General features: G+C 43.7%; 2 protein-coding genes across 15 annotated transcripts; both read left to right on the top strand.

Moving 5' to 3' along the window:
* Window positions 1–9,414: 9,414 nt before the first annotated feature.
* LOC102929743 (40S ribosomal protein S3a) lies at window positions 9,415–9,950 on the top strand. Its single transcript, XM_027829088.3, has one exon. It carries the CDS (start codon window positions 9,444–9,446, stop codon window positions 9,927–9,929), a length of 486 nt encoding a protein of 161 aa, XP_027684889.3. The 5' UTR covers window positions 9,415–9,443; the 3' UTR covers window positions 9,930–9,950.
* A 20,612-nt stretch (window positions 9,951–30,562) lies between these two features.
* Window positions 30,563–143,351, top strand: RALGAPB (Ral GTPase activating protein non-catalytic subunit beta). 14 transcript variants are annotated; one of them, XM_043526608.1, is made up of 31 exons: window positions 30,568–30,869; window positions 44,292–44,507; window positions 45,545–45,747; window positions 56,414–56,577; window positions 57,833–58,019; window positions 64,147–64,278; window positions 72,331–72,509; window positions 76,871–77,019; window positions 77,155–77,374; window positions 90,062–90,097; window positions 92,049–92,250; window positions 94,861–95,028; window positions 101,634–101,748; window positions 102,541–102,691; window positions 103,619–103,683; window positions 103,885–104,017; window positions 106,651–106,772; window positions 109,488–109,670; window positions 114,179–114,330; window positions 115,702–115,889; window positions 117,860–117,966; window positions 119,486–119,638; window positions 120,337–120,546; window positions 121,625–121,783; window positions 127,099–127,264; window positions 129,079–129,201; window positions 131,308–131,444; window positions 136,326–136,434; window positions 136,666–136,744; window positions 137,450–137,598; window positions 138,399–143,351. In XM_043526608.1, exons 2-31 carry the CDS (start codon window positions 44,322–44,324, stop codon window positions 138,590–138,592), a joined length of 4,521 nt encoding a protein of 1,506 aa, XP_043382543.1. In that variant the 5' UTR covers window positions 30,568–30,869; window positions 44,292–44,321; the 3' UTR covers window positions 138,593–143,351. The 14 variants fall into 14 exon arrangements, with proteins under 14 accessions (XP_043382545.1, XP_037733215.1, XP_043382543.1 ...); XM_043526607.1 differs by having other exon boundaries at window positions 106,639–106,772; XM_037877283.2 differs by lacking the exon at window positions 90,062–90,097 and adding an exon at window positions 73,669–73,716 and having other exon boundaries at window positions 30,597–30,869; window positions 106,639–106,772.
* Window positions 143,352–144,179: the final 828 nt, after the last annotated feature.

The raw sequence follows: 144,179 nt of genomic DNA, 5'->3' as shown, positions 1-144,179 counted from the left end.
GGGAAGCATCATCAAATGGGATTGTTTCTAGTGGGGTTCTGCAGGGATCAGCCTGACAATATTCACCAGTTTCATCAACAATTTGGAAGGAAACACAATCACGGTTGAGAAAATTTGCAGATGATACAAAGATTGTTGGAAATGGTAAATAATGCTGAGGAAAGGGCAGTCATACAGAGCAACCTAGATTGCTTCATAAACTGGGACCATTCAAACAACATAGATTTTTAATCCTGCCAAATGCAAAGTTATAAATTCAGGAACAAGGCATGCAGGCCATACGTACAGAATGGGGGACTGTGTCCTGGAAAGCAGTGACTCTGAAAAGGATTTAAGGGTCATAGTAGACAAAAAAAGCCTGACCCATGAGCTCGCAGTGTGATGCTGTAGTAAAAAGGGCTAATGCTATCCTTGGATGGATAATCAGGGGAGTAGTGAGTAGAGTAGGGAGGTGCTTTTACCTCACCAATGCCATATACAGAGACCGATACTGGAATATTGCATACAGATCTGGTGTCCACATTTGATGAAAAATAGGAGAAGATGCAGGAAAGAGGCATAAACATTATTTGAGGGTTGGAGAAAATACTTCATAAGTAGAAAATCCCAAGTGCTAAAGAGCTCTTTTAATCTAGTGGAGAAAGACAGAAAAAGAACCAATGGCTGGAAGCTCAAACCAGAAAAATCCAGATTAGAAATAAAGCACAGATGTTTAACAGTGAGAACAACAGTTAGAACAAACTGCAGTGCCAAGGGAAATGATGGATTCTCCATCTCTTGATGTCTTCATACAGAGGCTGGAGGCCCTTCTCAAAGCTCTAGTTTAGTCAGACACAAGTTATTGGGCTTAATTCAGGGGTAACTGGGTGGAATATAATGGCCTGTGATATGCGGGAGGTCAAACGAGGTGATTTAATGGTTCCTTCTTGCTTTAATCTCTATGGAAATAATATGTAATCATAGATTTAGTCATGGGTATTTTTGGTAAAAGTCGTGGACAGGTCACGGGCAATAAATAAAAATTCACCGCCTGTGACCTGTCCATGACTTTTACCAAAAATACCCATGACTAAATCTCTACTTCTGGGGCCCCACTGATCCGGGGGGCCCTGCTCCAGTGCTGAGGGTTCACTGCCCCCTAGCTGCTGCTCCCGGGACCACTCTCTGGATGGCCCCCGAGCACCCCTGGGGTCTCTGCTCCAGCCACCCCAGGACTGCTGCTACTCGTGTGTCCCCAGGACATCCCCAGGACCGCTGCTTGGGCACTCCCCGGAGCCAGCCACACCGGCTGCTGCTCAGGTGGCCCAGGGCAGCTGGCTCTGGGGACTGCGCAAGCAGCGGCTGGTGTGATGGTCCCAGGGACCACTGAAGCAGCAGTCATAGGGGCGCCCCGGGAAGCGTCTGAGCAGCGGTCCTGGGGGCTGCCCCAGGGCCAGCCACACTGGACACTGCTCTGGTGCTCCCCAGTGGCACCCCCAGGACTCCTGCTTGGGCAGTCCATGGGGCCATCCGCACCGGCCGCTGTTCGGGCAGTCCCCAGAGCCAGCTGCCCAGAGTCTCTCGAGCAGAGGCGGGTGCAGCTGGCCCTGGGGACTGCCAGAGCAGTTGGCCCAGGTCGCTCCAGCAGCGACCGGTGTGGCTCGCTGTCAGGGCCATCCCTACCCATACACAAGGTACGCAGCTGCGTAGGGCACCAGGAAATTTGGCGCACCACATTACCTGGTGCCCTGCGCAGCTGCGTGCTGCTCCAGCCCCTGCTCCGCCTCTTACCCATGGCCCCTGCCCCTGCTCCGCCCCGTCCCCACTCCACCCCTTCCCCAAAGCCCCCGTCCCTGCTCCTGCTCCGCCCCCGCCCCACCCCCATTCCCCTGAGGACTGCAGCAGGGGTCAGGCCTGCACTCACAGGCAGTAACTAGAGTGACCCGGCCTCAGTGTGCTCCACTCCGCCGGTGAGTGCTGGGGGGGCGGTTTCCCTTTTGCCCCCCAGCTCCTCCCCCCACAGAGGCCTGGGGCCAGCACCCCCCCCCCACCCCCGCGGAATCCTGAAACCCCACACAGCCCCCCAATGGGGGGGCTGCCTAGGGCACCAAAATGGCTAGGGACGGCTCTGAAATCAGCTGCACCAGCCTTTTGCGGAAGTCATGGAGGTCATGCAAAGTCACAGAATCGTGACTTCCGTGACTGCCGTGAAAGATTTGCAGCCTTAATCATTGTTGTACCTCTGGCCTGCAGGATGGAGCAGAGTTGGAGTACAGGAGCTGAAGTAGAGAGATGAAGGATTCCTGACCTTGCCTAACTCAGAAGGTTTGGAGGGGACCATTATGAGGAAGGAGGGAAACAAGCCAAAGGCAGTTGCACCAAATCCTGCAAGATAAGCTATTACCAGCAGGAGAGTGGGGTGGGGGGAGGTATTTTTTCATGCTTTGTGTGTATAAAAAGATCTTCTACACTTTCCACAGTATGCATCCGATGAAGTGAGGTGTAGCTCATGAAAGCTTATGCTCAGATAAATTGGTTAGTCTCTAAGGTGCCACAAGTCCTCCTTTTCTTTTTGCGAATACAGACTAACACGGCTGTTACTCTGAAACCAAGTGAAGAGAGACATCCCTCAACAATGTGAGGAGCAGCAGCAACAGCACTGAGCCACAGTCTCAGATCAATGTAGTAGTTGGCAACAACAAGGAGAGAGGACCCACAACATCCATGTGTGGCAGACTGTTCCAAAGGAGCCCGGTGATGGGACACTAGATGGGCAGGGCTCTGAGTTATTACAGCAAATTCTTCCCAGGTGTGTGTCTGCTGGGTCTTGCCCAGGTGCTCAGGATCTAACTGATAGCTGTATTTGGGGTCAGGAAGGAATTTTCCCCTAGGTCAGATTGGCAGAGACCTGGGGCGGGAGGGGGGAGTGGGGTTCGCCTTCCTCTGCAGCCTGGGTCACTTGCAGGGTTAAACTAGTATAAATGGTGGATTTTCTGTAACTTGAAGTCTTTAAACCATGATTTGAGGACTTCAGTGACTCAGCCAGAAATTAGGGATCTATTACAGGAGTGGGTGGGTGAGGGTCTGAGGCCTGCAAGATGCAGGTCAGACTAGACGATTATGATGGTCCCTTCCAACCTTAAAGTCTATGAGCCCTACCAGCTTACAATAAGCAGACTGCCTATCATCCCCTGCTGCTTCTGCAGTGCTGCAGCTGGCAAACTCCACCATCTGTCCCACCAGAGCCCCGTTGAGAGACCAGTTACTGACTCATCCACGCTCGCTGAGGAATTTTGTTGTCGTGACTAGTGCAGAAACTAGGCCCTCCTTTGATGAGACTGTTAAAAGGAATCAAGTTATACCCCAGTTGGATGTTTTGGGGGATTGAGGGGAGAGACGAGGCTACACTCTGCACTTAGGTCCTATTTCTGATTGGGTAAGTGTCAAGTACACCTCTACCCTGATATAACGTGGTCTGATATAACGCGAATTCAGAGATAACACGGTAAAGCAGCGCTCTGGGGGGCGAGGCTCAGTGCATCTGGCTCCCATACGCTGCTCTGAGCGGAGTGTTAAGGGTGCCGGGCCAGGGCCGAGGGGTTGGATAATGGGGCCTTGGGGGGAAGGGGAACAGGGGTCGATTCAGATGTGCAGGGGCAGCACAGCGGGGCTGTGACGGGGCTTGGCCAGGCTGCAGCGACCCGGGAGGCAGCTCACGGCTGGAAGTTCATGCCCCAGCCCGGGCGCCTGCGGCCGGTGGGAGCAGGTCTGTGCTGCAGCCCCAGCCCCGGCTCCGCACCTCCCGCACCCTGGCCAGGGGGTGCTGCACGCTCCGCCCCGCTGGGCGGTTTTGCCGCCTCTGCCACCGCCGCTTCGCTCGGCTCCTGCCTCCCTCTCGCTCCCCCGCCGAAGACCCTCTGCCCCTACTAACACAAATGATTAATTTCGCAAGTTTACAAACAGTTTTATCCCAAAGGAATACAAATATCTTTTCTAGTAAAATTTCAAAGCACATTATTTCTTTATACACTCTAATCCCTCTACAACGTGGTTTCACCTATAACGCGGTAAGATTTTTTGGCTCCTTAGGACCGCGTTAGTTCGGGGTAGAGGTGTATATTGTAAGTGGTCCTTGGCCAATTTTGATCACTTCATTTCTTTCTCTATCTTTTATCTTTCCTCCTCTGCCTTACCCTGTCTTCTTTTCTCTCCCCTTCATGTCTCTGGGGCAGTGAGGGGGAACCTAGATCTATCATTCCTAGAGCTGGACCTAACAATGGCTCAAGAAATGACACTATTCGGGTGCTGATAAAGAGATATTTGATCTAAACACTCCTTATAGCTAATATTATAAACTGTGTTTCCAGGAACATCAAAGGGGTGAATCACCCAATAAAAAGTCACATTTTTTTGAATGCTGGGCTTTTTTAAGCCATGTTCTTAGATGCTGGAGCATTTCCCCCGCATGCTTGCATTGAGCTCTTTCAAATGTGAAAATATCTGCCAGGGATGCTAGCTTTGACAAACAGATCTTGTCTTCAAAGAATGTGATCAAACGGGAAGGCTGCTGTGGGAGAGGTTTTGATTTTGCTTTGTAACACTCTTCCCTTTGATGATTGTTGTGTCAGCTGGGGAAGAGGCATGCAGCAGATCCAGTGGAACCCGTTTGTTACAATATACCTCTTGCAGAGGAGACTCTCTTGCCTAGCTCAGGGCTGCCCAGAGTGGACTCCCTGTCTGAGAGCCCGAGGAAAGTCAGAGAGGTCAGATTCTATGAGAGTGAAGCGCCCCCAAAAGCATCTACAGACAGAACTAACCTTCCCTGAACTCTGCCCTCCTAGCACAATGGTTAGACAGAAGGTTATAGGAACAATAAGTAAAACATCCACAACCCGTACTCTGAAGGGTAACAAGGCCAAGCGTTGCACAGATTGGATCCCTGTAGTGATGCCCACAGAACTCACTGGTACCTTGGGAAGGACAGGTGTCAGACACCTTTTCAGGGTGCTGTAGAGGAGGAAGGGGACCACCTTGGCTTCAACCCAAGAACTGACATCCTCCAATTAACTTCTGCCTTCCAAGGATTCCATGTGGCTACCACTGATGCACATGAACCGTCAGACTGCCCAGAGCTCCAGTTAGCTGCACCAAGCGTGTGACTGACCTAGTGAAGCCTGCTCAGTCCCTGGGGTCGGTGCTGGCGGCAGATCAACACCTGCTCCTTAGACTGGAACTTACTTGACCCAATGGCAGAAGCTAGACCTGCCTGAGTGGCCAAACTGGAAATGGTGAGAAAGAGGGAGAACCGGCTTCACAGCAGGCATCTAAGAAAAGTAGACCCATGTCAGAGCATGGGAATGCCAAAGCTGCCCCAAACTCACTCCAGTCCCAGCATTTCCCATTTGAACATTGCACCAGGTGCTCCAATGCAAACCTGCGCCACATTGTTTGGCTAGCTAAGTGTATGAGACTGGCTGATCATGAACTGTGGCTTGTGGTCAGACCTGAGGGCCAACAATAACTCATTCTGGAAGACTAGTATCTGTAAGAGTTTGACTATCAGGTCACTGGAGACGTCAACCATTAGCAAAACTCCCACCCATTTCACAGAGACACCCACTATCAACCAATAAATACAATCACAGACTCTGCACTAAGATCTACATGCAGACGTGGCCAGACCCCAGTTTCCCGCTCATGCATGGCGGCCTTTGCTGGCTATTCACAGAACAACTGAATGGGGGGCAAGTAATTCCAAACTCAGTTAACTGTCTTCTACTGGAGAGCTATCACAGAAAGCTGCACATTAGCATTTCAGTTCTGCCAGGCCGCAGTGAAAACCCCACAGCACTGCCTTTTGTAAGGCATCTTGTGTCCTAGTGGGGCATGAGCTGTCATGCCTAAGGGCTAGAACAGGAGTCAGGAGCCAGGACTCAAGCTGAGGGTCAGAAGCAAGCAGGGACGCAGGACTGGAGCAGACTAGGAATAAGGCTGGAGCAAGACAGGAAACAAGGCAGACACAGGAGGAACTACTTGTTGAGCAGCCAATGACCTGCTGCTGGGGTTAAAAGCAAGCCTGCCCCCTCACCCTGAGCCAATCAGATGCGCTAGCCAATCAGGTGGTTCAGCTACGACCCAGCTGAGCTGATTAATCTGCCTGGAGGCTGGGCTGGCTAGTCCTCAGCTGAAGGAGCTCACTCCTAACATCTTGAACTACCATTTGAAGGCCTCACAATAAGCAGCCTTGCAATGTAGATTACGCATGTCTGCAATGCCAGAATGGCCCTAACACCAGCATCACAGGGTTGTGTGGCCACCTCCTGGCTACACATTCATACCCTGTGAAAGAAGGGCTCTGTGACAGCAGCTACGACTAGTTGTTTAGCTGTAACGGGTCCGTCTTTCCCCAGTGACACCCCATTGCTTGATGCAGGAAACACTCTCATGTCTGGGTGAGGTAATCTGGAGAGCATTCCCGCCATCATACAAGCAGAGCCCTCCTTTCACAAGCGGGGTCTGGTGCCCACTGCTGGAAGAGTGTCACTGTCATTGGGGAGTAGCCCTGTTCTAGGCCCAAATATCTTGACAAGGGATTTATGGACAATGAGGAGAATAATTTTCCTACCATAGAGTAACCATGACATTTGAGAACCATGAACTCTAATGCCAATGCATCCTCCACTCGTAGCGTGTGCTGCTTTGGGCAGATGGAATGGAAGGCGTATGGAATGGGACACTGGCCCTTTCAGGCCAATGATGCCAATTCACTTCCCCAGAGGCATCACAGGCTGAAAGCAGGAGGCCAGGATCTAAATACAGAAATACAGGAGCTGCAGCCCATTTTTGTTTTGGCCGCTACGAGGCGCGTGAACATGCTGGGGACCATTCCCATCCTATCCCTTGGGTTGGTCAGTTACTGAAGGGGCACCACAGTGTGGATAGGCCCTTTCGAAGTCTGCCAGAGAATGCCTGGCGGGCTGAAAGTGCCTGGCATTGAGCGTGAGAGATGGGCACAGGGGCTGGAAGAACAGCTACCTCTTCTGGCCAAAGAAGTTAAAGAGGCACTGCACTGCTGTGCCTGTTGCCCTACAGCTGTAGGCAAGGATGCACTGGGGTTTTCACGGCTCCCCCTGTGGAGCATGAGGCTCCCTTGCTCGGCCTGATCCAAACACTTGGGAACTGTTGCTAGGCATCAGAGTTTTCATTAGAATGTGTTGCCTTGTTAAAGAAATTAGCATCTCCAGGTTATTTTAGAACCACCTGCCAGCACAATCAGTGCTTGGGGTCTCTGGTGTTTAGGAATTGGGTGGTATCCCTTTAAATCATTTGGGAGCCCTCTATGGGGCCTCCTTGCCTTCTATTGCAGAGTGTACCCATTCCGATCCCTGCCAGAGCAGCAGTGTACACAGGGAGCTAGGCTGGTATATTTGCACATAAATAACAGGGCTACAGTAGAACCTCAGTTACGAACACCAGAGTGGCAGACGCATCTCACTTGGAGATGGAAGTATGCAATCAGGCAGCAGCAAATAAAAAAACAAGCAAACACAGTGCAGTACTGTGCGAAACCTAAACTACTAAAAATAAAGGGAAAGTTTAAAAAAAGATTTGACAGAGTAAGGAAACTGTTTCTGTGCTTGTTTCATTTAAATTAAGATGGTTAAAAGCAGCATTTTTCTTTGGCATAGTAAAGTTTCAAAGCTGTGTTAAGTCAATGTTCAGTTGTAAACTTTTGAAAGAGCCACCATAGCGTTTTGTTCAGAGTTACGAACATTTCAGACGCATTCTCCATTCCTGAGATGTTCATAACTCTGCGGTTCTACTGTATTTGGAATCCAGTTGTGCCAGTGTGGGTTCCCCATATTCTGAATGTTGTGTAGAAAGCAAAGACAACAGGATCCAGAGCCAGACTCTGCATGGCAGGCTTTTGAACATGGCTTGTGGCAATTAACTATCCCAGGAAAAGGCTTTACAAACCTGCCTCAGGGCTGAAACTCATGCAACCAGCATTTCACCAAACATCCTCACAAGATGCAGCAGTTCATCCTTGAACAGCCAGAGGTGGGAATGAGGAAGGGCTCAGGCACTGTGGGGTGAGCAGAGACGGCTACAAAAGTGACAAGCACCTTGGGAGACAGCCAGCTAGGAAGCCAAGGAGGGGACACGTGTTTCCAATGTGGTCAGCCAGCTTCTGTGAGTCAGGTTCCTTAGCCAGGCAGCATGTGGGACCTGTAAAAACATTTCTTATTCTTGTTGTGTGAATCAAGGGCAGTGGAACTGTACTTGGCATACCCCAACTGAGGGACTCGCTAGGCAGGGGACATGGGTTCCAAAGCCCAGTGAGTTGAGAGAGAGGGTGGTGTGGGCCCGGCTTAAGGGTCTTAGACACCATTTGACCTGTTCTCTCTCCACTGTGTAATAAAAGAACTAATTTAGACTCAATTGAGAGTCTTTTTACACACCACAGAGCTGAAATCACTGATACCTAGATCTGAGTGTTAGACCTGCTTTGGGACAATATCTCTGACGCAAGAGACTACTTAGTGTGCACCAGCAGTGAGGCTCCCCCACTAACAGCTGAAATCACTGAGAGCTGGGTTGAGTGGTGGGACCTGAAGACATCCTTGTGGATTAGCAATCGGCCATGGCAGGACGGCCAGTGGAAAGGCGTGGTAGTCGGCCGGCAAGGCAGCTGGTGGAGAGGCACAGTGATTGGCCAGCGGAGCGGCTGGCAGAGAGGATCGGAGTAGAGCCTGGGAAGCAGAGCGAGTAAGGTACCTTCTTTCCCTCCTCTGCCCAGGGTGGGAGCTGAAATCTGCAGATGCACCTCTGAACTCTGGGTCTGCACTGACCAAGGACAACTGTGAGTGGGGTGCAGCGAAGGGATGGGCATGTTAAAGGGACTTTTGGTTGCTGGACTTAAGAACCTGAGGGAAAAGAACACTGCCCAACTTACTTGGGGGTCAGTCTTTTGCTCATGGTTTATGTTTATGAACCCTGTTTGTGGTGTTTCACAAATTAATGCCATTACTTCCCTCCTTTTATTAAAAGTTTTTTGCTCCACTCAGACTCTGTGCTTGCAAGAGGGGAAGTATTGCCTCTTAGAGGCACCCAGGAGGTGGTGTGTAATTGTCCCAGGTCACTGGGTGGGGACTCAAGCTGGTTTTGTGTTGTATTGTTGAAAAGGAACTCCTAGACACTGAGCCCAGCCCTGGTTGCTGCCAACACTGACTGGCAGCAGGGTTACAAGTTGTATTGGCTGTTGTCACGGCATGATAGCTCTAGCTCTGACTAAGTGGGACAGAGGTACTCAATCATGCTACAGTGCAGACCAAACCACAAGCCTGACTACACTAGCTCTGAAGTCAAAAGGTCAACTCTTTTGGGCCTAAACTGGTGAACACAGCTGGAGATTTCAGGGCTGAGAGGCAGCAGGAACCTATCTGCTGACTAACTTCCATGGAATGGACCTCACCCATGACAAGATATGTTCCATGGTCAAAAAATGGCAGACAGTGATTGAAGCCCATCTTGATGTCAAAACTACCAATGGCTATCTATGCCTCTTTTGCGTGGGTTTTACCAAGAAGCGCAATAACCAGATTTGCAAGACCTCATATGCCCAGCACCAGCAGGTCCGCCAAATTCGCAAGAAGATGATGGAAATCATGACACGAGAGGTGCAAACTAATGATCTGAAAGAAGTTGTCAATAAGCTGATCCCAGACAGTATTGGCAAAGACATAGAAAAAGCTTGTCAATCCATCTACCCTCTTCATGATGTGTATGTCCTCAAAGTGACGATGCTTAAGAAGCCCAAGTTTGAATTGGGCAAGCTGATGGAACTGCACGGTGAAGGTGGTGGCACTGGAAAACCTTCTGGGGACGAGACAGGCGCTAAAGTAGAGCGAGCCGATGGATATGAGCCCCCTGTGCAAGAGTCTGTCTAGAATAAAAAATGGATGCAAAAATAAAAATGTTATTTGAACATGGAGCTGTGATGAACTGAAGGGTCTATCAGCATCACTTCTGAACTGTGGGCGATTTTATGAAATTGTAGCATGAAATTACTGTGTCCTGGAAAGCCCGTGTGTATGGCTCCCCATGAGTTACCAGGGTTGGGTCACAGCTCTGCCAGGCCAGAGACAATGGTGAGTGATCGTCCGTTCAAAGTCAAACACCTTGGGACAGTGGCTTTGCTTTAGCTCGGAGAAGACACTTCCTCCTCTTGTCTGAAGGGAGGGGGGTTTAGAGCTGTGGAAAATTACCAAAAGGCAGAACAAAAGAAGCAGGTGACCCAAGCAGGAATCTATAAAGGAGATTCCAGGGTGGAACTGTTACATGGCCTCAGGTAACACGGCCAGGTTCTTTGGCTGGCAATACCGGTATCTAATCACCTGGGGAGTAAGTTAACTAAAATCTTACCACTGCCCACCAGGCAGGTAACAGAAGACTAGACAGGGAAATTCTTCGAAAACAAACAGGAAATGTATTAAAAGGGTTACTATCAATGTCAGGGAGAAGGAGGGGGGAATAAAACAGATTAAAACCATAAAACAGCAATGTTGTTGCCCAAAATGGGCCTGAAGCCCGGTCCCCAATACAACCCTTGGCAATTTACACTTGTAACAAAACAAATTAAACCAAGGTACCCCAGAACTGTACTGCATCTTGAAGGATGGATCTCGAGTGGGATCAGCTGCGGGTATTAAGTGACAGTCTCTCCATTGCTTGGGTTCATAGGGACCTGGACCTGCATCTGTGCACCCAGTGGTTACCAGGGACAAGAGGAGCTCAGGATCTTCCCTGCGTTGGAACCAGGAACCAGGAGACCGCTAGTGTTGGCAATCACTGGAACCAGGAACAAGGTAAGTGGATTCAGGTGGAAGATACCCACATCGGTGGGATAGATCAGGTAAGATGGTGAAGGAAGTCCTCGATGCCCGTGCAAAAGTGACAGTCGCTGACTGCCTCTCAGACGGACAGCCCCGCTGACACCGTGTGCAGCCTTTTTATGCCTCTTGTGTCGCGAAAGTTCTAGCCCAGACCGGTTTGATCCAGTCTTCTCAGAGGCAGTTTCTGTGGAAAACCCTGTTTCTCGCCAAACGAAAAGGTGCGAAAGTGGGTTGTAAACAACCAAAACTGGACTCCCTTTTAAAAGATGGATTCCGTTGTCCAAAATGCCATATAACTAATTATTTTAATACTAATACAATACATTCAAATGTGAACAGTGAAACAAGCATAAGTAAGAATGAATAAACATATATAGGGAACTCTGCCCTAGAGAATAGGGTAGAGAGCCATTTTGTACCAGAGTAAGATGAGGGAGGCTGCTGCAGGGACAGGCTAGGCAAGAGGGCAGAGGATCTTGCCTGCCTGCCAGAGCACAGATGATCCCCCTTGGACTCCCAAGAGAAGGGCAAGCTAGTAAGGGACACTGCAGTTAGGATGTCTTGTGTGATCGGTGCTCTCCTGCATTGGATCTGCTAAGTAAAGAGCATAAAGATGTTAGACTGGGCAAAGTGTGTGTTGACTGCTTCAAACTGCTGTGTGACCCTGAGAGAGTTAAACTGTAACCAGAAGCTCCACACCTGTTGGGTGAAATCCTAGGAGAGGGGTGTGTGTAAGTACCAGGGAGTCTGAAGGGTCAGTGCTGTGTCCAGAGGGGCTATGTGGCTGGACAGCAGGTTCCAGCACTCAGAAGGGGGGTGCCAGGTAGAGTGTTGGGGACCCTGAGGTTGGGGCAGTGGCTAGACTCTGTTCAGGCTCCAGGAGTCTGAAACACTGCAGGGATCCAGAGCCTAGAGGCCTGGGTTCCCTCTGTAGCAGTCCCAGTGGATAGTGCTGTCTAGGATCTGTGAATGCACTGCAGTCTATTTGCTGCACAATCCCCAAGCGCTTCCTTGCATGTCAGTAGTATCTGGCAGTACTGATTGTTCTCCGCTAGGCTGAGGCTTTCTGCACTTCACACATCTGTGTGATGCCAAGTAAGACACTTTTCTCACCCCACCCCAACCTGAAATAGAGTAAGAACTCATTTCCTTCACAAAGCCCTTGTTTTTCCTCTGGAAATGTTCAGTTGCTCAGTATGTGGTTGGCCGGTGTTTAGCTTTCTCCTGTTCACTTTCTAAGTTTCTCTGCAGTAAGTGGCTAACAAACACGAGCCAGCCTCTCCACTCGTACACACTGGGACCTGGGAGCATTGCAGATGTGACTTATATGACTAAAATATGACCATGTATAATCATTGTTGCTACCACTGTTATACAATTGCAGCTAATCTTGTGTAAAGTATGTCATGTAAGGTATTGTAACAGTCCTCTCTGTGGACACCTGCAACGGGGGAGTCTCAAGCAACAGGGATGAGGATTTTGTGGATGAGGAAAATGAGGAGGAGGTTGAGGATACCGCACGGCAGGCAAGTGGAGAATCCCTTCTCCCCGGCAGCTAGGAACTGTTCATCACCCTGGAGCCAATTCCCTCCCAACCCTCCCAACGTGGGGTCCCAGACCATGAAGCCGGAGAAGACACCTCTGGTGAGTGTACCTTTGTAAATATAATACAGGGTTTAAAAGCAAGCGTGTTTTAATGATTAATTTGCCCTGAAGACTTGGGATGCATTCACGGCCAGTATAGCTACTAGAAAAGTCTGTTAACGTGTCTGGGGATGGAGCGGAAATCCTCCAGGGACATCTCCATGAAGCTCTCCTGGAGGTACTCTGAAAGTCTTGGCAGAAGGTTTCTTGGGAGGGCAGCTTTATTCCGTCCTCCATGGTAGGACACTTTACCACTCCAAGCCAGTAGCCTGGAATCATTGCAAAACAAAGCATTGCAGCGAATGGGCCAGGGCTTTGGTGGCATTCAAGCAACATCCATTCTTTATCTCTCTGTGTTTAGCCTCAGGAGAGTGATATCATTCATGGTCACCTGCTTGAAATACAGGAAATTTGTTTAAGAGGACATTCAGAGGTGCCTGTTCCTGCTGGGCTGTTTGCCTTTGGCTGAAAAAAAATCATCTCCGCGCGTGGAGGCCCGTTCATGCTGAGCTGTTCGCGTTTGGCTGACAGGGATCTTCCCTGATACTAGCCACACGGTGGGGGAAGCAATCATCCCAGAGAATTGGGTGGGAGGGGGGTTGGGTTGTGCTGCACATTCACCCTAAAACTGCAGCCCCTCCTTTTAAATGGCCAACCCAACAGGCTTTGCTTGGTATGGGAAAGGAGGGCGCTGCTGTTTGAAACCATTCCCACATGTTATGAAGGTTGAAGAAGCCGAAACCTTTGCCTTACCATGGCTGCCTGCAAGCCGAGCGTGTGTGATGTCTCACACATAGGTGCTGACCTTTGGTTTTGTGGGTGGGTGCCCTCCCGAGGCCCCACCCCTGCTCCATCCCCTCCCGAGGCTCCACCACTCCACCCCCTCCCGAGGCCCCACCCCCTGCCCACTGCTCACTCCTCTCCGCCCCCTCCTCCGAGCATCTCTGCCAGTTTTGGAGGGAGGCTATTCACATGAGAAAAAAAAGGTGGGTGAGGTAATATCTTTTTTTGGACCAGCTTCTGTTGGTGAGAGAGAGAAGATTTTGAGCTTTCACAGAACTCTTCTTCAGGAAGAAGAACTCTGTGAAAGCTCCAAAGCTTGTCTGTCTCTCACCAACAAAAGTTGCTCCAATAAAAGATATTACCTCACCCACCTTGTCTTGCTAATTTCCTGGGAACAACAGGGCTACAACAACGCAGCATACAAAGATGCAGGAGTCACATGAACAGCACAGAGTGACCGTCACACCAGGGCACTATTTTCAGGATTCATCTTAGCATAATGTCATCATTACACCAAGGAAGTAGCACTACCAGCACAATGAGATGAATATAACCACGTGTGCATGCCAAACATTCACAGGACAAGCACACTGGGATCTACACAGCAGGATAGTAGTGTCCGTTTAGCTCTCAGTTTAGTGGGGCTACACTCAGGGACTGAGTCCAAGGGTTCAGCTAAACACAAGGGCACCTGCAAAGAGCTGTACTAACAGCATGTTCTACACTGGCCCAACAGGAGGAGTTGCAGTTCAGGGCACTAATTCCCAATCCCAGTGCAAGGCAATATGGGATCCAGGCACTTTAGTACCAGAATTTGTACTCCCAGGAGAGTGGGATGGAATTATAGACATTACAGGGGGAAAAGCCCTCTGTGATCATCCTGGCTCAGTCCATCTCCCTGCCAATGCAGGGCTGATCCTTACTGCATATTTTGTCCAGTCTCCTTTTAAAAGTCTCAAGCCTTGGGGTTTCTAGCTGTGACGCTCTATAGCAGGGGCTCTCAAACTGGGGGTCGGGACCTCTCAGGGGGTCGCGAGGTTATTACATGGAGGGTCGCGAGCTGTCAACCTCCACCTCAAACCCCGCGTTGCCTCCAGCATTTATAATGGTGTTTAATATATAAAAAGTGTTTTTAATTTATAAGGGGGGGGTTGCAGTCAGAGGCTTGCTATGTGGAAGGGGTCACCAGTAAAAAAGTTTGAGAGCCACTGCTCTGTACCTTGGGGGAGTGGCGTGCTGTGCTCTGTAAGCCCCATATTCATCATTTGTATATATTATTTATATTTCATATAAAGCATGCCATGTAAGGTATCATGGGAAAGGTTATGATTTGCTGAAACCCACTGTTCTGTTGAAATATATACATCATTAAAGGGTATGAAATTATGAGATTGTGCAGTATGGTGTTAATGAAATATGCTGCAAATTTGGGAGTAGCCCAGAAGGCAACTCCCCAGAAACAATAAGGCACTTGACCAAATGGCCGGGTGGATGTTACACAACCATCACCAGCCATTGTGCAGCAAGTGAATGACAATTAGCAATGCAATGACCATCACCAGAGAATTAATCAACCCTGGGACTCAGCAATGCCCCCCTCCCCCCAACATGATGCTTGGACTTGACAGAGCACATGGACTAAACAGGAGATAGTTCCAGCCCAGGTTGTACCCCAGGGGTCACACACTAGCCCTTCCCTTGGGAAACTATTCCATCCACACCCCAAAGCAGAGATTGCACTGCTAGGAAGGTTTCCCCTGATAGCTTGAGTTTCCCCCTCCTCCCCCCATCCCTTCTCTCTTCCCCACTGTCTCTTCCCTTCCATCCCTCCACCCCTGTAAGAGGCATTCACCCAGATGCCAGGGATGGGAACCAAGCACACTGCATGGACATGGCCACTGTCCCCAAGAGGCAGGCGTCTCTGCCTGGGCAGGGAGGGCAAGTAGGGAGGCACTACACCCCGCAGCAGTCCAGGAGAGGTCCCCCCCACCATGCCCGTCCCGGTCCAGCTGCCCGGTACTCTCAGTCTCTCTGCTGCTGGGGTCCGGGGGATGTTTTTGGAGATGCCTCTGACTGAGCCCCCTGCCAGATGCAGAGAGCTGGGCAGCAGCCCGTGACCCCCCTCCGCCCGCCCCGGATGCAGACAGCCGCCCTGCCAGCAGCCAGGTGCCGCCTCTCAGCACAGCCACCAGGGAAGGGGTTTCAGTCCCCCCCAACCACCCTCACCCCAAGACCCCCTTTGAAATACACTTTGCTGCTGCTGCTGCTGCTACTGCCTTTAGTTGGCTGAGAGGTTGAAGCGAGGCTGGGAGCTGCTTAGCTGCAGAGCCACAGAAAGCAGCCTGCTGCCCACAAGAAGCAGGTAGGAGAAGGAGGTGGGGCGGCACCAGTGGTCAGGGGGTCACTCAGCCCCTGCCCCAGGAGCAGAGTCCCCGTTGCTGATTGGCTGGTGGCCAAAAAACAGCTGAACAGCCCTGCTGGGAAGAGCTGTTTTGGCCACACTGATCAGCGCAGCAGCTCAGAGCCGGAAACAGCTGATCGGCGGTGGCTCCCGGCTCTGCAAAAAACTGCTGATCAGCCCCCCCCACCCCCGACAGCCCCGCTGAACAGCTGATGGGGCCCGTGGGCCCCCACAGGCCATGTAAACAGTTGACTGGTGCCAGTGGGTGCTGAGCACCCACTAGTTTTTCCCCATGGGTGCTCCAGCCCCGGAGCACCTATGGTCTCACACCAAACCGGCAGGCATTCAATATAAGAGGCAAAATGCGACCTTGTATCAAAAGCACATGTGCTATGTAATGTGAATCACTTGATTCAGTGTGAAATAGTCTTCCCTTTGTTCTCTAAAATATATCTTTTTAAATACTACTCTCCCTTTTTTCCCTCCCGCAGCTGCAAATGTTTCTACGCTCCCGCTATCATCTCCGTCCCAGAGGCTAGCGCAGATTAGAAGGCAAAAAAAATGCACTCACGATGACATGTTCTCACAGCTCATGCAGTCCTCCCGCACTGAAAGAGCTCAGCAGAATGCGTGGAGGCAAACAATGGCAGAGTCCAGGAAAGCGTTAAACGAATGCAATGAGAGGAGGCAGGATGCAATGCTGAGGCTAATGGGGGAGCAAACTGACATGCTCAGGCATCTGGTGGAGCTGCAGGAATGGCAGCAGGAGCACAGACTGCTGCTGCAGCCCCAGTATAACTGCCTGCCCTCCTCCCCAAGTTCCATATCCTCCTCACCCAGATGCCCAAGAATGCTGGGAGGGAGGCTACGGGCACCCAGCCACTCCACCCCAGAGGATTGCCCAAGCAACAGAAGGCTGGCATTCAATAAGTTTTGAACTGTAGTGTGGCCTTGTCCTTCCCGCCTCCCCTCATCCACCACCCCACCCAGTGCTTCCCTCCTCACCCACCCCTCCTGGGCTACCTTGTGAGTTTTCCCCCTATTTGTGTGATGAATTAATAAAGAATGCATAATTTTGAAACAATAATGACTTTATTGCCTCTGAAAGTGGTGATCAAAGGGGGGAGGTCGGTTGGCTTATAGGGAAGTAGAGTCAACCAAGGGCGTGGGTTTTCATCAAGGAGAAATAAACAGAACTGTCACATCGTAGCCTGGCCAGTCATGAAACTGGTTTTCAAAGCTTCTCTGATGCGCAGGGTGCCCAGCTGTGCTCTTCTAATTGCCCTCATGTCTGGCTGGACGTAATCAGCCGCCAGGTGATTTGCTTCAACCTCCCACCCCTCCATAAACGTCTCCCCCTTACTCTCACAGATATTGTGGAGCACACAGCAAGCAGCAATAACAATGGGAATATTGGTTTTGCTGAGGTCTAACCTAGTCAGTAAACTGCGCCAGCGAGCTTTTAAACATCCAAATGCACATTCTACCACCATTCTGCACTTGCTCAGCCTACAGTTGAACTGCTCCTTACTACTGTCCAGGGTGCCTGTGTATGGCTTAATGAGCCATGGCATTAAGGGGTAGGCTGGGTCCCGAAGGATAACTATAGGCATTTCAACATCCCTGTAGCAAGGCGGTGTGGTGCCCCACCAACCCGCAGAGGGAAGAACCTCCCCAGACACCAAAGTGGGCGGAGCCAGTGGATCCTGCACCCGCCCCCCCCCAGAGGTCAAGGCACAGGACCAGAAGTATAAAAGCCCAACCCCAGAGCTCACTTGGGCTGCAGCTGCCGGAGAGGCCAGACGCCTGTGGCCTGGCTCTGGCTTGGGAGACCCGGGCAATCTGCAGCTGATCCAAGGACTGGCCGGACCAGCCAATGCCTAATGCTGACTGGGGCATGGAGGAGCTGCCAAGCCTACCCGTCGCCAGCTACTCAGAGGAGCTGCCAAGTCTACCCCTTGCCAGCTACCTGGAGGAACCCAAGGTGCTGGAACCCTCCGAGGACACCACCCTGACCCAGGTACCCTACGAGGGGGAGTCTGGAAGTAGCCCAGGGGCAGCCGGCCCTAGGTTGGCCGCAACACCTCCGGAGCCAATGTCAGTGTGTTGCAGCCAGGATCCCCACTGATACAGCAGTGGGTCTTCTGCCACTGCTACGGCCCCGGGCTGGGATGCAGTGGAGTGGGTGGCCTGCGTCCCCCCTGCCACCCACCTCGCGGGAGGGAGTTTCCCCCTGTCCCTGGTTGCTCAAAGCCAGGAGCCTGGGGGTTGCTGTTGAACTATTTGCTCAGTCCCTGCCAGAGGGCCTGAGCTTCTGACTATTTGTTTGCTGCCCACCCTGACCCAGGGCCTGGGCTTATATTTTACTGCTTGCAGGGCCCTACCTGAAGGTCTGGGCCATAGACTGAGTATTTCCCAACCCAGCAGAGAGGGTGTAGCTTTGCATACATTTGTTTTATCCAACAGCACATTCCAAACATCCCAATTAAACAAATACAATTTAAAACCAAAACAATTAGGGGGTGTAACATTACAGATAGTATGTCAGTAGTTGTAGGAGACCATCCAGAAAATATGTCATGCCAATGGTAAGCTGTTATTTGTCTTTCTGCAGTGGCAATTCTTAACATGTCCCCTTTTGCATGTATAATATGAATAATTCGGTTTTCCACGATGATTTTTTTGTTTGTTCTAGGAACTGTGTTACCTTTTTACCTTTTAACAGGTGATTGGTAACTTCCTGCTGAATCAGTGCTCACAGTAAGCTGAGACTTTTTTTGGTTCTGACAAATAGTAAATGTGATTATTGGTAAACACAGTACTTACATTACATTTACATTTGTTTACTGGTGGGTTGCTAACACTTTTATCCTCCCAAAACACTTCTTCCCAAGAATTAACACATAGCCCATTATACAGTACTTTGGTCTTATTATTTAATACACTATCCTAGTGAAATGTTTTTACTACAGGGCTCTGGAGCAACAGGCAAGGACAAGCACATCCACTTTTTGAGGAGTCCACTCGGTACAACCTCTGATTGTTCAATAGCTTTCCTCCCTCCCTAGCCCACTGGCTCGAGGTCCAGGGTAGCCAGGAGGATCCCATGTGCAATATGGGGTGTGGGCTAACTTTTCATATCTTTGCTTCCAGAGCCTGTTGGTGTGTGATTTTAACAACAATTTCCCCAATTAAAAGGTCTAGCCTTACTATGCTAGAAATATACTGCATCCATTTGTTCTGATAAGTATCAAACAGTGATCTTTTCCTTTGCTTTAGCAAGTGTATCCAAACCTTAGTGTTTCCTGATATTACCCAAAACATTTTTGTGTTCCAAGGTGGACAAAGCAAGTATCTGCATTTCAGTACATCCCATAGCTATAGCAGTATGGTTTTTCACTTCCATTTGTTTCTGTATTAGGTTGTTCTTTAAGACAAAACATAGAACACAAAACACAATTTCTATTGTGACAGTAGATTCATGGTATTCTGGGTTGCTCTTCAGCTGGTATCAGCTTTTTCTGATTTTCTGAAAGACAAAAAGAACATGTTTCTACCTCTTTTGGGGTGGCAGATTATTGCTTAAAATATCCCTTTCTTTTACAAATATTCTTGCTGATTGTAGGGCAAAACAGAAGAATTACACCCATACTTTCCTGTGTTTTTTTTCTATAGGCAGGCAAGGTTTCAATGGCTTCTACCTTTTAAGGGTTATGGGGAAATTATCCCACTGTTTAGTCATTAAATCCATGAGATGGGGTACCTCAGTTTCCCTTCTTATACAGCAGACCAAGTTTATAATGTTTTTCCTGCTGTGTTAAGCTTTAAGTTTATTTACAGGTAATAGTTGAGAAGCATCATTACCATATGACCTTAAAAGATTTTTTTTTAAAAAAATCATACACACTATACATTGTTACAGGGGTACTTATTAACATTAAATCTATTAAAGGTATCTTGTTATACCATGCCTTTTATTTAGCCAATTTGTTTGCTGACCATGTATGTCCTTTATCTGCAGCTCCTCTGTGCTGCTTTCTTTATCAGTTAGGTAATTTGCATTAACACAGACTTTTTCTGGCTTGCTTTTGGATCAAAAGCCATCAGCAGCTCAGAGACTGTGTCCCTTTTAAGACAGAATCAACTTTCACCAGAGTTCTGATTACTTTTAACTTTTAACTCCTGCTTTCAAAACACACAGCAATCTGAAAAAGAAAACCCAACCTATTGTGGCTCCCTTTGGAGCCCTAATAGCATTTTAATTAAGTAGTATGGTATGTTTGCATTTCTTTTACCCCTTCTACTGTATACACTTCACATGTTCTGGGGCAAATTCACATTCCTTCCATAGTTTAACTTCTATAACTTTATCCATATCAATTTTTACATAAGGTGTAACTATTTCTTTTGTGCTTACAGAGTTTTCAAGTACCTTTATTAAAGTGACAGTTTGATTACTCAGAGCCATCTTAAGGCTCAGTGTTTCTAACATTGCTTCTTTTTGTTTTGTGCACCTCACCCCTGCTGTTGCTTTAGAGGGGCACTGTCTTTTTTTAATTTCTTATTCTTTTACTACAGCTCTCATCTGCTATTTTGTTAAAAAAACAAACAAAAAAAGAATCCAGAATCTCTCCCTATTCTCCTGTTTTTGACTGCCCTGCTTAAAAACATTTTAAATTTTGTAAAGCATTGAGTTACCTCTTAAAGGTTAAATGCCAAATCCCAAAGCCAAACAACACTAATCACCTGTGTCTGGCAAAAAGGTCTGTCAGTTCTGCAACTTTGAATTAAAGAGTCAAAATGGATTTTTAGTGGCATTATTAAAAAGAAACCAAAACCAATCGGGCTTTGGAACATTACATATTTACACATACAGATAGATACATACACGTTTTCTTTTTCTTAACATCCCTTCTACACTACTCCATTTTTACATAGCTGTACACAGATTACATTCCCTTTATACATTTGAGAGCAGCCAAACTCCAATAGAAACCCCTTATGTTCTCTTAGGAAATTTGACTAAATTGTCCATAGTCAAGTGATTTCAATCAGATTGTCTCTTTGCCTGGATTATTTACAGTCATTCCTTTGGAAAAGGGCCCATTTTTCCTTCAGAATGGCTGCAAAGAAACCAAGAATTCTTTTTCTCTAACACTTTTCCTTTTTAACATTTTCACAAAGTTTAACTGCTTAATTCCCTCCAGCATCTACAGAGTTAACTTCTTACTCTTTTCTTCTTAAATTACTTGCTTAATTTTCAAAATGACACCTTAATCAACTCAGATTTTACCATTCCAAATACTATTTCAGGGATCTGAATTTCCCATGTCTACACTTACTCCTTTCCTTACTCCTGCCACTATGCCTATTTTCCATTTTCTTTATCTGTTGCCTGCCTGCTTGTCTGGGCCTGATCCTGTTTTTTTGTTTTGTTTTGTTTTTCTTGTTGAACTGTCCCTTTCCATGGGCACAGGCTTTGTTCCACTAGCAATTTAGCAAGGAGGGTGGGCTTCTCAACTAGCCCCCACCACTCCTGGTCCCTTTCCTTAAACTTTTCTTTCAAAATTGTGAAATTGTTATACCAATAAAATAAAAACCAGCAGGATCTTATTAAAGGGAAAAAGGCAAAATACCACATTTATTGTGAATACAGAAAGAATCATAGTAAGCAGTTAGTTATAGCTATAACATTCCATTCAATCTCATATTTATTCACACATTCACACACACACACACACACACACAGGTTCTGCAATGTTGTTATCATAGTTACCAGCCTTAGAGTTGCTCATGCCAAGCCACTGGCCAGGTGGCCTGGACATGAGGAGGGAGCAGGGCCTTGTCAGATGCTCATCTGATGCTCCTGGAAGTTGCTTTGCAGAATCAGACCCCAAAGTTCTCACTTTTTAGAGTCTATTTTTATAGGAATTTCTTCCTATGCCAGTCTATGGGAATTGCTTCATCATGCTGTTGCTGAATCAACAGATAGCACATTCCTGACAGCTCCGTGCTGCTAGATGTTATCTTGTTCTTTGGTTCTCCCATTCTTGAGGCTGTTGGGTGGATTCCAGTCTGCCCTCCGGGGGTCCTCTGGTTATTTCCACTTGACGCCTTCTTCAGCCGATGGACACTGCATTCTTAGGCTGGCACCTCCCTGATCACTCATTTATTATCCACACCAAGCATCCATCCACATACATCCTCTATCTCTATTTTAATCACAATTATTAATACAACAAAAGGGCGGGGAGTCTCTGGGTGCTGTTTCTGTTGTTAGAGTATTGCTTTGAGTCTCTCTCTGTGAATTGCTTTGAGAACAGACTCTGTCTTAGAATGCACTAACACAATTAGCAGCTTGCAAGTTTCACACACAGAGGGAGAGAAACAGTACCAAAAACCAAGAGACCTCTTAATTAGTAATACCCTGGAATTTAAACTATGGGGAATCAAACTCATTTGTGATTTTAATACGGAACTTCTTTAATATGATCCAACAAAATCACCACAATATCACTCACAAAAAATACTACACTGCCCAAACTCCTGTATCCTTCAGAGTTTGATTTAACAGAGGAAGATTTGTGTAAAATTAAGATCTTATGTTTGCCCGTGCAGTGCTGGGGCTTACAAGTTCCTTTCTTCACCCTGTTGCCCATGCCAGTGCCAGGACTTATGATTTTAACCCACTCTGGGCCAGAGGGAGAAACACTAAGTCTCCCTCTGTATTGCTCGGCCTTCTACCACCAAGGGTTCATACACCAAATATAAAAACCCCTCCCAGGGGCAGAGTGAGAAACCGTAAGTTCTCCTCTTATGCTCAGTCATGCTACGGCGGAGGGTGTATGCACCTGTAGGTTTTTTTCGGTTTGGAGCGAGGATCTCTAAGTCCTCCTCCTACTGCCCGACCATACTACGACCGGGGGTATACCCAACTCCAATTATTTCCCTCCAGCAGTCTGGGCTGGAGAGTGGGATGCTAAACCTCTCTCCTATCTTTCAGCCCTGCTATGACCGAAGGTGTGTATACCTCTTAATCATATAAATTCTCAATTCATAAAATACCAACAATGAATACAATATTAACCACACCTAGTTCCCTTTTTACTGCCCGGTATCTCTATGACCAGGGTGTGTACACCTGAATGATCAATCACGTAGCAGTATTGTCAATAATTACAGTGCATATACTCTTCCCCCTTTTGCAGTTCTCCCCCAAAAATGTTATACTTATAAGAAGCACCCGGGATCTTTATAGGGAAGAACACACACACACACACACACACACACACACACACACACAGAGTCCTGCCAGTTGATGTTTATAGTTACCCGTCCAGAGTCTGGATCAATCTAGTGGCCAGCCGGATTGGTCGCAGCGGGGAGCAGGGCTCTGTCGGTCACGATCCGATGCTCCTGGAGTGTGCAAGACGAACCCAAAGTCCCATGGCCAAGAACCCTGTTCTTATAGTCTTTTTTTTCTCTGTTGAATTCTATGGATTTTGCTGTGTCAGTTTGTGACTGGTTACTTCTTAATTGGTGTATCTTTTGATGTAAACATTCCAATACACCTCTGAGAGTCATCCTGTCCTGGTTCCGATTTAATCAATTGTCCTGTCTTTAGGGGTGCCAGACTTCACCTCAGGGTCATCAATCTGCCCTTCCTTCATTATGGATGCGCGTTGATGATTCTCTGGTGTCCTTAAGTCTCTTCACTCCTTCTTCCTTGACCATCTGGCTATAACAATGGCCTTCACATCTTATCTTTTTTCCTGATGCAAACATTCTTCATTCACCCAAACAGTCTTTTATAGAAACCTTTGCGAATACAAACAGTGTCAGTTTATTTTGAATCTTCTTAAAATAGACACAATACAAGATCTTGTCTCTTACTTACTAAACCTTAAAACAAAGAAATGTATATTTAACTAGAGTGCCTAATTTGTAATACATATAGGAAACCATAGTAGACATTATAACTTATCCTAAAACAAAAGGGGTGACCATAATCAATCATAAGGATTGTGTACAGTACATCAGTACAGACACTGGCAGTCTGTCAGCAGCATTTCTACCAATGTCCCAGAGGGTCATTCCTTTCTGCTATTCAAATGGAGTGGCTGGTAAAATGGAATCAAGACATACATTAGTACCTCTATTCTTATAGTACAATTATAAAATCCTGTTCCTACATATGGGTGGATCACTCCATAATTGCTCTTTTCTGTACACCCTGTTCCCTGAAGCTCTGGTACAGGGCACTATCGGAGACAGGATTCTGAGCTAGATGAACCATAGTCTGACCCAATATGGCTGTTCTTATGTTATGTCAAGGAGCAGAACGCTTAACAGCCAGTCTTTAGTTGCCAGTGGAATCAAGTCCCTTGAAAGGCCAGAAGACTGTTAGCTGTGAAGTTTCCTCTGTTCCTGTGGTTATATGTTTGGAAAGAAACTACCATGCACAACTCTTGGTTTGCCTACACCAGAAAAACAACTCCTTGCTGATAATGGTGCAGCTGAGTTGGCACTGAACACAGGTTAGGGGCAAGTGTTGATTGAAAAGCAAAAATTAAAACCAAAATGGTGCTGAACCTGATTGGTCTAATTTTGTTGAACGTGGTTTGTTTTTGGCAAAAATGGAGCAAATGAAACCACTGCCCCAGTCCTCCTGTCTGGAAGTGAACCTGGCTGAGAATTGGATGAAAATGTTTGGTGCTTCCTGCAAAGTGTGGTAGGATTGCAAGTACCATTGTGGATAAACCGGAGTTGGTGAAATCTCCCTCACTACCACAATCAGCAGGCCAAGAGGCATGGAGCATGACGATGACTGCAGACTGTTAGTGGCATTCAGAATTTTCAGTTGTGCACAAATGTCACTTGGAAAAAGCACATTTTCTTTTGAAGAAACTTCCAGGAAGGAACTACGTGAGATCATTGATCATTTTGCTACATAATAAACTAAATTGTATAAAACTGAACATCCACCAAGTAGACTAACTGAATTATTCCTGAAATACTTGATAACATGGTCAGATCCAAGAGTGCTCTTTTGAGTGGGTATTTGCAGGGCCAGCAAAAGCTGCTTCCCAAATGAATGTTTTAACAAATTGTGAAAGAGCAGATGTGTGTCTAATTAAACATGCATCCCATATCTTAAAGACAGAGTGCAAGAATAAACACATGGCAGAGACTAGATTTGTCTGCCAAACATGTGGAGGGAGTCATAACACAAGACAAAGGTGTCCAGCACACAGGGTGGATTTTCATTCATACAACAGAAGAAACCATTTTGCAAAAGTCCGTCATTTGTAGCATAAGTGTAAAGAAATACAAAAGCAAGATACTGTACATTAATGGACATACTGATGGAAGACAAAGCTCCAAAAACAGAGTTCTTGGCTGGCTCTCTTAAGTTTACAAAGCAAGAGTTTTACAATAAGTTGTTTTGACACTGGAAAGAACTAACCAAAGGTGATTTTCAAAATAGTTCCTAGAGCTGAATACAGTGGAATCACAAACAAAGTTATTAGTGACCACCACATTTAAAACAAAACAAGCTCATCTCATGAAGTGGGCACAAAATGAGCCTCTGTGGCAAAGCTACACTGGTACATCTGTGTGAGGACAGATGCCATCTCACAGTTTGAAATAGCAGAACAGAAAGTCTCATGTTTGTTTGTGTTGAACTGTTTGCAAGTGCAGGTTGTCAGATGGGCATATAGCTTATAACAGGGCACTGAACCTTTGGGCACATGTGTGGCCATGCATGCCTGTTAGGGAACCCAGCTATTTTTAATGCTGAAAATTCTGGGAGATACAATCCAGAGGAACAGTTTGGAGCTGTAATCCTGGGACACATAACTACGATCAAGCATGTGACCTGCAGGAAATAAATATTCCTGTCCCTCCTGTAGGAGCCAGCACACGGAGACGCATAGCAAGTGGTGGGAAAGGCTCTCTGTGGAGGGCCAAGAAGAAAGGCTGAGGAAAGCTAGGAAGTACTCAAACGGGAAGGTGCAGGGTACTGTGACTGGAGCCCTGAGATGGGTGAAAGGGTGTTTATATTCTGTTAGCCATAAATTAAACCCTTCTGTCACGCTGTAGTGTCTGGAGTGGCTCACGCCCATGAGTGCCTACCTCAGGGCACACTGTTAAAAGCAGGGCAGACACCCCAGACTGGTGTGTTCTATAATAAGATTTTACCAGGTCAGTACCCTATGTGAACTCCCAATAGTCTTGTAATGGAATCACAGACGGTCCCCTTAGACTGTCCAGTCTATCTTACCACCCAGGCAAGCTGGACTATGTAATAAATGGTCACTTACACCAAAAATCACAACATATTCCAGGTTACCCCTAGTCCCAAGAGACCAGTCACTGACCCAGGTCAATTTGCATCCAGATCTCACACCAAAGAAAATGTTGGTAGCCAATTCTATACTAAACTAACTAAAGGTTTATTAGCTAAGAAAACAGAATGAGAGTTATTGAGAGGTTAAAGCAGGTAAAATACATGTACGGGGAGTCACAGTCTATAATTCCAAATGCTAACAGAAATGTAGTAATCTGCAAGTTTCCCAAAAGTCTCTCAGGGTTACCCAGAACAACTCTGGGGATCTCTGCCTTCTCATTCAGTTATTCTGCCCTGATAGAATCCAGACAGTCCAGAGATCAAGGATCTTTTCCTGAATCCACACTTATAGCTTCTTCTCACACAAAACAAGCTGACAGAGGGTCACTACCCACATGGACTCTTTCTTTGATGATGGAGAGTGTGGAATACATTTAGCATCTTTGATCTCCACTTATCACACACACTGGCTACTTGCTTTGAAATTATCACTTTCCAGTTAAAGATCTTCATTTGCGTTCCACAAGGCTTCTTTCTTGTTTGATGGGTTATTTAGTTACAGTGGGGATATACAATGTAAATGCTTGCTACTACATTATAACTGGATACAGATAAATGAAAACAAGGCATGCAGCATCCCATTGTTTTTCATGATATTTAAACACCAAATACACTCAGACATTTAACAATCACTTTGATTTACACTAATACACAAGTGAATTGGCCTAGCTTCCAGTTATGCATTTGTAAGCTTTCAGTGAGGCCTGGTGCTTTGACATGAGCTGGCAAGTGGTCTGCCAGCGTCACACCTTGGAGAAGAGGTGTGTATGTGAAAGATTTACATTGTGTTTGGCCATTAATAGAGCTGGGCCTGGAAAGAGGGGAAACTGAGGCATACTACACTGGCTGCAGGGAGGCAGGATACCTTTCCTATAGAACAGGATGAAAAGTTTGTTCTCAAAGAATCTGAGGAGTTATTTAACATACTAGTGGTGTATTAAGGATATAATGCATGTACCACAGGAAGTCCTATTAGCTCCTGAGAAATAAAACTGAACTTGACTAGATGGTAAAACTAGATGTGAGTGGGCACATTAAGACTGAATAGATTAACAGTATGGACATTGTAATAAACCCAAACAAGTTAAGGATTTATATAGATCCAGAATACTTGAGGCCATCAAACACAAACACTACCCCAGGACACCAGCTTCAGGTTTGGAAACGAGCCAAAAATTCTGGCTTCATACTTGAAGTGCTAGACTTCCCCTTCACTTCCCCTTTCGGCCCCTGTGTTTAGGTGACTTCTCTAGATTACTGCTGCATGTGAGTGAAACCAAAACAGCATATCTCACATCTCTGAGGATTTGCTGATTCAGGACAGGAGTTAACTACAATATGTGACTGTGTAACATGCAAAAAACCCCTCAAACCACACCAAATCCAACACTGGAAATTGAACAAAAGCAAGTGTCAGGGCTACAATGAGATTTGGTTATGTAGGGAGTATCCATAATTTCACGTACAGTGCTTTTATAGACATTTCACAGTGAGTATTAATGACCAGTGTGTTATTACTTTTCAGATGATGTTTTACATGACACCTTTCAAATAAAGATCACGTTGACATGGTGTGAGGTGTATTGAGCTGGTCAGGTTAGCTGAGTTTTATTGTTCATGCTGGGGGGAGCCCTTTTGCATCCGGTATTGGGGAGCTCTGAGATCACAGTGCCTAACTTTTAAGCATCTAGAAAATCACAGGGATGACACTGCTATCCACAGAGCTGAGTTAGGTGCCCAGGCGCCCTATACAATGACTGGGGAGACAGATGCACTTCAGACTGCGATCCACAAAAGTCAACGCACTAGGTGGGGAGATGCCGACCAGAGGGGTGTGTGCTATCTCACATAGATAGGAGCCTAATGCTGAGCTACAGAGACATGTCACACTGTTTGGAGCGCCTCCTGAGCATGAGTGCCAACTTCAGGACAGACTGTCAAGAAGCAGAGCAGAGTACCCAAACTGGTTTTATGTTCTATAATTCGATTTCACCTGCCCAGTGACAAGTGTGAACTCCTAAAGCACTATAACAGTTTTACCACGGAGTCAAAGACAATGCCCTTGGGCATTCCAGTCTATCTTGCCACCCAGGTAAGCTGGATTTAGTGACAGATAGTTGCTATACACCAAAGTTCACCAAATATTCTGGTAACTCTCACATCAAAGACAATGCTTGTAGTCAATCCTCTAGTTAAGGCTCTACCAAATTCACAGTCCATTTTGGTCAATTTCATGGCCATAGGATTTTTAAAATCGTAAATATCATGATTTCGGCTATTTAAATCTGAAATTTCACAGTGTTGTAATTGTAGGGGCCTCTTACTTCTGCGCTGTTGCTGATGGCGGTGCTGCCTTCAGAGCTGGGCAGCTGGAGAGCGACAGCTGCTGGCTGGGAGCCCAGCTCTGAAGGCAGAGCCGCTGCCAGCAGCACCCTCAGTCAGCAGCTGCCACTCTCTGGCTGCCCAGTTCTGAAGGCAGCAGTGCAGAAGTGAGAGTGACATGGTATGGTATTGCCATCCGTATTTCTGTGCTGCTGTTGGTGGGGCACTGTCTTCAGAGCTGGGCACCCGGTCAACAGCTACTGCTCTCCGGTCACCCAGCTCTGAAGGCAGCGCAGAAGTAAAGGTGGCAATACTGTAGCCCCCTCCTAAAATAACCTTGTGACCCCCCCCGCGCAGCTGCTTTTTCAGTCAGGATCCCCAATTTGAGAAACGCTGGTCTCCTCTGTGAAATCTGGTCTTTTGTGTGCTTTTACTCTGTACTATACAGATTTCATGGGCGGAGACCAGATTTCACAGTCCGTGAGGCGTTTTTCATGGCTGTGAATTTGGTAGGGCCCTACCTACAGTAAACCACCTAAGAATTTATTAACTAAGAAAAGAAATGAGAGAGAGTTATCACAGGGTTAAAGCAGGCATACATACACAAATGAGTTACATATTCCTGGGGGAATTCTGTACCAAAAAATTAAAAATTCTCCACACAATATTTTCAAATTCTACAAAACTCTGCATATTTTATTTGTCAAAATAACACAATATAATCACACCAGTTTCAATTATTTTTGGACATTTATTTCAAAATATCTGTCAGCAAGTATGTCTGTAACAATACAGACAACAACAAAAATTCAGGAAATGTTTTTTGACAAATAGATTCCTCACTAGGTATATTAATACAGAACTCTGAGTAATAATTCACTTAAATTACAATACAGAAACCTATTTTCTGCATCCCTCAGAAGCAGTGTAAAGGCTTGGGGGAGCCAGGGGTAATAGAGGAGCTGAGGGAGAGGGAAGTAATTGCTGGGAAGGAGCCTGGGTGTGAACTTGGAGGGTTGTTGTGTATGGGTGGGAAAAGCATGAAACAAGTTTTTTGGGGGGGGCAGGGAGGGATTGTTAGGGAGCTTTTCCCATGCAGACCCTGGCTGATCCCTAGCCTCTCCTATTCAGTCAGGCACATCTGCCCCTGTCCCAATATGTCCCTGCACTCCCATGTGTCCTTGCACCCCCTGTTCACTCCTCCACCCCCATTCAGACACCCACTCCCCCCATCTCCATGTGGCCCTGCACCCCCTCCCCCTGTCCCCATGTGTCTCTATGTGGCATGGCACTCCCTCCTCCATCCCTATGTGGCCCTGCACCTCCCTCCCTGTGTGGTTTCCTGAAAGTTAACAAGAGCAGCTATTTCTAGGATCTGCTGGTTAACCCTTCCCTCCTCACCTATAACCCTCACCATGAATCTTGGGGCGTTCTGTCCCTGCTATCATCCTTGACTTTTAAGTCTTCAGAGGCATAATATGCTCTACCACAAAAGACACATACCCAGAAATGCAGGAGTTTGAGAAACCCAAGGAATATAGAGACCACTCTGCAAATGGAAAGTGCCCCAAACAAAGAGGCCTTACAGGGGTTCAAGGTTTCAGAGTAGCAGCCGTGTTAGTCTGTATCCGTAAAAAGAAAAGGAGGACTTGTGGCACCTTAGAGACTAACAAATTTATTTGAGCATAAGGTTTCGTGAGCTACAGCTCACTTCATCAGATGCATCCAATGAAGTGAGCTGTAGCTCACGAAAGCTTATGCTGAAATAAATTTGTTAGTGTCTAAGGTGCCACAAGTCCTCCTTTTCTTTTTAGGGTTTCAAGGGTTTGTTAAGCAAATTCCTCCAAATTTGTCACAAATTACAATTAAGTTACTCCCTCAGAATGCTGCTTGAGGAAACTTAATGCATTGGGCCGTCTAGGGAGCTGAGCAGAGCATAACAGTTTGAACCCCATTGCTGGCAGGTGTGTGGGGGGGTCAAGGAAGGTTTAGGACTTAGTGTAAAGGTAATCTGTGGGGCAACATTCCAGGCCCTGTCAAAGTGCGCACTGTCCGTTTAAGAATAAGATAAAGGTGGAGAAAGCGGGTTGACAGTATAAAATGCGCAAGCGCAAACGACTATGCCAGAGACTTATTTGACAGCGAGGAAAATGTCACGCGCACGCGCACTTCCCAATAAGTGGAGCGCAGATAAGGGGGAACTTATTTCGCGAAGCACTCAGTGTGGCGTGGTGCACGCGCCCTGTGTGCCGAGAAACCGGGGTCCCCCGGGTGAGTTTTCTGGCGCTGCCGGAAGTGTCCGGAGAGAGCCGAGCTGAGCGGAGCCTCCCGTGCTGTGTCGCCGGCCTCACCCACTGCGGGCACCATGGAGCCGGGCGCCTGAGGGCGGAGCGGTGCCCTGCCCCCGACATGCCAGCCGGGCCCATCGGCGCAGGTAACTGGCCCTCCCCAGCGGGCGGGCAGCGACGGGCCCCGGGCGCCCTTGCGGGCCGGGCCGCACCGCGGCAGCTGCCCTGGGGAGGCCCGGGCCGCGGGTGGGCCGGCTCCGCCCTCGGGCTGTGGGCGCCGCGGGGGCAGCAGGGCCTGGCCGCGTAGGGGGGCTGCGGCCGGCTGCCCAGGGCGGGCCCGGCAGGTTGGGCCCGGCCTCGCCGCGGCGCCTGCGGGGTGTCGCCTCTGCCGCCCGCGCTGAGAGGTGCCAGCCCGCGGGCCGAGCCCCGGCGATGCCCGCGCCGCCCGGGAGGCGCTAGCTCCGCGGCCCGAGCGCTCCGGGCCCGGGGACCCGCCCTGCCCCGAGCGGGGACCCGCCGCAGCGGGTGACGTTCCTTCGCTCCCGGGCCCGGCTCGTCGCCGGAGGCAGCGCCGGGCAGGGCCCGTCGTGGGCTGGCCGCTGCCCGCCGGGGCGGCGGGGCAGGTCCGCCGAGACTCCGGCAAAGCAGCAGGGGCTCAGGAGCGGGTCCCTGGGGACTGGCGGCGGGTGGCGAGTCTCCGCGGCCCCTGTAGTCAGCGCAGGCAGCTGCCTACATCTCGGCCATGCTGGCAACTGCCGGCACTAGAGGTTCTGGCTTAGGCTGAAGTGATACAAGGAGAGCAAGAGGGTGGTGAACAGAGAAGTGCCCTTGGACAGAGCATGAGGCAGTGAACTAGGAAGGGGTTTGAACAGCTTATTGGGAGTCGGGGTTTAGTCTTCAACTGGTTTATAATATAAAACTGTGTTAGGGGAGTACCTTGGGATTGCCAGACACCAACTAGCCATAAGTGGCTACAAAAGAGGATCCCCTCTTTGGGTAGGCCCTGGGCCAGCACCATTTGGGAAACCCAGGTGCCCCATGACCCAAACTGCTGGGAGAACAAAGCTGGGATTTCTGCAATGATGCTTGCTCTGAATCCTGCTGTGGGAAGGGAGCTCCATCTTTTATATTAGCTCCAGACGATTAAGTGTTATAAATTTGAAAGTTTGTCTTAACTTACTGTTGAAAGAGTGAGCGAGCTTTCTCTCTCTTCTCCTGTTCACAGCTCCTTGATTGCTGCAAGTCGGAGTACAGTGTGTGGGGATGGAGAAAGGAAGGTTTCTGTTACTTTCTCCTTTCATTAGATTCCCCCGTGAATAATTTCAGTGCCTGTCTCTGTTGCTGCTGCTCAGGAAAACTATTTGCAATAGGACATTTTCATGATTCTTGATTTTTCACAGTTGATATTCAGAACTATTGGTATCAGTGAACTCTGCTGTTGTATGGCAAAATTATGAGAACGGCAGAAGCATGGAAGGTGACTGTAGACTCAGAAAGGCAGTTCTTTTTGATAGTATTAAGATAATACTAAAACTAGAGACCGAAGAAATGATGCATCTGGTTTATAAAGAACTGGGATTGGCCATAGTGCTATCTACTCATGAATGGCCAAAGTGCTAGCTAGGTACAGAAATTCAGCCTACCTACTTATAGCAAAGTGTTCATTATTGTGGCTAACCTATAAGATTTTTTTTTTTTTCTCCTTGTGAGCTTCCTTTGAAGGTTCCAGTGGACCAAGCTGAAGTGGCTCAGCTGAACTCAGCCAATCCTGTTAGAGATGAAGTGTGATCTCTAGCTGACCCACTTCAGCATTGCTCCCTCGTACATCCAGGAGACTGGGCTGGAGGAGACAAGTCATAGTCCTCGAGTTTAAGGCCAGAAGGAACCACCATAACATCTAGGGTGACCAGATGTCCCGATATTGAGCAGTTTGTCCCGTGTCCTGACCGAAGTGTGGTCGGGACTCCATTTGTCCCGATATTTTGTTTCGGGCACGGTAGCCCTTTTTGCTTAGGCGGCAGTGACAGGCAGGGGGAGTGGCTTTTCAATTGTTGTACTCACCCGGCATGTCCGGGTCTTTGGCGGCGGGTACTTCTTTCTTCGTCAGCAAGATTTATTTCCCGCTGCCAAACGTGCTGGGTGAGTGTAACAATTGAAAAGGCGCTTCCCCTGCGATGGCCCCGATATCTTGGATTCCGCATCTGGTCACCCTAATACTATCTGGTTTGACATCCTGTATAGCACAGGTCACCAACACCACCCAGCACCAGCACACTAAACCCAACAACAGAAATCAGACTGAAATACCGTGGCCCTCCGGAGACTAGACTGTTATGTGCCACAGGCAGAGAATAGGAGGGACTGATGTGCATCAATGCCTTACGACCCTGTCAATAGTTGGGAAATGGTTAAGTAAGGTATACCCAAGTAATCTTGGCAAGTGACCCGCATGCACATGCTGCAGAAGATGATGAAACCTCCAAAGTCGATGTCAGTCTGGCCTGGGGCAAAATTCCTTCCTGACCCCACGTATGGCAATCCTGTAGATCCCGAGTATGTGAGTAAGAACTGGCCAGCCAAGCACCTGAGCGAGAATGCTTGGTGCCATCTCAGAGCCCTGACCCTCCCTGTCTAATGTCCCATCTCCAGCAATGGCCATCCCTGTTGGTTCAGAGGAAGGAGATTAAAACAAACCCAGAATATACTGGGGGGAGGAGGAATCCCTTCCTGATCCCTATAGGTAACTTTTAAGAATATAAGACATAAACCAAAAGTGAGCCTCAAGGCTCTTGAGGCTTGCCCCCTACCATCAGAAGCAACCATGTCATTCAATCACACTCTTAATTGACAGAAAGATGAAGGTGGTGGGGAGAAATGTGGTGGTGTGATTTTATAAATGGGAGAGCAAAACAAGACAAAGGGTAGAATTTTCAAAACTGATTAGGCACTTAAGAATCTAAGTCCCATTAACATTCAACAAGACTTAGACCTTGTCTACGCTTTATTACATCTATTGTCTATAACAATTAGCTACATTGTTCAGGTCTGTGAAAAATTTTACGCCCTGATCGCTATAGTTAGGCCAATCTAACCCTTGGTGTAGATGTGCTAGGTTGATGGAATTCTGCTGTCGACCTAGCTGTTGCCTCTTGAAGAGGTGAATTAACTACATCAAGAGACAACCCCCTTCCATCAATGTAGGATGCACATATACTATGGCACTACAGCAGCACAGCTGTAGTGCCTTAACTGTGCAGCTGTAGTTGCTGTAGTGTAGACATACCCTTCCGCTCCTAGATGCGGAAACACCGTCTCCTGTGACAGTAAATGCAGATTCTAAAGGGGCAGATTCCAGCACATTACAGGAGTAGTTAAAGTGGAATTGAAAGGGGGTGGGAAATAAAAAAACAAGAGAAGAGACTCCCTTCTTTTGGAATAAAATGCTTCCAGAGTGTATCTTGACCTCTCCAAAAGCTTGTAGCCGGGGCCCCCAAACTTCTGACATCAGGATTTAGTCTTGCACATCTGCCAGCTGACTTTCATTCTGTATCTACTCTAGCTTCAATGTTATCACCCACCCTGAAGCTTCCCATGAAGGCTTTGCCTCTCTGTCCCAGTGGAATTCAGGCAGTTCCATATATCACAATGTTTTGCCCTCCTCTAGGGATTTTAAATTACTTGAGGATGTCAGATGGTTTTACAAACCATGTTAAATCTCCCAGCCCTCGTGTGGTGTGGTGTAGTTATGCAGTATTATCCCATTTTATGGAGACTAGACACTGCATTTGAAATGTGTGATCTTTAAAGTTCATCTCCATATTTAGGAGCCTAAATTAAGTGGTTTGATTTGGAAGTGGGGTGCCTGTAAAGTCCTCTGATGTAATTGGATATTGTAGGTGCTCAGCACCTCTGTAAACCAGGTCACTTTTTAAGAAAACTGAGTACCTTATAGATTTAGGAGCCTAGCTTGAGTTCGCCAGAGTTGAAGACTTTGGCGACAGTTGGTTGCCCAAGGCCTGTCAAAGCAGGGAATAAAACCCCAATTTTTTTTTTTTTCCCCCCCTGACCCCTGTGTGTGTGGTGTTTTTTGTTTTGTTTTTGTTTTTTGTTTTAAAGAGGCTTCTCTCACAAGAACTGCAAGAGCAAGAAATCTGTGTTTTATGCTTGCTAAAAAGCAGTTGGGAATTCTAGTTTTCAACTGACAAAACGTTAATTTCTGGTTGCAGTGGTTCCTAAGATAACAGCTACTAAAATCATGCCAGAGTTTAAATGGATGTGGAGGAAACCAGATGAAAATCCGAATGACCTGCCCTATTGAAATATGTTAATAGATCCCCAGTTTTAATAAAATTCAACAAAAATATTTTAGCTTCAAAACCTCTCAATTGCTCCACTAAACAAAGTTATTATTTGTACTTCCTCTGTAGTTCCCTGTGAAATTTAAGAGGATGTTTTTTGCTCTGTGCTTCTTCTGAGGACATAAGCACTTCCTGTTTCCAAATTTAAGAGGCTGTGAAATAGTTTAATGAAGTTAGGTGGAGAAATACGTTTCAGATGTTTTTTCTTTAACTTTGGGTGTTGTTAGCAAGTTGAACTTGAAGATAGCTGTGATTACATCACTAGGAAACTTGAATATCCTCCCAAGTTTCAAAGGGACAGGGAGCTGAAGTAAAAATACTAACTGTTGTTTTTGGACCAGTTTTAGTGGCTTGATAAAGTTAAAATTCAAGAACACATCAAAATATAAAAACAATTTAGTGTGTGTATAAATGTATGTTTTAAATCTCGTCTCTGCTAACTTGCCATGGCTATAAACTGTTTACAAATGCTTAATTGATCAGTAAACTCTTCCAGGCAGTGGTCCTAGATTGATTACCAAAAAGATATTTCCTCTCCCTGACACTTTTTTTGAGCACTATAAAATTGTCCATGTAGGTATGGAATCTGAAAATTGTGTCTTAAATCTGACAAAAGATCTTTTTCAGCATCAGAAAAAGTTCTGTTAGGCTTTTTGGATACCAAAGCACAAACCGTTTTAGAAATAGGTTTCAGAGTAGCAGCCATGTTTGTCTGTATTTGCAAAAAGAAAAGGAGTACTTGTGGCACCGTAGAGACTAACCAATTTATTTGAGCATAAGCTTTCGTGAGCTGCAGCTCACTTCATCAGATGCATTGGGGAAGGGGTGGAGTGGGGGAAGGGGTGGAGCAGAACAGGGGCTTTGGGGCGGGGCGGGGTCAGCTTTCCTGGCAGGCTCAGCCAGCTGGGGGGATTGGGCTGGCCGCTGGAGCAGCACGCAGCTGCATAGGGCACCAGGAAATTTGGTGTGGTGCCCTGTGCAGCTGCATAGTTTGCATATGGGTAAGGACAGCCCTGCCTACTGATATAATTTCCCATGTAGACAAGGCCTTGGTCCTAGACTAGTTGGCACTGTCTGCTTTCCTGACCACCACCACCTCCTCCTGCTTCTACCTGTGGTTCATCCATTTTCCCCTTCAAAGAGCTGGGTCTTGTGATCGTCCTCTTCTCTCCAAGCTTTAGGTCTCTGGCTCCTGTGCTCCCACCACTTCAAAAAAAATAAAAATTGCTTTCTTACGGAAGTGTAGGGAGGGATATCTTTCCTGCAGAATCTATGTTCTTATGCATTTGATATTGACTTAATCAGCAGTGCATCTGGCTTCTGCCTCAAACCAGGCAGCAGTTGAGTCTGGAAAATAGCAAAATAAATATCGCACTTAGGCTTTCTACAGTGCTCTTTGGGAAGACAGCATGGGGGATTGCTAACCTGAGGCTTTGCTAACTTACAAAGCTGTTCAGTGGTGAGCCCGCTCTTTGAAAAGACTAATATCCCTGCAAGCCCTGCCCTGTTTGGTACTGGTCCAAGAGTCTTTTAGGGGAAAGGTTGAGTGCAAATGTTTTGAACAAATGGGCTTTTATTACTCTTGGCTTGCAAGCCACACTTTAACGTTCACATCTTTGTTTCCTGGAAGATGGGCTAGCGCAGTGATTCTCAACCTTCCCAGGCTACTATACCCCTTTTCAGGAGTCTGATGTCAGCCCTGGGTGGCAGGGGTTCGGCTTCAGCATGAATCTTAGCTTCGTGGGGCTGCTCCTTGCTACCCCCTAATACTGGCTGTGCACTTGATTCCCCCCCCCCCCCCCCCGCCCCGGGATCGCTACCCCCGTGTTGAGAAACACTGATTTTAGTATATAGAGCAGTATAAACAAGTCACTATCTATATGAAATTTTAGTTTTGTACTGTCTTCGCTAGTGCTTTTTATGTATCCTGTAGTAAAACTTGGCCACTAGCTAGATGAGTTGACATACCCCCTGGAAGACCTCTGTGTACCTCCAGCAAGAACCACTGGATTAGTGTCTGCCTGCAATTTTTAGGGATCTTAGGACTGTAAGAAGAGCTGTGAAGTCCTGCCTCCTGTAGATCAAACTTAAACAAAACCAGACCCAAACTGTAAACCTTAATTGAAGGGAAGAGAATCTGAGGCTTTTTTTAAATGCCACTTTTGATTATTTTGTGTTGGAACTATAACTTAAAGCTTACTGACAGGTTTCAGAGTAGCAGCCGTGTTAGTCTGTATTCGCAAAAAGAAAAGGAGTACTTGTGGCACCTTAGAGACTAACCAATTTATTTGAGCAAAAGCTTTCATGAGCTACAGCTCACTTCATTGGATGCATTCAGTGGAAAATACAGTGAGGAGATTTATATACACACAGAACATGAAAAAATGGGTGTTATCGTACACACTGTAAAGAGAGTGATCACTTAAGATGAGCTAATACCAGCAGGAGAGTGGGGGGGCGGGGGAGAAAACCTCTTGTAGTGATAATCAAGGTGGGCCATTTCCAGCAGTTAACAAGAACATCTGAGGAACAGTATGGGGTGGGGGAATAAACATGGGGAAATAGTTCTACTTTGTGTATTTCCCCATGTTTATTTCCCACCTGCACCCCCCCATTGTTCCCCAGACGTTCTTGTTAACTGCTGGAAATGGCCCACCTTGATTATCACTACAAAAGGTGTCGTCCCCCCTTCCCCCCCCCCCGCCCCCGCCCCGCTCTCCTGCTGGTATTAGCTCACTCTCCTTACAGTGTGTATGATAACACCCATTGTTTCATGTTCTCTGTGTATATAAATCTCCCCACTATATTTTCCACTGAATGCATCCGATGAAGTGAGCTGTAGCTCACGAAAGCTTTTGCTCAAATAAATTGGTTAGTTTCTAAGGTGCCACAAGTACTCCTTTTCTTTTTACTCAAGAAAGAGATCTTGGAGTCATTGTGGATAGTTCTCTGAAAACATCCACTCAATGTGCAGCGACAGTCAAAGTTAACAGTGTTAGGAACGATTAGGAAAGGGATGGATAGTAAGACAGAAAATATCAGCATGCATCTATATAAATCCACCTTGAATACTGCGTGCAGATCTCAACAATGATGTACTGGAAAGGTCCAGAGAAGGGCAACAAAAATGATTTGGGGTATGGAACAGCTTCTGTGTGAGTAGAGAGTAAAAAGACGGACTTTTCAGCTTGGAAAAGAGACTATTAAGGGGGGGATATGATAGAGGTCTATGAAATCTTGATTGGTGTGTAGAAGGTGAATAAGAAAATGTTTTTACTCCTTCACATAACACACAAACCAGGGGTCACGAAATGAAGTTAATAGGCATAGGGTTTTAAAAAAAAAAAAAAAACAACAACAAAAAACAGAAGGAAGTACTGCTTCGCACAGTGCACAGTCCACATGTGGAACTCTTTGCCAGGGGATGTTTTGAAGGCCAAAACTAGAAAGACCAATCCTCCAGGAACCTATCAGTGGCTATTAGTCAAAGATTGGCAGGAACGCAGTCCCGTGCTCTGAGTGTCCCTAGCCTCTGATTGCCTGAAGCTGGGAGTGGATGATGGTATAGATCACTTGATTACCTGTTTTATTCATTCCTTCTGAAGCACCTGGCATTGGCTGCTGTCTGAAGACCAGATATTGGGCTAAATGGACAATTGGTCTAATCCAGTATGGCTGTTATGTTCTTAATTTATTGGCATAATTGTACTATTCTAGTTATACTGGTATAGCTCACTGCATGGACTCTTATTCCAGAATAAGAGTGTCCACACAAGGAGTTAAGCTAGTACATTTCTTTGTGTAGGCAAGTCCTGAGAGAACAGGATAAAATCAAGACTACTAAATGTTGGATGTATGTATTTTTGACTAGAGTATTGGTTTTGATAGCTTATATTGCAGTAGCACTTATTGGCCCCATTCTGCTAGCCATAGTATGTGCGTACCTCCCTCCTTCTTTGGAAAAGACCATCTCTACCCCCAAAGAGTTTACAGTCTGAGTGACTGGCATATGTGAAATACTACTGTTTTGATCTACTTGTTAATGTACTTTTTTTATGTATGTGCATGTAGTGAAGTCTTGATATGAGACATGACATATATCAGAAAAGGTGGGGGAGTTGCACTGTATGTAAGAGAGCAGTATGACTGCTCAGAGCTCCGGTATGAAACTGCAGAAAAACCTGAGTCTCTGGATTAAGGTTAGAAGTGTGAGCAACAAGGGTGATGTCGTGGTGGGAGTCTGCTATAGACCACCGGACCAGGGGGATGAGGTGGACGAGGCTTTCTTCCAGCAACTAACGGAAGTTACTAAATCGCGGGCCCTGGTTCTCATGGGAGACTTCAGTCACCCTGATATCTGCTGGGAGAGCAATACAGCAGTGCACAGACAATCCAGGAAGTTTTAGGAAAGTGTAGGGGACAATTTCCTGGTGCAAGTGCTGGAGGAACCAACTAGGGGCAGAGCTCTTCTTGAGCTGGTGCTCACAAACTGGGAAGAATTAGTAGGGGAAGCAAAAGTGGATGGGAACCTGGGAGGCAGTGACCATGAGATGGTTGAGTTCAGGATCCTGACACAAGGAAGAAATGAGAGCAGCAGAATACGGACCTGGACTTCAGAAAAGCAGACTTTGACTCCCTCAGGGAACTGATGGGCAGGATCCCCTGGGAGAATAACATGAGGGGGAAAGGAGTCCAGGAGAGCTGGCTGTATTTTAAAGAATCTTTATTGAGGTTACAGGGACAAACCATCCCTATGTGTAGAAAGAATAGTAAATATGGCAGGTGACCAGCTTGGCTTAACGGTGAAATCCTTGATGATCTTAAACACAAAAAAGAAGCTTACAGGAAGTGGAAGACTGGACAAATGACCAGGGAAGAGTATTAAAAATATTGCTCGGGCATGCAGGAGTGAAATCAGGAAGGCCAAATCACACTTGAAGAGTTGCAGCTAGCAAGAAATGTTAAGAGTAACAAGAAGGGTTTCTTCAGGTATTGTTATACCAATAAAAACAAACCAGCGGGATCTTATTAAAGGGAAAAAGGCAAAATACCACATTTATTGTGAATACAGAAAGAATCATAGTAAGCAGTTATCAGAGTAACAGCCGTGTTAGTCTGTATTCGCAAAAAGAAAAGGAGTACTTGTGGCACCTTAGAGACTAACCAATTTATTTGAGCATGAGCTTTCGTGAGCTACAGCTCACTTCATCGGATGCATACTGTGGAAACTGCAGAAAACATTATATACACAGAGACCATGAAAAAATACCTCCTCCCACCCCACTCTCCTGCTGGTAATAGCTTATCTAAAGTGATCATCAAGTTGGGCCATTTCCAGCACAAATCCAGGTTTTCTCACCCTCCGCCCCCCCCCGCCCCCCCACAGACTCACTCTCCTTACAACGTGCATGAAAATCAAGGTGGGCCATTTCCAGCATAAATCCAAGTTTAACCAGTATGTCGGGGGGGGGGGGGGGGGGTAGGAAAAAACAAGGGGAAATAGGCTACCTTGCATAATGAGTTAGCCACTCCCAGTCTCTATTTAAGCCTAAATTAATAGTATCCAATTTGCAAATGAATTCCAATTCAGCAGTTTCTCGCTGGAGTCTGGATTTGAAGTTTTTTTTTTGTTGTAAGATAGCGACCTTCATGTCTGTGATTGCGTGACCAGAGAGACTGAAGTGTTCTCCAACTGGTTTATGAGTGTTATAATTCTTGACATCTGATTTGTGTCCATTTATTCTTTTACGTAGAGACTGTCCAGTTTGACCAATGTACATGGCAGAGGAGCATTGCTGGCACATGAGCAGTTAGTTATAGCTATAACATTCCATTCAGTCTCACATTTACTTACTCACTGTCACTCTCACTCACATTTATATATATATATGCCAAGCCACTGGCCAGGTGGCCTGGACATGAGGAGGGAGCAGGGCCTCATCTGATGCTCCTGGAAGTTGGTTTGCAGAATCAGACTCCGAAGTTCTCACTTACTAGAGTCCATTTTTATAGGAATTTCTTTCTATGCCAGTCTATGGGAATTGCTTCATCATGCTGTTGCTGAATCAATCAGCAGATAGCACATTCCTGACAGCTCCGTGCTGCTAGATGTTGTCTTGTTCTTTGGTTCTCCCATTCTTGAGGCTGTTGGGTAGATTCCAGTCTGCCCTCCGGGGGTCCTCTGATTATTTCCACTTGATGCCTTCTTCAGCCGATGGTCACTGGATTCTTAGGCTGGCACCTCCCCGATCATTCAGTTATTATCCACACCAAGCATGCATCCACATACATCCTCCATCTTGCTTTGTTAAAAATTGTGGTTAAAATAGAGATAAATACAACAAAAGGGCGGGGAGTCTCTGAGTGCTGTTTCTGTTGTTAGAGTATTGTTTTGAGTCTCTCTCTCTGTGTGAGTAGTTATTACAAAGAATTGCTTTGAGAACAGACTCTGTCTTAGAATGTAGTAACGCAATTAGCAGCTTTCAAGTTTAACACATAGAGGGAGAGAAACAGTACAAAAAACCAAGAGACCTCTTAATTAGTAATACCCTGAAATTTAAACTATGGGGAATCAAACTCATTTGTGATTTTAATACAGAACTTCTTTAATATGATCCAACAGTATGTTAGCAACAAGAAGAAAGTCCAGGAAAGTGTGGGCCCCTTACTGAATGAGGGAGGCAACCTAGTGACAGAGGATGTGGAAAAAGCTAATGTACTCAATGCTTTTTTTGCCTCTGTCTTCACGAATAAGGTCAGCTCCCAGACTACTGCACTGGGCAGCCCAGCATGGGGAGGAGCTGACCAGCCCTCTGTGGAGAAAGAAGTGGGTTGGGACTATTTAGAAAAGCTGGACGAGCACAAGTCCATGGGGCTGGATGCGCTGCATCTGAGGGTGCTAAAGGAGTTGGCAGATGTGATTGTAGAGCCATTGCCATGAGTTTTCAGAGATAATGGCCAATCGGGGGAGGTCCCGGAAGATTGGAAAAAGGCTAATGTAGTGCCCATATTTAAAAAAGGGAAGGAGGAGGATCTGGGGAACTACAGGCCAGTCAGCGTCACCTCAGTCCCTGGAAAAATATGGAGCAGGTCCTCAAGGAATCAATTCTGAAGAACTTAGAGAAGAGGAAAGTGATCTGGAACAGTCAGCATGGATTCACCAAGGACAAGTCATGCCTGACTCATCTAATTGCCTTCTATGACGAGATAACTGGCTCTGTGGATGAGGGGAAAGTAGTGGACGTGGTGTTCCTTGGCTTTAGCAAAGCTTTTGACACGGTCTCCCACAGTATTCTTGCCAGCAAGTTAAAGAAGTATGGGCTGGATGAATGGACTATAAGGTGGATAGAAAGTTGGCTAGATTGTCAGGCTCAACGGGTAGTGATCAATGGCTCCATGTCTAGTTGGCAGCCAGTATCAAGGGGAATGCCCCAAAGGTCGGTCCTCGGGCCGGTTTTGTTCAATATCTTCATAAATTATCTGGAGGATGGCATGGATAGCACTCTCAGCAAGTTTGCAGATGACACTAAACTGGGAGAGGTAGATAGGATACAGAGGAACCTAGACAAATTGGAGGATTGGGCCAAAAGAAATCTGAGGTTCAACAAGGACAAGTGCAGAGTCCTGCACTTAGGCAGAAGAATCCCATGCACTGTTACAGACTAGGGACCGACTGGCTAGGCAGCAGTTCTGCAGATAAGGACCTAGGGGTTACAGTGGACGAGAAGCTGGATATGAGTCAACAGTGTGCTGTTATTGCCAAGAAGGCCATCAATGGCATTTTGGGATGTATAAGTAGGGGCATTGCCAGCAGATGAAGGGACGTGATCATTTCCCTCTATTCGACATTGGTGAGGCCTCATCTGGAGTACTGTGTCCAGTTTTGGGCTGCACACTAGAAGAAGGATGTGGAAAAAGTTGGAAAGCATCCAGCGGAGGGCAACAAAAGTGATTAGTGGACTGGAACACATGAGTTATGAGGAGAGGCTGAGGGAACTGGGGATGTTTAGTCTGCGGAAGAGAAGAATGAGGGGGGGATTTGATAGCTGCTTTCGACTACCTGAAAGGGGGTTCCAAAGAGGATGGCTCTAGACTGTTCTCAGTGGTAGCAGATGACAGCACGAGGAGTAATGGTCTCAAGTTGCAGTGGGGGAGGTTTAGGTTGGATATTAGGAAAAACTTTTTCACTAGGAGGGTGGTGAAGCACTGGAATACATTACCTAGGGAGGTGGTGGAATCTCCTTCCTTACAAGCTTTTAAGGTCAGGCTTGACAAAGCCCTGGCTGGGATGATTTAGTTGGGGATTGATCCTGCTTTGAGCAGGGGGTTGGACTAGATGACCTCCTGAGGTCCCTTCCAACCCTGATAGTCTATGACATCACAACAAATCTTGTGGAGAGGTGGAAATTGACTGTTTTTCCTTTTGAGTGTCATTGGGTTTGTGGGCTAGTGAAATGAGAATTCAATGAGGTTTTAAAGTACCTTTTCTGGAGGTTCATTTTTGATTAATTTGCAACAAAAGAGGGGGCTTATTCAAGTGGCATGTTAGTTGGAGAGTGCACACTACAATTTACTCATTTTCTTAGCCAACTCTTTCCCAGTAGCCCCGGTTCCTTTACCTGTAAAGGGGAAGGATTTAACTTACCTTCCCACAAGATCATCTCTACAGATCCTTCTTAACATTTGTTTAGCCTGCCCTTTTCTTGAAATCTGTCATGTGTCCTTTCCTTGGCATCACAGGTGTTGCCAGGAGCTAATGTGTAGGAATGTACATTGGAGCTTGCACTTAAATTCACTGAGTACTTCTGGAATTGACCTCCAAGTGAAAAGAGGTGTTAGAGTAAGAGCAATGTCTGTTCCATAATTGCTGGGAAAGAGCAGGGGTCATTTCAAGTGACTGTGGATCATCGATACAATGCGGGAGAGGTCTTAAGATTGTCTTGATATCTGATTTTTACCTGTAATTAAATCAACGTTTTTGAACAAATTCCATATATTCAGCATACTGGTTCACTGGGCTACATTAGGGACCTCTTGGAGTTGAATGGCTGCGGTTTGATTTTTTTTTTTTTCTTTCCAATTCTCCATGAGCATGAAGCATTCATTTGCATTTTTAAATGTGTAATGGGGTATGTTCTGTGTCGTGTGGCCAGAGTTCTATTAATGTGTACCATAAGCATATTTAATAATTGCTTCTTTCTCTTCTCCCAGGTATTGCTTGGTGTGTAGCATAGAGGCACTATGTACTCAGAGTGGAGGTCCCTGCATCTTGTTGTTCAAAATGATCAGGGTCACACCAGTGTACTTCACAGCTATCCTGATAATGTGGGGAGAGAGGTGGCAAATGCAGTGGTGCGTCCTCTTGGGCAAGCCTTAAATACACCATCGGCAGCTGGGAGCGAGAGTTTACTAAAAACAGATAAAGAAGTAAGTGTTTCTCTACAGAGGTTCTGGTTCTGTTCACATGTTAACTCAGTGTTGCACATCTGTGTAGTTTTCTGCAGTGTAACTTTGAATTTTTTAAATAATCCAAGCTTTCTGAAGTACATTTAAATTCCTAAATGTAGCTGCCCCAGCCCCACCCCAAGCACTAGCTCTGCAGCTCCCATTGGCTGGGAACTGCGGCCAATGGGAGCTGCGGGGGTGGCGCCTGCAGGTGGAGGCAGTGCACAGAGCCACCTGCCACACCTCCACCAAGGAGCAGCCGGGACAGGTTGCTACTTGAGGGGAGCCACCTGAGGTGAGCACACCATCCCCCCTGGATCTGGCACCCTGCACTCCTGTGCCCCAACTCGCTGCCCCGAGCCTGCACCCCTTCCTGTACCCAAGCTCCCTCTTAGTTAACCAGCATTTTTCACTTATCCACACCCCCCATTTTCCCAACATGTTGGATAAAACAGCTTTTACTGTGTGTTGCTTTAGTTTCCATGTTAAGTCTGCTAGGTAGCATGATTTACAATCTGTAAGTTGGAGTTTGTTTAAAAAGTTTCTTTAAAGCTGTGGGCCATCCCCACAAACCCCTTGTGGTGCCCTGCCTTAATTCCTTTAATTGGGGAAGCATGGGTTTGCTTTTACAGCCCGAGGCAAGGAGATGCCAACATACACTAACCGAATACCATGTCCCCTTTTTAGTAAGGTTTCAGGACAGGAGTGACTGCAGGCCTGCCTGGCTTCTTCTCCTTGCCTTCCCCTGTTTTATATAGCTTGACCCCAGGGTGTGGCAGGGCCTCCTTGATTATCTCCAAGCTGCAGGCTCCAGCCTGTCCCTTAAGGGAAACTGTCCCTTTACGTATATGTTATAAACACACACAGCCTGAAATACTTCTTGAAGGGATGCATATGTTCAGATGATATTGCTAAAAAGGGGTGTTATTGGCACCATTGGGCTTGTTTTAGAAACATGTAGACATGATCTTATGTTTGGTACATACAGTATTTTAACAACCTCCCCTTTCTTTGTTTAGGTAAAATGGACCATGGAGGTGGTTTGTTATGGACTGACCCTCCCATTGGAGGGCGATACTGTGAAGTATTGTGTCGATGTATATACTGACTGGATTATGGCTCTTGTATTACCTAAAGACTCTATTCCTTTACCTGTTGTTAAGGAACCAAATCTTTATGTTCAGAGCATTCTCAAACATCTACAAAATCTCTTCGTACCGAGGTGAGAAGCAGATCTGTAGTGACCGGGGAGGGAAGAGATGGGGGTCTGGGCTTCTTAGCTATAGTCACGTAGTTATTTTGCCAGAAAGGCTAGCTTTTTTTTTTCTTGTCTTTTCTTTTTTCATTTGGCAGCCAAACTAGAGTAGGATTTGTAGTAAAATAAAACTGATTTATTACTTGTCTCTGCTGCAAAACACAACTGGGCCTGAAGTTAGGAGTGGGGTGGCCACTTTAATTTGTTACAGTTTTGAATTGCAAACTCTCTGCAGCTGCTTTTGCTGCGATGGTTAGACAACTTAATTTGCAAATCAGTCCTTGACTTACACGCTAACTATTCTAAACATTTCTTACAAGAACTATGTCCATGGATAGTTGCATGATTTGGGAAAAAAATGTTTTTGGATCACATCAGAGCACCCTGCTGGGCTTTTGGTGTATGGTTTCAAAAACCGAAAACCAAAAAGCACTTATCAGCTTGAATCAACAGAGGGGGATACTAAAGGCTCTGTGCCAAATAAGTGCAAAGCACGTGAGACTGAGCAGATTGACATGAGAAACTTGTGTATTACATGTTACGTAGGAACCTTGTAGGTCATACAAGGTGGGTGATTCTATCCTGGAATGCAATGACATGGAAAAGGACTTAGGATCATGGAAGATCACACTGGGCGCTCACGTTCCCTTGGCTCCTCTGTAGCGAAGAGGGCAAACATGATTCCTGGATAGGTGGTGGTTGTCCATGACCGAAGATGATGCTGTCAGTGGTAATACACTTTGTCCTTTCTACTTTGAATGCACATGTAGCTCAATATTGAGGAAGGGATTACAGTCGGTCTGCTGAAGCTGCTGCTGTTTACAACTCAGCCTCTGTACCTCAAGAGCCATATGGTGATTAGTCTCTGAGTAACCCCATTGCTCACTACTGCTTGTCAGGTGATCTGTCTGTTGATGCTCAGCTGTTGACATCAGTGATGCACTGCTTCAAGTTATACTTCAGTGTGTCTGTGAAGCATTTCTTCTGGCCATCTTGTGTGTGGTTACCTACTTCCAGTTTGCTGTACAGTAGCTGCTTTGGCATTCTGGTGTCGTCCATCCTGAACACATGACCAGCCCAGCGTAACTGTGATGCCATGAGCATGGCTTCAGTCCTTGTGGAGTGGCTGCATTCCAGAACTTTATTTTTAACTTTATTCTGCTGTTTGATGCAGAGTTTGGTATGCAGTTGTCAAAAATGGTATTTATCTAGAAACTTGAGGTGATGTATGAGTGCGAGCCCTGCTACAGATAGGACAGCACAACCGCTTTAATCTCTTATCTTTGTTTGAAGCTTAATACAGTATTGCTGCCAGTTTCTGCCTGATAGCCTGCCAATGATGAACTGGTTTTGTTACTGCGACTTGTCAGCTCCTTGTCTAGAGTAGCATCATTCACCAATATGCTGCCAGGATAACAGAAGTCTGTAACAGCATTCAGCTGTGTGTTGCTGATGGTGACTTCTGGTTTCTTGTAGGGTTTTCCTGGTGCAGGTTGATACATGACTTCTTTCTTTTAGATTCCGCCTCTGTTTTTGTAGACTCTATAAATTTGTCTGTTATCAATCGTATCTCTTGAGTTCGTTTTCTCTGGAGTGCAGTCATTCGCATACAGCAGCTCATCAACTACCTCAGATCTTGGTGGAGGGTTGCAGCATGTTTAGGTTGAATAATTTTCTAGAGGACAGGAAACCTATCCTGATACCAGCATTCAGGTCTCTTTTAGCATCACTGGGTATTACTGCATAGAAGACATTGAACAGGGTTGGATTAATTATGCAGCTCTAGTTAACATTAGTGATAGGAAATGGGTCATACTGAACCAATGTTCACAGACTTGTCTAAGCATTTCGTTATGCCATAGCCTCAGAATGTTGGTGAATTTTTCTGGATAACAAAACTTCTGTAATAGTTGCCAAAGTCCAGATCTGCTGTCAGTGTCAAATGCGTTAGCCAAGTCCAGTGAAGACTTGGTTCATTGGTAACGGTTCTGTTGCTGTTCTCTGCATTGCTCTTGCATCTGACTAGCTACAAATATGTCTGCTGTTCCTCGCATTGTCCTGAGACAGCATTGTGAGTCTGATAGCACACGATTAGTGATGTTGCATAGCAGACAATCAGAGTACTCTGGCCAGAATCTTTCCAGTGCTCGTAAGTAATGAGATACCGTGGTAGTTGCCACAGTTGGACTTTCACCTTTCCTCTTGTATGTGGTGACAATGGTGGCATCATTGAAGTCGTGCAGTACATCTTCTTCAGTACTCTCTATATATTGAGAGAATTTCCATGTAGTTGCCTCATTAAGGTCTCTCCTCAGTGCTTGACTATTTCTGCAGGAATACCATCTGATCCCTGCAGTTCTTCATGGCACTGGTTGCCGTGCTGACTCCATCAAGGGACCGGGCAGATGTTGGCATATCCACTGCTCTTCTTTGTGCCTCTTCTATAGTGTTGGCTGGTGTGTTCAGAAGATCACTGAAATGCTGTTGGCATCCCTGATAGTATTTCTCCTTTATTGGTGATCAGCAATAGGCTGTCTGCACTCTTTAAAGGCACTGTGTGTGTGTGTATAACCATTATACATCTTTCAAAGCTGCATAGAAGTCTTTGGTTTCATGACTAAGGCTAAGACTTTGTCGTAGTTATTTTTAGTAAAAGTCATGGACAGTTGCGGGAAATAAACAAATTCACAGGAGCCACGACCTGTCTGACTTTACTAAAAATGACCGGGGGGAAAGGACTGGGGGGTGAGCAGAGGAGGAATTAGGAGCTGTTGGATTTCTGAGTCATTCTCATCATGCCAGGCTTGGTGACGCCATTTTGCTGTACCCAAGATGGCAAAAGCTGCTTCATGTATGGTATGTGAAGAGTTGCCCATTTGCTGTTTTCATTAGCACTAGTAGTCAAGCCAGCAAGGTCAGGTAGAGCAGCTCTGATGTTTGTTGCAGAGCTGAGCTTATGTAGCTTCATCTTGTAATTGCTGTATGTTGAGCTGTCTGGTTTAAATCAGTGGTGGGCAACATGCATCTGGTCAGTGGCCCCAAGACAATGTTTACATTGACCTTCCTGCAGCTCCCATTGGCCGGGACTGGCGAACCACAGCCACTTTGGAGCTGCAGGCAGCCGTGCCTGCGGATGGTCAATGTAAACGCTGTCTTATGGCCTGCCAGTGAATTACCCTGATGGGCCGCATGCGGCCCACAGGTTGCCCGCCACTGGTTTAAATGATGATTTGCCATGTGCTTGCCATATTAACAAATAAAATTCTGGAGCATATCATGCAATGGTCTATCCATCAGTCTGTCCTGTGCAAGGCTGCAGTCATTCATACGTCCCATAGATCTTGCCAGCAGATGATAGTATAGTCAATAAGATGCCATTGTTTGATCCTGGGTGTGTCCATGAGGATTTCTTTTTGGTCTGGTAGGTGGAAAAAGGCTTTCATGATCACTAGCTGCTGCTTCACACATTCACTGAATAGCAGAGTTTCATTGCTATTCTTTCCCAGTCCCATGCTGTCCTATGGTATTCTGCCATTTTACTGCATTACTTCCGCCTTCACATTGAAGACCCCTTTTTGATGACCAGTTTATCTGATGCCATTGTAAACACTGAGGGTTTTTGTCTAAGTCACTGTAGAACTTTTCTTTCTTTGTCTGCATTTGTCATGATGGGAGTGTAAGCACTAATCATGGTAGCACACCACTTGTTTCAGTGGCAACCATAGAGTCATGAGCCAATCACTTACGCCTTTAGATTTATTTATTTTAAAAGCTTGGTACCAATGCAGTTGCTAATGGCAAAGCCAACATGCGACTGTCACGGCTCTGTGGATGGACAGTCTTGTTAGAAGAAAGTGTACCCTCCACTGATCTCTGCAAGTTGCTTTTTGTGACAATTAGTGAAATCAGACTTGCCAGTGATGACCAGCTCTCTTGCAACAAGGTCTGTGCCTTTGTCAGGTTTGATGCTGGTAGGGTTGTTGCCTAATCCATGAAGCCATTCCATGTAGAACATACCATAAGATCATTGTAATAAGTTTAGCTCATTTGCTGACTGTACGGGGGGGCATGACCTTCCAGATATAGTAAGGCCAGGTTCAATGGAAGCAGATAGTTTTGATATTCTCCTGCTTATTTATCCTTTTTTAACTAGGAGACAGAAGGTGTATTTGTATATGGTATTAGACAGTTATTGGAATATTTATATCCAGTTCTGGTGTCAACACTTAAAAAGGATGTTGCGGGGGGACGGACGGACATGAAGAGTTCAGAAAAGAATTATAAGAATGATTTGAGGTCTGTAAAACGTGTCTTATCGCAGAAAAAACTTAGGAAACACAATCTATTTAGTTTAGCTTATCTAAGACAAGGTTAAGAATTGACTTAATTATGATCTGCAACTACCTATGGGGGAAATAGAGATCTGCTTTTTCTGCTAAAATGAAATCTATCATAATGAGATCTGATGTTGAAACTAGAAAAATTCAGATTAGAAATAAAGTGCAGATTTTAAATGAGGGTAATAATCACTGGAACAATTTACTTAGGGATGTGGAGGACTCTCCATCCCTTTGCAGTCTTTAAATTAAAACTAAATAACATCCTAAAAGAGATGCTCTAGCTCTAAAAGAAATGTATGGGCTTGATGCAAGAAACACTGAATGAGATTTTTGGTCTGGGTTGTGAGGAAGGTTAGGATGGGTGATCATAGTCCTCCCTTAATATCTATGAATACACTTTCCAGAATTCATGATTAAATATTAATAATAGGTTTCATGTTATAAAGATGACATGGCTTTTATTTGCAGACAGCATAGGAAGCTTTTTGATAAGAGAGATCCTCTTATAAGTGGGTGCAAGAATTTTAGTACTGATTCTCTGCAGATACATGATGGCTCAGCTGCTCACGTGAAATCCATGGAAGCACAAACTATCCTAAAAAGCACAAACTAAAATTTTGTCCATCGAAAACTCTTGTTAATAAACTGCACCGTAAAATGCAATGTGTGGAATTCCAAAAACTTGCCACCTTATTCCATCACTTCTTACGCACTCACTGAATATGGATTTCAGTTTTAAAAATTAAGAAATATTCTGCAAATGAAACAAAATGAAGTCAGTTTTGCATAAAACTAAGATTTAAGAGAACTGTTGGAAAATCTTAGAGGTCTCAGGTGCACATTGAGAGTTAGACATATTACTTTGTTGGCACTGATATGTCAGAAGCTGAGCAGGTGTCAATTTACATCAGATTTATGTGGGCTAGAAAACTTACTTTGTCAAAGTAGACTTGGAATTTAGGACAACTGATGTAACACAGGGCATAAAAATGTTTTAGGAAGTGCTGTGCCTGATGAAACTGATAAAGGCTATCCTAACCTTTATGTCTACAGGGAGGGTAAATTTGAAGAGGTAACAACTTCTGGTTGTTGAGGCAAAGCTTCAAAAAGATCAGATGTATATCCTTGAAGTCGCTGTTGAATACATGGATACTAGATTTTTCCAGGCTACAGCAACCACCATTCGTGTGTTTTTTTTCAATAGTTTGAATCTACACTCTGATCTAGTGATTAAGAACAATTGGCCTATTATGACAACATACAAATCAATGATCTGTTTAAGCACTTCACAAGTATTAAATGGGGAAGAAGAAGAGCATCATCTGTCAATGGCTGACTCTAAAATTACATTTATCTATCACCAAGCTTAACACAACAGTTCACATACCTGTTTAATAAAGTTTTTGGCAACTAAGCCATTTGCCTTGCAAGATATATTAGTGTAGATGGATATACTGTTCTTGTATTGCATGCCTGCAGAGTGAGTTCAAAACACACGTCATGGCCACGCAGTAAGCACTTACCACAGCCTACTCTTACTGTAGCATAGGACTAGACCTAATCTGTACGATTAGCTCTAAAGTGCAAAGCAAAAGGACATTCAATAACTTGCTTCAAATTCTAATACCTGAATATTTAATAATCTTAGTTTTTGACTTGGTCTCAGACCACAGATAAGTGGCATTTTAGTTTATATTAAAGCAAGGTCAAAAGTAAGCATAAGATGATAGTCAGACTTTTTAAACAAGCAAAAAACTATGGCAGAGAAATCCCCAACCCCATCCTCCTATCTGCATTCTCAAGCACTGACTAGGGGAAATTCTCAAAGGCATTTAGTGAATTTTATTGCATTGTCTTTTTGTAATGGCTCTGCTCCCTGCAGCTGTAGGTGCTCTTTGATGGCACAATTTCTGTTAAGTCAGTGCCTGTTGTGGGTGAGATTTCACAAGCTGGTCTTGCAGGTTAGAGAAGCAGCAGTATCTAGATATGATTTAAGAAAAAGGAGAAACCTAGATATGATTGTTATCCTTAAAGATTAAATAAGATTGGTGGAGGGTACGAAGGAAATATTCAGCAGCCTCAGTTGTATGAGGCAGTCCTACTGGCCCCCATTACGGCAGTGAGGCCTTCACAATCTTTAATATGTTTACCCTCACAACACTGTCTGAGGTAGGGAGGTGCTGTTACCTGCATTTTATAGGTGGGGAACTAAGGCAAAGAGAGGCAAAGTGTCTTGCCAAGGGTTGTGCAGGTTGTTTGGTGGAACAGGAACTTGAACCAAAGTTTTCCAAGTACTAGGCTAATGCTCTAACCACTGGACCATCCTTCTAAGGGTGTTAGACTTACTACAGACTTAAATTCTAGTTAATCTTCTGATACTTACCCTTCTCAGAAGTAAGGGAAAAAGTGAGGGCTGCGAAAAATAACATTAAAATTAGGCTTCTGATTTATCAATTTAAAAAAAAAATGTATTATGGTAGCCACCTAGAAGTCCTAGCCTCCCTTTGAAGCTGTCATGAAAACTTTGAAAGCATGAACCAAGTACATCCTGGTCTACATGAGTCTATAAAAAGCCTAGTACAAGAGACTAAGAGGTGTAAAATTCTCTCTTCATGTCAGTACTGACTCAGCTGTCCAGCAATGACATAAATCACATTAACAGGAACACCCAGCCAATGTGCTTATCCCAATGGTCTCCTAGGCCTCTCCAGGTGCCAAAAGCCCCAACTGTTTCCTACCTGGCTGCCAAAACTTGCAGCTTCCCCTGACCGCTCAGAAAGTTGTGCATTATCAACCTAAAATTCTGTGGCACAATGAAAACCAGAAAATAGGGAGCCTGCATAAAATCAATTGAATTTATATCCAGATGAGCAAGGCTCTGCGGATTGTATTTTCATATTTAATTCAATAAAAACATCAGTTATAATATATGAGAAGCTTCCAGAGCAATTCCACAATTTCCGCAAAGGCTACAGCTCCAGGTGCCTTGCTACAAAATTAAGGTCCACATTGTCAGAGTTCAGAGGAATTTTACCTAACACATGTAGGATAGAAATAAAGTAGGCCAGAGAGACTGCTGGATGATGGTGAGAGATGATGCACCCATTCTGTCCCATATGACTCCTGCTATGCTCCCCATAGTTTCTTCCCCTATGTTTCAGGACCTGAACTCTGTCTCCTCCAGACTGTTTTTGGCAGCTCAGCAGTCCTCTTGCCTGTTTCCATTTGGTACCAGGTCTTACTTGCTTTCTCTCTCCTGTCCCTGCCCTGCCCCCAAATAGCTGACAGATTGCTACAAGGAGGCAAGGACTGGAGCTGGTGGCTGCTCCGAGGAAGAGAAGCAGCGCCCAGTCAGTGGGCAAGGGAGACCACCTCCAAGCTCCTGGGAGAGAAGCAAAAGTGGCTTCCTGTTGCCCCACTGCAGTAGGGCAGCACGTTAAGAATTGTTGGCAGCTTCTACCTTATTTTCAAGCCCCTTTTTTTTTTCTTCCCTCTCTCCCTCCCCCAAACAAAAAGGAGTTCAAATCAAAGGTGGAATACAGCTTTCCCAGGAGCTGGCTCAGAACTGTCTCATGAGAGCTAAAAATGATCACAGGGTCTGCTATAGTCAAAGTTAAATGCACAGCTGAGCTCATGGATTGGCTTTCCCCCAGTAAGCTGTGTGTATATACACTACTCATGAGGTGTTCCTTCTGCAGGCTGGGAAGGAAGGAAGAAACTTAAAACTCAGAATGGTATTTATTCTTTTAATTTTTTTTCCCCTAAGTGGGAGAGTCTCAGATACTATGGGGAATGCTGGTGGGGATAGAATTCAGGAGAATACTTCCTACCCCCTCTTTTTGTGGAATAAAAGCATTCCCTGTATTACAGTATTCAATCCACACCATAAATATATTTTCTTAGTGTTGGTCCTGGTGAAATAGTTTCCTTTCCCACCCCCAGGAAGTGATGTAGCTATTGGCTGCCAGGAGCGCAATGGTCCAGCGTTGTGATAAGAGGGTGCTGATATCTAAAATAGCTCAAGTGTACATCTTCCATCTAAGAGATGAATGCATGAGGAAAGGTGGCTATCCTGAGTCAACCTAATTAGTTACAAATGAGCAGACTTGAAATGGCAGGTAGAGAACAGACAGGTTAAAGGCTTGATGCCCCCAGAAGTAAGTGTTCATAAACATTTTTATAATAGTCCAACGTTTAGTCCCCTAAAACAGCAATATGTACAGAATCCATGCCTGCAATAGCTACAGTGCTAAAACAGTTAATCTGTGCTCACTTTTGAGACCTATAGCTTTGAAATAGTGTCAAGAGCAATGAATATGAATGAGAGAGGGAGAGAGCAGGGTAAATTGTAATCGCTCCTAGCTGACTGATCAACCAGAAAGAAGTCACCTACGTCCTTCCCTCTCATGTCAGCCTCTGACTTCTAGGCCTAATGAAATGAACCCTAACCCTAGCTACCCTCCTTGATTCAAGAAGAACAGGAGGACTTGTGTCACCTTAGACTAAAAAATGTATTTGAGCATAAGCTTTCGTGAGCTACAGCTCACTTTATCAGATGCCTGCCGTGGAAAACCCGCTTGATTCAGGAAGCATTGTACTACTAAAATGCAATAGCAGTGGCTGTCAGATAATGTCCCAGTGCCACACGGGCTTCCAGTTGCATTAGATGAACAAAATGCTCAGGCTCTGGCAGATCTTGTCCTAAAAGTAAGTATGGGGCATCTTTTGTAGATGGTACTCTGCTGAAATCCCTTAATCTGGCCCAAATTTCCCTTTTCTGTAAACCCTTAACCCCTTTAGTTTTCTGCTGCTGCAAACTATTTGCCTCCATCACAGAAATCTTGGTGAGCGTGGAGTGAGTGCTTTTGCCTTGTCCTTCCTAATCAAGTGGGATTCATGCATGACATTTGCATGCTATAAATTTATGATGTTAATGGCATCCTGTCATCAAGAACAGAGTGACAGAAGATATATAATGGCTGGTGCTATGGAAAAGCTTTTGTCATTGTTACTTGCCCTATCTCATCTTTGTATTTCACAAAATGGCTTTTTGAAGGTGTAGAGAAATCCAGACAGTCTCATCAAAACTCACTCTGTTGTGGTATGTGAGAGGGTTATCCCATCATGAAAATATTGACTAAGAGCTAATGTATTAAAACTCTGGCTTTCGCGAACAAGCTTTCTCTATATGCAGAGGACCTCCCTAATCTGCTTTTCCTATTCCAGTGACTTTTCTAGAACTTTTAGAAAGCTTAGGAGGTTTTAGGCTTATGGTAAGTTGGGGATAGGCAGTGTTGGAGGAGGTGGCAAAGAAGCCAAACTAGTTTGCCAGCACCATTCTCTCCTGCTTCCTAATATAACACTTCTCTTCTGAATTAGATATCTGGCCATAAGTGAGTCCTGACATCTCCATTATGTTCAGGTTTATCTTTGTCTTGTCTAGGAGATATTCTCTTGGATAAGTGGGCTCCTTTTTGGTGACATGTGAGGTACTGAGTCAGTCTAATCTCCATATCCTCCACAAAGAGGAAGTCCGGATCCCTTTTGCTCTCCCTATGCCATTAAAAAAATACTTAATGTGGTAATCAGCTCCTTCATCTTTGCTGATCTAACTGTGACTTCAAAATACCCTTTACGTCGTAAGCGCTTTAAAGCAGGATCACATCACTGTCCATGTTTATACGGCATATTGCACAATAGGATCCCCATCCTGACTGAACTTAGTGTAATCTACATATTAAATAAGGATGCTGTGCCTATAGATAGGAGTAGGTGAAAGTCGTCATTCCTGGGATGAATGGGTGAGGAAGATTGGGAACTGGTTTATTTGGTAAGCTTTGTAATTTACATGTGCCTGGAATAATTAGGAGCACTCTTAAAAATCAAAATAATACATACTACACTTTAATTCCGCCTTTCTGCCTATCCCATATGTGTCTTTATGTGTTTTTTACATGATCTCATGGCATTAAGTGATGAGCCAAACAATTGGAATATAATGCAAAGGAACTGTACTTTCTCTAACTGAAAATGTATACATGGTGTAGCATTTTGTATGAGTGCATGTTTGTTGTGTAGTGTCATGAAAGAGCTATTGTACTGTATACCTCACTGCACCGAGGCAGAGTTGGATTCCCATGAATCACCTTAACTCAAAGTTTGGTTCAATCATATTGCCATTTTAAGTTCTTTTGCATATAACAGTGAATTTTCGGTACTGTAGTCAATCTCAGAGCTATAGATTCATTTTTGTTGTTTTGTTAAGAGACTCAAATAGTGTTTTTCTCTTGTAGGCAGGACGTGGGGTCCAGTCAGAATAGACTATGCTTGCAGGTTTTGAAGGCTGTCCAGAAACTGGCTCGTGAGTCAACCATCATGGCTCGAGAAACTTGGGAGGTTTTATTATTGTTTCTCCTACAGATTAATGACACACTTTTGGCAGCTCCCACTGTGCAAGGTTTGTGTCTTAACTTTTTTTCATTTGCATCTCTTATGGATATAAGGGTTTTGGCCCCCAAATGTAGTTTGTTTTCATGTTGAAAAACTTATCAAAAGTTGCTGGTGGCCATGTAAGAACAACCACCCATCTCTAGGATTTAAACTCTGAACTAAAGGTGGATGGCCTGAAATTGAACCTGCTTAAACAATTTCTGTCCTGTATGAATTGTCAAAACATACTCTGCAAGACATCTGATGGTCCATCCCAGATTACTGCGTCTTCTGTCTTTGGGGTCCCATAATTCTGTCTGTCAGCTCTGTATTCTTTCTTTTCCCCTAGCTAGAGAGGCAGTGTGAAGACACGTCAGTACCTACCCACGTGTAAACTAATACGTACATGGTCAGATCACACACACACACACACACACACACACACACACACACACACACACACACACACAGAGATGTGTTACTGTGATGATAACGTGTCTAAGTAGGCGAATCCCTTGTTGCACAGGTATTCGCATTACCTATGTGGCTAGCTTTGCACTGTCATAGAATATCAGGGTTGGAAGGGACCTCAGGAGGTCATCTAGTCCAACCCCCTGCTCAAAGCAGGACCAATCCCCAATCAAATCATCCCAGCCAAGGCTTTGTCAAGCCTGATCTTAAAAACTTCCAAGGAAGGAGATTCTTCCACCTCCCTAGGTAACGCATTCCAGTGTTTCACCACCCTCTTAGTGAAAAAGTTTTTCCTAATATCCAACCTAACCCTCCCCCACTGCAACTTGAGACCATTACTCCTTGTCCTGTCCTCTTCTACCACTGAGAATAGTCTAGAACCATCCTCTCTGGAACCACCTCTCAGGTAGTTGAAAGCAGCTATCAAATCCCCCCTCATTCTTCTCTTCTGCAGACTAAACAATCCCAGTTCCCTCAGCCTCTCCTCATAAGTCATGTGTTCCAGTCCACTAATCATTTTTGTTGCCCTTTGCTGGATTCTCTCCAATTTATCCACGTCCTTCTTGTAGTGTGGGGCCCAAAACCAAATTATAACATTTGGACTTTTTTAAAACCTGGATGCACATGTAGATCAGAATAGGTTTAAGGGTATTTAAACATTGCTTATAAACTGAAATCTATACAAATTCAAAGTGGTATGAGCATGATAGCCATGAGATTCCTTTAGGATCAATAGGGTTTCCTAGGGGAGATGGCTGAAAGAGATCTAGCATCTTAAATGGCTTTAAATGCTTGTTTTGTTCCTGCATAAGGTGGCATTGCTGAGAATCTGGCTGAGAAACTGATTGGTGTGCTGTTTGAAGTGTGGTTGCTAGCTTGCACTCGGTGCTTTCCAACACCCCCTTATTGGAAAACTGCCAAAGAAATGGTGGCCAACTGGCGGCATCACCCTGCTGTAGTGGAGCAGTGGAGCAAGGTTATCTGTGCCCTTACTTCCAGGTAGGTGAAACCTCAAAAGAAACTGACATTGAGATGAACACACTTGCAGTGTGTGTTGTTCAGCCAGTTTTCTGTGATGATTGAGTCTTTCATCTGTCTGTATTTTCTGTTTGTTTGTGGAATGCGGTTTTAAAGAGACAAATATATTCCAATATTTGCAGAATAACTGGATGTCCATTATTTCGTAACTACAGGTACAGTAACCATATCTATCATATGGTTGATCACACTTTTGCAGACAGTAGCAAATTTGAATAACAAGCAGCTCATCCAAAATCTTTTGGTAAGCAAAGCAAATACCTGCTAAAACCAGGTAAACTTCAATATCTATGAAGTTTGGTTCTATGGATATTATTTTTCCTGTTCATATTTTTAGTAAATGTTAGCATTCCATAAATGAACAGTTCAGTGTATAGTCTCTTTGTGTCTGTGTATAATCTTAATATCTCTGTTATCCAAAACATTACAATGTTACCTAGTCTTGTTACATATAATGTTCCATTGTTCTGACTTTTTATCTTGTCTACAGTCGCTTTCAGTTCAACTCTAGGAAAACTTCTGCTGTCCAAGTGCTTCTTAAAATCTGAAAATATATGTCTAGCTTTTCCATGCTGTACAGCTTCTCATCACATGTATTTAGAAGAAGAAGATTAAGGTTGGAAGAGACCTCGGGAGGTCATCTAGTCCAACCCCCTCCTCAAAGCAGGACCAACACCAACTAAATCATCCCAGCTAGGGCTTTGTCAAGCCAGGCCTTAAAAACCTCTAAAGATGGAGATTCCACCACCTCCCTAGGTAACCCATTCCAGTGCTTCACCATCCTTCTAGTGAAATAGTTTTTCTTAATATCCAATCTAGACCTCCCCCACTGCAACTTGAGACCATTGCTTCTTGTTCTGTCATCTGCCACCACTGAGAATAGCCTAGCTCCATCCTCTTTGGAACCCCCATTTCAGGTGGTCGAAGGCTGCTATCAAATCCCCCCTCACTCTTCTCTTCTGCAGACTAAATAAGCCCAGTTCCCTCAGCCTCTGCTTGTAAATCATGTGCCCCATCCCCCTGATCATTTTCTTTGCCCTCCTCTGGACTCTCTCCGATCTGTCCACATCCTTTCTGTAGTGGAGGGCCCCAAACTGGATGCAGTACTCCAGATGTGGCCTCACCAGTGCCGAATAGAGGGGGAATAATCGCTTCCCTCGATCTGCTGGCAATGCTCCTACTAATGCAGCCCAATATGCCGTTAGCCTTCTTGGCAACAAGGGCACACTGTTGACTCATATCCAGCTTCTCGTCCACTGTAATCCCCGGGTCCTTTTCTGCAGAACTGCCTTTACCCAGTCGGTCCCCAGCCTTTAGCAGTGCATGGAATTCTTCCGTCCTAAGTGCAGGACTCTGTACTTGTCCTTGTTGAACCTCATCAGATTTCTTTTGGCCCAATCCTCCAATTTGTCTAGGTCACTCTAGACCCTATCCCTACCCTCCAGCGTATCTATCTCTTTCCTCCCAGCTTAGTATCATCTGTGAACTTGCTGAGGGTGCAGTCCATCCCATTATCCATGAAGATGTTGAACAAAACCGGCCCCAGGACCGACCTCTAGGGCACTCCGCTTGATACTGGCTGCCAACTAGACGTCGAGCTGTTGATCATTGCCTGCTGGGCCCAACGATCTAGCCAGCTTTCTATCCACCTTTTATAGTCCATCCATCCAATCCATACTTTAACTTGCTGACAAGAATACTGTAGGAGATCGTATCAAAAGCTTTGCTAAAGTCAAGGTATATCACGTCCACTGCTTTTCCCCATATCCACAGAGCCAGTTATCTCATCATAGAAGGCAATCAGGTTGGTCAGGCATGACTTTTTTCCTTGGTGAATCCATGCTGACTGTTCCTGATCACCTTCCTCTTCTCCAAGTGCTTCAATATGGATTCCTTGAGGACCTGCTGCTTGATTTTTCCAAGGACTGAGGTGAAGCTGACTATTCTGTAGTTCCCCAGATTCTCCTTCTTCCCTTTTTTAAAGATTGGCACTATATTTATTTGCCTTTTTCCAAGCATCCGGGACCTCCCCCGGTCACCAGGAGTTTTTCAAAGATAATGGCCAGTGCTCTGCAATCACATCAGCCAACTTCCTCAGCACCCTCAGATGCATTGGATCCGGCCCCATGGACTTGTGCATGTACATTTTTTCTAAATAGCCTTTAACCTGTTCTTTCACCACTAAGGGAGACTCACCTCCTCCCAATACATACATATATACACATATTTGTGTGGCATCTTTTATTTTGTACAACTAAATACACAATTCTTCTGGCTATTTGTAGCTGCTTAGATGTAGTAGTATATAACGTTTATGATGTGTTTTTATGATTCGTTGGTTTGGAAAGAACAGTTGTAATTCTCTGTTGTAAACAGTTGTAAAGCATGCATCAGTGTTCTGTTCCACTGTTGCTCCGTATGCTTTGTGCCCAGATCTTACTGCCCTCTGATGTCTAACAGTTTTAATGCCACTGATCTAGAGTAACCTGTGGGTTCTGTGACACTTGTGTAAAATGTAGTACTTCTGTTGTGGATTTGTTTGCTTGTTTAAATCTAATATATAAAGAGCTGAGGTTTTTTGATGCCAACCTTAAGCTCAGTGGTGCTTCTAGTCTGCATGAGTACCTTTAGCCCAAAGAAATTCTAATCCAACTTCCAAAGAGCAAAGTGTCTTTTTAATAAACAGCTTTCCTGAATTTGGCTGCTAGTAATATGCTCAGAGTAGGTTTCCTGAATCAAAACAATGGTGATTGGTTAGTCCCATAGGGGTGCATGTGTATGTGTAAATTTAATATTTTGGTATCTAAGAGTATTTCTTCACTTCAGAGTTAACTGGGAATCTTCTGAGATGTTGCCCTTTACTGCCTCTCCCACCAGACAACAAATTTTTCACCCGAATTTAGTGGTGCTCTAAACCCAGGCTAGCTGGCCCTGCTGGAGTATAGGCTAGGCTCAGGTTCTGCTTTCACTTGAGCTGGTAACCCACTCACTTTGCAGTGAGGACACAGGCTAAATTGCTCAAGTGCTGGTAGTCTTCCAGTGCCTTCCCACAATTCGCTTCATGTGCTCATAAGGAAAGACAAGTTCTCCCACAATTCACTGGGAAAGAATCCCAGAGCAGCTCAGCTTATTACAGCACCAAGAACCATAGGATGTCCCCCTTAGCACCCCTAGTGAGACACACGGGTAAATGTAGCACCAGTGAGGACACTAACTTGGGTAGGGCTTTGCGGTGTGGTTGCTTAGTTCTGGGCTAGGCGACCTTGGGTTCTGAATCTGATCACCTGAGTTAACTCTGCAGTGAAGATAGACCCTCATTGTGTTAGAGGAACTGGTTCAAGAGTTCAGCTTTAACATACTCGTACTTTGAAAGCAATTAAATTACTACCCGGCATGAATCTGTCTTCAGCATTTACCGGGGCAAACCACTAAAATATCTAGGTGTGAAAATACAATTTCAAGAAAAGCATAATCACCCAGTTGGACTTTGCTCTTGCTGTCCTACAGTTTGGCCTCTTTGACTTGATTTTCTTCCCTTCTTTCCTGCTCTTCCTAGTATAACAAATTTGCTGCTATGAAAAGTGTGGCCCATGACCTGAAGTGCCTAGAGTAGCCCAGACTGAAAATGGCAAGGTCAGGGCAGGCCGCAAAAAGAGAGCAGATTCTCCGAAAACTGATGGTTAACCCTATAGTTAGATTCACCAGCCAGTCACAACATTGTGCTCTTGATCCCCCATGCTGGTTATCCAGAAGCTTAAAAATAAATAAATCTCACAACCTCCTTATTGCATTCCAGTTTCTGGCTCCCAATCCATGACTAAGTCCAGTAAAGTAAGAAGTTACTTCAAACTCTGTTCACTTTACAAAATGTTCTTCTTATCCCCAAAGGACCAGACACAGTACCAGATCAATACTTGTTTGGATCTTACCCAAAATACAACTCTGCTAGCCAATCCTTTATTATCTAAAACTAAAGGTTTTATTATATAAGAAAAGAAACAAAAGAGAAGATAGTTGTTAAGAGTCAAAGCAATTAGATACATACATATGACTTCAGAGTTCATATATCACGTTCTTAACAGCATTGGATTGTTTGCTGGCTTGTAAAGTATCTGTGGAACACATCCAAAGCTTGGATAGGTCCATCAGTCCATTTTTCATAGCTTCAATTTGTAGAAAACTCACTCCAGAGCTGAGAAGCAGGATTGAAGACAAACTGGAGATGATGCAGCTGCTTTTTTATATCCTTTCCCATGCGGCTTGTATATCCTTTTTGTCCCAAACACAAGCTCACAGCACATGGGTACATAGGCACCAACTTCTTCTGGTGCTGGTGGGTGCTCGACCTGCTCCTGACCTGCCCCCATTCCAACCCCTGCCCCATTGGACTCCTTCCCCAAATCCCTGCCCTGGCCCTGCCTCTTCCCCACCTCCTCCCCTGAGCAAGCCACGTTCCTGCTCCTCCCCCTTCCCTCCCAGAGCTTGCTACACTGCGAAACAGCTGTTTTGCGGCGGCAAGCGCTGGGAGCTACGGGGAGAAGCGGGGATGCGGCGTGCTCAGGGGAGGAGGTGGAGGCAGAGGTGAGGTGAGGTCGGGGGGTGGAGAGGGGAGCTTGGCTGCTGGTGGGTGCAGAGCACCCACTAATTTTTTCCCATGGGTGCTCCAGCCCCAGAGCACCCACAGAGTCGGTACCTATGCATGGGTATGGAAAAGTACGTGGAGTCCCCTGTCCATAAGCATGTCCCTACATGTCCTGCTGACTAGGTGTAGCCCCTATCTTCTCTCAGTGGGTTCCTTGTACAGCTGATGGCCCTTGATGGGCCATCAAGCAGGTTGGATAGTGCTAATGCCAGTCTGTCTGGGAGTGTCGCCCAGAAACACAGGACGAGTTTGAGATACAGATATAACACATTTATAATTCATGATAAGATTAGCTAGATATAACAATATTATCATATTTAGCAGATTATAACTTTTCCAGTGATACCTTACATGGCCTATCTTGTATACTATTCATTGCTATTTTGTAATATTGGTATCAGTATTTTAAATGTTCACCCACATTCCATACAGTGTCACAGATAGCAGTCTCAATTAGCTCAGATGGGGCACTAGTTGGAGAGGAAAATATCAAGTGAGGTTTTTTTTTTTCCAGATTGGGGGTGTGCAAAGCATAATTTTAAGAAGAGTAAAAACTTGAGATTGAGGTGGCAGGGACTCAGTTTGGAGAAGAATGAGACCATTCTGATTGGAATCTGTGCCATTTCTCACCGGTTTGCAAGATAGAGGAATTGGAGGTGGCAGGTTGGATCCTAAGTTTCTTTTGGATGGTCAGAAAGCACAAGAAAGGTTTGTTCCATCGCTGCTTGGCCAGAAGGTTATCACTCTTTCCATCTGTGACCTCACTTCAATTATCCAGGCCTTTACCATCTTGAGATTGGATCATTGTAATGTGCTCTGTGGTGCTATACTTCGAGACCACTTGGAGACTCCAGCTTCTGCAGATTGTAGTGGGTCTGCTTGATAAGCTTGGCACCTCATGGAGAGCATACATTATACCTGGATTTGCACTGGCTCTTTGTTTCCAGGTGTAATTCAATGTGTTGATTCAAATCAATAAAAGCCCGAAGTGGTTTGGGACCTAATTACTTGAGAAACTGCCTCTCTCCTTTTGCAATACCTTGTCAGTTAAAAACAAAAAAACAAAAAAAACCACATGGCACACAAGCTGGTAGTCCCCTGGTTTTAAACAGTGAGGGTGGTGTGCTGGCAGAGTGTTTTCAGAGAGGGCCCCGGCATGTGGAATGCCTTCTTAGTCTGACAGAGTCCAAGCACACGGAACTTTCAGGCATGCTCCAAGGCTGTAGCTTTTGAGAAGGGTGGAATAGAGAGGGTTAAATGGATTGATGATTAATTTTGAATGGATGACTGTGTAAAATGTTCATGGTTCATTTCGTAAGGTTTGTAATTGGTTTTTATTTTACATGCGCTTAAAGCAATATATGGTGCATCTTTTTACATATGTACAAACAGTGCCAAGTGTGAGGAGTACTAATGCAATGACAGCCTTACTGACTTGTCCCCTAGATTGCTGCGTTTTACATATGGACCTTCATTTCCTCCATTTAAAATTCCTGATGAAGATGCCAGTCTGATTCCTCCTGAAATGGACAACGAGTGCATTGCACAGACTTGGTTTCGCTTTTTACATATGCTGAGGTAATGTAATACTTATAAATGAACATGATATAAAGCATGCAAGAAAGAATATCAACAAATCCATGTTGGATGTGAGTGAAGTTATCCCAGCAAGGGGAGAGAACTAATGTTAAGTGTCTGAAATTAATAAAGACTACTAAAAAAGTGCTCCTTGTGACAGTGCCACAAGGGCTGTGAGTGGGAGTTAGAAAACGTTTTTCTCGTACAACTTTGAACTTAGTGGTTTTTGCAGAATTTAAGCGTTTGCCAAAAAAAAAAAAAAATTTATGATTTGGAGAGAAAAATTTGCAAATGTGACCTGATGCACCATTGTCTTTTAAGACTGTAAACAGGAAGACTAAAACAATAGCTCTAGGAGATGTGAATTGCTTCCATTCATCTCAGTGGGGTATTAAATAATCTTTGTAGGTCACATTTTTTAAAATGGGCGTGTATCCTTTTCTTGTTTGTTTATGATGTTCTTCAAGTGCTTGTTCATGTCCATTCCAATGTAGGTGTGCACGCACTGCATGTACCGCCAGGGGAAAGTTTTCCCTCAGTGGTATCCGTCAGGTCGGCTCTGGTGCCCCTGGAGTTGTGCCGGCATATAGGGGCCTGCCACCCCACCACTCCTTCAGTTCCTTTTTACCGCCTGTCATGGTTGCTAGATCTTCGGCTTGTCTCTTGCATTCTGCAAATGCCTTCTTTCAGTGGACTTTTTTCTGTAAAAATTGTAAATAGTTACTGTTAGGATTAAGTTAGCGGGTAGCTAAGTAGTGTAATATAGGTAGTAGTGGTCCCTGCTTAGCGGGGCTAGGCCGCCCTGCACCACAGTATGCCTCGGTCCCAAGGGTTCAAACCGTGTATGGCATTCCACAAACCGATGCCGGTTAGTGACCCACATGATATCTGTCTTAAGTGCCTGGGAGAGACCCACGTGCAGGAGCTTCAGACCCAGGACAAAAAAGGACAGAGAAACTAGACTTAAGTTCCTCCATACGGAGGCAGCACTCCGTCCTGCTTTGGAGCTGACGCAGGTGAAATCGGCACCGTGTACTTCTAGGTTAGTAAGAAGTGCCCTGCCGTCTCTGATGGTGGTGCAGTGCGGTTCCACATCCCCGGTACCAAGAAAGAACTTTGCTACTGACGGTATGGGGCTCCTGGCATCGACATGAGTCCCCAGCACAGAGGAAATCAATTCTGGCATGGGACTCCCGGCACTGCTAACAATCGCCGGTGCCTAAGAAAAAGCAGAAAAAGACAGACGGGGGGCGCTGTCCAACCCCAAGGTCTGCAGGCGATAGGGCTTCTGGTAGCGTGTGACCCATGCTGGGCCAGTTGGAGGCACCAACACGGTGTGCGGCATCATCGACTCTGGCCCTGGAAAGGGTGTCATTGAGTCTGGTACCGTTGGACTCCCTGCCAAGGGAGAGCCACCGCAGCACAACAGCCTTGGCTTTACCGTTTATGCTGGAGGCTGTAAGGGACCTCTTTTTCTCCGTGGTGCCACCATCCTTGGCCACAGTGACCACGCCAGAACTGAGGGCCACCGTGGCAGGGAGACAGGTGCTGGCGAAGGGCAAGCTGGTCATGATGTTGTGGCACGAATCCCCTCATTCATGGCACCACTCTCTGGCACTGGTCTGTACCGCCCCGCCTTGGTTGCCAAGAAGCCACTCCTCAGACTCTGATTTGGGAGCAGAGTCCTAAGCCTCACGCAGGAGCAGACATTGCTCCTATAGGCAGCACTCTGCGACCGGACATGAGCCAGGACATAGCCGCCGGCACAATGGCAAATGCCCCTGCAGTGGCCGTTTTGAAATCCCTGAGCATTCCAACCTATCCAGGGGTCCCAGTCCATAAGGTTGTATTCTGCGATATCAGAGGCACGAGCTCCATCCCTCTTGGAAACAGGGATCAGTCCCCCTGTGCCGAGCCTGGTGCTGAGCAGGAGGTTGCCTGCTTACAGGACCCATCTGGAGGAGAGGGAGAAATACAGGGCCAGGTGCCTGTGCAGGCTTCTCCATCTTCCTCTCTCAACGAGGCAGTGCTGGGAACAGCTATGGTGCCCTCCCAGTAGGATTATAGGGTGCACCAGGAACTCCCAAGGAGGGTAGCTCAGAACCTGGGCATTCAACCAGAGGAGATCTCTGAATCCTCCCACACTTAGTGGATATTATGATGGTCCTGAGGCCATTATGGGCTGCCCTGCCATTGAAGGATGCCATCCTGGAGCTATAAAAGTTCTCTGGCAGACTTGCACATTCCTCCAACCTACTGCAAAGAGGATGGAGAGGAAGTACATTTGTCCCTCCCAAGGGGTATACATTTTTGTATGTTAACACCCCTCCCCCACCCCCGGCTCGCTGGTTGTTTTGGTGGTGAACAAAAGGGAGAGACAGAGGCAACAGGGGCGAACCCCTAAGGCCAAAGATGCCAAAAATACTCTATCTTTTTGGCAGAAAGGTCTACTCTACTGAGCCACCAGCTCAAGATATACCAACCTACGAGCACTTGGTGGTTGGCAGACTTTAATTCCTGGAGTGCTTTGGCAAAGTTCAGGGAGCTCTTGCTGCAGGAATCCAGGGGTGAGTTTTCAGCCATAGTGGAGGAAGGCAAAGCAGTGGCCACGGCGTCTCTCCAGGTGGCTCTGGACACGGTAGTCTGCTCCTTGGCTTCGGTGGTGGTCATGAGGCAAAGCTTGTGGCTTCAGTCTTCGGGTCTACCCTATGAGGTCCAGCAGGCAATCCAGGACCTGTTGTTTGAAGGCAGATCACTCTCTTTGGAGCAAACTGATTTGAAGCTCCATAGCTTGAAAGACTCAAGGGCTACTCTGAAATCTTTGGGTCTGCATACACCAGCTCCTGCTAAGAAGCACAGGTTCTACCCTAAGCAGAAGAGACAGGAATACAGCAGGAGAAAGAACAGAGGCTGTAGAAGGAGGCCCCTGTCCCAATCCTCACCTGCCCTAGCACCTGCCCCCCACCCCTCCCGAGACATTTGTCAGGGTTTAAGTAGGCCTTTTGAGGGTACGCCTCAGGATGGCGTACCAGGACGGTGTCTCGATCCTATTTCTCCTACGTTTTGTGGACCGGTTGTCCCACTTCTATCAGATGTGGGCCTGCATTACCACAAATTGTTGGGTAGTGTGCATGGTGGAAGTGGGATACACTCTCTTCAATTCAGTCCCCCCCCCGCCCCTTTCCCACCCTCCCCATCCTCCTTCAGGGACCCGTCTCATGAGAGACTTCTAGCTGAAGAGGTGCAGTCACTCCTAATCTGTGGGAGCAGTGGTGGCGTTTCCAACAATGCTAAGGGGTTGGGGTTTCTACTCCTGTTACTTCCTAATCCCAAAGGCCTATGGCGACTGTGACCTGGGGTGCCTGGGGAAGCCCTCACTGAAAATGCCAGGCTCAGGGCAGGCTGCAAAAGAGTGCAGAGCCTCTCAAAACTGGTGGTTAATGCTGAAGTTAAACTCACCAACCCGTCACAAACTGTGCTGCTGATCCCCCCCACTGGTTATGAAGAAGCTAAAAAAAGAAATCACTCTGCCCCCTTTATTGCATTCTGTTCTTTGGCTCCCAATCAGCATGCAGGTCCAGTACAGTGAGAAGTTTAGAAACTCTGCTCACATCTACAAAATGTTCTTCTGACCCCAAAGGGTCTGCCACGTTACTAGATCAATATTTGTTTGGATCTTACCCAAAATATTATGCTGACAGCCAGTCCTTTAGTGTCTAAAACCATGTGTTTATTATAAGGAAAAAAGATACATACAGAGACTTCAAAGTCCATATATCAGTTTCTTAGCAGTATTGGTGAGTTCGCTGGCTTGAAAGTCCCTCTGGAATACATCCACAGCTTGGATAGGTTTTTCAGAGTTTTGTTTGTAGGAAAGCTACTCCAGAGGTAAGAAGCAGGAATGGAGACAATGCAGCTACCCTTTATATTCCTTTTGCCATGTAGCTTGTACTTCCTGTGTCCCAAACATAAGCTTCAGAGCATGTGGAAAAGCTTCAGAGTTCTTCTCTATCCTTAGATATGCCCCTAAAAGTCCTGCTGATTCATAAAGTGTATTCCCTGGCTCCTTTCAATGGATTCGTTGTACAGCTGATGACCCTTGATGGGTCATCAAACTAGCATCAGCACTGCCTAACCTATCTCTCTGGGGTGTCATCCGGATGCACAGAACCAGTGTGAAATACAGATATATCCTACATATCTATAACTCATGATACAAAGGTGATACAAACATATAAACAAGATTATCATACTTGCAAATCATAACATTTTCACTGATACCTTACATGGCATATCTGATCAGATTCCTTGCAATTTTATAATATTGGTATCAATAGTGTTATAAATGTCTCATATTCCATACAGCATCACAGCGACCTCAGAACAATTGTTGGATTTGTGAAACCTCAACAGATTCATGAAGAAACTGAAGTTCTGCATGGTGTCCTTGGCCTCCATTATCCATCTCTAGATCCAGGGGACTGGTAGGCCGTCCTTGATTTAAAGGACATATATATTTTTAGATTGCTGTCTTTCAAGGGCACAGAAGGTACGATTTGTGGTAAACCACAGACATTACGAGTTTATGGTACTCCATGCAAACCAGGCCAGAGATTTTTCTCCCAGAAAGTCGGTTCAGAGCTATAGAGGCACTCCTAAAGAGCCTGAGGGATCGCCACAGCAAGCAACTGCTTAAAGCTTCTGGGGCATATGGCATCATGCACCTACGTGGTGCAATGTGCAAGACTGAGACTAAGACCTCTCCAGTCTTGGTTGGCATCTGTATAAACACCAAGTTGGCATCACCTGGACAAGGTGGTCTCATTTCCCCCGTTTTGATGATTTCCACCCTCCTTTGGTGGAGGACCTGGAGATAGTGTGTGCAGGAGTTCCATTCTTGAGACCTCCAGCGTCAAGGTCTCTTGTCATAGACGCATCGGAGATGGGATGGGGGCCCACCTACGGACCTTCAGGACTCAAGGCTGCTGGTCCCCAGAGGAACTTGAGTTGCACATCCAATGTGAAAGAAATGAGGGTGGTGTGCCTAGCCTGCCAAGCTTGGCAACTGCATGTCTGTCCTCACAGACAACACAACAGCAATGTTTTACATAAACAAACAGGGCAGAGCTCGCTCCTCTCCCCTATGTCAGGAGGCTCTGCACCTATGGGATTTCTGTATAGCCCATTCCATTAACTTCAAAGCCTCCTACCTCTCAAGGTCTCAGAACAAGCGAGTGGATCATCTCAGCAGATCCTCTTCCAACAGTCATGAGTGGTCCATTTGCACAGATGTCATGTTTTTCAGAGGCAGGGATTTCCCCAGGTAGATCTATTCGTGATGAAGTACAACAGGAAATGTCTTCAGTTCTGCTCCTTCCTAGGCCACAGTTTGGGTTCGCTCACAGACACCTTTCTCCTTCCTTGGACAGATCAGGTCTTTGCCACATTCCTTCTCACTTCTCTCATACACAGGGTCCTGCTGAAGGTCAGAAGGGATAGGACGGGGCTGATCCTGATAGCCCTGGCCTGGCTGCACCAGCACTGGTTCACCACCCTCCTAGATCTCTCGATGGACACATCAATCACCCTACCACTATTTCTGGACTCTTATCTTTCAAGATCACGGTCACCTGTGTTACCCAAACCTCCAATATCTCCACCTTACAGCATGGAAGCTCCATGGTTGAGCCCAGCGGAATGGCTTGCTCAGGGCCGGTTCATGAGGTTCTCTTGGGTAGCAGGAAGCTGTCTTCTAGAGCAACTTACCTGGCAAATGAAAGATTCTTGATTTGGTCGATGCAGAAGGGTGTTTTGCCTACTGAGTCATCACTGCCCTTCATTTTAGATTACCTGCCTCACTTAAAGCAGGAGGGTCTGACGGCAGTCATCCACAAGGGTCCATCTATCTGCGATCTCTGCATTTCACCCTTGGGTGGGTGGCAGGTCGGTCTTCTCAAACTCAATCTGTGAACGGCTGTATCCACAGGTATCTCAATGTGGTGCTGACAAGGCTAACAAGACCCCTATTTGAGCCACTGGCAACATGCTCCCTGTTCTATCTGTCTTGGAAGGTGGCCTTCCTAGTCGCCATTACTTATGCCAGAAGGGTGTCAGAAATCCAGGCTCTTATCTCCAAGCCACTGTGTATACTGTTGCCTTCAAGGACAAGGTACAGCTGTGGCCACACCCATCCTTTCTACCAAAGGTGGTCTCACAATTCAATAGTAACCGGGACCTCTTTCTGCCAGTCTTCTATCCTAAACCACACACAAGCTGAGATTTGAGGCGTGCACTAACTTTCTCTGTAGAGGACCAAACTTTTTAGGAAGGCTGCCCAGCTATCCATAGCTATTACAGCCAGAACAAAAGGCCATCCGGTCTCGGCCCAGAGAATGTCATCATGAATCACTTTCTGTATCTGCTCATGCTATGACCTAGCAAAGCTCCCAGCTCCTTGGTTGACAGCCCAAGCTCTACAAGAGCTCAAGCATTGTCGGTGGCATTCGTGGCACAAGTTCCAATCGGGGTATGTGTAGAGCGGCAACTTGGTTGTCAGTCCACATGTTCACGTCACCCTATGCCATCATGCAACAAGCCAGAGGTGATGTGGGCTTGCTATTAGTCAGCATGCTAACAAACTCATCCTTCCACCTGTATAACTGCTTGGGAGTCACCTACATTGTAACGGACATGAGCAAGCACTTAAAGAAGAGAAAATGGTTACTAACCTTCCATAACTGTTCTTCGAGATGTGTTGCTCATGTACATTCCACAACCCAGCATCCTGCACCTCTGTCGGAGTTAGCTGGCAAGAAGGAATTGGCAGGGTGGCAGGCCCCTGTATACTGGTGCTATGAGGGCACGACTCTAGGGGGCACCAGAGTCGACTCGACAGATACCGCGGAGGGGTAACTTTCTGGTGGTGGTGCACGTGGCACCTGCACAGCTGTGTTGGAATGGACATGAGCAACACATCTTGAAGAACAGCAGTTACGGAAGGTTAGTCACTGTTTATCCATGATGAAAACCTGGAAGGTTGTTAGTGTGTGTATTGCTTGTGTTTTTTGTTGTTTTTATCAGAAATATGCAAAGTATGTCAGGTTTGGTCTGCATTGGTTTAGTTAAAGAAACTTTAGGAGTTCATTGTGAACTATGATATCTTATGAATGGCAAGGCTGTTCTAGCTTCACATTTTAGCTAAAGGAAATTTTTATTTAACTAGTTATTGCAGTTATATAGGTGTTAGTTTTAACAGTAACAAAAAATCCCTTTCCCCTCCACCCCTTCAATTGCTCACCTGTCATTCGTGGTCCTCTTGATGTCACCATTGGGCTAGTTCTCCATCTGCCATACTCTTCCAGCCTCGACAGGCTTTCAAGTGTTTTGTATCAACCATAAGAAAAAAAAAAAAAAAGCACACATTTTTTCTTTGTAGGTCTTCTTTAGCCGGTCTGAAACCTGATGGCAGCAATTTAAATATTCGTAATAAGTGCTATGGCTCTTAACCAGTGTTGGGTACTGTTAGCTAGTCCAGAATTTGGATGGAAAAGACCTTTTCTGTAACTGCTCCATCCATCTGCAACTGCAGGATTGTTATCTACAGTGTATTCTCTGGATCTTCACCAGGTTTAATTTGAGATGGTAGCTCCATTCACTGACCGTGATTATAATTTTTATAAAAACTTTTTTTTATAAAACTTCAGGTCAGTAGAAATGTTTCTCTGCTTTCTACAAATTTTTTTATTATACCACCTGAAAGCATGCTCTTGCAGCCTTAGAAACCAAAGTGTTGTAGCATTAAGACCCTGAAACTGATTTTTATTGTCCATGCAGAGAGAATAACTAGAAACAATTCTCTTATAATCTAAGGTGTTCGCAAAGAAATTAGTTTTGTAAAATCAAGCTATGTTAAATTGAGTGTCCTTTTAAATTTTCATAATTTACGCACATTGTCTGACTATCAAAGGTTGCATATTTGGGTGTTAAGATTTTAACTGCTATGAGTACACTAAAATATCTTTTTTTTTTTTTTTTTTTTTTTTTTTTTGGTAGTAATCCAGTGGATTTGAGTAACCCAGCCATTATAAGCTCTACCCCCAAATTTCAGGAGCAGTTTCTGAATGTGAGTGGAATGACTCAAGAATTGAATCAGTATCCCTGCCTTAAACATCTGCCTCATATATTCTTTCGTGCCATGCGTGGGATCAGCTGTTTAGTGGATGCATTCCTAGGTAATCTTTCCACTTATTTGTATATAGTTAGAACATCACCATCTGTCCTAATTTAATACAAGACTTCAAGTAATTTTTGTTTATGCTTTTAGGTCTGGATTTTCAGAATTGTGTGCATGGGGTTTTTTCATGCACAACTAATGCTTTTGCCCACGTTCTCACAGCACATTTACCTGCAGATGGCAAATGAGACTTCTAACTGGCCAGTTATGTGTGCATAGTTATTACATTTGCCTGAATCATCCTACAAATGTGTACACAGTTCTGAAAAGCTGGGCTTAATATAGTACAGCCAAAATTTGTAAACTGGGCCTCCAAAATCAGGCTTCTAAGTCACCTTGTTTTTCAGCGGTTCTGAGCACCAACAATTTAGTTTATAAAGCTCTTTGAGGCACAGTGCTTATTACTATGAAGCACTGATCTTTGATTGTATTGCTCTTGGAATACAAATTTAATAATCGTTTAAGTCCATGGGATTTGCAGGTGCTCAGCATTGGTGAAAAACAAGGCACATTTGTTTAGGTGCCTCTTAAGAGTCTAGTTTAGGCCTCCGGGTTTCAAAATGTTGTTTGGTAACATGATATAATTTATGTAGAGTTTTTGATGTATTAGGTATTATGCCTCTTACCTTCCTGAAGATTAATCTAGACTTAAAACTTCCTCAGATTTTTGTGTGCTATATTGTACTTCAGCTCTTATTGCCTGTTCTCCGCTTTTTGACTGACGTTTTTAATATTAACAAATAAATAATCTGTTATGACTCCCAGAAGTCTGAACTGATAAAACAGGTTGTGGAAGACTATAGAGTAAATACATGTCACTACTGTGCTCATGGGAAAAAAAAGTTAATCTGTAACATAATGCTACCTAATTTACATTTCTTCCTTTGAAGGAACCTGGACAGTTTAGTTCCCTCAAATTAAAAAAAAAAAATGTATTTGCCACACTGCTTTTATAAAGCAACTAATATTCTTTTGACTAGTAATACCTGTTTAGTAGTATACTAATGATACATGTTAATATAATCTGTTTGTATTAGGATGTTGCTTGTTGCAAACATAATTCAATGAGCATATATTTCATTTTCTAAAGAATGGCTTTATTAAATGCTTCTATTGTATATTGCAGAAAGCAGCAAATTGATTTCTTTCTTCTCTAGGAGTTGCAGCCTTTACGAACAGTGGGTGTGAAAGATTACCCAGATATGGTATTAAGTCTTGTTGCTCTCATTTTGGTAGCAAGAATCTGGGCAGAAGGGCTGATAACTAATACTGATGTACAAAACAGAGTTGTAAAAGCTGCAGTATTCTGTCATTATTTGTAAAAGTGTTGTTTCAATCTTTTGTATAATAAGGAAATATTTGAATTTGTTAAAAGGACATTGTTATGGTATGGCAACTTAAAAATGTTAACTATTTGTTATTGCCTTGAAGAGGTCTAAAATTGAAATCTGTTCCAATTTTTTTACCCATTGGTTTGTCATAGGGCTGGTTTTTTGTTTTTGTTTTGTTTTTAAACAAAACTGTGAAGTGTTTGATGTTTAAAACATTATACATTAATTGCAGTGATTTTGCAAACAGATGTAGAGTAAAACTTTCACATTGGAACAAACTTCCAAATGCATCAACTTTAAAAATATTTGTATTAACAATATGTTGTCTATTTTGCATAAACTTTCTCAGAATTGCTACGGATTACAACATTTTTATCCCTAAACTATTGCTGCTGTTTATCTGAACTTCAGTGAAGTCATAACATTGCAATTGTGCTGCAATAACCATGCTAAGAATATCATAAATGAAGAATTATGACCTCACTGCAAGATCTAATAGAAGCTGGGTTTTGTGGAATGTGGACTTCTTAAAATCAAAAATAGGTTTAGTTCTGGTGGGGAACACAGAGTGCTCCAAGCCACTTTCACTTTGTATATAGACTCCTTTCAAGTTTGTTCCGGTATGAAAGAGGTGCCCTTAGTCATTTATAGGAAAAAAACAAGGTTAATCCTGCTCCTGGGTTCCTGCCAATGGTGTCCCTTCAAACAATTTGTTTAACTGCTATCAAGCATAAAGTTCAAACTGAACGTTTGAGTTAGTTTAACACAGAATACTGCTTCTTTGTAATTACAAAATTAATAATCCTCTCAACACTGTGTAAATCTTATTTGCTTCGTGTATTGTGCCACATGTTGCACCAGTGCAGGCAGAAGTGCAGAGGTGTCACGTTACACATTGGCTAACTGCCACTGTCCTTTCAGTTTTACATTGGTTAAGCTTTTGAATTTGCTTAGATTCATATATACTTTGAATGTACTCTTGATACGTTACTCAGTGACTAAGAGTTTGAAGTACGTATTGTGTTCAGGATGAATTTTCATGGTAAAAGTACTTGAAAATCAATATAATGTACTGCCCTCCTCAGTTTGTACGGGGCTATATAATGTTGCCAAGTCTTGCATTCCTGACTCTCTGCACTGTTTTCCTGCCCTGATATAAGAAATGTCCTGGCGCTGATTTTATTTTTAATACATTACATGTGAAGAATTTATAATTCAGCAGTTTGCTAAAAATGTCTATTAATAACGTGGTACTGCCTTCTAAATAATAGATTAGTGACCTTCTACACAGCAAACTTATTGTAAGTTGTTGAACAGTGCAGATATAGAATTTACATTTTAATCTCTAAAAGAAGCTTCGCTGGTATAAATATTTAGAAAGGGATGAATCTTTAAAATATAGTGCTTGATTGCGCATTTCTAAGCCGGCTCCCACATATTTGATTCTCCCCAGGTAGGAAAAACAGACTTTGGCCTGGCTAACTCCTGGCTTAGATTGGGAGGCTGGTCTTGAGACTTCTGTTGCTACCTAATAACTAAATAGCAAAACTGCTTTGTCCAGTAGTGTCAGAGAGACCTTACAATGAAAGGTGAGGGGTGAAAGTGAATAAGGACCAACTGCAGCTCCCTGCTTCCAGTTACGTATCACAGCCTGGAATGCTGTACCCAGCAGAAGACAGGGTTGTCACTTTGGGATTGGGAGCAGAAGCCGATGGGCTAACTACAAATGTTTGTTTCAGATATGCAATATTGCTTCTTTATAGCTTTCTTTTTACATTCTTCCGTTCCTCTGTGGGCATGGAGCCTTAGATTACCCACCTGATTTTTTTTTTTTTTTTTTTTTTTTACACTATTCAGAGTAAATATGTGTAATAAACTATGATAGTGGTAACTAAACTTTTTCTCTTTGTCCTGAAAATATTGGCAGACTTTCTGTGATTAGTATCTGGACAGGTTCAATATCTTAAGCACCTCACAGAGAATGTGTGGAGAAAATGAATAAGGAAGTGTTGTTTACCACTTCACAAAACACGAGAACCAACAAAATTAGTAAGCAGCAGGTTTAAAACCAACAAAAGGAAGTACTTCACACAGCGCACAGTCAACGTGTGGAACTCTTTGCCAGGGGATGTTGTGATGGCCAAAACTATAACTGGGTTCAAAAAAACATTCCATAAGTTCATGGATGGTAGGTCCATCAATATAAACAAGGATGGTTAGGGATGCATACCCATATTCTGGGTGTCCCTAAGCCTCTGACTGCCAGATGCTGGGACGGGATGAATCACTTGATTGCCCTGTTCTGTTCATTTCTTTTGAGGCATTGGCCAGTGCTGGAAGACCGGATACTGGGCTAGATGGACCATTGGTCTGACCCAGTATGGTCGTTCTTATGTTCTTAAATGCCCTGCCATAGCCTATTAATTTCTTTCTTTTTTTCTTTTTCCCCTAATCTTGCAAACACACTTTCGCCTTGTATCCTGGTTTCTCAGACTGGCCTTAAAGATATTAGTTTCTCAGCAAACCACAAAGATTAAGCGCTCTATCCCACAATGACCTCCCGTTACATTTTCTAAGACAGATGTTGGGGCTGGGGGAGCTTTTAATTGAAGTGGAGGGTGAAGTGGATTGTCCTTTGTTTCATTCAGACCTCTCTATGTAGAGTAAAAGTGAATTGGTTGTTCTGAACCCATGACTAGAAAGAAAGTGGCTTTTTACAAACTGTCTGCATTCCATTCTACCATCTGGTGCCCTCACTCCTCCACTTTCTTAGGTGCTTATGTGGGTGTTTGGTCACCTTTGTTATTATAAGCAGTGGTCTGTCATGTAGATTTAACTCAAATGCTTTTCTGGACCGCTTGTCAATCTCTACTAATACTGAATGATAGATGCTTTTTTAACTCTGTGGTGTTTGGGGGAATCTTTGATGCTAATGATTTACAGAATGCCTTAATATCTAGTCATACAGATTATGCCATAGGGCTCTAAAAGTACTTTGCACTGAGTTTTGCTTTATTTTGTTCTTCAGGCATTTCACGACCCCGGTCAGACAGTGCTCCCCCCACGCCAGTAAATAGGTTGAGCATGCCACAGAATACTGCTATCAACACAACCCCACCTCATAACCGAAGGCATCGGGCCGTGACTGTGAATAAGGCAACAATGAAAACCAGCACTGTAAGATGTTATGCTTAGTACTTCAGTATTTTCTGTTTGATCTTGTTGATGGTTTCTTCTGCTTCTGTGTATGAAGGAATATAAAATTGCCTTAAAAATCTCTAATAGGGTGAAACTTTTCTTTTATTCAAATAGGTTAGCACTGTTCACACATCAAAAGTGCAGCACCAGCCGTCATCGTCCACCTCTCCATTGTCTAGTCCAAACCAGACTAGCTCTGAGCCTCGACCACTACCAGCTCCCCGCAGACCAAAGGTTAACAGCATCTTGAACCTCTTTGGATCATGGTTATTTGATGCAGCATTTGTTCACTGTAAACTTCATAATGGAATAAATAGAGACAGCAGCATGACTGGTAAATATTGCTGACCAAATATATGTCACTCTTTCCTTGCTTACTGACATTTCCTACCTGCAAGATTAATATTTGCTTACTCAAAAATAAATTTGAATGCTCTCTGGTAAAGCACTGTATTATGGTTAACCCTTTCCAGCTGAACTAACCCAAACTGGCACCTTTGCTAGCAGCTCAGCAGAGATCTCTTCTGAGTTTGGTTTTATCTTAAAAATAAAATATCACCTAGACTTTAGTACATACTTGTTAAATCAAATGTTACTAATTAGATAACCAGGCAGTTTCCATTATGTCAGCTAGGAGACTGTTATTATACAAAAGAAATGCAGTGTAGTGAGGGAGTTTCCCTTTGTATCTTGGAAAAGCATCACTTTGAGTAAGAAAAGTTGTTTGTTTGTTTTTTTTTCTTATAATGGCAGTGCTTTAATACATTCACATGAAAAGACTGGCAGCATCGTTACAGATGCCGTTCTGCATCATGTAACTTCACTTGACCTTAGTATGGGAGAACAGGATTTCTACATCTTCGCAAAAGGAAAAACTCAAGCAAAATCATTCCCTTTCAGTGGTGGTTAACCACATCAACAGACTGGTAGTTTTCAATCCTCCTAACTGTTAGATTTTTTTTCAGTACTATAGAGTACCTGGTTTCCATGGCTAGATCTGTTTGAGATATGACATATTGTAGAAGTAGTGCTCTCTGTATTGGTGGTGGTCTGTTCAACATGTTCTTCAAGTAATAGGTCAGATTTAGTGGCTTAAAAAAGAAAAAATCAAATCCATAACCGGGTAGGAGAGGTTTGTATTAGCAAGTTTAGGTTTAGAGGTGGGACTCAATAGCAATTAAATTGGCTAGCTTCCATGTTTATCCTGCAGAAAATACATTCTTTGATTTGTTAAGCTGATATGATATAATTATTCAGTGAGTTTTGCAGTGTTTGTTCTAAATACGTATGTCAGGCATATAAGGCCTGATTTTCAGAGGTGCCCTTGACTTCAGTGGGAAATATATGTTCTCAGTTTCTCTGAAAAATCAAGCCAGTAGTACGCATTTAGAGAGAGAGAGAAGTGGCTGAGCTTAGGAAAACTGAACAATTTAAGAGTAAATTCACACCTGCATGCACAGATGAGCAAACTAATACCTTTATTATTAACAGGGGTTATTAACAGGGGTTTCATACCACTTTAAACACTGAATTTACCACTCGGTCTATTTGTTGCTTAAGTTGGACTATTTTAATAGTTTACAGGTGTTCTCTTAGAACTGGATGTAGACATAAATAAAGTATGAGCAATTTTGAATAAAATAAATTTGCAGTGTGCACAACATCTGAGCTGTACGTTTACTCCACTCACTTCCTTACAGATACTTTTGCTGCGTGGGTTTTTAGAAGTAGTTCTTAAAACCAAATTACTTTTTACGTACCAGTAAATGTCAGAGACTGAGAGAGAGACCAAGGAATAGTTTGGGGGTGTTAATTAAAACATCTGGTTGTCCAAAAATTGTAACTTGGTAGAAGTAAATCTTTCATTCTCCAAAGCTGCTCTGTGCTCGCCTAGTCAGTGGATATAAGTCCTATGCCGTTAGAGGGAGATTGTAATATTTGTGCCCCAGTGGAGGGACATGGCTTTCTGGCTGATGCTTTGCAGTTTCCTGTCTCAAGCAGTTAGACATAGCTGTCTGGATGGGTGAGGTAGACCTGTGTCTATAGTTGCATAGACTATTTTAACCCCAATCTTTTTTTGCCCATGAATGGAGTGCTTTGCAGTCAATTCTGTCCCTCTTTTATGCTCTCCAGAGCCCTACAGGAAGAGGCCAACCTTTGCCTGACATGTCCTGCTGATTCTGTTAGCAAGAACTGCCCCACAAGAAGGCACTTAAGATACAATGATGATAGGCCACCTGATGAAGACCCAGATAGACAGAAAATAGTGTTCTATTTCTCTGTGGCTTGGAAGGTAGAGGTTTGGTTTGTGAGCAGAAACCTCCTGAATTTGGAAGTCTGACCCAGTCCATGCAATTCCTTTATTTCACTACTTGTGCATTTCTCCCATTCCCACAAGGAGGAATGCCTTCTTGGGGGACAGCTTTATTTATGTCGTGATACCGTTTAAGGAGAAAGCTAATGTAACACTCTCAGAAAATAAAAATCCTTTTCAGGGTTAGCCCTTTTGATTTTGAGACTCCCAAGTCCTGTAGACTACGGAAGATACAGTTCCTTTCCTTTTCAGAGATATAGATTGCCTGATCAATCTTTCTTCAGGTCAAGAGTGACTAGTTTGGCCCTGGCAGCTCGTGCATACAAATGGACTTAGGTCCACAACAGCCATACTGTTAGGAGGCTCTAGTGGTTTGCCTTCACGTGAACTGACTGCTAGTCACTGTGCCTCATAGCTTCTTACTTGAATTTGCCTATATGCCTGGTGAGATACCTTTTTTCCTCATCTTCATATAAAAAGAAATACAATCCAGGAAATTGAGTCTTCTGGTAAAGATTCAAGTTCTAGTACAAAACAGTTGGAGAACATACTCTTTGGTATGTCGAGGCATTTGGATTCTGATCTGTTCTGTATTGAACTTGAAGTCAGTAAAAAGTCCCTTCTCCGCTTGCTGCCCTGCGAAATGAAGACTTTGAGCTCCATGACTCAGCCAGGCAGTCCACGTAGTTTGCTTTGTGCTGGCCACCTACAGACTGTTCACCTGTACATTAATCCAGCTTGCTGAAACCCCTCTTCTTCTTCATTCTGCGTCAGTATTGATAATTTGTGGCCTTTGCCTTTCGGCTCATCGCAATGGCTCGTATGCTTACGACTTGTCTGCACGTGAACTAGCACTTAAATAACTACATCAGTTGTAATTCACGCCTGTTGTGATATCAGTGCAGAAATGTTAATTTTTTTTTATTATTTTATAAAACTTTTAGTGCTCAGGAGGTCTTTTAGCTGCAGAGTGTTAGCCAGACATCCTCATCATATAGATGAGTAACACCACAGAGCTATGCTTCTGTGGCCATCTGATGGTTGAAGGACTTATACCTACTTTGTTGAATGGAATAGAGAGAATTTTGAAGTAACCAAAATAAGGGGGGGAAATTACCACTAGTAGCACTAAAATTTTACTTAATCCTTCAGACGCTCACACTTACAACTTTTCCTTTTGAAAGGATCCTGAAGACCTTTTTGTTTTCCAGAATTCTATACTTACCTTATTTGTATTGTGTGAGACACCCAGAATGCTTCAGCATGTAGGCCCCATATAAATAAAATGCTGTCTAGCTAAGGCTGAGAGACCATCCCAACCCGGGTAGACAAATTCATGCAAGCAGGGCTTGAGCTAGCATGCTAAAAATAGCAGTGAGGATGTTGTTGCACCAGCGGAGGCTTGGGCTTGCCACCCAAGCTCAGACCCCTGCCCTCCCTGACCTTTTGGGTCCAAGCTTGGGTGCTGGTCCAAGCTTGGGTGCTGGTCAAAGCCTCCACCAGTGCAGCAAGATCCACACTGCTGCTGTTATGAGTCTGTGTACCCGAGCTGAGAGGCTGCTGCCAGAGAGCACCACGGTATGTGCTGCCATACGAACAAGGTGCATTCTGAGAACTTAGGCAATTTCAAAAGGATCCCTTTACTAAACTTTGTGACACATCACTTCTCCCATCCTACAGTAGATTCCTTGTGATGGTCTTTATGGCTCTGTCTTCCATGAAGCAAGGAGGCAAAGAGCTGTCAGTCATAGCCAGTATAAAGGAGCCAACCCATAAATGTTCCCCCTCAGTTCTTTGTCTCCTTGTCCTGGAACTCCATACCTCATGACTCCGCTTTAATTTTTTTCTCTAACTCTCTCTCTCGTTCCATAGAGAAGGCAAGAATGAGAAAAATGTGGATGTTGGGGAGAAAAAGGGAGGGGAGGGTTGGACAGCAAGCAAGTAACCTTTCCTACAGATTCCACAGCTAGATCATGGCTAAAAGCATCTTGGGTCAAACAGGAAAGAATCTTCTAAGGATCCAGCAGGAAAACTCTGTCCCTTCCACCTAACCTTGTCATGACCAGAGGGGAGCTTGCGGTTAGCCTGCCTCCTTTGGCAAGCCTGAGCTGTTCCTACAGATCATCTGGCTCCTTCAACATGGCATGACTTTTCTGCTTGTTTAGGCAGCCAGCCTCCAAACTCCTCCCTGAGCTGAGAGCTCTCTGCAGTCTTTGTTTGAATGACAGATTACTAGCCACCACAGCAGCTAGCAAAGTAAACCCAAATGTAATGAGCCCTCACTGTTTTCAGGGGCTCTGTGTCTCTGATTTTGGACCCTCATTCACAATGAATGCAATCACTGCCCCTTTTCTGCCAGTTCAGATTAATCTTCACTGTCATTGGGAAAGCTTACAATGGTGCCCCTTGCACAGCTGAGTATAGCCTGCAACATCTCATAAGTTATTTTCAAACACTCCATTTTTGTCTGCTTCTGCTTTGGGGTATGTGTGGAGTGTCTTCCTTCAAGCAAAGAGTATTAGTGAGACTCCACTTCAGGGTAACTTCTGTATAATTCTGAGTACATCTAGAGTCTCATGGCCCAGGAGGATCCTTTGCCACTCTGCATTCTCAGGCCTATCTCTCAACATGGTCTCTTGCATTCTGACTCAGAAGCAGCAACTTGTCTGCTGGCTAGCCAAGATTCTTGTGCTTTGGGGGTCGTATGTCAGTTAGTGCATGAACTCAATGGACTGAGTTGCATTCCAGGTGGCTAGAAATTTCCATCTCTTATCAGAGATGGATGGTATTAAGATCTACTGCTTCATAATATGCACCCAAAAGACTTAACTTCCTTTTATGAAGTCTTGGGATAAAGGAGAGGTGATCTGTTCTAGATTCAGGCACTTGCTTTGTGGGGAAAGTCAGTTTTGTGTGTGTCTCATTCTCTAGAATTAGACCATGTGGCAGGTTCCCACTCCAGGGACTGTTCCTTGTCTGATGTCCAGTTCATCTTTGTGTCAGCAGAGTTGCCCATTAGCCGCTGGTGGCTAATTACCTGATCAGCAATAGATATCAGTTTCTCCTCTGTACATTGTAACTGCTTCAGTAATTTTAAATTCAGTGAGGAATTCTGTATGACTTTTTATGCAACATGCTGGGCAGCAGATACTTTCAGCTGTGCAGTTTGGAAACTCCAGATGGGTGATGCATTGGATCTTAGTAATTGTTCAGCTTGCTATCATGGCTGACTTAGAACAAATGCTTCCCCTCAGTTGTGTAATGTCAGCTGCTAACAGGTTTTTGTTGGGCATTTGGGAGACCTTGAAAGGATATCCCCTGAGTGCTACAATCATGGCTGAATCTATTTTCTTAATAGAGCTTTGCTCTGCTGACTTCTCCAGACCATGTGTCAAGTAACATGTAATGATTTTAACCCAGCCCTCTCGACAATTTATCTTTTAAGACTAAATTTCTCTAGTGCATGTGGGATGATATCCCTTGTGTCCGGTTAAATGACAGAGATTTGATTGCCTCTTGTAGTATGTCTACACTGTGATGATAAACGTATGACACCAAGTCTCAGAGCCCGGGTCAGCAGGCTTGGGTTGCGTGGCTATAAAATTGCAATATAGACAGTGAAAGACAGTCTCAGTGCATCAGTTGCCTTGGGGACTCTCAGGTTTCCCAAAAGTGCAGCTTCTGTGTGGAATTAAAATCTAGAGCCAGAGAAAATAGGGAGATCAAACTTCAACTACATATGTTGGGGAGCTTGCTGTGCCCTGCCTCTGATCCATGCAAGGGGGACTCCTCCTTCCAGTATGCCAGTCTCAGAATAAGTTGGCTACCTCTGCTGCCTCTGAGCCTCACTTCTTGAGGACCACTAAGAGGACGAGCCAAGATTCTTCTCATAAGATATCTGAAGACCGTGCTTTGAGTTCTCCAAGTAGGGAATCCCCTTCAAAGAAGTCACAGTTGCTGATAACTCCAGCCGCTCATCAGTCTTCGACCCAATACCTACGAAGCTGCTTGTTCCTCAGGTACCAGGGCACTTAAAGACTTTAAAACTATCTGTGTCTGATAAGCCATGAGGTGTCTCTGCTCACTCGATACTGAAGATGTTCACTCAGGCCCGTCTGGACTCTCTGAGCGTTAGAGACTCATTGTACTATCAGCTCCCACAATCACCATTACTTCGGCTCAGGCCATGAACACTGTACCCATGACACTCTGTGTATCACAGGAGTTTAGTTTTCCCTAAGACCTTGCTGTGTCTGAGACGCCTGGCTCACCATTGCTCAGCTGTGATCTGGTTTCGGTACCGAAGACTTCGAGATCCCCAAACACCTGTCCAGTACGGACAGTTTTACCTCATGTTTCTTCCAGTGCTCCACCATGTCAGAGTGATTTGGAAGAGGAAGACTTTGATGAAGGCCATGCCTTGGTTTCTCAAATATCTGTCCAAGGCTCTCCTATCCATCCCCAGAGAGGCTTTTTTTCCAGAGTGTATGAAGAAATTGATCTCACTTGTGAGAGATGTCTACAACAACCATCTTGTTGGTATGAGCACTCATACCAATGGATGCCTCAACCCATGCTATATGACTCACCCCCTTGGCCATACTGGGACCCCCAGCAGTCTTTCTCTGGCAGTTCTCTAGTGCCTTGAACACCTGACCGAGAGAGACCACTTTCATCATGCTTCCTCTCTAGGAGACCAGAACCTCAGGAAGAAACCATTGAGGAACAGGAAGCAATGGCTGATAGACGTCTCTCCATCAGCCAACAACTCCTCCTCCTCCTCATCCATGGATAAAGCGGTTATGCCACCTCTAACATCTCTGGCTGATGATTTTAAGCAGTTTCAGGATCTTGTCAAGATAGTTGTGGATTCTTTACAGATCTCTCTTGAGGACGTTAAAGAATCACATCATAAGCTTCTTGACATCTTTCATACAGCTTCATCTGCCTGCATTACCCTGTCTGTTAACCTTTGCAGGGTTCAGGGGGGCTCCATTATCTGGCACACCCGAGCCACAATTCTGCCCATGTGCAAGAGAGCAGATTAGAAACAAGTCCATTCTAAGGACTCAGAATTTTTATTTTCTCATACCTTTCCTAACTCCTTGGTGGTCGAGGCAGTTAATAAACATGGAAAGCAGCACCACTATATAAAGATCATAAGCACCTTGACCTGTTTGCTAGAAAATCATACTCACCAGCTGCTTTATAATTCAGAATCAGCAACTACCAGGCATTGATGGCAAAGTACAATCATACAAATTATACCAAGATAATCTCCTTTTATTGAGCATCTACAAGCAGAACATAGAGAGCTATTGCAGAATGCTAGCTGCTCGCCAGAACATCTCTCCAGGCCTCTCTTGATGCTGCTGATACTCCCACTCTGATTTCTATGATAGTAGTTGTGAGGAGGGCCTCCTGGCTTCAGCTCACGGGATTTCCAAAGGAGGTCCAGAATATGGTTGAAGACCTTTCTTTTGATGGCACTTAACTGTTTTGACAGCACAGACGAATCTTTGTACACGTTAAAGGACTCCAGGGGCCACTTTGTATTCTCTGGGGATCTATAACCTGCCCACAAGAGAGTCTAGTAATCTCAGACAGGGCAGAGATCCTGTCCTGCTTCCCAGCGTTTGATCTCTCACACTTCCACCTCTAAGCACCAATTTTGATGGGGTGGTTGAGGTCCTGAGCTACCATCCCTATTCACTGCAATGATTCACCTGCCTTCCTCCCTTTTTGGCATCTGTCTTTACCACTTCCGGTGGGCTTTTGAGCCTATCAATGTGAATAAGTGCATTTTGGAGATTAGGTTCCCAAAGGGTACCATCCACTTTACTTCTCTTCTGCCTGCCAGCACCCATTCCCCATCCCTCTTCAGGGACCCATCTCATGAGCACTTTCTAAGGTAGGAAATCAACTCTCTTCTACTCTTGGGTGCTATAGAACCTGTTCCCAGGCAGAACAGAGAGAAGGGGTTTTATTCCAGGTACTTCCTGGTTCCAAAAAAGAGAGGCAGTTGGAGACCCAGCCTAGATTTAAGGCTACTCGACACCTTTTGTGAAATTCAGAATGGTAACACTTGCAGCAATAATTCCATCACTGGATCAAGAGGACTGGTTCTTAGCCCTCATCCTTCAGGACGCATATTTCCGTATAGCGATCCACCCATCTCTCAAAAGGTTCCTATGTTTTATTGTCGGTTGTGGCCATTTTCAGTACAGGGTCCTCCCTTTCGGCCTCTCATCTTCCCCAAGGGACTTTTCAAAGGTTAGGGCTGTCCGATGTGTTTTTCTGCAATTTCTACCACTGACAGGGGCAAACACATAAAGGTCATGATGTACAGACATGTCATGCATGTTTTATACCAACCAACCAAGAGGGCAAGAGCCCCTTACCTCTGCATCAAAGCTGTCAAATTTTGGAATTGGTGCATATGCAATCAGTTAGTCATCACAACAGCTTACCTTCTGGGAGCTCAGAGTGTGACCATGGATACGCTTAGCAGGCACTTTTATTTCAAGATTGCAAGTGGGAAATAGATTCATTGTACTTTGGCAATGGGGCACCCCTTGGATAGACCTGTTTGCCAGAGCCACAAACAAGAAATGTGCTCAGCTCTGCTCCAGAGGCAGGCTGGGTTACCGATCCTTGGGGGATGCCTTTCACCTTCAGTGTCTTTTTGGGTCTACTGTACGCATTCCCTCCGACTCCTCTAAAGAAGGACAAAGCCAGAGTTTTCTAATTGTTCCAGTCTGGCCCAGACACACATGGTTTCCTTACTTTAGACAGCTGGCCACTTGCTCACTGATCACTTTCCGGACAACCCCTCATCATCTCTCCCAGGAAGGTGGGCAGATTCTTCACCCTAGTCTCAGTGTTCTTTGTCTTGATGATTCATGGGATTAGAAACAACCTATGCAGAGGAAATAGTGCCGTTACACAGCAGAAGCTGTCTGTGTGGTACTTACTTGAAAAAAAGGACAAGATTTGGCTGCTGGTGTGACCTCAGATGCATTCTACCAACAACCTCATTGCTGTCAGATATATTAGACTGCATCCAAGAACTGAAACACTTGGGTCTGTTGCTGAGCTCCATTAGGGTTCACCTGGAAGCCACCTGGCTTTCTGTCCCTTAAAGGGGGTTATTTTGTATTTCCTCACCCAACAACCATGATATTCCTCAGGGAACTTGGAAATCTCTACCTGCCAGCCAAATGTCCTACTCTGGGTTGGGACCTCAGTCTGGTTCTTAAAGGCCTTACAGAATCGCCATTTGAAGCAATGACTACCTGTTCACTCCTCCATTTATTGATGAAAACAGCATTTCAGGTAGCCGTTACGTTGGCTTGGCAAGTTGGGGAAATAGGGGCACATATGGCATGTTTTTCAAAGATAAGGTCACATTACAGCCATGCCCCAAGTTTTTACCAAAAGTATCTTCGGAGTTCCATGTTAACCAGCCTATTCACTTTCCTGTCTCTTACCTTAAACCTGACATGGGTAAGGAAGAAGTGCTGTTATACACATGCACGCACACACAATGTCAGGAGAGTCCTGGCCTTCTATTTTGACAGGACTAAATCTTTTAAAAGTCTCCCAAATGGTTTGTGTCGATCGGAGATCGATCAGAAGGGTCTGCAATTTCTAAACAGACTTTCCAAGTAGATATCCAACACTAGCAATGAACATCCAACTGCATTTGTTGTTTCTACCAGTCTCGCAGTCTCCAAGCTCCCTCGGGCATGCAAACTCACTCTACAAGGTCTATTTCTACCACAGCAGCCTTTCTGAAAAATGTTCCCATTATTGAAATATGTAGAGCCACAACTTGGGCCTCTGTATATACCTCTGCTGAGAACTATGCAATAACTCATGACTCTGCTTCCAGTGCTGCATTTGGCTCAGCTTTACTTTCTTCAATATTGGACTCTACTCTGAAGCACCCTCCTCCGTAAAGGGAGCTGTTCGGTAGTCACCTAGAGAGGCGCACCCGGAAGGACACTACTTCAAGAAGAAATGGTTACTCATCCTGTGCAGTAACTGTGATTCTTCAAGATGTGCCCATTTATGGGTGCTCCACTACTCACCCTCCTTCCCCTGTGCGTCAGAGTTCTCTGCTCTGGAGCTTCGTGGTAGAGAAGGAGCTGAGGGTGGTTCGCCAGCGCAATGCTGTGTAGCAACAGAGTGGAGCACGAGACCAAGTAATAGGTCTGCGTGGGCTGAACCAACACTGCTATGTGAAATGTGTGATGAAAGGTGCAGGGGGCACAAGCACACCTACAGTGGAGCACCCATAGGGGGGGACATCTTGAAGAACCATAGTTACTGCACAGGCTGAGTAACCGTTTCTTTTGGTTTGAAACGAACCTTTTTTAATCCACCGAACCAAAAACCCAGCTATTTGCTCAATGGCTAGCCTTTGTATTGAGAATATGTTGTAGGGTGCTGGAAGAGGAAATGAGCAAATGAAGGGAAATTATGTCCTCCCCCCCGCCCCCCCCCCCCAAAAAAAAAAAAAAAAAAGAAAGAAAAAGAAAAAGCTCTGCAGGATTCCAGAGGTACATCGTAAACCAGGCCACATACTGACTGTCGCACATGTCAGAGAAATACATATGCAGCTCTGACCGTTCCAGACAGTTCCTTCTTGACTGACCAGCAAAGGATCCCCTTTGTAGAGATGCTATGTGTCAACAGCCATTGTGCCAACCCTTCAGCCATTCTCAGACACACCTCACTGGATATCTTTCTGTGTCTCTAGTCCTGCCTTCCGATCAAGTCCAGTGCAACCGGCAAATGTCACCCCAACCAAGGAAGAAATGTGGGGTGAGATTACACTTACTGAGATGGTAGTAGTTCTCCTTGGTGTTCATCTAATGAATTGGAATTCAGTACCAAGACCCCTAGTGCACTGAGGGACTGAGGCTTGGTGGAGTCCCTAACTCTGCAAGCAATGGCACAAAGCTCTGCAGTAGTGCAGTTCCAATCATTGAGCTTAGCAGGAGTGTGGGTAGCCTGATCCACAACACAAAGATGGGTGTGCTGGCGCTGAGCTCAGCTACACAGTGCTCTTAGGCCTGTTAAGGCTCCATCTTCCAGGGCCACCCACTTGCTAGACTTCAGTGTGACACTCAAGAGTGTCAGAAGTAGCGAACTCCAACTCATTAGATGCACCCTAGGGAGAACCGCCACCACCTCAGTAAGTGTACACAGCATTGTGACCAAAAGCCCCAAACTGTCAGTAATTAGCTTATTTTGCACAGGTAGGCACTCTAGGTGGACTGAACATAGCAAACCAACCAGACTGCCTGCCTGAATTACAATGCCTAGAGTCTCCGTTTGGAAGCTGGAGAAGGGACTTCACTGTCTTTGGGGTCAGAACCTAGATACTTGGAGATAATGAGAGAGAGAATGTCCCAAGCCTTTGTCTCCCTCACAGTTCAAAGAACTGTGGGCTGTTTGGTCAGCAGTACTGGTTTTCAGCAGGGTGGCACATGACAGCCAGTAGAGAGACTTGGGAATGTGCTCTACTGCCTTCACAGGACAAAAAACCGTGAACTACAGGAGTTACACCAATCTCTTGCTAATGTGCTAAGACCAGGTGAATCCTGGAGGATGAGGGGCTAATTCTCAGCTGTGTATCCATGGAAGGTGCAGCTGAGAGGGTGAGCCACCAAGGAACTGGTGGCAACTCACTGATCCCAGTATGCTATAGAGCATCCCCTAGTCTGCTCTACAGTATTGTGACTGGTAACGTCCCCCAAAAGCCATCTGTCAGCTGGGGATTGCCGGAGTAGAATTTGCTCACACCATGCTCCTTTCTGGCTCCCCTCTGCCCTCAACATATGCCTTACTCTGGGGGATGTGATGTGAGGAGGTGGGGTCCAGCTGTGGGAATTCCCAGCTGTTTGTTTCCAGAATAGCACTGAAGAGATTGCATCTCAGCTCATGATCTGTCCCAAAATATTCAGAGAAGCAGTTTTTACAAGGTAAGTAATTTTTCCCTTACTGGTAATTGTTTGAAGTTTTCCCTCTTTTTTCCACCTTTCCTTGAGAATTGCATCTAAGGTGTTGAATCTTTGTCATTATTCTGCTACCTGTTTATTATTTCTGCTTTGGAAGCTTCTTGGCTGAGATGGAAGTGGGCAGGCTTGTACATTTATACTGGCCTTTGTTGAGGATTCTTTGTCATCTTGCTTCCTGGAAGCTGGAGCCATAACACTTTAGTATAAAGAATTTGTGGTTGGGGAAAGAGGAGAATTGGGGCAAGCAGCATTACTGGTAAGTAACACTCCCATGTGGGTTCACCCCAAGTAAGCAAGTCTTATGATACTGTGCTAGTGTAGTCCTGTAATACGCTTCATGTACAGCATAGTCCAGGAGAAGCACAGCTTGAGCTGGGATGGGTTAATACATTGATTTAAAGACCAAATGCACATTAATATGAACAAAACTGAACGTTATTAGTATTTTGTAGATTTCTTTGTTCATTGTTTTGCATGGTACTTTCAAAACCATAATTTTGGACCTGAATGCCAATTTCTTATGTGTTTAACAAGCTTGCTATGTCATAAAGCTTTTAATCTATTTTTTAAAAAAAGCGAAAAGCATCTTAACTTATATTACAATTTCACCATCTTTAAAGTATTTTATAACTACTGCTGTCCTTTGATTTGTTTCCATTTTATTTCTATTATCTTGCAGCATCTTTTATCCAAATTCTTCTTTCTTATAAATCTTGTAAGTAGGAACCAGTAGCTTTTCCTTAATTGCAGTCATGTTTTTTTTCTTTTTTCATAATCCCATATTTTTATTTGTAATGTCATTGTCATTGTCTCTTGTAGCTTTTGCACTTTTACTTGGGAAAGACAAGTAATTTTTTGTGTGTATGTTTTTTGAATGGGGAAGATTGTTGGCAAAAGCAAATTAATCTGCCTGAATCAGTCCCATCATTTATGTACTATAGTCTGTGATCATGTCATGAATTTCAGGACTTTGCACTAACCATGTTTTTGTTTTGTTTTTTAACTTAAAGCTTATTTTTATACAGACCTAGTGTTTGATTTGTATGCATTGTGCATGTAGTGTTTTTTTTCCAACTATACTATATTGCTGGATAGCTTATTTAGGACAAAAATGGCTCATGGGAAGATGCATAAAGATTTGTGCTTATTTGCCACTTATGCCATAAAAATCTTTAAGGTAACAAATATCAAATAGTTTACACCAAGAATTTTAAAAAGAAAAACTGAGTAAAGACTTTTGTTAGGAACTTTCTAAAAATTAACTGTCCATACACTTTGTAAATAATGTAACTGGCAAAGCATAATCAGGACTTCTGTTTGTATGACTTCAAACTCCTCACCCTTTGCAAATCTGATTTTTTTTCCTCCTCTCCCTCCCCCCCCCCCCCCCCCCCCCAGCATCCCAGGCCCTAAATTGTGTCTGTTACTGGTGGAACTCTGATGTGTTCCTACACAAAACCAAACCAGCCTGTATGGTTTTTGAAGTAATACTGGCATATGATTGCCTTTCCTAAAAATCACAAGCAATGTGCTGTTCCAGTCTTTGGGGATCCCACAGGGAAGAGTCTCTCCTGTTGCCCAGGGCGTACTCAGTACATCCTTCTTGGCTGCCACTCCAGAGGAAATAAGGGGGCAAGCAAAGTGACTAGCTTTCTCCATGTTGTGCACATGGCACTGACATAGGGGCTAGGAATATCTCTAAGAGGAATTCATAAACTACATTAGTTATGTCACTCACAGATATATTCTGCAGGAAAAGAAAACAATGCTAAAGAATGGCCAACCTCACTTAGGTCCATGGGGCTATCCAAAGCCATTTTGATAGTTTAGAAATGTTTGTAGGGCATGTTGAAGAGTGTATTTAAAAATTTTCATTAATACTATGAAGTAGCCACTAGGCAACTGCCCAGTTTTCTGGTAGCTGACACCTGGGACTGGCTAATTTCAAAGATTTCCATGGCAATTACAGGCACTGTGTGGTGGAGAGACCAGATCACAACAGCAACTTTCAACACATTCAGACATATCCCACCTCTCTCGCAGCCGTCCCTTTCACTCTGATATGGGTCCTGTCCTCTTCCTGACTTCTGGAAATAGGCAGGTGACTTGCTTCAACAGTAGAGGCCAGAGGGATAAGCTGGGCCAGAGTAGCTCTGTACTCAAGAGGCAGTCAAAAAGATCAGGGAGTCAGGAAGCATAAAAGTAGTCATCTGCTTTTTTGGGGAGGCGGATGGAACAACTTCAGATAGTGACAAGATATCTTAGGAGATGGCAAGGGAAATTAGAATGTCTAATTTTCTAAAGGGGAAGAGGAGCAGGAAGTGAGATGAGTGGAATGGTGGATCTTTTTGTGCACAAGGCAGGGAATTAGTCTGATGTGCACCAATGCGCACATACTCAGTGTAAGTGTACTCTTCTTCAGTACACAATGCTGAGGGTGAATATACCCAGACATAGGGTCTGAAGAATTAATATCACTCCTGTGTTAGGGAAGAAATCAAATACCCTGAAATAGGTTTTTAAATACAGGCATTGATTCAAATACAGTGAACTAGCAGCTTCATCATAATCACTAAATTTGACGTGATCTTTGTGTCCTGGATCCCATGAGCCTGTTTTGTATGTTGACAAAACACAATGAAAACTTTTACTTTTTCTCTTTCCAGCTATAGCAACCCAAGCTAGCATGGAGTTTCGTCGGAAAGGATCACAAATGTCCACAGACACCATGACTTCCAATTCCACATTTGATGCAAGTGAATTTCCTGATAACTATGAAGCAGGAAGAGCAGAGGCATGTGGAACGCTATGTAGGATATTTTGTAGCAAGAAGACTGGGGAGGATATACTGCCAGCTTACTTATCCCGGTACTAAAGTATCTTCCGGTTGCTTTATTGCTATAATTTTGTGGTGACAATCTAATTTATTTTGCGTAAACAGCATCCAGTTTGGTCCTGAATCTTGTAATGCTAATCAATGGATAATTGGTCTTTAAAGATGCTGCATCTAGGAACCTCTGTTTAATCAAGGGGGGATTTCTTGCCCCCTCTCACCAACTCAGTTATATTGGGGTTTTCTTGAGGATGCAGAATATATCCCTTTCTTTTGATGGCTTTATTTGGCTCTTCAATGGTAATCTTTTCTCTTGTCCACTATAAGACTAAAATTTTTTTACTACACAGACACAAGGCATATTTGTGCATTAGACATTGGAAGATGTTCCTATATGGTCTCCAGTTTTACAATAATGAAGCCACGTAGGCTTAAATTTGAATATGGAAATCTCATGAGATGTTCTCTTCCAGAACCATTGTGATTAGGGCTGTCAAGCAGTTAATCATGCGATTAATTGCTCTGTTAAACAGTAATAGAATTCCATTTATTTAAATATTTTAGGATGTTTTCTACATTTTCAAATATATTGATTTTAATTACAACACAGAATACAAAGTGTACACTGCTCACTTTATATTTAGTTTTGATTACAAATATTTGCACTGTAAAAAACAAAAGAAATAGTATTTTTCAATTCACCTAATACAAGTACTGTAGTGCAATCTCTTTATCATGAAAGTTGGAGTTACAAATGTAGAATTATGTACAAAAAAAAACTGCATTCAAAAATAAACCAGTGTAAAACTTTAGAGCCTACACGTCCACTCAGTCCTGCTTCCTGTTCAGCCAATCGCTCAGACAAACCAATTTGTTCACGTTTGCAGGAGATAATGCTGCCCACTTCCTGTTTACAGTGTCACCTGGAAGTGAGAACAGGCGTTCACATGACACTGTTGTAACCACTGTCACAAGATATTTACATGCCAGATGCTCTAAAGATTCATATGTCCCGTATGCTTCAGCCACCATTCCAGGGGACACGTGTCCGGCTGATGACTGCTTCAGCTCAATAACAATCCAAAGCAGTGCGGACCAACGCATATTCATTTTTGGCATCTAACTCCGATGATGAAAAAAGCAGAAGGTTGATTTGGTTTGGTTCAGGTCCTGTAGTTTCCTCATCAGAGTCCTACTCTTTTAAGACTCCTGAAAGTATGCTTCATGCATCATCCCTCTCAGATTTTGCAAGGCACTTCAGAGTCTTAAACCTTGCTTCAAGTGCTGTAGCTATCTTTAGAAATTTCACATTGGTACCTTCTTTGCATTTTTGTCAAATCTGCAGTGAAAGTGTTCTTAAAACAAACAACATGTGCTGGGTCATTATCTGAGGCTGCCATAACGCGTAATATATGGCAAAATATGTGTAAAACAGAGCAGGAGACATACTATTCTCCCCCACGGAGTTGAGTCACAAATTTAATTAATGCATTATTTTTTTAGTGAGCATCATCAGCATGGAAGCATGTCCTTTGGAATGGTGCCCGAAGCATGAAGGGGCATACGAATGTTTAGCGTATCTAGCACACAAATACCTTGCAATGCCTGTTCTCACTTTCAGGTGACATTGTAAATAAGAAGCAGGCAGTATTATCTCTCATAAATGTAAAGAAACTTGTTTGTCTTAGCGAAGAAGTAGGACTGAGTGTAGGCTTTAAAGTTTTATTTTTTCTTGTTTTTGAGTGCAGTTATGTACCAAAAAAGTTCTACATTTGTAAGTTGCGCTTTCATGATAAAGAGATACAAGTACCATAGTGCTATGAGGTGAGTTGAAAAATATTATTTCTTTTATCATTTTTACAGTGCAAATATTTGTAATAAAAATAACATAAAGTGAGCACTGTACATTTTGTATTCTGCGAAAGGTTCACATAACCAACAGGTGGGAGGGAAATATTTTTTTTAAAAGCAGGAATGGCAAAACCAAAACCTTTGCATGAGGACTCAATAGAAAGTATCGCAGGCTGGATAAAAGTAGTCATTTAAACCAAATTAGGTTTTTTATATTTAGAGTTTTATTTGCATGTTGCTCGTTCTTAATTTAGCAATATAAAATGGAAAGTAGAATGCTTTGTACTTTTTCCTTTAGTTTCCTAAATGTTAGTAGAAACAAATATGTAAAAATCTGAAATTCCACTAAGAAATTTCATACTTACAATATTTACCTATGCTGAAAAAGACAAGACCGGGGCCTTGTTAGCATCCTTACTGTGTGAACAACACAAATTTAAACAAAATTGGTAAGACTCTAACCTGTGCTATATTTGTGACCAACATCATCTTCCAATATATGAACTTCCACAAATCAAAGATGAAATGCTTTGATATGGGTATATTACTCCATCAGAGTTTGCAGTCTGAAGTCAATGGGATATGTGCTCCTAAGTCATTTAGGAGCATTTGAAAATGCCACCCTTTGGTTCATATGGATTCAGGAGCATAACTGTAGGCTCCTGGTTATTGAAAAATTTTGGTCTGTATTTTAATTTAAAAGGTTAAAAATAGGTATTGACTAATGACCAGTCTAGTTGCTAATGCAAAGGCTCTTTTTGTACAAACCATTTAATCCTGTCTTTCTCTTTCAGATTTTACATGCTTTTAATTCAGGGTTTGCAGATAGCAGATTTCATTTGCCACCCAGTGCTGGCCAGCATTATTCTAAACTCTCCTCCATTGTTCTGCTGTGACCTGAAAGGGATTGATGTGGTGGTTCCTTACTTCATTTCTGCCCTTGAAACGATTCTACCTGACAGGTAAATACTTTTTTCATGTAGATGTCACAGTTTTTCTTTTGACATGTTACTTGTGAATAGTTTTCACTAGTGCATTCAAAACGGTACCCTGAGGGTCACTGACCCAGTAAATCTAGGTTAAACAGCAACATTAGTGCTTGGTAATGACTCTGGCTTTATAACAATAACCATAGTGCACACAGCCTCTTGCATTTCCTTTCCTTTAACAAGGCTTGGCAGATTTGATTTTTTTAAAATATAATTTTGATGGATAATATCAATATTTATTTTAAAGCATTTTTTATTTTTAATGATTTAAGTTTTCACATTTCTGGGAAATTATGGGCGGCTCAGCCAGTAAGGGAGTCAAGCAATAATTATTTAATGACGCTATATGTTGAGATTCAAAATGTTAAAGCTTTATAAAAGTTAAAACACAAATTGCCAACATCGCATGTCTAAATATACAAAGGAAATATCTTTAAATCAACTTTAAGTTCTCAAACAGTATTTTTTGTACTTTGCCAATCTGTAAATTTCTATTAATATTGCTGGAAATATTTATTGTCTGTTTGTGTGTGCACAGTGAAATTGACATTTACCAATTAAAAATTGAATCCTTCCAAACCTAGCTTTAACTAATTATGTTGCTGGAGTTTTGACCCAATACTAGCATGTTACCTTTCCAAGGAACATCATGTTCTTGTCCCCTATCTCCCTGCTCCAGGTGTTATGGTTGGTCATTTTGATAATGCAGCATTGGAAATAAGTTGAGTTGGGTATCATTCGAAAACCCTTTCTTACCCATGGTACTGAACATGACAAACCTAGAACTATTATGTAGATATGTATTCAAGAACATGTTTAAAAATCAACGTTTAAAAAATTATTCTTTAACACAGACAAGTCAGACATGCAGTCCTCACAAAGTTGAATTGTGGCCCTCAATTGACAAGGCTGTGTTATCAGGTAGTGCTGAGAACATCATACCCAATTCATTTTTTGAATATTACCTATGACTCTAAATGGAAGGAGCACTTCAAGTTGATTTGCCATCATTGGCAAAAAAAAAAAAAAAAACGTGAATCAGTGGTACTGATTATCAGCTTGCTTTATTCTACCAAAAGAGTTGTAATGAGGCACTGGTTAAGACGTCAGCATCCAGCCAGAAATTACTTCAGTCAATCTATAATTGGTATGCACATAGTTACATAACATACATTACATAACACAATGAATTATAATCAAAATAACTGATTACAAAATCCTTGGTTTTTACTTTGGTCTTGATAATTTTCAGGCATCAATGGGGAGACAAAGAGTACTGACTTGTACAGGGGTGGGCAAACTTTTTGGCCTGAGGGCCACATTGGGGTTCCAAAACTGTATGGAGGACTGGGTAGGGAAGGCTGTGCCTCCCCAAACACCCTGGTCCCTGCCCCCTATCTGCCCCCTCAGAACCTCTCACCATCCAACCCCCTGCTCCTTGTCCCCTGACCGCCCCCTCCCGGGATCTACTGCCCCGACCCCTATCCACACCCCTACCCCCCTGTTACACCCCCTGGGACTCCTATGCCTATCCATCCCCGCCCTGTTCCCTGACCCCGACCGCTCCCCACCCAGAACCTCTACCCCATCCAACCGCTCCCTGTCCCCTGACTGCTCTCCCCCCCCCCCGGACCCCCTGCTCCTTGTCCAACCTCCCCGCCCCCTTACCATGCCGCTCAGAGCAGCATGTTTGGCAGCCGCACCGCCCAGCCAGAGCCTGCCACGCTGCCCAGCAGGAGCTCACAGCCCTGCCGCCCAGAGTGCTGGCAGCATGGCGAGCTGAGGCTGTGGGGGAGGGGCAGGGGGCTAGCCTCTCCAGCTGGGAGTTCAAGGGCTGGGCAGGATGACCTCATGGACTGGATGTGGGCCGTAGTTTGCCCACCTCTGGACTAGTAGCTGAATCTTTGAAAAATACCACGGTAGGGGAGTTGGTTAAACTCAATGCTCAGTGGCACCTTACATAGTATAAGAAGTGTGCTCATAAACTGAATTTGGTAAGGTTGGAGGGAGAGCGTACATCAAGAAAAAGTTTGAAGATTTTGGGACAACTGCCAGCTGTGGGCAAGACTCTCCTTGTATTAGGTCCCAGGGCATGCATTTCAAAAAAACACGTGCTCCTTCTGTTGTATAGAAGCACTCACCCGAACACTTGTTCATTAATATTTTGATTGAAAGCAGTCTTCAGTGATGAGATAGCTAAAGATGTCAGTTGAATGGATACTTGTGTGAAGCCTTCAAAACCCAAAGAATTATCATGAGCTCCAATAAAGAAAAGCAGATTAAAGTTGTTCTTGAATGCAAAGAATAAAGTCAGAGTGAAGGTGGCAGAACTATAACAGAGCTAACCGCAGACAGGTCATTCTTTTGCTAGTCTCCTGGTCGTGTCCAGATCTCAGTGTGAGACTTTGGGAAAGTATGAGTTCTCTGTGGTACCACAATTAATGTTAGAATCTGACAGAACAAGAGAGATGTGCCAGATGAAAAGCAAAATAATGCACATCTTGCATAGTCTTCCTAAGCTAACAACTACTGACAATGTCACCGGTACCTTATGCTAGCAGAGGCCTTTCAGTGTAGCAGTCATACATGGTATGGCTGAGGTACAAGCTCTTGACAAACCAGAAACTTAACACCTGCCAGGGTTTGGCTGAACACTTCATTATGAAGCTAGAGAGAAAACATTGGACCTATGACAAAGTCCACCTCATGTTTGCAGGGGTGTAATCAAGAAGGCCAAAGCACAATTAGAGTTGCAGCTAGCAAGGCGTGTGAATGGTAACAAGAAGGGTTTCTACAGGTATGTTCACAACAAGAATCATAGGATCATAGAATATCAGGGTTGGAAGGGACCTCAAGAGGTCATCTAGTCCAACCCCCTGCTCAAAGCAGGACCAATCCCCAATTAAATCATCCCAGCCAGGGCTTTGTCAAGCCTGACCTTAAAAACTTTTAAGGAAGGAGATTCTACGATCTCCCTAGGTAACGCATTCCAGTGCTTCGCCACCCTCCTAGTGAAAAAGTTTTTCCTAATATCCAACCTAAACCTCCCCCACTGCAACTTGAGACCATTACTCCTTGTCCTGTCCTCTTCTACCACTGAGAATAGTCTAGAACCATCCTCTCTGGAACCACCTCTCAGGTAGTTGAAAGCAGCTATCAAATCCCCCCTCATTCTTCTCTTCTGCAGACTAAACAATCCCAGTTCCCTCAGCCTCTCCTCATAAGTCATGTGTTCCAGACCCCTAATCATTTTTGTTGCCCTTCGCTGGACTCTCTCCAATTTCTCCACATCCTTCTTGTAGTGTGGGGCCCAAAACTGGACACAGTACTCCAGATGAGGCCTCACCAATGTCGAATAGAGGGGAATGATCACGTCCCTCGATCTACTCGCTATGCCCCTACTTATACATCCCAAAATGCCATTGGTCGTCTTGGCAACAAGGGCACACTGCTGACTCATATCCAGGTTCTCGTCCACTGTCACCCCTAGGTCCTTTTCCTCAGAACTGCTGCCTAGCCATTTGGTCCCTAGTCTGTAGCGGTGCATGGGGTTCTTCCGTCCTAAGTGCAGGACCCTGCACTTATCCTTATTGAACCTCATCAGATTTCTTTTGGCCCAATCCTCCAATTTGTCTAGGTCCCTCTGTATCCTATCCCTACCCTCCAGCGTATCTACCACTCCTCCTAGTTTAGTATCATCCGCAAATTTGCTGAGAGTGCAATCCACACCATCCTCCAGATCATTTATGAAGATATTGAACAAAACCGGCCCCAGGACCGACCCCTGGGGCACTCCACTTGACACCAGCTGCCAGCTAGACATGGAGTTCAGGGAAAGTGTGGGACCCTTACTGAATGGCGACCTACTGACAGATGATGTGGAAAAAGCTGAAGTACTCCATGCTTTTTTTGCCTCTGTCTTCACAGACAAGGTCAGCTCCCAGACTCCTGTACTGGGCAGCACAGTATGGAGAGGAGGTGAGCACCCCTCAGTGGTGAAAGGACAGGTTAAAGACTATTTAGAAAAGCTGGACATGCACAAGTCCATGGGACCGGATGCAGTGCATCTGAGGGTGCTGAGGGAGTTGGCTGATGTGATTGCAAAGCCATTGGCCATTATCTTTGAAAATTTGTGGCGATCGGGGAAGGTCCTGGATGATTGGAAAAAGGCAAAAATAGTGCCCATCTTTAAAAAAGGGAAGGAGGAGAATTCGAGGAACTACAGCCTCACGTCAGTCCCTGGAAAAATCAAGGAGCAGGTCCTCAAGGAATCCATTTTGAAGCAATTGTAGGAGAGGAAGGGGATCAGGAACAGTCAACATTAATTCACCACGGGCAAGTCATGCCTGACCAACCTGATTGACTTCTATGATGAGATAACTGGCTCAGTGGATATGGAGAAAGCTGTGGACGTGATATACCTCGACGTTAGCAAAGTTTTTTGATACGGTCTCCCACAGTATTCTTGCCAACAAGTTGAAGTATGATTTGGATGAATGGACTATAAGGTGGATAGAAAGCTGGCTAGATTTTCAGGCTCAAATGAGTAGTGATCAACGGCTCGATGTCTAGTTGGCAGCCGGTATCAAGCAGAGTGCCCCAGGGGTCGGTCCTGGGGCGGGTTTTGTTCAACATCTTCATTAATGATCTGGATGATGGGATGGATTGCACCCTTAGCAAGTTCATGGATGTCACTAAGCTGGGGGGACAAGTAGATGCACTGGAAGGTAGGGATAGGGTCCAGAGTGACCTAAACAAATTGGAGGATTGGGCAAAAAGAAATCAGATGAAGTTGGGGCACATGACTTATCAGGAGAGGCTGAGGGAGCTGGGCTTATTCAGTCTGCAGAAGAGAAAAGTGAGGGGGGATTTGATAGCATCCTTCAACTACTTGAAGGGGGGTTTCAGAGAGGATGGAGCTCGGCTGTTCTTAATGGTGGCAGATGACAGAACAAAGAGCAATGGTCTCAAATTGCAGTGGGGGAAGTCTAGGTTGGATATTAGGGAAAAACTAGTTCACTAGGAGGGTGGTGAAACACTGGAATGGGTTACCTAGGGAGGTGGTGGAATCTCCATCCGTAGAGGTTTTTAAAGCCTGGCTTGACAAAGCCCTGGCTAGGATGATTTAGTTGGTGTGGGTCCTGATTTGAGCAGGGGGTTGGACTAGATGACCTCCTGAGGTCTCTTCCAACCCTAATCTTCTATGATTCTATGAGAGTAAGTGGCACAGGATAAAGGGAGCACCTTTTTGCTAAAAAGGAAGTGGCATTTAATGGAAAATGGGGTGAATTTCCCTGCTGTACATATTGCTCCTAAACTACCATTCAGAAGCACAGTTATTCCCCCCCCCCCCCAAAAGGCTAAGTGCACGTTCTCAATCATGGGTTCCCTTGTTTGGGTCCAGTTTTTAGCATGTCTTTGACTTTGCCAAAGGGCTTAAACCGCTTTTAACCAAATCTCTATATTTGAAATATAGTGTATATCTGCGTATTTACTCACAGAAGTGTGTTTATTCCTTCTGGGCAGTTCAGTGTAAGAGGTTAAATGTCAAATGCCCCTATTTTTCGGTTGTATGCGCAATCACATTGGGTTTGAATGTTAGATTAGATTAGAGTGGAGGCTAAAGAGCCTTGTTCTGGCTCAACAAGGAAAGTACAGATTAAAACCATGTCACATGCTTCTTTTTTCCTTCAGTTTGATTGAAGAGGCAGTTTGTCTTGCCCTCATAAAAGGAGATCCTGTTTCTAGGTCTTAGGCAACAGATGCCATACCTTATATAGCTAACTCGTTGTGTGTGTGACTGTATGCCTATGCACAACTGGTTACCTTAGTTTAAAATATAGTGTGTGAATGGTTTAGAGGGAAATATTTGCTGCTGTATTCCTTGTCTAGCTCTTGAGTACCAAAGAGTGTACACTCAGCTGCTGGGTGGGCACCTCATAAAGTACTTATTCCTCTTAGTCCTGGTAAAACATTCTGTTGGACTAGTATGAGATGACATGCTATTGAAAATGGTAGGTGTGAAATGGTGGTGAGACTGGAAGGGCTTAATGCATGGGTTTCAAACTGCATCTTAAAAACCAGTCATGGAAGCATGTGTGTTCTTGTTTGGGGTAGATAAGCTTCATTTGAACTCACTGAAAATGAAATCATGACACTTACCATGGTTCTGTGGAGCTTATTAGCTGATTACTGCATTGTATATCAAGCTGTTGGACTGTTTCATGTTGCAGTTGGAGGATTTGCCTTGAGGGTCTTTCTGTCTCTAAAGCTTGAATTCTTAAAGCCTAGCACTAAAATGAAGAATCTAAAGTCCTAGGTTGTTATCTGTAGCTCTGGCTTCAGCATACACCTTTCTGTTAAAAAGAAAATCACTCATGACATACATGAATTCAAAGTCCGATCATTGATAACACAAAGTAAGGCTTCTAAGCCCAAAGTGAAACAGCTACCATATTATACTGTGTGCTCTTTGTTAGGGTTTTTGTGCCTCTAAATTTAATCAGTATGGAATTAAATTTAATTCCAAACTCCTGTGAAAAGTTGATTACCTTTCTAATGCTTTTTCTTATTGGCAGAGAGCTCTCAAAGTTTAAAACCTACGTAAACCCTACAGAGCTGAGAAGATCCTCTATCAATATTTTGCTGTCATTGTTGCCTCTCCCTCATCATTTTGGGACCATAAAATCTGAGGTAATGAATTAACGTGATTGTTTTCTGTGAGATTATTTTATATATTTTGTAAGCATTTTTCAGAAATAATCCGTGTTCATGTTACACGTGAAGTTGCAGAGCTGACTCAGTGGTCCTGCGGTTTGTCCTCTGCACAAAAGGGTACAGGTTTGGTCTTTCTTCCAGATTGTTAGGGCTGTTGAAGCAGCAAGCTCAGCTCTTCAGGGGCTGTAGGGGAATTGAAAGCAGATGGCACACCTTGCTTTCCAGCATTCCGTCTGGCTAATATAAGAACAGCCTTCATAGGGGTTCCCAAGAGATGTCCCTCCATCCTCAGAGTAAGAAATTATGGCAATGGGGGATGTACTTGTGGAGAGAGGGAAGAAATGTGTAGGTTAGGATATTACTGTGCTCAAGTGTGATGTCAAGCTAGTTTAGTTTAATGATATTCAAAGTCTGAATATCTTAGAAATCCACAAGGTTCCTCCATCCTCCGAGGAAAGAGAGAATTGGGTTATGTTTGACTTACTCTGCTTTCTTTGTTATGCTGCAATTATACCAAGCCCAATTTTACTGTCTAGTTAACTGCTCCATTTAGCACTGACTTTCTTGTATCCAGCTCTTCACTTACAGAGGAAATACTATGGCACATTACAGATGTTGGTAATGCTGCAGAGAGTCAAATACTTTCATTTTGGATTAGTTAAATTACTTAATTTGTAAAAGTAATCAAATAACAGATGCAAGTGCTCTGAGATGATCAAATCCATGTCTATGCTAATTGATATTAAAGGAAATGTATTCTTTCTTCAGGTTGTCCTGGAAGGAAAATTCAGCAATGATGACAGCTCATCATCATATGATAAACCAGTAACCTTCCTATCCTTGAAGTTGAGGCTTGTGAATATACTAATAGGAGCTTTGCAAACTGAAACAGACCCCAACAACACTCAAATGATACTAGGTTATTTGAATGTATTTATTTTTTTGTTTTTGTTTTATGCTGGATTATAAGAAAAATCCTGAACTCTAGGATTTGAGTTCTCAATACCATAGAGCAGAATACTGTGCAAACTACCAGGGATCGTGTAGGACTTAAATAATTGTGTGCCGCTATGCAAGTGGAAAGAGACAAAGTTCTAGCCTTAAATTCTTTTGCTTAAGAAATCACTTACATTGCACTTTTCACCGTGAAAGCATTCCGATAGACAACTAAAATTGTCCCAGTGATGTTTAGTATTATCCCCATTCTACAGATGGGGAATCATAGATACTGTGTCCGCACAGCCAGCTCATTGGGTCTGCTGAACAAGTAGTTGTGTTTATCTGTCACTAGGACTGTTGTAGCCCCTAGAGGACAGAGTCAAGATCAGGACCCATTGAACTAGGTGCTGTACATACACATAGTAAAAGACCATCCCTGCCCAGCTCCTTTTAAATCAGTGTCTGGTGCCTTGTCCTTGTAAAGGTTTCATAGTGTGTGCAGCTCATAAAAAATCCCATCTCCATACTTTCTGTGCGTGCAGAATAGACTGCTTTTTCGGAGTTGAGTTCAGGGAGTTTTTAATTAAAAAAGAGTTAAGATTTAAAAACAAAAAAGCTTTATTAAAAGACAAAGGCCTTTCTGAGTTGAGAGGAGCATAAAGAACCTCTCTGTCAATCCAAGTGAATTTAAAATAATTTACAGCAAAATCTGAGCTAGTCTATCACCCTCTGTGTTGAATTTCAGAGTCTGAAGCAAATTCTTGTGGCTATCATAAACCCTTAAACAGATCTTTTATAAAAGTGAGCACTGACACATTTTTGTAGATTTTAGCAGCGCACACACTGTTTGTTTTTCACACATTTGAACTGTAAGCAGTTCACCTCTTATTGTGTTTTAATGTTGCAGGAGCAATGTTAAATATTGTTCAAGACTCAGCACTTTTAGAAGCCATTGGCTGTCAGATGGAAATGGTGAGTTTTTTGTGGAAAGCTGAACTTTTTTAGTGTATTGTAATTACTGTATTATACATACTTTTCCAAGATATCTAAGCTGATTCCATTAGGTTTCGCCTTTTTATTCTTCTAAGTACATCTTCTAAGAGTGTTTTTCAATTATGCAGAACGCTAACCTATACAGTCTTCTCCCTCATTCATGCTGATTTCAATCTACAGAATGGTGGCGAAAATAACCTTTTGAAAAACCACCGTCGCACTAACAGTGGCATTAGTACAGCAAGCGGAGGAAGCACAGAACCCACAACTCCAGATAGTGAGAGACCAGCACAAGCACTTCTAAGAGATTACGGTAAGGAGTTAAATCTTTTTTTTTTTTTTTTTTTTTTAATTGCCATAATATCCCAATTTTACAAAACTCCTTTCCAGGTTGTGTTTGACTTAATGAGATCTTTAGATATATGAACCTTCATGGATATTTTCAGCCAGAGGTGATGGATATGGTGGGTAGCCCTTTGGATCTGGTGTTAACTGCTAAATTTTGCTCCTATATGTATTTATCTATTAGCGTTCAGTCCTGTTATAAGTGTTTTGTTAGTAATCTTATAATAGTAAAATGAGCTTGAAAGCTTATAAAAAATGGGAAAAGTTAATAAATTGCTTATCTTTGTAATGTATGTTTTCGATCCTCTTACGATTTGCAGCTGATACTGGGGCAGATCCTCAGGTAGTGTAAATTGTCATAGTTCCATTGATTTTGGTGTAGGTGTGACAGTTTACGCAAGTTGATGATCTGCCCTTCTTAAATCATAGTTAAAAGGATTCTGTTTTGAAAATTAATTATGTTCCTATAAAACAGGACATCAGCTACACAGACCACTTGATATAATATGTTAAAATTTTGTTTTGCTTTAATTTGATGTAGTTTGGAGTTTGTTTGACCTTACAATAAAATCCACCCTGTACTAAATCTGTGTATGCAGTGATCCAGCTGAGTTGAGTGAAAGTGTGGATTCCCATTTGTCGGTCTTTCATTAAATCACTAATGTTAACCAGATATATCTGAGAACAGACCACCTTAGTACGGTGTCTACTGAAGATGTACATTCTAGGGGCCAGGTCCTACACCACTGAAGATGAGTTTTGCCATTGACTTCAATGGCAGGGGAAGTCAATGTATGCTCTAAGTTTCATGTCAGCTGTTGAATTGTATCTGTGCAAGATTTCAGTTTGTCTGGAAATGGCTTAATTGGTATCTGAATGCTGCTTTTTCAGCACACGGGTTTGTTTTTAATATGCATGTTTTAATTGGTATGAGTTTGCACTGAGACAAGTGCTTTTGGCATGTCTTATGCAAAGTATCTGTTTGTAGGGTTCATAGTGACCTTTTTTCTATGCATCAGTTACTGAATTCTGTAACTATGATACAGTCTAAAGACTGACTTCCATAATGTTTTGGCCAAAGACGTTTTAGCACTATTAACATTCATTTTATTGGGTTCTTGTACCCTATACAGACAAAATATAGTGTTCAAAATAGAAACATAATTTGGGAAGTTCATAAAAGCAGTTTTTTGTTTTTTTTTTAATTTTCATCTGGAGCCTCTAAGGAAAGTTCAAAAGAATCAGGATGGTCCGTTTTCAAATTTTAACTATAGCTGATACTTGAGTTCTGTTACTAGTGTTCCAAAGAGTGTCTTACTAAGAATTGCTGTGGTTTTTTTAAATGTGTGATACGTATTCTTAATGAAGATTCCTTTTTTCCATCATAATTCTCCTGTCCCTCTTAGTCACAGGCACCTGCTTCCTCTGGGCCCCAGGGATGCTCAAACCCCGCTCCACCCCAGGCCCTGCCCCTACCCCCATCCCATCCCTCTCCCAAGCTCCAACCCCTGCCCTGCCTCTTCCTGCCCCTGCTCCACCCCCACCCCGCCTCTTCCTGCCCAGTTCTGCCCCCTCCCCTGAGCGCGCCCCATTCCCACTCCTCCCTCTCCCCCCGGCACCTCCTGCACACTGCGGAACAGCTGATCACGGTGTCGGGGGGGGGGCACTGTGAGAGAGGGGGAGGAGTTGATCGGTGGCTGCCGATGGACTGGGGGCGCGGAGGGGGAGGGGGGGAAGAAGGGGGGAGTTGGCTGCCGGTGGGTGCTAAGCATCCACTAACTTTTTTTTTCTGTGGGTGCTCCAGTTCCTTTCTCCAGTCCATTTCTGAAATCAGTTCCCCCCCCCCCCCCACTCCAGATTTAAAAAATTCAACCTAAATGACCCTCAAATATGAAATTATAAAGACGGCAGATACTGAAAACATGCCATTTAATTTCAAGCCTGGGGTGCAGGAAAATCAAATGTCTGGAAAGAATTGTAGTGCCGTTGCATCTTTTTTCCCAGGATTAATTCTCTCTGTGCCTGGAGCTAATCTCCGTGAAATGCTGTAGCAATTTTCAGCGTATGTATTTTAAGTCGAACGCTGTATAATATTTGTACATCACATTAATGTCTGAATTAGTTGAAGTTATGGGTACTCAAACTATGAACTCTTACAGAAACCTAAACGCTATAGCGAAAAGTGTCTGTATAAAGTAAACCTGCTGTTAGCCGTTCCACTGTTCCACACTGTTAAACGCAGTAGCTAGTATTATGCAGCATGCAGCAGCCACCTAAAATGTGTTTTCAGATGAATTAGTCTAATGACATTCAACTGGCAAATCCAATAAAATATGCATACAGAGAGTCTGCTTTGAGAGTAGAGGCTAGTCTGATTTTAGATATATAACATGCTGGAGTTATAAACCAATTAATTAATTAATCCATGTGAAATTCACTAAATTGCTAGCTTCTGAGGTGTATGTAATTTTGTTTTCTGTGCTTATTGTGGTTGCTTTGGCCTGTGCCTGATGAATTGCTTTGCTTATTGTTACTAATGCTTAGTTATTTTCCCTCCCTGTGGGATGTGGTATTGGGATTATATCCTAGCTCTTAATACAGATACAGCAGCTGGACTACTGATTCGCAGTATTCACCTGGTAACACAAAGACTCAACTCACAGTGGAGACAGGACATGAGTATCTCACTAGCTGCATTAGAGCTTCTTTCTGGATTGGCAAAGGTGAGAGCTGAAGTTTCACTTGTTTTGGTTTTAAATAATTCAGAGATTATATCTAGCCACAAGATGTCCTGTACAAAGAAACAATGGTTCTGCTGATTGAAATGTGAAGCATGTCTTGCTTCTATTCCTGGAATGATTTCCTGGGCTAGATAATTGTATAACACATTCAGGTTTTAATGAGAAATCCTTGGTTTAAAAGGCTACCACCCCAGTTCCAGAGCAGTTCACTGCCTTGGAAAATCTACCGGGGCAATGAGCCCATTTAAAAATTCTTTCTGTAAAGGCCACACCTTGCTTTTCCTCTTCCATTCTGCCCAGGAGACAGTCACTCTTGTAAACTGAAAACATACAGATTATATTTTTAATAAGGAAATAGTATCTTTCTTTTTGAAACTTGTATTTCTGCTCCTCAGTCTGAAGCTAATGAGCTTGCTGCTCCTCCCCTCTTCCCAGTTGAGTAGTTGGATCAATCCACTTGCCAGGATTTTGGCATTCCCTGCAGCAGTCCAGACCCTGAGCAGATTTCCCCCCCACTGTATTCCCCTTTTATTGTAACTTACCATTCCCGGTACCCCCAAAAAACTTCCAGCTGTCTGTCAAACCATCTTTTTTTATACCTACCTTTGGGCAATTGTCACTTACCCCTTTGAACCTAATTTAAAGCCCTCCTCACTAGGTTGTCTAATCAGTGTGCGAAGATGCCCTTCCCCTTCTTGGGCAGGTGGACCCCATCTTTCCCAGCCGTCCTCCGTCCTGGAGCACCATCCCATGGTCAAGGAAGTCAAAGCTATCCTGTCAATGCCATCTGTGCAGGCACGTGTTCATCTCCAGAATGTATCTGTCCCTGCCTGGGCCCTTACCCTTAACTGTGATAATGGATGAGAATACCACCTACACGTGTGACTCCTTCATGCTGCCTCCATGAGCCCTGTAGTCACTACAGACCTGCTCAGTGTTACATCTGACATTATTATTATTATTAGTGCCCACTAATAAGAGAGCAGTACAGAGACCGATGAGCCTTGGCAATCTTTCTGTAACATCTTGGATGCAGGCTCTAGGCAGGCAGCAACTTCCTGGGATGACTGGTCAGGTCAGTAGATAGATGCCTCCGTCCCCTTCCGAAGGGCGGGTGGGGGAGATCCCCAGCACCCTAAGTTGCCTCGTCTTAGGGGAGGTGACCCTGAATCTCCCAGCTTCAGGGGAGATGGGGTCTCTTCCTCAGCCATGAGTCTGATCATCTCCTTCTGTTACCAGTACAGCATACTGGTTCTTGACCTTGATGGACTGGGTGAGGGTGGAGCACTATCTACTGCCTGAGGCCTCCTCCCCACAGAGCAGCCATTCTCCTTACTGTTCTGGTGCCGCTGTCGCCTTCTGTGGTCAGCTAGTGACCTCCATCGAGATGTCCCCATGTACATAATGTCAATGAAGTCCTTGCATAATAAATGACAATAAGCTCTTTGGCTAGGATCTGCCCCAACTTGTTCTTGGACAGCACTAAAACTGTTTAGTACTCAGTAAATAAATTAAAAATCCCAGCCTCTGTGAGAATCTAAATTCACCATGGGAATAACTGTCAGAGTGCCATTGGGAAGTCTGTTGTAATCACTAGAGAGGATTTCGCCTGAGAACAGCCTTCAGAATAGTTGGAGAATTGGGAGGCACCAGACTTACCCCCTTCAACCTGCTTGTCATTGAGACAGTTTCTAACGGCGGCCCCACTCTGTGGCATCCAGCTCTGGGGTGGAGGAAAGGCTGCCTGTCTGGGTTCAGAGCCGTGTCCCCTCCACCAGAGGCATGATGTAGATGTATACACTAGCAGGCAAAGTACTGTCTGAGGCCAGGAATTCTAGCTCCTTGCTCTAGGCACCGGGGTCTGCCTTGTTACATGTTCTAAGGTGTGGCTAAATTACAGGGAGTAGGGGAATCCAAGAGGGCTGATTTGGCTAAAGCAATCCAATTTGGGAGGAGGGAAGAAAGGAGGACAGTTCTTCATCTTTAACTCTTTATCAAGCCAACCTTTGCCCCCCAGTTTATGGTACTGTTCACTAGCTTCTAAGATCTTGGGCTCTGGCTCCATGGTGGTCCTTCCAGGCCAGAAGTTCCTTCCCATTTATATGTTGGGGAGTTTCCCACTAATTAGTCAGAGAGGGGCCTGGCAGAAGAAGCAAAGTAATTACTGCTGAAAGGATCTGCTCCACCAACTGCTTTCCTTTCACTTCCTCTTTTCCTGGGAGAAAGCTGCAATGTTAAATGAAGGCTGAGAGCAGAGAGTTCCATTGTTGGAGTGAAGTCACACAAAAGAGAAAGTTGTCTGGGTTTTGGCATCCCTAACCTCTGACAAGTGGATAGGTCCAATTACCTGCAAGAGAGAGCTGACAACCTGTTAGTTCCAAAATAAGGAAGCTAAGCAGAAATCCAACTTGCTGCAAGTCCCCTAGTGGTGTCCTCTGTTCTTTAGTTGCAAACCAGTACATTCTGTGGTAGGATTCTTGCACGATCTCTTCACTGTAACTTTTGTGTTCCATTGCATATCAGCATTATATTAAACCTGTCTTACTTACAGTGTTTTCATGTATGTCAGAGAGCAGCGCTGAAATGTTTCTTTGTATTTCTTAGCATTTAGAAGCACTAAAACAAGTTCTGTCTTCTCTGAAAGAGTTCCTGAAGCAATTCTCAGCTGACAGGGTCTCCACTGCTTGCTTTACTTAGGTGAAGGTGATTGTTGATTCAGCTGACAGCAAGCGAGCTGTTAGTTCAGTGTGCAGTTACATTGTGTACCAATGCAGCCGTCCAGCTCCACTCCACTCTAGAGATCTGCACTCCATGATTGTTGCAGCATTTCAGTGCCTCTGCGTCTGGCTCACTGAACACCCGGACATGATGGATGAGAAGGTGAGAGAATCTGTGCTGTTCCTGTTTAATGGAGGGAAGATTACAGGTAAATTAAATTCTTGCTGTTTTGTGTTAGAAGGCTTGCACACCTAAACCACCTGTTCTTGGGTACTTTTTCATGTGTATATTTCCAGGTTTAAAGAAATGCAGTCCGCTTGAAATCCTACAAACATAAACTAACTTCTGGCTGACTCTATGTAGCGTTGCTAGAGGTGAGAAGGCATGGAGAGTGGGGTGAGGGGTAGGAGAACAGGGTGAAATGCATTGGTGGTGGAGAAGGTATGGGGGATTGCGGTAAATGGAGCCATCTACGGGACCTATGAAAATGGAGTTAGGATGGGGGGATATGGATTTGGAATTGTAGGGGCTTAAAGGGGTGTCATGGAGCTGTGTTCCCTGGTCTCAGAATGGGTGGGGGCTGTGGGAGGCTGAAAGCAAATTCAGGAGGTAAGAGGGCATAGATATATAAGGGGGAAACAGGGTACCTGGGGAGGGCATGAAGAGGGGACTTGAAGGCAGAGATCTGTTTGAACAGGACTCCTCTCTGTCAGGCCTTATCGACAAACTGACTTAAACTTTTGGCACTCATTGAAAAGACAGGGAAATTCCCCAAGAGAAAGTGAGTTTGAAAAGAGTTAAGTTGACTAACCCACACAAACCACTCACTTTCTTTACAAAAATCTATGCCTAAAAACAATCTTCGCAAGTGTCCAAAAATGAAAAAGTGAGGGCTCTAGCTAGTTCCCCACTGCCCTACAATCCTTCATTACTCACTCTCATTTGCCTAGCCTGGAAGATTGATAACTTGAGAACTAGTAAAATAATGATGTGATGAGTCATGAAATGGAGGTCCAATAATTGAGAGGAGAAAGGGATTTTTAGTCAGATTGCTTAAAACTATTTTATGCAGTGTAGTGGGAGCCAAGTTGGTCCCAGGTTATTAGAGAGGCAAGGTGGATGAGGTAATATCAATAGAAGATATTACTTCACCAACCTTGTCTCTCTTTGGTTTGTCTGTTAACTCCCATTTAACTTCTGTGCCTAACATTTTAGCTAAAGGAAGCCTTTCTTAAAGATCTAGGATTCTTAACCCTTCAGTAAGATGTGGGAGCTCACAGTAAACAAGCTCTGAGACCCACAACAAATTCTCCAGCAAAACTGAAAGGAGAGCAGACTTTCCATAAAATTTCTGAGATAAAATAAGCAGGAGGAAAAAACCACCACTTCCTGCCATACTCATCATAAAGAAACAAAAAAGAGAACATGTACCCAGTTTTAAAAAAATTCCTTTGGTCACCTTCAGCAATGTTCTGTAAACAGTGTTTTGTTTGGGAATCATGTTCTTAGGTGGTGGTTAGCAAAAGTAGGTTTAAATAGAGGTGTAGGGTTTTCTTCGAGGGGCAGGTTCTCAGATGGTGTTACTCTGTTTACTTCAGTGGAGATGTACTGACCTACCTCAGCTGAGGAGCTCACCCGTTACTGTGACAGTGCTCCTTATATTTTGGTGTTTTAAATCACTGTCTCTGCGTCTGCATATTTTGAATATTCTGAGCCAATTTTTAATGTGCACCCACGAACAATTATTCCCTTTGTATCCACAGATAGGCCAGGTGTGTGCACAAATACATACAATGCCAATGCTCCACAATCTCAAGGCAGCAACATGAAGATATGTATTTTGAAGTAGGACTTATACACCATTAGCAGACATAGTCCTAAAAGGTTTTCATTTTTATCAGATGGCTTCTCCCAGTGAATCGGGGGCTGAGCTGTTTGTCTTTGGCAGCATGGTCTCAGTGGACTTTGTGTGTTCTTTCATACATTGAAGGTTTTCAACATTGATCACACATTGACTATATGCAGTTAACTCATATCATCACTTTATATTCCACATCAAGTGTTGGTTCATTCTGGATTCATGAGGTGGTCTTTAATCCCTTTAAAAATATTTTAGAGCCCACTATCGTGGGATGGCAGCAGTGCAGAGCTCTCTCACCTAACCTCTTAGGTCTGCTAGAGGCCTGGCACCTTATTCGTAGGCAGTATCTTGTGAAGACCAGTGTATCATCAGGAATTTCCTGGATTACAAGGGGAAAAAATTGCTACAGCTCCCCAGATGGAAGGGAGTTCAATGTGTGTTAGTAAACCATGTGTAGATTCCATGGCTTTCCTCTATAAGACACAGTAGAACCTCAGTTAGGAATGCCCGAGTTACAAACTGACCAGTCAGCCACACGCTTCGTTTGGAACCAGAAGTACACAATCAGGCAGCAGCGGAGACACCCCCCCCCCCCCCCCCCCCCCCCAAAAAAAAGCGCAAATACGGTACAGTACTGTATTAAACATAAACTACTTAAAAAATAAAGGGAAGGCAGCATTTTTCTTCTGCATAATAAAGTTTCAAAGCTGTATTAAATAAACTTTTGAAAGAACTGAAATGTTTGTAACCCTGAAGAAAACATTGTAGAGTTACAAACAACCTCCATTCCCAAGGTGTTCATAACTCTGAGGTTCTACTGTAAATGATACTTCTCCCCTGGAATATCCAAGTTTGACCCTTTTACAACAACTCTGGGAGCTACATCCTACCTTGCAACAGCTCCCCAAAAAAAAATTTCACTCTTTGGGTTTTTATGTGACATGACTGCAGTTCAAGAAAGTTCAACAGAATGGCCCCGTCACCAGCAAACCTTCTCTCCGTCACCGCTATGGATGCACTAATTGACTCCCTGTGTGTCTCAGTAGATTTGATGCTGCTTAGCTGTTTAGTTGTAGCTTTTTCATTGAGGCTGAATGAGCAAGCTAAGGGTTTCATTTTACATTATGAAGGTTCTTTGCAATTGCAAGGGTTAGAAACTTTAAAGAAGAAAAGCTGACTGTGAAGAAATAGTAGAAATATGGAAAAGAGCTGCAACACTCTCTGGGATTCTGCTTAAAACATCAGAAGCATTCTCTCTGAAATGCATTTAATACATGTCTGCTTAAATATTTTTATAAAAGACTTTTTCTGGATCACTCTCCTAATAACATCTTCTCTGTTGTGTTCCACATATATAACTGTGAAGAGATGGTGTATAATTTAACTTATGTATAACATTTAGCAGCATTCTTCTAATGTGCTTTCGTACAAATTCCGCAAAGCTTTTTTGAGGGCCTACGTTTTTGCATTCTACCATGTACGTGTGTAGTTGGGATAGTCTTCTAGCAGTGCAAGAGCCTCAAAACTATACTTGATCAGCAAAACTCACATGGCAGAACTTCATTTGAATTGACAGTACATCATTAGAAAGACAAGGTGGGTGAGGTGATATCGTTTATTGGTCCAACTTCTGTTAGTGAGAGAGTCAGGTTTTTGAGCTACACAGAGGTCTCCTTGTGGTCCAGGAAAGGCACTCAGCGTGTCACAGATAAATGCAAGATTGAACAAATAGTTTAGCATAAATAGCACATATTCCAAGGAATCATTCAAGGTGAAGTGGTCCATTAACACACCTGCAGTCTAGGACAAAAAGGGGGGTTAGTGGGTTACAGATTATTGTAATAAGCCATCAGTCCAGTGTCTATATTAAGACCGTGATTCTTAGTATTTAGCAGAGTTATGAATTTAAGCTCCCAGACTCGTCTTTTGAAACTATTGTGCAGTTTTGAGAATGAGGACCGATAGGTCAGATATAGCGTGATCGCTTTGTGAATAGTGTTCGCCCACAGATGATTGGGTGCTTTTGTCTTTCATTATTTTCCTGTGTGAGTTCATTTGAGAGTATAGCGATTCTGGTTTCAGCCACATAGTTGTTTCTGGAGCACTTACGTTGTACCTCATCCAGTGCACTCATCCAGTGTTATGATAAGCATGTGTAGGATCCATGAATCTTGAAAGTTGGGTTGTGGGGGGTGTTCCTCATTGTAGCAGTGAAGATAAATCTGCAGGTTTTGCATCTCTTGTTCTGGCATGGTCTGGTGCCACTTTGAGTTGGTGTGTCCTGGTCTGTGGGGAGTTTACTTCTGTTGATGATCTTGGAGAGGTTGGGGGGTTGTTTGAAGGCCAGAAGAGGGGTCTTTGGAAAGATTTCTTTCAGAGTGGGTTCCTCGATGAATATGGGTTGTAGTTGTTTGATGATACCCCATATGGCTTCCAGTGTGGTGTGGTAAGTGACAACTTAGGAGTGTACAGTTGATGGGGTTTTTCTGTATTTAAGCAGGTTTTCTTGAGGTATTTGGGTGGCCCATTATATGATGTGCTCTACTTCTCTGGAGTATCCTTGTTGGGTGAAGGTGGTTTAGAGTGTGTTAAGGTGTGTATCCCAGACTTTCTCCTTGGAGCATATTCTGTGGTATCTGAGTGCCTTGCTGTAGATAACAGATTTCTTGGTGTGCTTGGGTGGATATGAAGGTAGGTGTGTTGATCTGTGGCTATAATGGTGATGATACATCATTGTCGCATGAAATTCTTTAGGGAGGACCAGATCTGTGTGTTTTGCTTTAAACAATTTGTCCCTTTCCCACTTTAGGACTGTTTAAAAGATGTGTTGGAGATTGTGGAATTGGGCATCTCAGGAAGTAAATCCAAAAACAGTGAACAAGAGGTCAAGTACAAAGGAGATAAAGAACCAAATCCTGCGTCAATGAGGGTGAAGGATGCAGCTGAAGCTACATTAACATGGTATGGTATTCATCAGAATATGTCAGCTGCCTGGCAGGATTTTGCTGCTGGGGAAATTAACATTCAGAAGAACACTGTTTTAATGGGTGGGTTTGATGGGTGGTAGACTGGGTAACTTGGGATGGATAGATATTTTTCACTTGCTAACTTTACAAGTGGCTTGCAAAAGGGGGTAACTTCCTTCTCTTTTGTTCCACTTGTAGTAAATTGTCATACAGTTTAATGTGAACTATAAAATGATTCCATGTAGTTACCAAGATAAATGTAACTATTCACCAGAAACTTGCAGATAAACTAGGTATTGCATAAAAGTACTTATGCATATATTGCTGTAGTCCAGGCACTTTCCATTTATCTATGTAAATAAAATTATTAATTGGGGGGGAAAAGATTTAACTATTAAATATGCTCATATCTGGTGGTGATTTTACTTCTGGTCAGCTTTTTTTAAAGGGCATAATTTCTGGGGGAGAGCTCAGGTAGATCCACAGCAATCTCCTACCTGATCTCTCCCCCAGAAATTACGCCTTTTAAAAAAGCTCTGTCAAGATGTAGTGTCATCACCAGACATGATCATTCCCTCATTCACTGTTCTTGGCCAGGGAATTTCTTCAGAAATTAAACCTTGAGATGGTGCTGTTCCATTGGTGGAGACAGATAATATCTGGGAAAATAGTAAAATAATAATAAAAAAAAAACCACCGTGCATAATTTCACATCGTTATTGATTATTTTTATCGCAGTAGTGCCCATGGACCCCAATCTGGGTCAGGGGCTCCATTATGCTAGGTGCTGTACAACCACATACGAAGACCTGGTCCTCGTCCTGAAGAGTTTGCAATCTGAAAACTTCAAAGGCTGAACTCCTCAAATTAGGGGCCTAGGTTCATGAAGGCTCTGCTGAATAATTTCTGTTCAAAGTAACACTAAAGCAGTGATAGCAAGCACACCTACTATGGTTGCTACAGGTGCTTGGGATTCAAGAAGGGATTAGGAGTTAAACACTTCAATGGACAATAAGAATATTCACAGATATATACGAAAAGTTAAAATAAATAAAAAAAGGGGTAGAAATTCTCATGCTTCAAAGCATTCCCAAACTGCTGATTTCCTGTGATAAAGACGTAACTTCCCGCATGGACAGGTTATTTGTTCCTCATGGGGTTTCTTGCATTGTCCTTTGAAGCCTTCAGTTATTGGTCCCTGTTTGAGACAGGACTTGGATTATGTGGATCATTGGTTTGATCAGTTGTCGAATTCCTATGTCAGGATGCAAAGGGAACAACATGTCTAAAAGTTCCCATCTCAGACAGGATCAAGATGCATCTTTTTAGGATGTTGTTGTTGACTGAATTCTTCTCTGATTTGCAGTATTATGCAGTTACTTGGAGCATTTCCTTCACCCAGTGGCCCTGCCTCTCCTTGCAGCCTGGTGAATGAAACCACCTTAATTAAATACTCCCGTCTACCTACCATTAACAAACACAGCTTCCGCTACTTTGTCCTTGATAATAGTGTCATCCTGGCAATGTTGGAACAGCCTTTAGGGAATGAGCAAAGTAAGTTAAAGATTTTGTGTCTTCTTGGTTCTGTAGATCAAAATTCTTTGTAGCATATCTGCAAAATGAGTTTGTTTTAGTTAGACGGTTCTTTTGCCTTTCACACACTGGAAACCTGTTGTACAGGGTGTTCCACTGAAGTGTGGAACACTGGCATGTAATTGCACGGATTTATACAATAAGATCAACAAAGTGTCACTGTAGTTACGATGAATATAAACCCTGCCAAATTCTCCAACTAAATGTGCACTAACCTGTGAGATCGCATGCTTTTAGCTGACTGCTCTGTAAATACAGCTGAAGGAATAAAACCAGTAACACTTCAGTACATTTTAAAAAGTCACACATTCCACTCCACAAAAGGGTGAATGCTTAAAATGTATGTCAGACTACATGGATTTGTGTTTAACTAGCAACTGCTGTGTGTGTTATTGATTTGCTCAGTTTAAGGCTCTGTTGCTATTAAATATTTCGGTGGGTATGGACTCCCAGCCGCTGTATTGCGTCATTGCTTTTCATCTGTAGGGGCTTAACTTCAATTGAGCTCCAATTTCCAGCAGACACTGAGTGAGCCATTCCACTGCACGAGTGTGATTAGCTGTAAAGGAGACGTGCAACAGGGTATTTGTGGCATAACCCATGTCTCCTTACAAACTCTGCTAGCAGTTTCACGTGTACTTTGAACAAGAAGGGAATTAGAGTAAGAGCTCTGCAATACCCTGCGCAAGCATGCCCTAGAGCTGAACAAACACTAGCTCCAAATCACTCTCTGGGCCTTCCTGTATAAAAAGGGGGACACTTAAGAGTGGTTCTATCCACTCTGGCAGACATGTTGACTGTATCATAAATAGGCATGTCAGACAGATCTAACAGTTAGCATGGGCACATGGTCCTTGTATCACTGGTCAATGGCCTTCTGGCTATGGACTAGTTCATTCCCATATGTGGAACTGACCAGGATCAAGGAAATCTGAAGACTCCGAATCTCTGTAATCTTTCCCCAAAATGAGAGACGTGATACTAGCCTATAATTACAAGGTCATCAGTATGAAGTGATGACTTTAGTAGGGGCCTCACCCATGCCTCAGCGAGAGTGGCTGAGCACCCTATCCTCAGATGGACACTGACAGTGTCCACCACAATGGGCCTATCATCTTTGCCAGCCAAAAAGAAATATGGGTCCAGTTACCAGGTTGTGGCCCAAAGTGCCCGTAGCGCTGCTCTAACTTCACTGACCATCACTAGCTTTAAATTCTAGTAGATAGTTTTGTCCCATTTGGGCACTGATGAACACCTGCACCCATATCTATCCAATTGAAGCAAGTTTACAATAACACTCCTTGACTTTCTTAGAATAGTACACGCTCTCTCTCAAGTGAGCAGTTCTTCTCTCTCAGAATAACGTTGTGTTTGTCCTAAGTTGTCCCAATATCACTGGCATTAAAATCCTCCAAGGACTGGTCCAAATCCATGTTGTTGTTCTCAGATGCTGCTGATGTGTCAGGGCCTGTACAGCAAAGTAAACGTACAAACATGCGCATCCCTCTATGAATCCACTTGCTGCACATCTGAGCAGGCAGCAGATTTTTTTGATCTTCTGGCCTTCTGCACGCAGACATTACAATCTGTTCGCTGCGTTGTGATGAAACTGACCACTTCTCACAGTCGAACCAAGGTGATCTGGAGCAAGGGTATAAGTCCACTTGGAATGTTAAGAGAGGCCAGCAGAACAGTATTTCCATGTTGCAGCAGAGATCATCCTTTATTTTTGTTACCCTTCAGAGATCTGTCTTATGGGTCAGATGGGAGGAGTTACCCTGAAAATCACACAAGTTTACATGGTGATATAGTATATTGAAACTTTTACGAGTATGAATACATTTGTCTGTCCGTGTTCACTTAGGTGTTTGCCAGTTGCATTAAATTATTACATAATATATTAAAATATGTTTTATCTGTGCACTCTGCAGATGACTCTTTCCCCTCTGTCACGGTTCTGATCCGTGGGGTGTCTGGAAGACTTGCGTGGGCCCAGCAACTTTGCCTTTTGCCAAGAGGAGCTAAAGCAAATCAAAAGGTCTCTATCAGAGCCCAATGGGAAATTTGTAACGTACAGATGCTCAGCAGAAATTTCACTAAAATTGCAAAATAACCCACAGAATTGGTGACTGTATGTATGGCTGAGTCACAGTGCCCTTAACTGTGGGTAATGATACACATCTCTGGCGCTGTTTGCAAATTTGTTAACATACTAGAGTGTGAGTGTTGAACAAAAATGATGCTTATTTCCCAATTGTTTGTGTGTAAGGGAAACAGTCCCCGCATTGTTTGGAAAGTGTCACATGAGGGGACTGTATATGTCCTTCAGTGTTCAGACATTAATAGTTTGAGTGGAGGTGATGCCATAGCTTCTGGGACTCTTGGCTCTTGTGAACATTTTCCAGCATTATGGTTTTGACATACATTTCTCTGGCTTTTGGGGATGACTGGAAATGGATTTATTACAGTGAAACAACGACACTCAGACTGTGGTTGAAATTTGGGGCTGTCAGCCTCCGCTGTCCCTTTTATATTTAGGTCACCTTGTACAAATCCAAAAATATAGGGAACCCAAGCAAAACTTAAATTGCTCTTAGCAATCTACCCATGGCTAAGCAAGCTTTGGGGCAGCATATAATCCTTGTAATGCTTCTAAAGCTACCCTGGCACTTATGCAGATGTGTCCCTCAGTTGGGACATTTAATGGTATGGCAAGATAGTGAGGTTTGGTAGAGACTATGGAAAGGTTCTCTTGGCATGTGAAATATTTGTTGGTGTCAGTGGGAGTGTAGCAAGGATATAGCGCTGCTTACTTTTTCGCATTTTATACCTCTAAATTTAAAAAAAAAAAAAAGGCAAGCTAGTAATGTGGCGCTCAGGGCAACCCCAAAGACTCTTATCCCGCGTAGCTTATGTGGCAGTGTGTTCCCACTCAGACTTTGGGGTTTGGATAACTCTGGTGATCATGAGGACCTGATCGTACTGCTGAGAGCAAAATACAGTAATTACAAGCTGTATGCAAGCTTCTTGCATACCTCAGCCAGTGAGTTCATCCTGACCTGCAATATCCCTCCTGTGCAGCCCTGGGCTCATCAGCCTGACACGCAGCACCCTTCCCTGGTCTAGTCATACATTCAGTAGGGCCTAGGTAGAGACAACCAGAAATAATCTTTAGCTCTCTTTAAACATTTATTAGAATTGGTTTAACCTAAAACTAAAGCAACCCCAGAAAGGCTTGCAACTTCCATGTAATCGAATGGGATTGGTGGTGTAGAGATTGTGTTGAAAACCGGGGTTCATAGGTACCATGAGTCGAACCACCATAATGAGTAGGACTGAATATCAAACTTTGCTTTAAAACTTATAATCCTTACAAGTGAATAATAATTCGTTTTCTGAATGCTTTCTTAATAAATAAATAAAGCCTATTGTTACTTATGGTTATGAATCTGTGATATTGTGATAGAAATAATTTTCTTTGTGTATAATATAAATGTATTGCGCTACAGGACAAAGCATTTAAATTGGACATAAAATTGTTCCCTTCATTGTAACAGATGTTTTTACCAGAACCGCGACCTGCTCCTAAAAATGATGTTGGAATCAAATACAGTGTGAGACACCGGCCCTTTCCTGAGGAGGTGGACAAGATCCCCTTTGTGAAAGCTGACCTGAGCATTCCAGACTTGCATGAAATTGTTAATGAGGAAGTAAGAGGTTTTAGTCTTTGATTATTTCCTCTGTTCTTTGCCCATCCGCTTCAGAGTCCATTTGGTAAATTACACCCTTTACGTGGCACTTAACTCTAAAGCTTTCCTGTTGGAAAGGGTATTGTAATAGAACGTTACCAACTTCCGTTAATGAGGTGACAAACTCACTGCAGCTTAGTGAAGTCTAGGAACTATCTAGGGATGATGGTAGGACCTGTGATATGACTCTACCTATTACTGGCCTATTGGGGAACCCCACACAATATGTTTTGCCCTAATCCTGACACACTATGATGACCTGAAGCAGTGACTTGTTTCCTGCTGCTGCTCCAGAGACAGAGGTTAGCACCTCTTCTGTCTTGTGAGAGCTCTTGTAAATGTGGCATTATTAGATTAGAGTGAAAAATGTGCTATTCTTCCAGCTCATTTGAAGGACAAATATTGGATATGTCGTTTGCCACAGTTGTCCTAAACAAATATGATACTGATTGGGGAGTTTGATGTCACATCCACTGACCCTCCTCCACATTGGTGGGCCCTCACTACTCTGTGCTCCCATAAACATGGGGGTGTGTTCCAGGAACTGTTCAAGCTTGTGGTTTGTTCCTCTGTGAACTAGCTAGGGAGGTGCTTTGAAATGCTGGGAAAGAGATGTTGCTGGAATCAGTATTCCGTATCTGTGAAATAATGTGTTTCAGTTGGAAGAGCGGCATGAGAAGCTGAGGAATGGTATGGCCCAACAGATCACTTATGAGGCGTCTATAGATCAGCAGAGTGAAGAGGAGTGGCGCAAGAAGAGTTTCCCTGACCCTATCACTGAGTGTAAGCCCCCGCCTCCTGCCCAGGAATTCCAGACAGCACGCCTCTTCCTCTCGCATTTTGGATTTCTGTCATTAGAGGCACTGAAGGTGACTTGATATCTCCCTTCATATTGCACAAATAATCTCAAACACCCCAATACCCTGTAGGACAAAACAGTGTCATTTAGTAGCTTTGCTAATGGAGTTTTCTCTTGTGTAAATATACTGCTGGAGCTAGTCACTGTTACGATAGCTGTGGTCTGCTACGGTATAGGGAAATGAACCCCTGAACGTCTCAGGAGTTCTGGAAGCCAGGGGTACAGCGGTCTAATGCTTCAAGCTTTGACTGAAGAGCTCTAAGCTGGTTTTACAAAAGGTACCTCAATTGGGATAATTACATACTGTGTACTTGAAATTCTTCCTGCAATTTCAGTTGGATGCCATAGTTGCTTTCAGCCCTAAACATTTCTGTAGGATTGCAGTATTCTGTTAAACAGATCCAGTTATCCATACATATATGGTTTGTAAGTTGCTACATAAAGCACTTTTGGATCCATATAATGGAAACACTAGCTAAATGTACAAGTTATTTTATGAGTTAGTACAGATAATCCAATTTTCAGATGGAAACACTGCCTCCTGCTTTTGGTCTCTCTATATCTCACCGTGGAGTTTGTCTCTAGCTCTGTACAGACTGTCAACAAACAGAGAATTGAGCTGTTGCAGAAATAATAATCACAAGAAGTACTTAGTGATTTCTTTCTTCCAGATGGTCTGCAAAACAAAGTGCATGTGGAGTTAAGCACAGTGTTTGTGTGCTACAAGTCCTCACTAGCCTGGGTGTGGGGGAAAGCATTAATATTAAAAAGTTCAAAATTATTTCTATCATTTCCATTCAGTGAAATCTCTTGATTCTTCTAGAATTCCTTTTGTGAACCAGGGACATAGTGACATCAAATAGTGCAAGCTTCTTTGCAAAACCATACAAAACAAGGCTTTTGTGGTGTCACATTTAATGTCATGTTAGAAATTTAAGTTACGGTTTTGATCTTATTTAGAAAAAAAATGCATTTATTATGGTCAATGTGTTTTAAAATGATTCATACTGAAACCATCAAAGAACATTACTGGTGGAAAGGGTTTTTTTTAATAGTTAAAAATTTGAACTTCTTTGTTTTCTGGGTAGGAAACTGCTAACAGCCGTCTACCTCCTCATCTGATTGCACTTGACTCCACTCTCCCTGGGTTTTTTGATGACCTTGGTTACTTGGATCTACTGCCATGTCGTCCTTTTGATACAGTTTTCATTTTCTATATGAAGGCAGGCCAGAAAACAAGCCAGGAGGTAGGTGAAAAATTGGAGCACTGATTGGTCTCAGTTTGTCTTTGCTTCATTTACCTCTTAGTTATATAGCAATGCAGTCTAATGGCTGGAGCAGAGGACTGGGACTCAGGATTCTTGGCTCTGCACTGTGTTGCTGTGTGGTCTCCAACAAGTCACTGTGCTTTGTTTTTCCTCTGTAAAATGAGGCCAAGTATTAGTTATGTTTGCCAAAAGGATTAATAATGCTTTGTTATCCAGTACTGGTCTAAATGTATAGAGACACCTGTCTGCAGAACCTGATGTTAAAGGGACGCGTTCAAGGTTCACAGGCCCAACGTACGACCAGTACCATAACTTGTTCCAGTGGTGTGCAAAGACCAAGTGGTTTGCTTTTGTAGGCTTTCATTTCAAACAGAAATGTCAATGAATTGGAAAACTAAATGTACAAGTAAAAAGGAGTTATTGCTTTGTAAGGTATATGTTGCACTGACTGTACTTGTTTGCGTTCAAACGTTATCAGTAGTGAGAGTATCAGGGTAGAGGACTGCAGAGCCAAACAGCGACATCCTTGCATCTGAACTGTAGCTTGGAAACCCACTATTCTAAAAGAGAGTGTATAAATTCATCATAAGGAGACATTTTTATAGTGCCTTCCCCTCATTCCCTGTGTACTCCACACTGTACATAGTGTAAATGTAGGTGTCTGTCACAGAACTAATTAATTTACTCCAGGCACCCTCTCCACATCTTAGAAGCTTGGAAATGTTTAGCTAACAAAATGCAGCACAATCTTGTTTATCTTAAATGCACGGGTGGAACATATTGTTACTGTTACCTGAAGCCAAGATCATGCCACCTGACAACCTTTCAGATAAGTGATGTTTGGGTGTCGAAAGCCTGTGCAGCTGGCTTTTCCCAGGCCAGACATCTTAGTATGATAAAATAGGGCTAAGGCATGTAAGTTAAAGTACCTTATTCCTGCTGAGCCAGCTGCTCTGATCCATGCATTTTTATGGGCTTAGGCAAATAAAGATTTCTTAGTAGAAACCATAATCCTGCAGAGCTGGACAGCCTTCAGGAGCCCAACCACCAGTCTATTATTGTGGGGTCAGTCCTGTAGACTTTGACGTCTGGTGGTAAGGTAGGAGGCCCTGAGCACATTGTTTCAGACTCTGTGTTGCTGGTACCCCCAAATTATCCAAAGGTTTTGGGTATTCCCTGAGGTCTTCAGGTAATGTACTTGATTTCCTGAATCACCTAACGTGCACTAAGTCATGTGATCAAAGCCAAGTTAATAAAAAATGCACTACTGTTCCTATCTCCACAGGACTAAACGGGAGGTGACGAACTCAGGGTATTTCCACTTTCTAAAAGAACTGAGATTTAATTTTTATGGTGTTTGCACTGACTGTAATCACCTTAAGATCAAATGTAACCCCTTCTCCAGTGTTATCCAGTGCTACCCTAGATGAGTGGCTGAGCCCTGTCTGCAGAGGGACAAGATCAGAGCAAAGACCAAGTGAAGTTTATTGCCTCTGAAATGCTAGCTGGCTGACACTATCCAGTTGTTTTTACTCTCTACAGCAAGTGAAGGGAGCTCTTTGAGCTAGCTGGAGAGGGGTTTTTTTCTGTTCTTGGGGCGAATTTACCCCCTTCAAACTTGTTGCTTCTGTCAGGTTCTGAGGGAGGACAGGTAGCAGCAGCTCTGTTGGCCTTCCCTCCGGGTGCATCATAAGAGGCCAGGATGGCATATAACTTATTCCTCTCTTCACCGGCTTCGTTGAAATTGTCCCATGGTTTGTCTTTATGGTGGCCATATTCTCTTTTCAAATAGCACAATATAAAATTGTTTCTGTAGCCTTAGATACACGTGTCCCATTTGCAGCTCTGACTCCTTCTCTGATTGCACCTCTACAAGTGTTAGGCCTCATACTGTTTCCTTTCCTGGGGTGGAAACCTGTGATTCTCCCGCTCCTAGATTGTGTCTTAGGCTACAGTACCCTGTGCATTAACCATGTTTGTCCAGCAGGTCCAACTGGACTCCCTCTCTACAGTTTTTCCGTTTTGGAGTGTGGAAATAGCAGTAAATCAGTGACTCCAAACAGCTTCTTAAAACAAAGTATTGTTTAATCTTAACAGTAGGAACAAAGCAGAATATAAGAGAAAAGGTTTTGAAACAACAAAGGCCTACACCATCCTCCTTATGGGGACCCTGCTAGGTGTAACTTCCCTTAGCCTCTGGAGTCTGGGTTCACCTTTCCCCTCCCTGAGAGTTTCTCTTAATTCAGGCCAAAGTTCTCTCCTCCAGTATTTTCTGAGCCTGGTTAAACCAGTTTGGGTAACTCAGCAGGAACATTTGTGTGTGTGTGGGTGGGGGGAGTAATGTTAGAGTCAATAGTCCCAGGAGTTTGCTGAGGAGCAGTTATCTGGGCTGTTGTCCTCCTTCTTGCCCACATTTCTTGATCATCCTGCTCTTGAATTAACCCCATATGCATACGGTAAACATTCCAGTATCCCAGGTCACATACAGTATTCATGGACTGTTACAGAACAGCTTTGAATCTATCGTAATGCACACATAGCATCTTATACTACTGTACAACACAGCACTGTACACACGCAACAAAGTCCTTGAAAATCACTGATACGAAAACTACCCGGAAAAAAACATATTGTAGCAGAGTGCTATGGAGGCAGAATAGTAAATTGAAGTAGTAATGAGCAGCATTATGTGCTGGCATATGTTAGGGGGTTGTAATCCCCTTTCTCTAAATATAGTATTTAATTTTAAAATTTTATGGTTGATTTTAGGCAAGTATGCAACCAGTCCAAACTGCTGAATAGAATTGAAATATTTAGGAATTGGAAATACCTACACTTTTATGTCCTCTTAAGGAAAAATTAGCTTTCACTTGAGTCTGTGTACAGCTTCTATATACCACTTCTCCCATGGATTTATAGGTACATATCAGCAATTTAAAGTGTATTCAGTACTTTTTGAAAGAAAATTATGCAGTTTGAATCATCGTGTAAGAACAGGTTCCATGAGAAATACATTGGGTAAACAGCTGCATAAAGGTACACTAAAATAGGACATTGCTGAGAAACAGTATGTTACTACATTGTTTTTCAGCGGTCTATCTGTATCAAAAGAAATTTTTGTGTGAATATAGTCCATATGTAGTAACAGAACGATTAAAATACATGTAAAGTCTGTGTCGTTAAAACCTGATCTTCTGAGTTGCATTTGCTTGCCTAGTTGTGGTATGGAAGTAGTGTATCTGACCACCCATGTGCATGTGCAAATGTGTGCTCATCTCTATATCTGGAAATGTGTGCACAATTCTGAAACTCTGAACAAATCTTGGGCTTTCATTAAGGAAGCACAGTGATAACAATGTATTGCCAGATGCTACACACTTCAGACAACTAACAGTTTTCCAACCTAACTGGTCTTGTGTCCCATCTTTATGGGCAGGGCTGTTAGTACCCTTGATCTTCTTTCGCCTTTTGGTAGAGCCTCACATATGATGTAATTATTTATCCAGGCAAATGGAAATGGCTGCACAATAGCTATTTTTAAAAAATAGCCACATAGTTATGCTCCAGAATGTAAATTTTCCTTAAAAACATCTCTAGCCTTATTTAGAGCTCTGAAGATCAGCCTTTCTAATGTGAATGAGATATAAACCCATTCAGTTGTGTATGCCTGTGTTTGCAGATGGCCCAGAACAATACTTCTGAGACTTGTGAACTCTCATATCCAATGCGGCTGAACCATAACCAAACACTGAATGTTATCATTAACTGTCTCACTGCTGACCATGTTAACAAAGCCTTCCATGTAATGTGTGTATCCATTGGTGGATAGGGTGAAATGGGGCTCTTGGGATGGGTGGGTGCAAGGAGGCTCTTACTGACACTGTAAGTACATTGTTCGGGTTGTACAGTCCCTAGCACACTGGGGCCCTGTGTGCTAGTGCTGTATGAATACTGCAGACCCTTCTTGCTCCATATTTAAAGTCCTCTCTCCCATGTCCCAGGAAGGAGAGAGAGAAATGAGCTTCATCCCCCTCCTTCTTCAGGAGACCTAACCGTCTCCTATGTGCTAAACACCACAAGTGCCTCCTACCCCTTCCTGCCTGCAAAAGCTCCACAGTCTCCTATATGCTTTTCAAAACCTCCACCTGGCCTCAGTGATACCTAAAATGCAGCTCTTTGTGCGTTCTGTAAAAAACCTGTGGAACTGGGTGTGGAGGGGAGAGTAAAACTGAACTCGGATTCAAAATAACGAGGCGTGGCAGAATTAGATTTTTATGTATAGTTTTGATGGATAATATCAGTGTTTATTTTTAAGCATTTGTAAAATAGATTTAAATTTTCACAGTTGCACAAAATTAAGCATTTTTAGCATTTTTGTAGTGTTTTCTTTTTTTACATTTTCAGTTGTGGGCAATTAATGGGTGGGTTCAGCCAATAATAATTAAATGGCAGCAGACATTGAGATTCAAAAAAGTTACACCTTTATAACCATTAAAACACCCATTGTCAACATATCAAAATACACAATGTAAATATCCCTAAATCAGACGGAGTTCTCAAGCAGCATTTTTCTTGCTTTGCCTGACTGTAAATCTCGATCTATGGAAATATTTTTTCATCAGTTTGTGTGCATGGTGGAAGTTTACTGATTTAAAAATCTAATCCTTCCAAGCCCAAGAATAAGCAAGGAACTTCATACTGATGATACAGCACAGGATCAGGAGGCGAGAGTGAAGGGGACATGTCTGTAGGTCCTGCTGCATTATTTTCAGTCTAATGTGCTGTGTAAGACATAGGGCCTTGCCTTTATATCACTGTTCAGGTTTCATCCAGGTCAGCAGTGGTTAATTGGCAGCAGACATCTCTGTGCCTCAGTGCTGCAATGAGATTTGCACAGAAAGACCCCAGAACTAAGTGAGGCTTTGTGTTGGCTCAAAAGTCTGTTCCTGATGTATTCATTACAGGATTAGGGCCCTGGGGCCTGTGTGGAATGAGTGGGAAATGTCAGTGTTGCCCAAAACAAAGCAAACAAACTCATCAACTTGTAATTGGCTCCCTCAGTCTCAGCAAAGAGAAATGAAAGTCAGGGAGACTGAACTATTGTCACTCAGAGAGCGAGAGAGAGAGGTTCTTTAAAACCAGACTGAGGCACCTGAGTAACGTGGCCAAGACTGTACTACTCTAGGGATGATTAGAGGACGTTTTGTCAGCACCACATTTGCTGTATAGAAAAATTCAATGAAAACTGCCGCCTCCAGCTTTCTGTTCATATTGTGAATTGGAATATGTTGCAGATTCTGAAGAATGTAGAGTCTTCCAGAAATGTTCAGCCACACTTCCTAGAATTCCTACTGTCTCTTGGCTGGGCCGTAGATGTGGGAAAGCACCCTGGTTGGACTGGTCATGTTTCAACAAGTTGGTCCATTAACAGTTGCAGTGATGAAGAGAGACCTGAGCAAGGTAAGATCTGGTACTTGTTTAGTGAATTGTAACTCTGTGGCTCTTTCAGAATGCACAGGCTGTTTAAATGTCTTGCTTCGGGATGTACTAATTCCTTGGAGCATTGTAAATCTTGTTTCTTTCCATATAAGTCTGCCTACATTTGCTAGTATTTGGTGTACAGCTTTTATTATACCCAAGACTTTTTTTTCTTTTTAATGATGTTATTTATTTAAAATTAAGTCTGAAGTGCACAAACCTGAAGTACAGAACAATAATGTTCTTGTGTACTGTTGGGAGGAGATATTGAGTCAGGTCAGTTCTGCATCCATGCCTGTTCCATATTTTAATTAACAATATGGAGGGTGGAGTTTAATGTGATGTGATACAAGCAAATATTCAGATAGAATCAGAGGTTTGACATGTGTCTCAGTGCACAGGATGTACTGTGCGACTTGAGAAACTGGCTGTAAATATATTAAATTGAGATTTGATCAAGATAAACTTAAAAGCAGTTCATATAGAAAGGAATAGCAAAAATATAGACTAGGGTAATATTGGCTACTCAGAAGTACCATATAGGAGTGTCAAACTCGTTTTAACGAGAGGATCGGATTCCATGTTTAATTATGGTCCATTGGCCAGGATATAAATTCAGGACTTCATACTCCCTTAGTTCCCACACTGCTGTCAGTGGGTGTTTGAAGAGAGAGCAGTGGGAGAATGCAGCCTATATGTAGTAATTATGTTTAATATTTAGTCCCTTATTGTAACATTCAGTATCATTCAGTGGAAAAATTGCTGCCTTTAGGCCACTGCTACTGCTGCCCTCTCTCTCCTCCTCTTTTTTTTTCTTCCTTTTCCTTTCTTTGTGAGAGTTCTTTGTTCTTCATTCTGCTTTTCTTTCTAGCAGCAACTCTCACTTCCCTGCTGGCTTCATTCTCATCCATTTTCCTGTTCTGTCAGCTCAAATGGTCAGCAATGCAGTGTGGAGGCTGACGTATTCTTGGGCTTTAGTGTTGGTACTCCAAGGAGATGATTGGAGAACGTGGCAGTTCACACCCCTCAGAGATATTGTATCAGGCTGTCCAGAGACTTTGGTAGACATCGGTGTGTTGGTTTACACTTTGGAAGGTTTTCTTTGCAACTATGATTGCTCAAACCTTTTTTTTAAATGTAAAGGCAAGATTCTGGAGAGCCTAAATGTCATGAGAGCCACAAATACATCATCCAGGCTGGATCTGGTCTGTGGTCTATATGTCTGACGGCCCTGATATAGAGTTTAGATGAGTTGATAACTGAGTGGCCAACCATGCAGTGCTGCAAGAAGGGTAGTATTTTTATTGGGCTGTAGTAATAGCAGTGTCAAACAAGTGAGGAAACTATTCTGCTCTGACTAGGCCGTAGTTGGAATCTTGAATTCCAGTTTGGCCACCACATTTCAGTCAATAGAGATAAATTGGAGACCACCAGAGGAAAGCTATTAATGATGAAATGAGTGGGCAGGTTTAGAGAGCTGAGGGCATTCATTCAGGGGAGGAAACATAGCTGTCCACAAATATCTGTGGGGAGACTGCAATATGGCCAGGGATTAATTGTACTCTTAGTAAACAAGTACGGAAGGGGATAAGTAGGCAATTTAAAGATTGCCACGGCTGTGGTTGTTACATGGTAATAACTAGATTTGAGTGTGCACTTTGGCTTTCATCTTAACTTCTTTCTTTTACTCCTTTACCCCAGGTGAGTCCTGGTGCTTGCAAGTCCTTTATTGGTGAAGTGCATAAGGAGTTGTGGAGCTCTTTCTTTTGACTTAACTTTTGTTTCTTCCTTCTCAGATGAAATTGTTTCTTCAGAAGACACTGGACCGAGCATATTCAATGGGCAGAAGAAGGTTCTGTATTATGCTGATGCTCTTACAGAAATAGCATTCGTTGTTCCTTCCCCAGTGGAGTCCTTAAGTAAGATCACTGTATACATGCTATGTGTGTTTTTAAAAACACTTTGTTTACATAGCTCTTGTTTGACCCAGGCCTGTGTTAACAGAGATAACTTAATATGTATGTTACTAGCGCACCCAGAGGCCCCAGTTAGAAACACAGCCCCAAATACAGATTCTTCACTAAATAAATGGGGGGGAAGGATCAAATCAGCAGTGTCAGTTGTAAGTGATTTGTTACAAAATTGGTTCCTAAAATGTATAATAAAAAAAAAATCCTGCTGTGGCAATATCATCTATTTCCCGCTCCTTCGTGTGATGGAGCCCAAGCCTTGAGCGGCCACTCAGGTTTTCACTGCAGGAGTGCAGTCTCCTGAGCTTGTCGTAGAATAGGGGATGGCACCCCCTGCACCGCGGCTGTGATTCCAATATGCACCTGTCTGCAGAGCTCGTGAGTTCAGAGCAGCTCTGCAGGCAGTGGATTGCTTTGGGGGGGTTTTCTTGGATAATGTGCCCCTAGGACGCGCATGGAGAAATACCCGCTTAATTATGCGCTCCAAGAATTAGAGCATTTGCTAACCCTTTACCCCAAAATATGCAGTGGAGTCGCTCTTGGATCAAAGGGTGGTTGTGCTGTTGTCTGCACTGCCAGATGTCCCTCCCCTCCCCTGAACACACCTTGTCTCTTAGCCCCTGTTGGCCTAATCTCCAGCTTCTCTCTCTCTCTCAGGGGTCCCTTTAGATCTCTCATCCAGTCCGTTGTTCCCGCTCCACTGGAGCATGCATACATACGCACGCTCTTCCCTCTCCACCCAAACCTTCCTCCCCATTCTCTGCTAACTACAGTATCACTTAATCCAGCTGCCACACCAACCAACCCTGCCCATTCCATCCAGCTGTTTCTCTGCTGCGCCCCAGTACCCAGATGAACTCAGAAATGAGAGAATGCTAGACTTGGAGGGTGAGAAATCGTACTGCATAGGAAACATGAAACCTAATGGGACATTGTCAAAAGCAGACCCCCCCCCCATGCCTAGTGATCTTAGCTTCTCTCAGTTTCTAGAGCTCCCATACTCACTGGCAGGGCATTCTCTGAGAGGGGCCCTGAATTTTAGAGCGCACGCTAATTCACCACCCTCAGAATCCTAAATAGGTAGGTCTCTTGACCTTCAGGTCTCACTGGAAATCTAATATTTTGAGATTTATATAAGTATCTGGATAGGCACTAACTCTGTTTTATGTAAATCTAAATAAATAGTGAAAGAAAATCCTGTATGTGTTGCAAATACAATTTGCAATGTCAGAACAAACGGTGGCAAACCAACTGCTAGCTTTGGTCAAGTATCACTTACATTTTGCTGACCAAAGTTTTGAGTGTGGTGAATGGTCTTCTCTTTACCATCTGGGAGATGGACTCTTGCCACACATGGCTGTTGAAAAGTGGAGGAGGGGGGAAGAGAGTGCTTGGATCTGTTGTTAACTAGGATTGCCAAGGTCTCCTGTTTTGTGAAGGAAAAGGGCCAGTCAGTTTAGAGTCTGCTCGAGATACCATCTTTCCTGATGTCAAGCGCGGTCTACTTCCTCCTTGTCTAGAAAACTGCCAAGGAAAAGGGTGGATGATCAGGTTAGCAGTGACTGGCTAACTTTACTGTCCTCTAGTTTCCTACAGTTTCTTTGTCCCTTATCAGTCTGGCTTGAGACCTGAGCATAACTTCAAGACTGCAGAGAAATCTATGGTTGTTGATCACCTCCTAATGAAGGACAAGGGTCATGTCTCATGGTAGTCTTATTAGATTATTCAACAGCCTTTGTTTCTGTTGACTGAAGTGTTGACTCTCTGTGGAACTGGCTGGGGTTACTAGGATAGCTTAATGACACACCGGCTAGAGGGCTCTGTAAAAGGCAAGTGCTTCTTTGAAACAAGCTTTTGATATTTTTCTCTTATCATTCTTCTTCACACCCTGTCTTGGATTTGGAATGTTTTTTCCCCACCCTGTCCCATTTTTAGCAATATGTGTAGCCTTGCTGTGTACTCTGAGTAATCATGGGCATATTTAACTTCAGAATCTTAAACTTCACCTTTTTTGCCAGAAGGAAAACATTCTTTCCTCTTCCTTTTGGCTTTCAGCTGATTCATTGGAAAGCAATGTCTCAGACCAAGAAAGTGACTCTAACATGGATCTTCTGCCTGGGATACTAAAGCAGCCATCTCTGACGCTTGAACTCTTCCCCAATCATACAGACAATCTCAATTCCTCACAGCGGGTAAGGCAACATATCATTTGCAGCAAAGGGCTGTATTGTGTGCAAATTGTTATGTTTCTACAGCAAATACAGTAGATGTTTATAGCACTGATATTTGTAATCCAGCTTTTTAGAATTTGAAACTCTTCATCAATAGGCCTTAGTGATTATTAACAGCAATCTGGAGTCTCTGTTCTGATTTTGTTGATGCCCACAGTTGCAATAGCAGTAGGGAGATTGCTAGGTCATAGTATTTATATATATATATATATATATATATATATATATATATATATATTTATTTAAAATCCTACTGTTAGATTAAATATTCTAACCCTTGGTCTACATCCCAAACTCATGAAACATGTCCAGAGAACACTGGCATGTCATACCTATGAAACTGGTTAGAATCTAACCCATATTGTAGAAATTCAGAATGGACCAGTATGTATTGAAATCGCAAAGTTTTCCCACCTGCTCTGTTTAAAATCCCATGTTAGTTACAGCACATGTGTAAAGTTCAAGGTGCTGAGTCCTGCAGCAGCAGCTGAAGTTACAAGCATGGAAGAGTTCTGTTTATGGTGGGTACAGAACCAATCCTGTCATAACTTTGTAAGTGAAGGATTTGTAGAAACTACACATTCCTTATATGAAACACTGGCCCAAAGTCTAAACGTGTTGTGACAAAGTTCCTGCTCTACCTTGGTGGGTCTTGCGCTTTTTGGCGGATTTGCTCACCTTGGAGCTTCACAGCAGCCCTCAGTTTGGCCGTTTTCATGAACCCACAGTCCAGGTCAACTCCTCCTGTGTCTGCTCAGGAGTTGGGAGGTTTGTGGGGAACCCGGGCCCGCCCTCTACTCCGGGTTCCAGCCCAGGGTCCTGTGGAATGCAGCTGTTTAGAGTGCCTCCTGGAATAGCTGTGCAACAGCAACAACTCCCTGGGCTACTTCCCCATGGCCTCCTCCCAACACCTTCTTTATCCTCACCATAGGACCTTCCTCCTGGTGTCTGATAATGCTTGTACTCCTCAGTTCTCTAACAGTCTGCGTTCTCACTCTCAGCTCCTAGTGCCTCTTGCTCCCAGCTCCTCACACACACACCACAAACTGAAGTGAGCTCCTTTTTAAACCCAGGTGCCCTGATTAGCCTGCCTTAATTGATTCTAGCAGCTTCTTGATTGGCTGCAGGTGTTCTAATTGGCCTGTCATCTTAATTGTCTCCAGAAGGTTCCTGATTGTTCTGGAACCTTCCCTGTTACCTTACCCGGGGAAAAGGGACCTACTTAGCCTGGGGCTAATATATCTGCCTTCTATTACTCTCCTGTAGCCATCTGGCCCGACCTTGTCACAGTACATTCAGTTACTGATTTGAGACCTTAAACATTTTAAACAAAATTTCTTGATTCTGCTTTAAGGTATATATTGCATTAGCTGATAAAACATATGATGTAACTAATTGCAATTGCCTTCCATGTATATTTGTCTGCAAAGAACCTTTCTTTGTGTAAGGCAGTAGCATATGAAACTTCCATCTTTAAGTTGGTCTGACTTCAGTGGTCCCTTAGGTCTCTAGTACCCTGAGTCAATGAGAAGCACAGGGACTTCAATCTGACATGTTTATCCACTTAAAAACAAATGCCTGCTAAACATGCCGCTTTGTGAGTACCTCATACAGAGAGCCTGTTGTCGCTGCAGTAACTAAAGCCTAGAAGCAGATGCAATTCTTCCTTGCCCTTTGGAGGCTGGTCATCGCAGGGGGAATCAGGGCAATATGAGGAGGAAGAATATGTCCTTCCTAATGAGTAGAGCTGTATACTTATTGTGATCCTGGAGTTAGGAAATGCCCACATTTGTCCTCCTTCCACACACAACCAGAATGGGAGGGGATGGGGACAGGCAATTTTTTTACCCCAACTGTACTAGTTGTTGTGTCAGTGTGTCAGTTCTGTCTGGATCCAGTCGCCTTAGTTCATGAGAACTGACAAGGTAACAGGCTAGAAGCTTAGGTAAGTGATTGTTACATTTATTGCAGCATATATTCCAGGGCACAAGTCTTGGCCAAACTGGAGCTTAGGTAGAGACAGTAAGCAAACATTATAGTTTGTGTTTTTAAAACCATTAGAAAGCCTGGACATCCTAAGTTAGGGTTATATTTTGTGTTTTTCCAACCCTAAACCCCCAGTTCTCTTCAGATGACATTGCATCTCCTCAAGGACTCTTGAATTTGACAAGTTTTGAAGTTTCCTGACTGACCATTTTTGAGAGATAATGTGACCAAAAACATCAACATTATTTTCAAAAATGTGATCTGTCTTTTAAATCTCCAAATATCACAAACAGCCTGAAAACTTTGAAAATAAAAGCACATGTTTCTTGGCTAAAGACAGCATGTGGAAACTTTCAGGTCCAATTAACCTTTTAAAGGTATTTGACGGGGAGGACTAGAATCAAAATGCGCTTCATAAAGCCCAGAGCCAGTAATCTGATCCATGTAGATAATAGAACCCCATTGAAGTCAGTAGAGTTTCTTGTGGCTGCAAGGGTCTGCCTGTCTGCCCACCCGCACAGATCAGATTGCAGCAGTGGGCCCTGAACTAGCTGCAACCATAACTATGGAGAGATGTCTGAATGCTATGACCAGGGACAGTCTATCTCTGGCAAGATTATTCCTGACATTGCCTGTTCTGCATGGCACTATCTGCTTTTAGAGTCTCATACCCCAAACCCTGAATGATGAGGGTCCATTGATCAGTATTGTCTTGATGCTGCTGGATGTATTTCTATAGAAAATCACTAACCCCTGCCTACCACAATGGGGGATCAACATCTGCCTAATGTTACTGTCTAAAAATAACAGGGTAAAAGTAGTGTTCGTATGGTCAGTTATCCAAATTAGTGAGATAGAGAAGACTTTTTTTGCATGTTTTTCACTTGCAGCCTTATTACGATAGAATATCCTTTCAAATGAAGGATCACCAAGATGTGTCAGGTTTATCCAACTTCATTAGAACAGGATAATTCTGGTACAATCAGCAGTGGTAAGATTAATGTTGACAACTAGGCAATTATATCTACTAGGCTGTGTATTGATGCAGTGACTGAATACAAATATCTCAAACCACTGAGAAATAGCTGCCAAGGAGCTACTTCCCAGTGGCTGGTCACAAACAAGTGTAGGTCGTATGACATCCAGAGTGTGGCACATGATAGGAGAGGGAAATGTGAAAGACTAGCTTGGTGCCAAGACCCCCTGGTGATCTTGTCCTAGATGCTTATGGTATGAATACATGGAATAGGCACATTTTACTGCCTTCTCTCCTTTGTGATCTCAGTGTAATATTGCAGCTGTACTACCAGCTGCTCCAAGTAGGATGAGAACTCTGCAGCCTCCTCCAGCTCATGTGTCTGCAGATTCCAGGCCGTTGCTATCTCCATTTACATTTCGATGACTGCCTTCAAGAACCTGAAGGGCTAGATACTCTTACATAAAAACATAGGTTCCCTAAGAAACACAATTGGCAGGTAACCCTGGGGAGAGCGCGCGCACACCCACACACACACACGCCCCCCGAATTGATGGAATTTTCCAACTGGCTGCCTTATGTTTTCCTTGCTCATAACTTAGTTCAGAACAAAATCTCTTCTAATGTCCAAAGCACTCAATGGCCAATGACCTTTGGGCGCCCAACTTCCCTTGAAAGTCAATGGGAGTTGCAAGTCCAGTTGCCTTTTATGTGTTTGAAAATATCCCCCTCCACTGTTACAGGACTGTGTGTGTATCTGTTTGAAAGGTTAAAATAAAACCATTTGGGTTTGATAGGCGAGAGGGTCAAACTTTTTTTAACATGTGTGAAATATTTTTCATATCACTCCTTTGCCTTCCTAGCACCTTTCATTATAGGATCTTAAAGTACCTTAAAAACCTTGAATCTGACTGTCTCTGAGCAATGCCCTTGCACAGTGGAATCAGTGAGGCACAAGAGGGTAACTTGAGTTAGTGGCACACCAGTAAGAGAACTAAAAAGGTCTGATGCCCATTCCCCGGCTCTTCCTTCCTTCGTCCACACTTCTGTGGTCATACTCTAGTGACTAAAATAAGTTTGACTGCCTTTTGCTTCCATTAGCACTGCTGATCCCCTGTTGCTATGGGAAAAGGAGCTGGATTCTGCTGTACACATCATCCCCAGCATTCTGAGCTGCGTTCCCATTGCAGCATCAGATTCTACCTTAAGTTACTTACAGCTGTGTCTGTTTTCAGTGGGGCTGATAATGTGTAAACTGATGGCAGAATCTTTGATTGATTTTTGTGAGCCAGAAAGAACTCTGGTCAGCTTTCAATTCCAGAATGAGTTTGCAATATAGGGAATTAAGAAAAATCTTTTTATTTGTTAACTGAGCAAATTTGCTCTGGAGTCGTTGAGACAAGAAAGATACAGTACCCCATTGCCGTTTTCAGAGCAGCATCATAGCTTGTGGGCTGCAAAGAATGATGTGTAGGCTTCCATAATAGCACAGGAGTATGTCACGGTGTTTATATGAATGAACCAGGATGTTAGTTCAACCAGTTGAACTCAGACGATAGCAACAAAGTAAATGGAGAGATGTTCATCAACAGATTTCAATGTTAACCTCCCAAGCAATAAAAATAAGTGTTATAAACCAAGTGTGAAAAAAACCCCAAATCATGGCTTATAATAGGCTGAAAACTACCCTGAAGCTGTAGCCTAAACAATGACAGCTCCATCTTGTGGCTGTCACATGTGCTTCCTAGCGGTGCACCTCTTGTCTCTCTGATGTCCAAAAATGTCTTAAGAGTGACTACAGTATTGTTGCTTGTTTAAATGTTTAATTTAATTTTCATTGTTTTGTAAATGCCACTGTACTCTACTCTTCTTCAAAACAGCTCAGTCCTACTTCCAGATCAAAGAAGTTGCCTCAGGGCCGGACCATTCCACCAATGGGACCTGAAACCAAGGTGTCTGTGGTCTGGGTTGAACGTTATGATGATATAGGTGTGTAGAACTTCTTCTTCTTTTTATAATGAATTAATGTAATAACAGGGCCAGTAACTGAGTTGTATGTGAAATATTTTATTAAATAGAATTTTGTTTTTAGGTAAATAGTAGATTGTGATTTACCACTGTAGTTTGCATTTAAATTATCTAAACTTAGTTGTTTTGATTTCTGTCTAAATTTGTATAAGTGAATACTTAACCTGTACTGTAAACTTCTTTTTCTTCCAGAAAACTTTCCCCTCTCTGATCTGGTTTCTGAGACCAGCACTGGTGTAGAAACTACATCAAATAGTAGCACTTCCCTAAGGTAGGACTTCGAATTTCTTTTCATTACAATTTTTCTACTTTTTGCGAGCAATCGCTTATGTGGGGCTTCAAAATAGTTCCTGACTGGCTACATTAGCTTTGTTCAGTTTTCTTAAGACAGCTGCATGAGAACGACGTCAAAGATGTGGTCTTGTTCAGAATGATGCAGTGAAGTTCTTCACGTGGTTTTTCAGTCTTCCTTTTTCTCTGGCCACTAATGAAAGGACTCTTCTGTTGCAGGGGTTAGACTATGAGGCTGGGAATCAGACAATTTGGGGTTTTTTCTCTGGCTGTGTGACCAGCCACCGAACCCTCTCGACTTCTGTTTTACTCACTTATAAAATGGCTTAAAACTTATTAAATTGGTGTCTGCAGCACTTTGGAATCTTGTCACAGAAAGAGATCTCTAAACGCTGCGTTCTAGGTGATCCCACCATTCTTAAGTACAGATCACAGGACAGTGGAAACTCTTACTGGCCAGGCTCACGGGCACCTTTTTGCTGGCATCCTAAAAGGTTGTGGCACTTTCAGCAGCTATGTGGTGTACAATGTGATTGACCATCTCGCACAAAGAAAAACTTATTTACCGACCATTTTTGAGTGTTCTTGCTAAGCACCTTGTCTCCTTTCCCCTTCCCTTAAATGTTCTCTCAAAATACTGTCTCTGTGTTACTAATTTAACAAGTGGTTTGTTTTTTTTCTTTAGATCAACCACTCCTGAAAGAGAAGTTCCTGTGGTTTTCATCCATCCCTTAAACACTGGGTTATTCAGGATAAAAGTGCAAGGCGCTACTGGGAAATTCAACATGGTCATCCCCCTGGTGGATGGAATGATAGTTAGTAGGAGAGCTCTTGGTAAGTTCTGTTTTGTGAAAGGGTATATGTGGGAACCTAGTAGTGCCTTTGCTATCTGACTGTTCAATCATCTTTCTTTTAAATCTCCAAATATCACAAACAGCCTGAAAACTTTGAAAATAAAATGATGATTTTAGTCACTTCTCCTCCCACTGGGGCTCCCCCATGCTGGGGGAATCGCCAGGTAAAGAAAAGCAGTCAGTCCCTCCCTCGCTTTGTGCCTCTGGGGTGGGGTGGCCCAGAGAACTTGGCCTTAACAGATTTAAGTTTTACACACTCGAGTACTTTCATTCTCTGCACTGCCATGCGAGAGAGTTGGCCAGGATTGGAGCTCCCCGTGACTCCCAGGTGGGCCAACGTGCTGTAGAGGTGGTGCATTCAGCCCCTTGGGACTGGGAGAGCAGGGCAGGCAGTATGTTCCCTCACTCGGGGTGGCTGAGACTCCGTTTACGAACCACTCTCTTTTGCTGGCCAGTCAAGGGATAGCAGATGTGGCCCTTCATGCAGTCCCTGCTTCAGCCAAACGAGGAGCCCAACAGGCAATCTCTAAAGCATTACATTGAAAATTTGTTTTTAAAATAATGTTTAATAACAAAGGGGCCTCTTGGTGGTGGAAAGTTGTGATTCCTCACTAGCTACCCTTTAACAAGGGTCACTTACCCAGAGCACTGACAACAGTTGCCATTGGGCTATAGCTGGGACAGAGCCCGGATTGAAATATCCGTCCTCTAGCTGGGAAAGCAGAGGAGAAGAACTGGGATTGATTTTGTTTAAACTTAACACTGCTTTTTCTCTTTCAGGTTTCTTAGTGAGACAAACCATAATAAATATTTGTCGGAGAAAGAGGCTGGAAAGTGATTCATACAACCCTCCACATGTCCGCCGAAAACAGAAAATAGCTGACATTGTCAATAAATACAGAAACAAGCAGCTGGAGCCAGAGTTTTATACCTCACTTTTCCAGGAGGTTGGGCTCAAGAACTGCAATCCCTAGACCACTATCCTTCCAGGACAATTAGATCAGAGCTTGGTGGCTACAGTAATCGAAACAGTTAGACAACCAAAAAAACCCAAACCACCCTGCAAAAAATCTCCCCCTCAGTCCTCCAGAGTAGAGAGAAATGACTCAGTGGATACCATGCAGGAGGAGTCAGGAATGAATAGGCTCCCAACCTTCAACATCCTAATAAGACCACATCTTTGAACGGAACTCCATGTCCCCTGCACAAGAGGAGGCAGAAATTATACCACTTTCACCATTTAAACATTTTCCCATTCTGTTAGAAAAAATATAGCAAGTATGTCTGAGAGAGGCTTGAATACAGCCCTGATAGCCTCCCATGTTCACAGAAAATGACGGGTTCCAGGCATAGGTTCAGGAACTAACAGCTGGGGCTTCCTTCCTCGCTGCTCCAGGAGATTCGGTTCAAGAACTAATCCTGAGACCAGTTCCTTACAAGACATGAAATCAAGAACATGGTAGCTGGGATATTAACTTACCTTGCCTGCTCACCTACCCACAACCCACAACCACTGCATTCCACACCAGTCCTCCTGGATACTCAAAACAACATCTCTTAGCACAACCTTCATTCTCACCTAATTAGAGGAAAGAACAAATAAATATCTCATCCAGTGAGAAGGACACACTGAATACAGAACTCCATCTCTGCATAGGGGGATGGAAAATGAAATACAAATAAACCTGGCCCCCACATCTGAATGAAAGTTGTCTAAATGCACACATGCACAAAAGAAGAAAGGAACAGAGTCATCTTCCCTTCACACCTGCTGGGGAAGAGAGACCCCATCTCGGAGCATTAACCATCCACCGTAAGGAGTTAAATAGAAGTTCTTAAAAATACATCCAAACTCAATAGAAGAGACTTCTTTGATGGAGCGCATTCAACTTCTATAACAAGCTGAAGGAGAAAAAGGTTAGTTCATAAACATCAAGTCACGAAATCCATAGCTGAAGTGCTGTGATTTCATAGTTACCTCTCAATAAATTCCAGAATTACTGCTGGTGTTCGGCATGACTGAGTTTTATGCATATTTACACTTATACCAGGTATACACAGAAAACCTGAGATTACCTTACTTTCAAGAATTTTTTTCTACTAGATAACCGAGTTGTCTTGCACTTGTGTATAAACAAAGCTAAGGCATTACGGTCTGTTGCAAAATGTCACTTGGTTTTAATACAATTTGGTTTTATGCTGCTAACTAAATAACCCATTATAATGGTTAAATTGCCTGCTTGCTTACCATCAGATCAAAAAATGACTGTCTCCAGAAAGACTGTTTAGATAGCTGTATGTACAAGGACTGTTATCAGGAGCCATATTTCTGAGTGTGGTCCAGAACATTTGCTTTACTATTGCTGAAATGGGAGAAGAGATTTGGGGGCTTGCCCATTAAAGAATGTTTAACTCTTTGATATTTGTGCAGGTGTCAGACTGCTCCTCAAACTGTTAAACTATGCCCTAAAGAACAATCACCCTGCTGAATGTGCTTTCTCTTCCACTCTGGGATGATCCAGGCTACCACAGCCCCTTTATAGTGACTATTGCACATCTGGCTCATAATTCAACATAAAATACTATAAAGACACTGTGCTTTTAGCTTGTTCATCTCAAGTAGTGGCTACTGTTTCTGAAAGTGCTTTCCTTTCCTAAGGACTGATGAAAGTGGCCAGTTGCCTTTTACAGCAAGGAGAGGGTTTGTAAGCTCTAAACTCCTCTATTCCCTCATTTTAGTGAGCACAAGTCAAACGTTTTCTTCAGAACCGTAGACCCTCCCTTTTCTGTGTTCTAAACGAACAGTTAAATATGCATATTTTAGTTCCAAGTAAAACAGGCCTGTAGCATGAAATGTGGGTTTCGCATTCTGTGACTGTTGATGCCCGTTTTGTTCTCTGCGAAGCAACTGGCTTCCATTTGAGTTCCTTTGCTCTTCAGAGAGAACTTTTCCCCTCTGCTGGGTTCATAGTGCACAGCCCCTTTCTAGGAATCTGCCTTTACATTAGGATACCAAAATTGTTTTATGCAGTGCACAAACTCACACCGAGGGACGTGTTGGGAGGCAGAAGTCAGATTGACAAACATTGTATTGGAAATTCCAAAATCCACTGTAATGTGATGCAGAAAAGAGTAATACACTGTTCAGGATTCCTCTTCTCCCCCACCCACAAAAAATTTAATTTGCATTGCAATGATGAATAGCTGAAGCAGTCAGAGCACAGGTGGTGATGTGTGGTCTCTTCTGAGAACAGTAGATCAGCAGAGAGGATTTGGTGTAGAGATGAGGAGTTTGGCAGGCCCTACAGTTTATTATGAAAAGACATTGAGACTTCTAATGCAAATCACAATAAGTTTTGATATTTATTTAACTTTTCTATTTTTGAAAGTTACTTTTTGCAACAGTTCTGACTTCAAAACAGGCTTAGTAAGGAAAGTATTTCATCGCACAATACTAATGTAACAAGAAGTGGTCTTTTACAAAGAATAAATTGAAAAAGTGCCCTAAAAATCCACCTGAAAGAACTTTTGAGGCTGTGACAAAGGGGGGGTTGGGTGATGGAGTGTGCTCCTTACAGTGGGCTAGTGTACTAGTCACTCACCTCTGGGAATCTGGGTTCAAATCCAGGTGGATCACAAGTGAAAAATGAGACCACAAAGAAACACTGCAAACGTTTGCGTGATTGCTTGTCCTTGCTTGTCCTGCCATGCCCAGGATTCAAATAGCAAAGGTGTTGCTGCAGGTCGGACATGAAGTCCAGTGGTAGAACTGTAGAGGGAAGCTTGTGTAGCATCTTGCCAATGCTCGTTCAGTGCATGAGCACTAAATTTACCCACGGTCTTTATGTACCTATTGATCTAATATGACCAAACACATTTAGTCCACCGATTAAATGGCATGACCAGTGCATGTATACTGAAGTGGTGTAATAAACGTGTTGAGCAATCAAATGTCTGCACATTATCAAGAACTGTTTTTAAAAAACAAACCACCATATATGTTTGACCAATGTAAGAATAGTCTAGATAAAGCCAGTAGTTCACATATGGACTAATGAGCTGCAAAAGACATCAGTCTGTCCGTTATTCAGGCCTGAATAAAAGTGTCTGAAACATCAAGACAGCTGTACTGAGAGGGACATGGGTATTTTTTGTGATGTTCAGTCCAAGATAGCCGAATAGTCTTCACGTTTTATTTTTAGAAAGATTAAAGATCTGCTGTTGGATGAAGACCATTTCATGGTTTATTTTTGAGTCTCTAAGTTCAACTGGGACATGACCATACCCGTATCACTGCTGTATTTATCCAGAGCCTGGGGAACAGGGCTTTATACCTTACTGACACAATCTTAATTTGGTTTTACAATTGGCTGTTTAACACGTCACCACGTGACTGTTACGGCTTGGCCATTAATGGTTTTTCACTTGTCTGAAATAGTGAGAAGGGTAGAACTTCTGGAGAAACACTGTCCAATATAAAACTGTAGTGATTACACAAATACATAACGACTCCTTAGTAGATCCAGCATATCACCCTGAGTATTTACCACCAAATTGTTAGACCACATAAGAGAGATTTGACTTGGCCATGCTTAAAGGAACACTGGCAGATTAAAAATCCAGATTTCCTTACATGTTTCTAACAACACCATACATTATTACAACTGAAAATTAACCCCCTCCCTCCCGCGCACACAAAATTTTCTTAACGCTTACATGGCTTACTTACTACTTGCATTTCATTCTTGCTAGACAACATATTGACTGTTTCACTTGCATATAGTTTATTTTCAGTCTAGTCTCAGGCACCAGGATAGCACTACAATATTTGGGTTACAAACATTACACAGGTCTCAATTTAAATATTCCTTTTTTCCCTTTTTATATCCTGAAAACGTTCTATTAGGGGTTTGTAAAAATGTTTAAACTGAGAGTACCCCTTTAATGATAAATTATTTCAATAGAATTTGAGAAAAGGTAACATACTGTCATCTTGTTAGCATTTCTGTCTTAGAGTTGCAATAATTTTAGGATCTTACATCTAATTTAAAGAGTTATAAAGTATCTTTGTAAAAAGTACTTAAGGGTATTACAAATTTACAGCAAATGAATGGGAAAATGCATGTCAGTGAAAGATTAGATACCTTTGTGGACAGCATCCTCAGAGAAATTGTAGGAAGCAAAGCTAGTCCTTTGTAGCCTAACTAATCGAACTACTGGCTTCACAACAGATAGCTGTGTATTTCTCTCATGCAGTGTTCTGGATGTTTAGCCCAAAGGATAGCAAACTAAATTTGACTTTTAATGGTGAGAAAAAGTTAGATATGATTCAATGATCACACCGTTTAAAGGTTGATGTTTTTGAAGGAACCAAACGTATACTGTTTCCACACCGCGTTTTAGCAGGACTGGTTTGAAATGCGATTGCCAGGTATCATGTGCTTAAAATCATGTACACTTTGTGTGAACTTCTGTATGTTGCCAAGACATGATCTTTTTGTTTCTATTGTATTTTTCTGTAAATATTACTGGCGCTAAGTTGTAAAGTAAAGGCAAACTGTAAATATGAAGATGTGAACTATGTTCTCTTGTCTCTAGTACTTTATCTCTTATTTGTTTAGGGAAGGCACAAAGGCTTGTATGTATTTAGGCCAATTATTTGTCCAGAAGAAACACATCAAATATTGAATGTAACACAATTAGTCCAATAAATTTTAAAGAAATTCTTATCTAGTACCTGAGTGGTGTTCAATTTGTGAGCACGTTTTTGTCCAAGCCAACACGTTCACCCAACATGCCACGGTCAGCATTAATTAATGGAAGTACTGAAATAGCTGCTCTGTAGCTTAGCTCTGGTTACACTGCACAGGCTTGGCTTTAAGTAAACCAAGATCCCTCAAGTCACAATCTAGGGAGGTAGTGCCTCACAAACGTACAGTAATTTATGCTCACTACAACCCTGTTACACACAGGGAACTGCTGTTCGGAAAGGCAAAGTGTCACGTGGTCTCTATGGCAGAGTCTGCAATAAAGTCAAGATGTATTGACTTAACCAGAGGGCCAGCCTTGCTCTGTGTCGTGATGCCACAACCTAAAAAGCTTTGTCCCCGGAACCAGTTCAAGTCAGTCCAAGGGAGATACCACCAGGTACTGCATTCCTGCTGAAATGACACCTGGGAACCATGGCACTATCAGAGAGAAGTGGCAGTTCATTCAGTGTTCTGCCTTAGACACTGGACAGCAGATAGGTATTCAGTGTGAATCGTCTGTGCCTCAAATTTCTCCTGTGGATTCTTGTCTTGATTCATAGATTCCAAGGCCAGAAGGGACCATTGTGGTCCTCTAGTCTGACCACCTGGAGAACTCAAGCCAGAGAACTTCTTCAAAATAATTCCTAGAGCAGATCTTTAAGAGAAACATCCAATCTTAATTTTAAAATGGTCACTGATGGAAAATCCACCACAACCCTTGGCAAATTGTTCCAATGGATTATTACTCTCAACTCTTAAAAAATTACACCTTATTTCCAGTCTGAATTTGTCTAGCTTCAGCTTCCAGCCA

Source organism: Chelonia mydas, chromosome 13 (genome assembly GCF_015237465.2).
Source record: "Chelonia mydas isolate rCheMyd1 chromosome 13, rCheMyd1.pri.v2, whole genome shotgun sequence".
Classification (NCBI taxonomy): Eukaryota; Metazoa; Chordata; order Testudines; family Cheloniidae; genus Chelonia; species Chelonia mydas.
The sequence above is the reverse complement of the archived record's forward strand: the minus strand, read 5'-3'. Positions and strand labels throughout refer to the sequence as shown.

Coding starts and splice junctions, on each gene's coding strand:
- LOC102929743 (XM_027829088.3), top strand. CDS start 9,444: ATGGACCTCACCCATGACAAGATATGTTCCATGGTCAAAAAATGGCAG.
- RALGAPB (XM_037877283.2), top strand. CDS start 44,322: ATGTACTCAGAGTGGAGGTCCCTGCATCTTGTTGTTCAAAATGATCAG. Junction 64,279..72,330: donor CGCTTTTTACATATGCTGAG/GTAATGTAATAC, acceptor TTTTTTTGGTAG/TAATCCAGTGGATTTGAGTA. Junction 106,773..109,487: donor TTCTTTCTGGATTGGCAAAG/GTGAGAGCTGAA, acceptor TGCTTTACTTAG/GTGAAGGTGATTGTTGATTC.